This window comes from Melospiza georgiana, chromosome 7 (assembly GCF_028018845.1).
Source record: "Melospiza georgiana isolate bMelGeo1 chromosome 7, bMelGeo1.pri, whole genome shotgun sequence".
In the NCBI taxonomy this organism is placed as follows: domain Eukaryota; kingdom Metazoa; phylum Chordata; class Aves; order Passeriformes; family Passerellidae; genus Melospiza; species Melospiza georgiana.
The window spans coordinates 29,567,073-29,710,334 of NC_080436.1; the positions used below are offsets into that span (position 1 = coordinate 29,567,073).

The 143,262-nt window shown below is 44.3% G+C and overlaps 3 protein-coding genes across 9 annotated transcripts; 1 reads left to right on the top strand and 2 right to left on the bottom strand.

The window, feature by feature from the left end:
• Positions 1 to 625: 625 nt before the first annotated feature.
• Positions 626 to 45,838, bottom strand: LOC131085806 (rho guanine nucleotide exchange factor 17-like). Of its 6 annotated transcripts, none has more exons than XM_058028297.1 (7): positions 45,719 to 45,802; positions 15,407 to 15,525; positions 6,194 to 6,368; positions 5,272 to 5,476; positions 4,225 to 4,847; positions 3,191 to 3,336; positions 626 to 2,370 (listed from the first exon to the last, which is right to left on the bottom strand). In XM_058028297.1, exons 2-7 carry the CDS (start codon positions 15,508 to 15,510, stop codon positions 1,575 to 1,577), a joined length of 2,049 nt encoding a protein of 682 aa, XP_057884280.1. In that variant the 5' UTR covers positions 15,511 to 15,525; positions 45,719 to 45,802; the 3' UTR covers positions 626 to 1,574. The 6 variants fall into 6 exon arrangements, with proteins under 6 accessions (XP_057884280.1, XP_057884278.1, XP_057884279.1 ...); XM_058028295.1 differs by lacking the exons at positions 15,407 to 15,525; positions 45,719 to 45,802 and adding exons at positions 12,020 to 13,755; positions 45,229 to 45,317; XM_058028296.1 differs by lacking the exon at positions 45,719 to 45,802 and adding an exon at positions 45,229 to 45,317.
• A 3,760-nt stretch (positions 45,839 to 49,598) lies between these two features.
• IQCB1 (IQ motif containing B1) lies at positions 49,599 to 68,528 on the bottom strand. 2 transcript variants are annotated; one of them, XM_058028013.1, is made up of 14 exons: positions 68,455 to 68,528; positions 67,922 to 68,150; positions 66,932 to 67,094; positions 65,119 to 65,248; positions 62,482 to 62,575; positions 61,323 to 61,422; positions 60,755 to 60,927; positions 58,176 to 58,288; positions 56,987 to 57,096; positions 52,909 to 53,051; positions 52,332 to 52,480; positions 51,751 to 51,879; positions 51,216 to 51,372; positions 49,599 to 50,141 (listed from the first exon to the last, which is right to left on the bottom strand). In XM_058028013.1, the coding sequence occupies exons 2-14, from the start codon at positions 68,013 to 68,015 to the stop codon at positions 49,912 to 49,914; spliced, it is 1,785 nt and encodes a 594-aa protein (XP_057883996.1). In that variant the 5' UTR covers positions 68,016 to 68,150; positions 68,455 to 68,528; the 3' UTR covers positions 49,599 to 49,911. The 2 variants fall into 2 exon arrangements, with proteins under 2 accessions (XP_057883996.1, XP_057883995.1); XM_058028012.1 differs by lacking the exon at positions 68,455 to 68,528 and adding an exon at positions 68,298 to 68,419.
• Positions 68,529 to 68,786: 258 nt separating this feature from the next.
• On the top strand, positions 68,787 to 81,488 carry EAF2 (ELL associated factor 2). Its single transcript, XM_058027890.1, has 6 exons — positions 68,787 to 68,948; positions 71,201 to 71,295; positions 71,973 to 72,109; positions 72,875 to 73,020; positions 76,007 to 76,273; positions 80,646 to 81,488. The coding sequence occupies exons 1-6, from the start codon at positions 68,846 to 68,848 to the stop codon at positions 80,690 to 80,692; spliced, it is 795 nt and encodes a 264-aa protein (XP_057883873.1). The 5' UTR covers positions 68,787 to 68,845; the 3' UTR covers positions 80,693 to 81,488.
• Positions 81,489 to 143,262: the final 61,774 nt, after the last annotated feature.

A 143,262-nucleotide genomic window follows, 5' to 3' on the forward strand; every position in this document is an offset into this window, starting at 1 on the left:
TCAGTGGTGACTTTACAGGACTAGGGATACCTTTGTGAAGATGTCTTCTGTCTGCCTTCAGTGGTGATCTTTGATACTGTTGATCTCTGGAGAAATACATAAATGTGCTTGTGTGAATCCTCCTGTGAAATAAATGCCTGTAACAAAAATGTTTTGTTGGTAGTGAATAATACTGATTGGCTTTGTCTTACCCTGTGGGCCTAAAAGAACATTTACAGGCTGTCCTCCCAGATCCATGGACCAAAATCTAGGCTCCTTTAGTTTAGCCTCCAGGCTGAAATCTGGCCTTTGCTGTGTAAGTCACAGCGTGACATTTTGCAAAGCAGCGGTCAGTGTTAATGTCAGGCTGAAAAGGTTAAACCCTGTTTGCTTTTTTACCATTGTTCAGCTTCGAGCCATTTCCCTGCTGTGCAACTGAGAGAGGCTGGACCTTATGGGGCAGTTATTTGTGGCCTCAGTTTTGGCTCCAGAGCAAAAGGGTTTGTGCCAATCTGTTGTTGTCTAGTGAGAATTCGAGTAGCAGGTTTGTACCATTTACCCAGTCCCATTTGGAGTAGCCCTGAGTTCTGTTCAGGGGATCCACAGAGCAGATGCAGGCACATTGCTCATCTGAATGCCACCCATATGAAGTGAAACACATACTCTGTGATAGAAATATTAAAAAATATCCACCTAAAGTAATTGAAACATAGTTATTAAAACATTTTATGTTACTCTACAGTACAATGTAAATTGTTCCTTTCAATTAAATTTTGAAATACACTAGATTACATAATTTAAATAATTGCAAACTCTTAAATTCACTATCAGTAGTAGCAGAGCTGTATTTACATATACTTCTGAGATATTTCAGATGCAGCATTATATTCCAGTCCCTAAGTCAGTTAAATAACAGACTCTCACTGGGAGTGTGCTGCTCTTCCACAGGTTCTACACATATGTGGGGTTTATGTGTTTGCTCTTTTTTTTTCCTCTCTTTTTTTTTTTTTTTTTTTTTGGCTGTGTGCATGCAGCTGAATCTGAACAAATTGACACCTACTTGATTTGGATTAAAGATGAAAGGCCTTTCTTTTTAAACAAGTGTTTTGACTGAATATACAGAGGTGAATAAGGAAACACAGTCCTTAGGAGTAGTGGTGGAAAACAATTTTTTCCAGCTTTCATCCTCTGTTGCATAATACTGCACCTAATTTGCTGAATACCCAGACTTTACCTAATGCTGATGAAATAAAGTCAATAGTGGAAACCTCTCTCATTGTCAAGACTGGCTTTCAAAACGATCCATGCAATGGCAAGCATCATACATCATTCTCCTGCAGTGCAACATTAACAAGTTAAATTATTATCCTTCAGTGATCTCCTCGAGTGGAGCCCATCTCTGTATGTACATGAGCCACAAACTATTGTGAGTCCAGAGGCTGGAGTTCAGCACCAGGCTGTGGCATTTGCTTCCAGTGCCAGTCAGAGTCTTTGGGGACCAGGCTCCTCCCTGTGTTGTCCATGGAGCACGTTCAGGCCACTGGGGCTCTCGATGGTCTTTGCATGTGGCACTGGCCAAGCCAAGCCTGCAGGACTCAGGGCCTGGTGTGGGGAGTGCTGATCATGATGTTGGGCAGCGCGTTCCGCCGCTTCTTCCAGGAGCCCAGCTCCCTGGAGTAGCGCCGGATCTGCCTGAACCAGTGGTGAGTCCGTGCCCGGTCGCTGTCCCGGAACACAAACGCCTCCCGCCTGATCTCAATGAGTTCGAAGGTGTCGTCGCAGTCGGGATCAGTGGAGACGATGCAATTACTCAGCCTCAAGGGCTCCCTGAGCAAATGGAACTTCCCGTTATTTTTGTCCCTGATGAGAACCAGCACTGCGTCCTTCACAGGCCCCGGCTCAGCCGATTCCAGGCTGGACTCGGACACACGCTTCATGTTCACCAGGAGGAGGACCTGCATGTTCTGGAACTTCAGGGTCTTGCTGCCTTTCTTCACCCACTGGCCGTCGGGGGGCTGGGCCAGCTGCAGAGACCCCTCCATCACAAACCGCGTTTCCTCCCGCAGCCACCCGACAGTTTTGAGGGCGGTTTCTCTCATCTCGATGTTGATGACTTCCCTCTTCTTCTTGCTGTCCTGGCGAAAGGATCGGAGCGTCCACGTGTTCCCCTCCTGCTTGGTTTTCATGTTGATGTGCTCCAGGTGGGACTCGATGCGGCTCTTGGCCTCCCGCAGGCTGCCGTGGTCCGGGTGGTACTCGGTGGTGGCCTTGATGATTCTGCTGAGCAGCAGGGGGTACTTGGTGACCCTTTGCAAAGGGGCCATCAGGAAGGACCTCAGGTTCATCCGCCGCAGCGCTGTGTTGTCATTCTGGGAGACGTTGAGGAATATTCTGCAGGGATTTAAGAAGACAGGATGAAATGGTGGTTGTTCTGCCAGCAGATGCTGCAATCCTAAATGCAAATGAACAGCATGGTGCTGACGGCTGCTGGGCACTGTAGCCCCCCCATTTTTAGCAACCTTGTGAATTCTGTCGTATTAAAGACTAACAACCATTTCTGCAGCTGCACTCAGTTGCAGAATCCCGATGAGGTGCCTGGGACACTTTCACATAACATTCTAACAGTCTTCTATTAAATAATAAAATAGCAAGGGTGTGATCTTTCTCTGGTACCTACTGATGTAAACATGAGGCAGATACATCAGTTTATATCAGATTGCATTAACTTGTAATGCCTTTCATCATTAGATTACAAAACATATTAAACAAGAATTTGGCTGAGTTGTGGAAAGAGAAATTACTTGCCTGACATTGCCCAATAGACCATAGGAATGGGAACCAAATTCCAGTCATGTGTGCCACAAAGTGGCCTTCTGCAGTGGAAATCCAACCTGGGCTCCAGCACGGGGACTGAGAGCTGATCTCAGCCGAGTATTATTTGGTGACAGTTCAGTGCAGTGGTCACTGGGCAGATACTGCTAGCACAAAACACAGAGTATAGCTGGGGACCAACTGGTTGATACCAGTGGAGATACCAAGGATTGAATATTTTTTGAGAATAAATGACTGTCCTCACCCTAAGAGGGAGCAGTGATAACTGAAGAACATTAGCATCAAACTTTGATCTAGATGGGCTGGCAAAGGCTTCACCCTCAGCCTGCTGCCTTTCTGTCCCCAAAGCCTGCATGAATATGCTCATCCCCCTTCTCACCTGAGCAACTCCTTCTCCTTCTCCAGAGCATTGAGCATATTCACAGAGGAGGACTGCTGAAGGCAGTACGTCTGAAAGGCTGGCAGCATGTTCACAAACTCCAGGAATATTTCTCCGATGCACACGGTCATCAGGTCATCGTCCCCCTGCAAGCATGCAATAGGGCCCTGCTCAGTTAGCTCAGGAGAGGCAGAGCCAAGGGCCTGCCTTCAGTCCTATCAGCATGAACTGCTGCAGGATCAGCTGAGTGCCAGACCAAAGGTGGAGCTGGGCTCACCCTTCGCAGTGGAAAGGCAGTTCCTGCAGGTCTGGGGGGAATCAGTGCCTGGGGAGGAGAAGGAAAGCTGGTCTAACTGCTTGCTTTTCCACATGCAAAGAGCTGTCTGCTCTCCTCCTGTGGTCTCAGTCAGCTCATCAGAGCAAGGGCTTGAAGGCCATAGTGAGCTTCTTAGTCAAGAGGGTGTATTGGGCCCACGCTGGTGGGGCAGGAAAGCTCCTTACGCAAGGCAGGGTGCATCAGTAGAAGCGGCCATACACAGCTGTAGAGCAGGGAGCAGCCTGCACTGCCTGGCCCCACAGACAGTCTAGAGCCAAGCTGCACCAAACTGCAAGCCAAGGCAAACACAGCCAAGACAGCATGAAGCCAGCCAGCTCAGGGATGCAAGAGCACAGCCTGAGAGAGCAAGCTGAGCTCTGTGCCCCCATCATCACATTCTTACCAGCATCGAGCCCAACTGGCCTAAAACTAACTTTGATAATGGACCATTAATACTTGTTAATGGGATAAATGAGCAAGACTGCTGATGTCAGTGGCATCACCACAGCACAGTGAGTCCAACACCTGTGACCTGGCACAGAGCTCCTGAAATCTGCAGGAATAGCCGAGAGAGTAAGGAACTAGATAACTGACAGCTGACCATAACCCAGGAGTCCTACCTCCTGTTCCTCTGCTCCAGCTATGCTGCCCCCCTAATACAAAACCTATTCCAATCTGCCCAGTCCAGCCCCTTTAGAGGGCAGAGGCAGCATCATACCTGATCAAAGGCCTGATCAATCTCTTCTTGAAGTATCTCCAGGAAGTTCTCATTGAGGTCAATGAGCTCCTGGATGTTGCTGAAGATGCCCTGGAGCTGCTCCTGGCTGAGCAGGCCAGCTGCCTGCATGGGGAGGTAGAACTCCTCTTTGATGATGCGCAGGTCCTCTCCATAGCTGGCCTCTGTGTTGACAAACTCCAGCACGGACTCCTTGCGCTCCGTCCTGCGCTTGCGGCACTTCTCACAGAGGTCAGCGCGCCTCTGGTTGCAGTTCTGGACATCTGTCTCCACCGGGAGGTCCCTTTCTCCACAGTCGGTGCAGGGACGGTGGGCTTCCCAGGCCTGCAGGGAGCTCAGCGTTTCAGAGGCCCTGTTCCTCCACTTCCTGGCTGGCATCTGGCCAATGCCGCTATCTGCCCTCTCCACATCCGCTGACTTGGTCCGGGTGGCCGCAGCGGGATCCAGGTCATCCCGGGCATCGTTCACACCGACAATCCCGCTGTCCGTGCTCAGGCTGCTGACGTTGCTCCAGTGACGTCTGGAGCGGAGGGAGCCCCGTGGGGTGCGTCGGGTCTCATCAAAGCTGCCGCCATGGCCAAGGTTGGCCTTTGCTACCACTGGACCTGAGAACAGACACAAATCGTTACAGGCACTGCCAGCTGCACAGAGCTCACCTGAGGAACTCGTGCTGGCACAGCCATGAATGGCAGGAACCCTGAGGGCACAGGCTGGCTCTGGGGAAGCAGGGCTATAAGCTGCCTCCCCTGTTTTGCTGCTGAAACTGGTGGGAGTCAGAAGTAAACAGCTCCCAGGTGAAGTCTGGGATCTGTCATCTCTGCACTGCCCATACCTGTGAACTCATTTGGGCTGCCTCTTCCCCTGCCATCTACCAGCCAGGGACAAAGCAGAACAGATCCTGATTTCCTGCACACCTGGGTACAACCAGGATGCTTCCCTCCCCTTCTTTTACAGAGTTATTCCACATTCACAGCAGCACAGCAGGGCACAGCCTCTGGCCCCTAAGCCCCCAGTGTGCAGTGTGAGTACCACAGTCCCGCTCCTGCCGGCGCTTCTGCGCGTGCTGCCGCGCTGCAGCCGCGATCTTCAGCTCCAGCTGCTTCCTCTTCACCGAGTCGGTCGGCATCGGGTCACTGAAGTGCGGCCGCAGCCGGCACTCCCGCTGGGCCTTGGCACCATCCGTGCTCTCATGGACAATGTCGGAGCTGGATCGGCGACAGGCAGGACTGGGGCTCTGCAAGAAAGGCAGGAAAGGCTTTGGAGCAAGGCTGAGCTCAAAGCAGCACCTCGTGTTGCAGACACTGGACTCCAGTTGCCAAAGGAGGGAAAAGGAAACTCATCAGTAATGGGATGGCAAATGTAGCTCTGCTACCTGATGATTAAGAAATCTGTCCCCCTGAGTCCCTCTGTCCTGCTCAGCCCTAACAAGTAAGAACCCCTCTCCCTTTGCTGTTGTATAGCTCTGAGTACAGCAGCTCCGAGGCGGTTGGATCACGGCTATCAAATAACCATGGAAAAGTCAACAGCACAGCCCTGGCTATGGGTGTGTGCTCAGGGACCTGAGCTCACTTGCAGCTGCTCTGTGAAGGTTTCAGCACTGCAGAGTCAGGAAGTTCAGCCTCTGTGCCCCATCTGCACCAGCAGCTTGCCCAAGGGGCACTAGGATGGAATCTGTCTGAACCCCCAGACACACTGGAAGCCATGAAAGGGTTATTGTGAACTCCCTGCATGAAATGCAGCGGCACAGGCAGAGGCAAAAAACTTACTCCTGTTTTACTGAGTGTAATAAAAAAGCTTCTAATGCTTCTAACAGCATTTAATCACTCATGGGAGTCTCCCAGATTGCCATCTCCCAGCCTGCCCAGTTCCTACAATGAAGGGGTCCTTCAGAGCTTCTAACAAGGAAAAAAATCCTGAACACATGCATGAGAGGGGAATTCCTCTCTCTTACATTCCCTGCAGGTGGAGTGTCACTGGATGTCTCATTGCTTGGCTTGTCCTCCCAGGTCTCTGTTGCCATGGACATCGCTGTGGGCTGCTGGCTGTCCTCCAGAGGTGGGAGATCAGCTTCCCTCAGATCACACTGCCCCTTGGAGGGGGATTTGGCAGCAGTCTCAGCATTGCAGCTGCAAGGGAAGAAGACTCCATTGAACATCACGGATGCAGTTCTCCTGCTGTTCCTGACACAGATGAGACTGAGCAGAGAGCCCAGGTTCAAACAATGATCTGCAACAGTTCAGGAAAAGTGCACGCAGGGTTCATGACTGGTCAGCACAGACAGCTGTGCTTGTGTTTCAGGGGCTCTAAGCACTGCTCAGTTAAGAACTGCAGACTGGATAACTGCACTCATGCCAACATCAGTCTGGGTTATCAAGTCTCGGCTGTTCACAGGGCATTTTTTTGTCCATAAAACATGAGGTGCTCCACAGGGACCAGAAACACTCCTTTCTAAGTAGGCCACATCCATATTTGCTGCTATTTAAGGAGATGCTGCCAACACAGAAACCATATTGCTCATCTGGAAGAAAATCACCTGCTATAAACCATAATACTTTGAAGGGATTAGAGGATTAAAAGAGTATTCCCTCTGTTTTTCATCTCACATGATCCTAAGCCCACTGAAGTCACTGGAAAGATACTATCTGTTTTCAGTGAACTCATGATCAGGCCTTTTGGAGAGCTTGAGACCTGAAAAGCCTGGCAGTGTCTGTGGCTCTCACGTGGCAGCTCTGGGATGCCCTCACTCACAGCTGTCCAGGGCTAACAAGGGCCTGGCCTGGCTGACACAGACAGCCTGTCCAACCCCACGTCCCTCCTCTGTAGACAGCATCGCTCTCCAGACAGACTCAGTCTGGTGCAAAACCACTGACTTGGCAGAGCAGTTGACAGGCTGTTGTTTGTGATACTATTTGTGATACATTTTTTTAACAGGTTTTCTAAGACAGCTTATTTCCATGCATAATGAAGCCTGTTGGGAAGAAATTTTTTTTTTTTTTTTTTGGTTTACTTAATTTTTATGGACTTGGATTCCTTTAAAAAGGAAGGTTGTGAGGACTGAATATGGATGCTTGTATATAGAGGAAGCCAGTGTCTGGAACATATTTCAGGTTCTGCATGTATTTTATGCTTAACAATAATCTCCTATGAGAAAAATCTGCTTCTTCTTAAAGGCTTCACTTGTGAACTTATGCTGGTAGGTCACACTGCTAATGTGCAATTCCAACAGTGTCAACTACAAGCAAACACATGAGACAGATGGGCATTCTCCTTGCAGTGAATGACACTTGGCTCCAATAACAAACCATCAGCCAATCCTAAAATGACTGAAGAGGGAACAAATCTCCCAAAACACAAACTGGTTCTGTTGTCAGGCCAGAAAAGTTGGTTTGCATCTCTTCAGCTGATGCTTTTTCATCTTTCTCCATTTATGTTTCCAGGTCCCTGCTGACACAACCAGTTAAAAAGAGTTTAGCTATGGCTACGTGACAATGGCAACAGTGCCAACAGCAGGCTCCTGGCATTTGCTTTTTTGCTGTCCCTCTCCAGGTCTCTACTCCCCAGCCTGCAGAAAGGGAATACCAACATCTCTGCTGGCACAGAGCAGTCTGTGGCACCTACAAGGCAGCAGTAAGAGCAGCACAGGCTCACAGCAAGGCTGCAGCTCCCCCGTGGTACTGGCCTGGCTTGAGAGGCTCCTGTCTCCTTCCTCCCTCCTGCCCCCAACCATGCTTGGGGTACCACTCCTTACGTGTGTGTAACTGTGTGTGTGGCCATGATCTAAAATCAGTCTTGAAATTATATGGGTTTAAAACCTCTCCCTCAAGTATTCGCAGACATAATTTCATCTGTGTTTCACTGAGTTGTGTAAAGTATGAACAGGTCAGTTGGGCAAACCCATGGGAGGGAGGGCACAGGTTAAGAAGCAAAAAACTCTTGGAAGAGGATGTGCCACTGCTGAAAACCACCCTTTCCAAAAGCTGCTCGTGCTCAAACAGCTCCTGGTTAAATAACACAGAGAAGGGACCATGCTGGGGCACAGAGAGGCAATGGGATGCACCCAAGGTTAGCAGCAGAGCTCATAATTGGAATATCATCTTCTTGATCACACCAGCTCCCACTGTACAGAACATACTCTCATGAGAGATGCTGAGCTTTCATTTGTCATTTTCACAGTGCTTCAAGATCATCCACTTAAATATGGGAAGCACTCCAGAGTATTGCTGCTACTCTAAGTGAAGCTGACAGCAGCTCTCTGCTGACAGGGTCTACAGACCAGATGCCACCACTTATTGCAGTTTCCATAGCCCAAAAGGGATATTTAAAAAAAATCTCCAGACATGATCTTCAGTGGGAATAAGAGCCAATATTACCCAGAGAGCTGAACTAAGGAAACATGACTGAAGATTGAGAAATTCAACCCACCCATGGCTGATAAGCTGGAGGTAAGAAAGGCAGATATGCAGAGCCCACATTGTGTGAAAGAAGGTTTCTTCATCCCTGGTTTGACTGCCCTACTTCTTGTCATGATAAGATCCCTCCTGCTTGATGTACTGGCCACGTGGTCTTGGGGCAAGTGCTGCTCCACACACCACCAGATCAGTGTGTGATCAGAGGGATGTGGGCAAAACAGGGAGGATAGATAGAAGCAGTTTTGTGGAACAACATCTTAGGGCTGCTCCTTTAACATTTGCCTCTGGCTTAGGAGGAAGAGGGAACATTGCCAAGAAAACAGGATATTGCCCCTTTCTCTAGTCCCCTCCTCCTGGCAGAGAGCTGTGCTGCCAACAGGTTCACACCATCACCTGCTCGAGAAAGTCAAGTCCCTCTGCCCTCACAGAGGGGTGTAGAAGGGAGGACTCCAGCAGCTTTCCTTGTGTTGGACTAAATCACTTACTGGGACAGGAGTTTGTGCCTGGGGTTGGTGTCAGTTTTTCCTGTTCTCCCCAAGAGAGGTGATGCACTTGGGCCAACATAGAGAGGACCAGTTATTTCTGAATGTGTTTTTAAACCTCTGGCCATCAACTCTGAATTTCATGGAAGTGGAGGTACTGGGGATGGCATACAACTGGAAATGCACCTGCTTTCCTTCACTGTCTCTATGGGCCTCTTCATGGTTTTATCATTGTCCATGCCAGCAGTTCTCAGCCCTTTCCAAACGTTCCTGACTCTTTCTGACGAATGGAAACATTTTTGTGCATGCCTTCCCTGCTGTCAGCTGCCTTCCTGACTTGGTGTCAGTCCTCTGCCAGGGGAAGCTGGTATTGTACCCACTGTCCTGTTGTCACCCCACATACAGCCCATCACTCTTTTCAGGAAACCTTTTCTTAGTCATGTCCTTGGCTAAATAGTGCAGCCTTCTGTTGTCACCATGTCCCTCATTTCATAGACACAAACCTGAGGTATTTGCATGTCCTTATCCCGAAAAATTCCCCACTTAAGCAATTTCAGAAAGTGGACTGTGTACTGAAAAGCTTACAGGATTTCCACCTAGAGAGCAACACCCCTTCCCAGCCAGGACTACCATCTAAGTTAAGGGTATCCAGTGACCCATGAGGGTCTAAAGCCACCATCATTATGAGATTGACAATCAAATCCTCACTGGCAAAATATTAAGTCAACTGACTGAATCTAAAGTAATTAACAATTAATTACTATGGAGACTGCTAACTTACAGACAAAACTGCTTTGTAAAACTGACACACAGAAGCACTAGAAAGAGAAGACAGTTTTAGCTATTTTACTCTGTGATGCTCCATCACAACATCTCTATCAGAGACATGCTGAGCTGAGTATCTGTGGAAACAGGACCAAATCAGCAAATTAGCTTTCAGCTAATTTCATTTGAGACTTAGAAAGAATATGGTCTGGATGGCAGTGATCATAATTGAGCACCCAAGATGCAGACAAAAATCTCCCATCTCTGCAGTGAAAATCAGCTGAAGTAGTGAATATTCAGGGACATTATGGTTCAGGTGAAAATGATAGAAAACTGATACATTTCAAAACAAAGGAAATCAGAGTTTCCCAATAACCCAATAATTGTTAGTGCTTTGGCAATAACAATTACCATTAATTGTTATTACTCTGAAAAAAATAAGGCCAGGGTGGTTCCTTCACATATAAAACTACCTCTCTAATACTGGAACCATTGTTATTCACACTTTTAGATCAACTGTCATTTTGGTGTTAATAAAAATTGCTTCACAGATTTTAACAAATCCAACTGGGGAGACTGAACTCATTCACAGAAACAAAAACCACTGTGGATATTAAATGCACAGAAACCACACATAAAGGCCCTGGGCAGGAAGTGTTTGGAGGCTGGGAGAGCAGTGGGAAGGAAGATCATACGCACTCCTCATTTCCTGTACTTTGCTCTGCATGCAGCTTGGGCTCCAGATACCAGTGCAATCATTGATCTGCAAAGAGACAGCTGTTCTTACACCCTTACTGCTTGTGCCATTCTGCATATTTCATTTCACATTCATGACAAAAACAGCCTAATCCTTAAAATGGCTGCATCCCATAACTCTCATCTACCTCTTTATTAGGTTTTCATACTGTAGAAGAAAAGCACTAAGGCTGGGCTGGACAGCTGAGAGCAGCACTGAGGGCTCTGACACCAACTACTTCCCTTTGGATGCAAAGTTGCAGAATTATTTCTGCTGTCACTCTGGCTTCAGCCCCACTTAAGTTCTTTCAGATGACTCTCACTCCTGTGCAGAAGTCACTATCATCTCCCCCAAAACCAGAGTGCAGTCTCAGACCAGCCAATCCAGAAATAAAAGGACAGCATCCAAGGTTGATGCCCTGGCATTTCACACACCCATCTGTGGATTGCAGAAGCAGCCAGGAACCAAGTCTAATGCAATTCTTGGCAAATCCAACCATGAAAGTCAAATGCATGGAAACAGACCACTCCACCAACACTTACTCCTGCTTTTCCCATCAGCCTCATCTCATGATAAGACAGTGATAACTGCTCCAAATTCATAGCTTCTAGAACTTGGGTGATTCCTACTGTGCCACCCTGCATAGAAAGGGATTCCCATTTCTTAGGCAGGAGGGAGGTAACAGGACTGCAGTGTCCAAAACCAGGACAGAGAAAGCAGTTGTGAACATCTTACCCACAGAAGGGGGAAAACCCTGGATGGAGAAGGAGGAAGGCTCTACAGAAATATTTTCTCTGGCTACACAGAAATGGCAGAAGGACAGTATTTACAAGTACTTTCACTCACTGCCTGTGCAGGTCTCCAAGCAGGGGTTAAAGCCATCTTACCCTTGTGGGCCTGCTCACTAGATTCAAGCAGCAAGTGAAAGCACTTGCTGCTGCAAGTCACACTATCTAAATTCAGGTCCTGCAGAGGTGGGACAGACTCTACATCTTTATTCAAAGGAATCATATCAGTACTTTGTCTCCTTTGGTTGTCTTATACTTTCAACAGATGCTAAAAAAAAAAAGACATTCTGACAATACAGAAATAAAATCGGTGGGGAAACTGGGTGTCAGAACTACTAATGGCTGTTGTCTTTACAGGATTAAGGTGCACAAAAAGGCAAAGTCTAGATGAAAATGCTTTTTGATGTTTAATCCCCCACAAGGTGGAATTTAAGCTGAACAGCTTTAAAGACATGTCCAGGTGGCTATCAGAGACTCCAAGATGAAAGGCTCTGCCAACAGCACATTTATGCTACAGGAATTAAATACACCTATCAGGAGAAAAACCAGATCATTAACAAGGGAACTGCTTTCAGGTGACCCCATGGAGCATGTTACCTTTTCTTAATAAGTTCCAAGGCCGAACCTATGAATTCATCCTTCATTTTTTGTAGCTTAGCTCCATAGCTGGATAAGTCTGTGGCTTCTAACAGCAGCGATGAACAGCAAGAGGACTGGGCTTCAGAAGCCAGTGACTGCCCTGCCACGTGGGGGACATCATTTAATTGTCTTGTGTCTCCTTTCTGCTGCTCAGCACTGAAGATCTCCTGCCCAGCACTGTGTATTGCTCCTGCCTGTAGAGGTGATCGTGGAATAGGACTGGAGCAAATAGGGACTGGTGATGTATCTGGGGTGGAGGTCTGGAAGGTTCTGTCCTTCACCTCAGGACTGCTCATCTTGAAACCCTCCCATGTGGCTGGGTTTTGGGAAAAGCCAGCAGAGGTGTGGTTTTCATGAAATACATCATCATCTTCCTCTGCAGTGACAGCAGGTTCATTCACAGCTTTGGTCTCTAAAGCTTCTGGACAGACATTCTTACTTTTTTCCTCCTCCTGTGTCTGGTTTGCAGGCAGACCCTTTTTCAAGCAATCTGCTGGCCCACTGCTGCTGTTAGATGAATTTCCCTCCTTACTTCTCATTTGCTTGAACTCCTCAAAGGTGGGTATGTAGAGCCTCCCTTTGCAGCGGCCTTTCTTGCTCTGTCCCAATGAGACTTTGCCATCTGTTTCCCCACTGCACTGCTCTACGGTCTCTGCTGTTCTGGATTTGCTCATCTCATGGCTTTCCCCAGCATGCTGAAGGGGCAAATTCGGGGAGCTATTCTGCCTTCGGAGCTGAAGCCTCCTCTGAGCTTCCTGCTTGATGTCTTCTGGGCTGATGATCCTGTGTGCCAAGCACAGTCCCTGTCCTGCTGTGAGGCTGTGCCTGAGAGCAGTGTGTTCCACCAGAACCGTGCAGCACTTCACAGCACAGCCATTCCTGCACTGCTGGCACACCCGGCACCCAAAGCACTCCTGGGCCAGCAGCTCAGGCAGGGCCACCTGTGGGCGCAGTGGCTTGCAGGGCTCTGCCACCTTACTGCTGTGCAGCCTCAGCTTCTCCTTCAGCTCCTTTCTGGCATCCCCATGCAGGGCTCTTTCCTGTGCGGAAGGGAAGAGCCACTGAGGCACTTTGGCAAAGGGAGGGAGGAGCACATCCTGTGCAGATCGGGATGTCTGTTTAGCACGGAGAGAAAGGCTCCTCAGAGAGTCTGCTGCACTCTGTACTGGGGCCACATCCACACAGCCTTCTGTCCACTGACTGGTGCCTCTGTAGTGGAAGATGATCTCGTTATCCAGGCTCCGGCAGTGAGAATACAGCCCACAGTCAGCAACTGCTGCCCAGTGCAGGTTTTCCACACTCCGATACATCCGGTTTTCCACAGGACTGGCCAAACGGGCCTTGCCTGTGTGGCAGGCAAGAGTGTGGAAGTCCCCAGAAAAAATATGAGTGTCTAGGTTCTTTAGTGGATGCATGCTGCTAACTGAAAAATCCTTTAAGCCATGTTGTGCACAGAGCTGATTGTTTTGGCAGCTCGAGATCACCCGGCAGTGTTCCTGTCTCTCATCAACACTGATGTATGTCATAGCAAATGCACATGGAGGCTCTAGGACAGTGGCGTCTAGGGGGACAGGAGGGAGCTGGGGTGTCCTTAGATGCCAGTCAATGTCCACAGCCCACAGACAGCAAAGTGTGCTGCTGGGCACTCACATAAGAGAGCTCTCACATGGGTGGAGTCGCCATGCGCAGAAGACCTGTGAATGGAAGGAAAGATGAGTTACTGAAGCAGCCAGGTGCTGTCTCGCAGGATGCAGCAGTGGGTCTGCTTCCAGGCTATGCAGAATCCAACACCACAGCTTGGGCAGGAGCAGAGCAGAATAACTGGGCAATGAGCTGTGGGGTTTGGGGCAGGGAAGCTTCTTCTTCTCCAGCCAAGCCAACAGTGGCCTTACACTACCTGTCTGAATTTGGAGAAGTTTATCCTACCTACCCTCAGCAACTCCCTCACAATAACACTGCTCAGCTCTAGAGACAAACACTCAGAAGTGCTTGCTGCAGGCTCAGCTTACTCACACAGCAACACTATGGAGACTGCAGGTTTACAAGAGATATTAGGGTTCCTTCCCTAAAATGGGGCTCAGACAAGAGTGTATGAGTTAAAGGGGATGCTGGGGCTGGGAAAGGATGACATAACTGTGGTCTCCTCGAAGACTCAAGTAGCAAGGAGGAAGAAGAAGGCTGACAGGTGGTGGTTTTGTGCCTGACAGTCACATTGCAGCCCCTTATTGCTTGATTCACCCTTCACAAGGAAGATACATATGGTTTATTGGCTGCATATGGAAGCCAAGCATTGCCAAGGCCTTTCCAGTGCAGAGACAAAGGTATCTTACAGACTTTCACAAACTCACCCTCCTGACTCTTCAGCCACAGGCTCAAATGACCATCCTCCCACGACAGCTCAGTGGAGGCCTCCAAAGAGAAAGCTGTGCTTTTCAAGGCTTCTCCTATGAGCTGTGCTCAGCACTGTAAGGCCCATGCAATCTAAGTGACTAAATCACATGTTCAGAGTGGAGAATTAAATCCCTAAACTCCAGTTTGGGCCAGCAGGATGAAGGCTAAGTGGCTAAGTCCTTGCTGGAAGTGGACAGAGCCTTCTTACACTGAATGGAGAGACTCTAGATTTCTTTTAGGGATTTAGGCCTCATGGACTAGTCCAGCAGTCATGCAAGACATCAGTGTCTGCTACAGTCTAGTCCACTTCTTTCCTTGGCAATCAGAGGCAAAGAGAATGAGTGAGTGCTATATGTAAAGGAGAGTAAGATTGGGCAGGGAATGTGAGGTTAGCCTGAGATTTGTAAGGGCAAGATAGAGCTGAGATGGTGGGGCATGAGTCTTTAATAATAGGCCAGGCAAGAACCAACCAGGTTGAACACACAGGAAGAGGTCTTGGCAAAGCAAGACAGAACCAGTTATAGCCCAGACTGTTCTGTAGTGCAGCTGGAATCCCCACGTGTGGCCAACTATTCAGGCAGCACAGCCACCTTGATCAGGAGGGGAATGAAGAGGTTTGTTACTCCCTGAAGGCACCACAGGCACCTAGTCATGTGATGCACCAACAGACATCTATCTGAGGGGAACTCTGAGGTACTGTATTGCCTGGAAGATAATCTTGCTAACATGCCATGAAGTTGATTCATCCCTTGCTTAGAGTGGCTCAAATTAGCATATTTTCCCTGCATTAATGAAATTATGTCTAATCTCATCCCAGAGAGGGAAGGCAGAACTGCTCCTGTAGTTCACCACTGAAGGAAGAACATAATTTGCATCCTTCGTAACTGCTAAAAATAAAAATTAAAACTAGCTCTCAAAGTGTGCTGTTCCCAAAACATCACAGGCACTTCTCACCCGGTCTTCTCATGGTGGGGCTGGAGCTCCCCCTTCTTCACGGCTCTGGAGGAGCCCACAGGTGACAGCAGAGAAACGTGAGGATCAGGACTTTCTGTGCTCATAGGTTATAACATAATCTGTCAAGAAAGAAAGAATGATATGATGTGAAAGCCAGTCACTGAGCAGAGAGCATGGCTTCTGGCAGTGCCAGAGGGCTCCTGTGAGGAAGTGCTGTTAATAAAGGATGCCATGCCCTGTCAGTTTGGTCTGTGATCAGGTCACAGCCACAGGACTAAAAGCCATCACATGCTTTTGGCACTATGCTTTCAGAACAAGAAGAAAGAGAAAACAGCCCTTGCTGCAGTGAGAGCAGAGGATAAAGCTGCCCTTGGCCAAGGCAGGGAGTTACACAGAGTGAGGCCTGGAGAGAAAGCAAGGCCCGTGTGAGGCAGGATCCTGGGCTGGACACTGGCTCAGCAGGCTCTGCATGTGTGCAGGTGACAGCAAGGGGGCCAGAGGAGAAAGGGCACAGGCAGGGGCAGAAGCAGTCAGGAGAGATGCAAGGAAGCAGAGGCACAGAAACAACAGGGTGGGATCTGTCTGTGGGTGCTCCATTCACCCAGAGATGGGCAGCATTGGGAAGACAATTGATTTTTGCCCTCCTGATTCTCTTCAGGTGGAAGCTCACTGTCTGGGCTCATAGAGCTGACCCCTCTGTGGGCTGCAGGTCAGCTACAGAGATGCCAGGCATGGGAGGCCAGGGCCCACTCTGTCCCTGCCTGCTCAAGTGCACAGCACAGGCCATGCAGGGAGGTTTACACCCCTCCATATCTCAGGGGAATGCCTCAAACCCTCCAGCAGGTGAGGGCACCCCTCTGCACTGCAGAACAGCACAGGCCTATTCCCCAGCAGCCATGGAAGGCAGCAGGGACCTGCTGCTGCTTTGTCAGGGCAGGATTTTCCAGAAAATGTGCATGAGATGGCAAAAGTCATTTTCAGGGAAGGAGCAACTGGAAGAAACCTCCTGTGGGCACAGTGGAGCAGGCAGAGTGGGGGACAGAGAGTGGGAGCCAGAGGAAGGTTTGCAGAGCAGAAGAGCCAGAGAAGGCAGAGAACAGACAGAGCTGGCTGTGAGACAGCAGGGGACAGAGACTTTCCAGAGGAGGCTGCACAAAGTTTACTGACATGTAGGCAAGAACGTAACTTTACTGCATTAAGTGCAGAAAGATGGGAATTTTGTTCCCAAATAATTTATTATAACATTTGTCACCCCTCAGGGGTGAATTTTCTTTCTCTGAACAGTGATTTTTTGGTTTAAACACTTCTGACACAGGAAGTCCCTCTGATACTTCCAGGAGAGCTTAGAGCAAAGGTGCACATGGATGTAGCTCACAGGTGGGCAAGCAAGGCAGTCTGGTGCCCTGGCTGGAGTGAGAGGGAGTCTCAGAAATCAGTGAGTTCTGTTCCCCCAGACACCTGCAGGGCAGCTGTGGAGATCTCCTAACGGCCAGCTCAGGCAGCAGCACCTTTGTTCCCTGTCCCTCCACTCATGGAAGGACCATCTCTTTCCAGCTGAACTCCTGTGATCTTGCCTGTTCCTCCATGTCACTGCCCTGAGGGCTGTGCACAGCATGTCAGGCAGCTGAGCTTAATTTCACTGAGCACCCAAGGCAGCTGCTGCCCGAGTCATGACCTGGACAGGGGACTGCTGAGGCACAGCCTCCTTCCCCCACTGCTCAGGGATGCTTGGAGCAGAAGAAAAACAGTGGTCTCTCTAAAACACCAGGTAATTTGTCCCTGGCTTGTAACCAGGAAACACTGAGTGTTTCTCCCTCCTTCCCCTGTTCTTGTGCTCCATGGCACACAGCAACTGCATCATAGTTTCAGCTCAGATGCCTGCATTTGCCAGGTCACTGACACCCCATGATATAAAACGTGTGCCTACACACTCAGCTCCCAAGTACCATGGCCACAAGCCCGTTGTAGGCAGTCTGCTGGAGGAGAGCACAAGATGGAGACAGAAAAATCCCAAACCAAGTTAATATACTTCTGGTTGATAAGCTAGAGATGACCTCTGAGCACATACTTGCAGGCCCATGGCACACACAGAGTATTTAGCTGCAGTCTTATATGGCCACCAACAAAGAAACATTGGGAACCACAGCAATTTCAAAGTTTCTCCTCCCACCACCTCAGAGCTGTAAGTACATGCTATAGCTACAGCAGGTGATTCCAGGCATTGACTAACAAAGGTCAATGAAGTGTGAGGCAATGGAGGAAAGGAAGAAAGTGCTGATTTCTTACATGGTGACCCAGCTCTGGGTCCTAATTTACCCTCTCCTAAAGGTACAGCAGCCTAATGTATCCTCTGCTCTCCTCCAGTTAGACCAAGCACTGAATTGCCCATCCTTTGTCACTCCCCAGTGTGTGTGAGCACTGTGGATTGATGCTCCTTTGTTTGCCTCACTGGGTACTTCCAGGCAGTCCTGTCCACACTTACCCAAAGCTCAGGTTTTATTCTAGACCAGCAATCCTCCAGGCCAATGGTCACTTATTCCAGGCCAAAGAGCAAAGCAGAGTTTAGTGTTGGCAGCTGCTGCAGCACATCATTGCTCCTCAATCACACTGTCTGTGAAACATTTTCCTGTTCCCTGGCTCAAGGACTGAAAAGTTTCTAGTGGTTATGAGCCTCATGCCTTAAGTGAGCATAAGACTAAGGGCAATGTGTGCTCAGCTTATTTTCTACCATGTGATTCTGTTTAATCAACTTCTTCACTACTCTGATAAGTGCCTGTTTGGAGACTTGCCATTAACCTTAATTTTCCTGTAAAATCCCCCCCAAGAAATTATTTCTCAAGGATTAAAGCTTGAAGGATAAATTATTTCTTCCCAAACACATCAGAACTGTTCTGCCTGGCTGACCTTCCCAGCAAAGCACGAGACAAAGTGTCAGGAGGATGAAGCAGGCACGCACAGGGTAAGTAGCTCATTGCTGACGAAAAACACTGTGGAGAATACCAGATATGTCAAGGACTCCAGGAATACCAGGACAAGAGATCACACAGCCTCACAAGGCCTCAGGAAGAGGCCACCAAATCTGGCAGGGATGAGGAGGTTCACTGGTGCTGCTTTGCAGAGTTCACTGCAGCAAGATTTACTCTATAGACTTCTCAGACATGGACATTTGTTCCATGAAATGGTGGATCTGCCAGATCTGTCTGGCATCTCCTGATTGATCAGAGACATCAAGTGAGTCTGGTACATTTTCTACTTTCCACAGTTACAACATTTCAGTCACAAGCAAATGAGCTTCTGAGTCATGGCCATCACACCAAATCCTGCTTCCAAGGCAGGGGAAAAACTGCAGATCCTTCCTTACTCCATCTTGAAATAAGAGACTACACTAACCTTCAGGTTTTATTCTAATGTCTCTGCATTAGGTTTTGCAAATTGCAGCACTGAACAGAGGTTGGTTAATTCCAGACTACAATCTCCCTTTTATTTCAGAAATCCAGTCAGCTAGAGGGATGTGAACAGCACATTTCAAAGAGCTGGCTAAAGGATTTTAGCAAGCTATTTTACTGCTGTGAGCTTTGTGCTATCTGATACAGCAAACCTCATGGTCACAGCATGATCTGTTTACTGACACGTCATGCACATCACTTCAGCTGCCTAGCAGAGCACCAGCAGTCTCAAGGGAAAGAATGCCAGATGTTTTATTTTTTTAATATTAAAGGTTAACAAGAAAAAGAAAGGTGCTTTGGCTGCATTTGTTTTCTTAAGCTGTTCTCTTAACCAGTGCTGTGCTGCAGAAACTGGTTAATGAAGATAAGGTGACTGTAGTTAAATTTCTTGGGGGTTTTTTGTCTGTTGTAGAAGCTGAAACAGGAACACAGCTTATATAGTGTCTGTTAATTGCAGCAGGAGAGGTACAGCCACAGTACAATTTCCTGGGTTTCTTTCTCCTTCCTAGAGTAAACATAACTTTCCCTGAGTTTACAGTATTATCACTGCTTTCATTGTCCTCTGCATGGCATAAATCAGGATTGCTAACAAGAGGAACAACTGCCAGACTAATTTCAAAACCAGGTAATAATGGGAAAACAACAACCTTTACAGTCTGCTCACTGATTTAGAGTCCCTCTGTTCTCACCTTGAGCATAAACAAGAACCACAAAGTCTCAGAGACACCCTGGCATGGGGAACCCCTGAAGACAGAATACAGCCAGGGTCAAGAGGGTGCTGAGAGCACAGGCAATGGCATTAAATCTGCTGTGTTATGAGCTGCTTGCTTCACCATGTGATACTGTCTAGCCATTTGCCTCCTTCCACATCTCTTTTCCTAATCCTTTTATGGATTTTTTCCTGCTTCTCCAAGTCTTCCTCCATCCCACTGCATTCAACACAACACAACACAACAACTTGTTGTTAACAACTTGTCCAGAGAAACTGGTGCTGGCCACAGTGAGGGCTGGCTGGTCAGAGCAGCCCAAAGGGCACACGTGTGCCAGGCAGACGTGTCACAGGAGAATCTGGCCACAGTATCTGTTGATCACCATAGGAACAGCCTGCTATGGATCAGCTCAGTTCCAACAAGGAGAGTGTAGGAATCACCATAACTTCATGTGAGTTTCTATTTGGGCCAGATTGGCTCCAAAACAGTCTCAAGGCAGTGCAAAAGCTACTTCCAAAATTTTATCGACTCACTTAAGTATTCTTGGCTCCTTTTCTGTAGGATTTTTAAGCTGTTTGGGAACTATTTTTATTGACATAAAAGTTTTCACCTGAGAAGCCCTACTGCTCCACACACCCGTGCACTTGGCAGCAGTGCCTTTGATGAATTTTTCTGGCTGCTCTCTTAGTCTGAGCAGCTTCTCCTTCTTGATACTCATCATGGTTTTCCCCTTGTTCCTCTTTCAAAAAGGCTATAATGAGATGATGCTTCCAGCCTACCTCCACTGGCAGGCACTCCAGCACACTGATTTCAAGTAGAATACTTGCAAGGTGACTTGTGTTCCCTCTTGATTCCCTGCTTTGGGAAAGGGTACCTCCTTTTGTCTCAGCAATGCACCACTCAATCTCTTGGGTAACATTGCTCCAACAGTCCTGCTGATGATGCAGCAGAGGGATTGGAGCTTCAGAGGACTGACATTTATCTTGCAGCAAAGGAAGGCTGAGTAGGTTGATTCTGTAGCACATGCTCCGGGAGACATCAGTGTGACATCCCCATTAAGTGTCCCAGCTGGAGCTGCTTGTCATCATCAGCTGTGAAGCATCCCAAGAGATGGCAGCATCCACCATCTGCCAGGCTTTCAGTGACTCAACACCCTGGCTGACCACACAGCTCCTTTGGATGACTCCCTCTCAGGAAAAGCAAGTTCCATTTGCAATGAAGTCCTCTCGAGGGAAGATCACCCACAGCACCTTTGAACCTGCAGGTACATCTGACTGACAGATGCTGCCCTGGTCTGTAACACTGTGAGCCACTCTGCTCCCCTCTTAACACTGGAGAGGGAGCCCACAGGGTTATAACCTGCAGAGGCAATGCTCACCTTGAGTTAGCTGTTGTTCAGGACCCAGGTTCCCCTGACCTGAGCAAACACCATGATCAAGCATTCCCAGGCCTTTAGGTCAGGCAGAGCAGATCTTGCCCACCAACCCCCTTGGTATTGGCACACCCACACACCACTCACTACTGGCTTTACGAGGAACAGACACGATCTGAGCACAGGCTCTGACCTTGCTCCATACCTGGCAAAGACACTGGCAGTTCTCAGAGGCAAACCTGAGCCAGGAAAACCTACCCATCCCCCTGTGAGATCTGGGAATTATAGAGCCATATGTCAGCTCACTTTACAAGCTGGCACCTCCACTTCTCCTTCAAATTCCCACTCTGCACAGGTGTAACATCAGCACCAACTGCAGAAAATGCTTCCAATATGGATACAAGTGAATTTGTTATTCCTTGGGAAGTGGGGAGAAGAAAAGGTTAAGGCTGTGACTTGAAGCTCAGTCCCAGCAAAGGGTCCAACATCAGTTGTGAGTTCCCAGTGCCAGCTCCAGACCATTCTCCTCTGGCTCCCTGCCTGAGGTGTGCCCCAACCCAGCCCTGATATGCTCAGTCAGTGACTCAGATGCCTTTGTGAGGCAGCCCAGTGCTGCCAGCCCAGTGCTCTGCCTCCAGCTGTGGTCAGCAGCACATCCTTTTGGAAAGAGCCACACAGATGGAGCACGTCTGCAGCTGAAAAATGATGAGGTGGGGAACTACACCTCAGATCATCTAAAACTGTTTTGATCCTCTCTGCATGTGTTTGAGGAAGGCAGAAGGGACAGTGCAAAAAAAGCAGCACAATAGGTCAGCTGAGTATGAGAACTGACAGGGAGAAGCAAAACAAGCCAGTAGCAGGAAAGGGCTGGCTGCTCCCTTCCCCTTACAGCATGTGAGGAGGATCAACAGAGCCTTCACCTAAGCTGAATGTTGTCATCTCCTGTGCACTGAAAACTGGCATTTCAACTCACCATTTTCATTCACTTTCTGGCAAGAAGTAAAAAGCCAAGTCACACTTAGTGGGAAAAATAAAATTAAGTCCTTTTTTAATATTGTCATTTAACTAATGATTTAATCTCATGACTTGCAGGGCCTGAGTCATGACACTGGATTTCTTTCAGGGTGGAAATAGCCCTGGCTGAACTAGCAATACAAGACCATCATGGCACACAGAAACAACACTTCCCATGTCCTTTTACATTGCTTCCACCAGTCCAAGGACAACACAAAACCAGTCCTATGCAGTTGGCTCCCTCAGGGTAGCTGAAGGTATTCCTTCTTCCTTGTTCTACAATTGTCCCAAGAGTCTCAGCCTAATCCTTAAAATGCATAGGGCACAGGAAAGAAATCACACCCTAATTCTAAGAATAAGCTGTACGTCCAAAGTTCCTACTCCCTTCCTTGTATCAGGAAACGTTTTTTGCAGCACAGCCACAAATGTTAAACCTTGAGTGCACCACTGGTTTACTGCATCAGTCTTTCCAAGCAGACAATATGAATCTTGGCTCCCATCTCACTAGTGGGGAAAGAAGCCCCACAATTTAATTCTGTTGATCCCAGTTTGTTAACTTTGCACTGGAAGCCACTCCAGCAGTCCCCAAAGCTTTGGGTAGGTGGATGGGCAGAGCTCTTCCATGCCAGCACATGTGAGATCAGAAAGAGATCTCAGGGGAGGAAGGGGGTGTTGAGGATGGTGAGGGACATGTATGATCTCATCCTACACCCTGCTTGGTTACATCCCAAAGCTGTCAGGCACTGTGTCATACTGCTGGCAGGCAGGTTTGCCAAGAGGAATGTGGTGACAGCAGTGCCAGTAGTCCTGGCCGGGCATGGATGGCCACGGGCAGTAACAGTTCCTGCTCCTTGGCTCTGGAGGCACTTGGCAGTGCCCCTACAGAAAACCAGGCAGGACTGTGCCCACCACCTGTCTCAGCTGGGGGATGGATCCTCAGAAGGTCCAGCACTGCATGTTGCCCACTATGAGGCAGTGGGAGTCCTGACAGGGAGCTGGTGCAGCTGGCCAGGCTCCACCTCTGCATCAGTCCCAAGGAACATCACAAGCTCTTCCTTACCTACCAAAAAGAATTTATTTTCTTTTTTTTCACAGATTTTCAACTCCTCCCACGGGCCTCTCTAAACAACCCCCTCCCTTTCAGATGCTGATGCTTTTCAGCTGATTAAACTGTGGACCAGACCATGAGCAGGGTGTAAATCAGTATTGCTTGTCAATGCTAATTTACACCTGCTGAGAATGTCCCTTCCTTCACCATTTAGCAGAATTATATGACATGTCTTTTATCTCCTCTCACAGTTTAGCCTGCCATTCCCCTTTCCTGGCCCCCAAGCCTCCCGCTTTGCTCTGAACTCCCTGGAGGTTTACAGGATAAGTTGCTTATTTGCAATGTAAAGTGTCTCTCAGAACCACAGCCCCGTGCAAACAAACCCAAGAGAGGCACATTTATCCCTACTTGTGCAACAAATCCAGCCCCATCTTTTCCTGGCAGCAGTTCCCTAAGCACACACTGCACAGAACTTGCTAAGGGAAGAAATATGTCCCTTATTGCCATTACACAATGCAGGATTTCTCTGGGGAGATGCACAGGATGGAGAATGAAAGGATTGATTCCACAGAGACCCTGAGCTCTTTCCTTTCTCATTGAAGCTGATGGTGATGGCTTACCACCCAGATCAGCACCCTGTAGATTCTGACTGTCAATAGGCAGGATACCATTAATGACTTCTCGTTGCTATGGTGATATTGATGGATACTCTGTGGTGTTGGTGGGAATCCTGTGAAAGCTAGCACAAAATAAAAAAAGTGGGTCAACAAAAATGTGAGTTTGCCTACAAATGGGCAGTTATGTGACATAATTGATGAATTCAGTGGCACTTCACATCTCTTGCCTCCTCCTGCCTCCTACAGGAACAGCACAGTGTTCCCCAGAGTCAGTGCAAACCCTCCTGCTCACAGCACGGCTCTGGTGCAGAGGTGCAGTGCTGCAAGTGGATTTCATTCCTAGGCATTACTTTTGCAGCTTCACCCTGGCAATTCATTTCACATACAGAATAAAAATCATGGCTCCAGTGAAATCACTTGGACCTGTGCCAGAGGGCACAGAGCCAGGATTTCCCCCAGCTCTCAGGATGCCTTATCTCAAGTGACAATTTCATTCAGCTGCCTGGATAGCCACTGGGAACCCCCTGCCTCTCCAGAGCTGTTTCAAGCGTGGAAAAGCCACTGTTGCAGATTTTTGCTCTATTTTGCTGAGGCTCAGTGCTGTGCTCTCTTTGAAGATGGTGCCATGGGCTCTCTCTTGGCTTCCTGCTTTGCAATGTGGAGTTTAAAGCAACCTTTCATCTTTCATCCCAACCAAGTGACCACTGGAAATGACAGGCTGGGCTCCAGTCACAATCGTGTCTTTTCACTTTGCACAAGTGTTCTTGGGATTTGGGGCACAGGAGCCATCTTGCTAAAATAACACTTCTCTCTGACCTTGCCTTCCCTGGGAAAATCACTCCTCATTCATGCTTATCACTTCTTCATTAATGAAAGAAAGAAATCACACCCTAATTCTTCATTAATGAAGAAGTGATAAAGCTCCAGTGGAACTCCTTATTTCTCTACAGATGCTATTTATCTAAGCCCATCAAGGAGTGCACAAACTGCAAGATGCCTTGTTTTGAGGGAGACTGTAGTATGATTAGCAAATTTTAGACTATGCTGTTTGTCTTAGCAAAGACTCTTATCTTTTCTGCTTTATGTCTAGAAGTACTTACAAATTTACTAAAGAACCTTTTATTCCTGACAGTAGTACCACTCCAGGCATGTATCACTCCATCACCTGACAGGCATTCTTAATCCAGAAAGTTTTTATTCATTTGGTTCTGTTATTACAGAAGAATTATATCCACAGGGGAGCATTATCTATAGCAATACCATTACATGGATAGTTTTGCCAGCACTGCCCCAGGGCAGATCAGATTCAATGGATGTGTCAGTATGTTCAGATCCTTTGCCTCCATATGAACTCAGGAACTGGAATCAAAATTACCCTGCCCCTCTCCTTTGCATTTTTTGATATCCCTAGTTCTAATGGCCTACAGAGTCTGGCAGCACTTTACATCAGGAACAGATCCCAAGAGGAAAATTCAGTTCCTTTCTCTACATTACACATAGCTGTTCATCAAATTTCCCAGGCAAGGTTCCTGAGCACATGGAGGCTGGACCAGCACTGACAGAGGGTCTCTCTTGTTTAGCAACCCTTTGATCAGACTGACAGCATCATTTATTTACTTTTGTTTCATATTCTTCAATGCTCCAGTAAGTTATTTTTCCCAGTTGATTATCAAAGGCAAAAGCTGCCCTTTCAAGTTGGATTTGCACCTCTTCCCTTCCCCTTCATTTCAATTAGCTATGGAAATTACTTGGATTTTCTTTTTCTATCTCCTCTTGCCTGCCTGTCTATACAAGAGGCTTTAGGAACACTGATGGCTGGAGAAAACCCCAGCTGATGTGTTCCCTGTAGGAAATGTTGTGACTTGCAATTAGCACATCTAAGTGCTCAGTTTGACCTACTGCTGGCAGGGTGGAGAGCACAGACCCAGCTGCAGTGTCCTGCCCTTTCCCCAGCTAAGAGCAAGGGGATGGAGGGCTGTGAGTGCTGTGGATGGAAGAAAGAGCATCACCACAAACCAGCAGGGACAGGCAAGGACAGGAGCTGGTTTACTACACTGGAAGACAGAAGGTGATAGGAACGTAAAAGCTTCTTGAAATGGGATCTCTGCCTGTGGGGAGCTGCTGTTCTGCTGCGTTTGCAGCTATTACTTTTCTGCAAACAGTTCTGTGACTGCAGAGAAACAACAGCAGTGAACTGCCCAGAGCAGCTTAGGGCTGAGCAGAAATGGCATTTGGACTGGCTGGAGCTCTGGGTTCCTCCACAGGGAGGTGCATGGATAAATGGCTTTAGGCACAAATCCCAGCATGCTGCGAGGAGCACACGTTCCACAGGGCAGCTTTCCAAGTGTCATTTGCCCTAAACAGCTGGTCACCAAAGGTCTCTGAGATCACAATATCAAGGCTTAAAACCACATCAGATATGTTCAGGATAGGAGAATCACTCTAGGCTGTATTTGACACCAGCTGGGCATTAACACCCAGGTGACCCCACAGGAACAGCATTTGGAGAGATCAGACTGGAGGCACTACAGATCCATGGGATTTCTCACCACACACATCTCCCCTAGACACATCATGTCACGGTTTACTGGAGATGTTTTAAAGTCATCATTAAGAAACAAATTTTAAGACTGATTAATACCAACACATATACTCTTGGGATGTTCCTAACCACATCTGTATATTCTAACTTATCAATATTGCCATGGGACTGTTCCTTTTTGGTTTGCCAGACCCTACACTATAGTGAAAGGTGATGGAAGAGGGGCAGGGCATACCCCTCATTTAAAGCCAGCTGTAAAAAAATGTTTTTATTTGCTCAGATGTATTAGACACTTTGTGCAAGCTACATCTTCATGCAGTGCAGGTTTGCAACTGTAACATGGTGAAGAAAAGAATAAATGCAGCAATTTTGCAGCTCTTCCTAAGAGAATGAGGAAGAAGGGTAGTGAATCAGATTCCTTCTCCATGCGCTGCTGGTGTTAAATATTTGCTACATCATATAGACCACATGACATTAAGTGTGATGCAGACCCACCCTGGAACCAGAATCACAAGACACTCCATGTCACTTCTCATGCCAGTAACTTGCTGCAGGGTCTGAAGCCGGCAGTTCCCAACCAGCTCTGGGTTCTCACAGCCTGAGTTAGGTATCATTACTTCCATGCCATTTTGCAAAGTATTCCAAGAGCCTAATGAAGGTCACTACATTCTTGTTAACCTTTATTTTTTTCACAACTGGGAAAAAATAAGACACAGATCATAGTAGCTGATGAGAGTTCTTGCATGCACATTTATTTTACCAAAGTAGTGCTAAAAACTAAACCAAGAGCATCAAGGCAGAGCTGCAGGCAACTAGCCAGGTTTTTTTTAATAACACAGCACCCAGTGTTTGCAGCTTTTGTGGTTGTCACAAAGTACACACACCTACCCAAAGCTGCATAGCAAGGAGGCAAAACCACACTACTGATACAACTTCACAATGCCAATCAAAAGAAAGGAAACATTGTTCATGCAGACATCTAATCTCTCATGGGAAACAGGCAGGAATCCCTTGCAAACACCTTTTTTAAGGAGTACTCTGAGAAGATACAGTGGAGATGCTGCAGCCAACAGTGTGGTAAGTCTCATGCAACACAGCATCTCAGAAAAGAATTTAATCTCAACCTCATGAGTACTGTCCATCAACAATTCCTGCATGTATCTATAACACCTCAGAAAGTTTAATTACCACTTAAGAAATGGAAGACTAAATGAGCCATGTGACATTTCCCACCCCAGACCCTGTAGGTCAGCATTATTTAAGACAACTGGGAGCTTGAAAAGCTAAACATTAGGGTTGGCAGATGAACAGATGGATGGATTGCTGCCAACATAATCCATCTTCCCACTTGCCTCCATAGGACTGGGTGACATTCAAAGCTAACTATTTTCCTGTGCAAAGAGAAATGCACATGGTGCAATGAGTAGGCTTTAAAAAGGACACATCAGCTGGCAGGACCAGTGGCAAATGCTTTGTGGCTGCTGTTTAATGCGCAGGTGAGGCTGTAAAAAAGAGGCATCAGGCTTTGACAAGAGAGGGGACTGTAGTGACCAGAGTGGATTAGCTGTAAGACAACATCTGAGCAAGCTCCTAAAATCTGTCACGATGCTGTCATTTTTTCTTTGTGCATAAGAGGTCGAAATCTAATTAACCTTTTAATCAGAGCAGATAAAATTGTGGTATTATCATCAAAGGGGATGCCTTATCTACAGCTTCATGAAAATTTCCATCTCTGCTCAACTTGGATTTTTTTTTTTTTTGCTTGAGGCTCTATGAGTAAATTCCCCAAACACTGAAAAATAAAAGAGAGTAGAGTAGGAGATGGTTTAACACAGCCAGTTACTATGCAGATACCAGCTCATCTGATGCCAGATGGGTCTCAGTTCAGAACTTTCAGATCCAGCTCAAACACCTGTTCCTGAGCACAGGGGGAGTTCCTGCTCCCTGGCTGGGGCAGGACAGCAGGAGCTGTGACACACTGTGCCAGTATGAATTGTGCCACTCTCCCTGACCAAGGACACTGAAGCTCACAAACTCCCACACACCCAGGACTTTCTGGTTTTCTGCAAGGATTCAAACAAAAGTAAAGCAATCTCCTACATCTACTAGCTATAGCAGGCTGTTCTGTCAGCTACTAAACTACAACATAATTTTTCTAAACTGATGCAAATAACTCTGTATTTGCATCATTTTTATAACTCTAAAATGATGCAAACAACTTTGTACCTACAGGACCCCAAAGAATAAAGGTTGCTGTCTCTGACTGGTCTACAGTATAACCCAGATCAGACTGTTGTGGGATTTTTCTTACAATGGCTGAAGTCTTCAAGATTTTCTACATCTGCTGCCAAACAATAGTACCGTTGACAAAGTCAGCCAGCACAAGCTGGTGCAGAAAAAACCCCAATCAAGATCTGAACCTGGGACTCCAGATAATGAAGCTTCCTGAGTAACATACTGGTGCATCTGCTTCGCTGAACTTGCCTGTGTAATCTGAACCAAAAACCTCACTCATTTCCATTTACTACTGCCCATATGTCACCTCTAAATATACTTGCATACTAGCATTTATGCAACGTTCAGTACAAAATCCATATGGCCCCTTTCAGCAAGCAGCAACAAGGATACTTGCAAATGGAGTCTGGAGATGGAGCTTCTAAAGATTTCTTTCTAAGCTCCACACAACATTTGCTGTAGATAGACAGAGGTGGAAGAGTTGTTACAAACTGCTCCAGATGGACCACGTTTTCTTTCTTGCATGAAGCTAAAATGGATTTCTTTTCTATGAAATGTCTCCTAGTGATCCATCTGGAACAGATTTTGGGTAGCAGGGCAGATGCAAGCTTAGGCTGAGGAGTGTTGTACAGCTGCCCCTAATGACTTTGACCAGTCTCATCTGGCACCTTCACCCTTGCTCCGGCCCCACACTGGCCTGGGAGCTGCATTTAAGTCCTTGCCCCTGGCCCTTGTGTGGATTGTGCTGTGTGTGCTTGCTCTGACCTGCTTGGCTTTACTTCTTTGGTGACATCAGAGCTGTGCTGGAACTACAGGTTTCTCTGAGGCCTTTTGGATGAAAAAATATCCAATCATGGGACCCACTCCACCTTTCCTGTTTAGGTGCAGTGGGACAGTGCCCCTTTTCCAAAGTTCCTGTCTCAACCTGCCCTGTTGTCTGGCTTCCATCTCACCTTCCCTCCTGGAAGGAAGATGTCCATCCTTACTTGCTTCCTGACAAGGAGTTTTCCAAGCCCTTGAAATTGGTGAGTATAATCCACAGTTAAACAGAAGAAACAAATGTTCCCGTGGAATGAGTGAGCAGAAAATCAAGAGTTTTTGAAGTTCCCCTGCAGCGACCACTGCTGGGTGACTTCCAGGATGTAGGACCAAAGCAATTCAAGCCTGTCCCACTTGGCCTTCTGACTCTCAAAGAGAGCCTCTGAATGTTAACAACTTGCTGTAACAGATAAAGGGTAAATATAGGTTGGCTGTCACTGTCTGAATCGCAGGAATAAAATGTGGCAGCCAATGAACTTCTACTTAAACCATCAAGACTCTAAAATTTCCCATGCACTGAAAGAAAAAGGTTCCATGTCTCTAAGAGACTGCAGTCAGAGCAGTAAGTCAGGGGCCTTGTGCTGCTGCTGCTCTTAGTCTTTTAGATGATGGGTTCTTAACTCCACAAATTGCTGTATCCCTCGTGGACACATGCTGTGTTAGACTTAATCTTGACAGATAGCAAGGAATTGATCACAGAAATAAAACATAACTGGTTGCTTAGTTACCAATGATCACTACACAGTTACATTTGCTGTGTGCAAACAGAGCCCTGTGCAACCCAATTACCCCTCATTACAACTCTAAAATGTCAGCTTCAGATAGCTGAAAACAACTGAGCCAGGTAATGAAGGGAAATTTTAGTAGAAAAATACAAATGATAATTGGGAACTTTATTTCCCCCCCTAAATGTTCAAATAGGCACAATGCTGTGGCTAAGGAAAGTAAATATATTGGTTTGAAAAAAATAGGATTCTTGTTTATTGGAAAAGTGAAACTAGAATGTTATGTATGCAAACGCTGGGAAAGTAGAAAGTAGTAAATAAAAATTACCATCTAAGAATTGCACAAAACTGATTGGGGGAAAAAGACATGGAGAGAATTAAAGAGCTTCAGGATTAATGATGGTATAAAGGAGCTGAAATGCTTTGGGCCCAAAAAACATCATGGTGTAACTCCATAAATGAAGTGAGGGGTGTGGTGATTAGGGGTAATGACTTAGGCATAGAAAACAGCCCTATGGCTTTGTGAGGCAGACTTGAAGAGCCAGCAGGTGCAATGGCTGCAGGATCTGCAAACATCCTTCCCACTTCTTGAAACACAAGATATATGGCTACTGCTGTTTAATACACTGTGAGGAACCACCCTCATACTTCTCACAATTAGGTGCTATTCTTCTATGGTCCATCCCCAAAGAGCAAATCAATAAATCTCTCATAACTGTGACCTTCCTTCATCCATCAATCAAAGAGCTCTGGTGCCAGCTCTGTGCATAAACTGCTTTGCTTGGATGCCTCACCAGAAGCACATTCATGAGAGGATGCACCACAGAGATGCTGCAGGTTAGATAATCATGGACTAATCCATGCACTGAATTTATCACCAGGACTGTAAACAATTCATTATTAGCATTGCTTGTGTTCAGACTCTCTCCTCCTCAGCAGTTCATCTTCCCTCTCCTAAAATACATGATAATAAAAGCACCTATGGAGATTTCTGCCTTCCTTGCAAGTGCTGTAAAGTGAAGCTATCTGACTGTGTCCTCATGACAATGTAAGTTCTCTGAATACAGAGCTGGATGCAGCCACAGTAGAAATGGGTTTGGTCTGAATGCTCTGCTCCTCTCCAGTAAAACCTGCATGTCTTGTGTACAGGAGGGACCATAAGTGCCAAATCCTCTACAAGACCTGGGCTGGAGAAATACCCTACCCTGGCTGACCTGTAGTTTACAGAGGAGAAGAAATAGACCCATTTCTTCTTTTCTCACCTCTTCATGCAGTGTAGCACAATGTAATAAAAAAATTCTACAGGGGACAAAGAGCACCTTTTTGCCTTTGACTACATTATGAAATTGGTTCCTATGCAGTCAGGAGAGAAGCAAAAAACAGAATGAGCAATATTGAGGTTGGTGATGAACAGAGAGAAGTGTGTTCCTGTCTATTCAAGAGATGTACAGAAAGTGCTACAAGCACTTCAGTGTCAGGAAGCATTTGCTGTTGTTGAGTTTGAGCAGGAGCTCAGGGAAAGACACTTCACAACAGCCACCAGCTCAGCTCAGTGTTGGCTGTGGAACTATTGCTCTGTGAAGAAGTTGATCAGCAGCCTGGATGGCATGTCTGCATTGCAGGAGAGGTGCTGCTTTGTGTTTACATAAATAGTTGTGTGGGGCAACGTGTGCATGTGTTACATTGATGGCTGATCCACAGAGGTGCTTCCAAAATGGGATTGTTTCACAAACATCACAGAGTGCCTGCCCTGGAGAAACATTAGAGGTGTAGGAACAATGCCATGAGAGTGAGTCTGTGTGAAAGATGGGAAGTGCCCCTCAGCTGCTGTGGTGTCCAGGCCATCTGCCTGAAGGGTGACACTGCTCTGGGGGTCAGCATGTAGCAGCTGAGTCTGTTTCTGTAGAAGCAAAGCCACCTTCCCTGTGCACAGACAGAGCTTTGTGATCTCCTGAGAGATGGGGGAGTTCTGGTGTCTCTTCTGCTCCCTGTAGATCTACCCCAAGTTAGCACTGTCTGCTGTTAATCCCTTGGTTATTACCAAGGCCCTCAGGTATGTAAACCTGGACCAAATGAAAAAGGCCTCAAGAATAATGGGCTTACCTCATCATATCCCAGCTGGCAGCACTGCTGAGGACACGGTGGAAAACTTGATTTATTAAAATTGATGAAGGAACTGGCTAGTCTTGAATAATTCATTACATATCAGCTGCTGCTGAGGTAATAGGAGCTCAGCAAGATCCTCTTTAGCACTGCACAGTGCCTAAAATCTTTAAATAAGATGAAGTCAAAGATTGGCTAGTTAAAGATTGAAGGGCTTTCTCCATGTGAAGTGAGAGGCCCTGGCTCCTGGTGCTGAGGTCATCCAGCTGCGAAAATCACCCACGTCTCTCAAATGGAAGCCAGCCTGCTAATGTCACTGACATTTGCCAGGGCATGAAGCATTCTGCCTCAGCCATCAACTTCTGCAGAATATAATAGCTCCATTTCCCCCAATTCTTACTGGAATCAGGTTTAGTTCTCAATATTCACCACAAGCTAGGGATGTCTGAGGGTGTTGGCTTGCTTTTCTGATCATTATGCTTGAAAATAAATCAGCCTGGTGCGCTAAGAAGTAGGCACTACTATTTGAGTACACAGCTCTTGAGGTGCAATCTCTGCTGCTGCTCAGCTTTTGTCAGCACCAGCAGAATCAAATCACCCACAGCCTGGATAGTGGCTGGACTGGGTTTTGGAAGCATGTCAAAAGCCCTGGAACAGAATCCTGCTAACTTAATCTGGTCTCACTTGACGAACCAAGAGCTCTTTTTAACTCCACTGATGTCAATGGTAAAACCTTTGATAAACATGTAAAGCAGCAGCAAAATAAGGCACTGTAATAAGATGGCTGATACTCCTCTTCCTGTATGTCCTCCTGCAGAGGTCAGAGGAATTGCAGTTAATAAACAAAGAGGAAAAACCAATTGATGGACATATTCCTGCTTCCCAGCTGCTGGTATGGGGTCTCCACTATCTACAGTTATAGACCCTCCCTGAAGTCCATCACTTTCTCTCTTTCCAGCTGGTGATGATGGAAACTGGCCTCACAGCCAGTACTGTTCTCAGCCCCAGCTCTGGTTTGCATTGCCTTCCTTTGTCCCCCACGAGGCACCTAGGAATTCGTGAGGTGCTGATGGTACAGCACCTCTAGATCCTATCTCAGCTGAACACAAGACAGCCTTTGACTTAAGATCCTAATGAATACAGAGACTGTGATGCCTTGTTGATTTCCTCATGCCAGATTTTACTTCCAGATGCCATTCCTGCTTCAGCCAGAGCAGATGATTTTAGCCAGAGTCTGAAGTATGTTGGTGAAGGTACTCTGATGTACCACTGGCATCATGAGGCATTTGACATAGCACCAGAAGACTGTCAGTGTCCTCCCCGCTCCAAAAATACTGCTGCATCAATCACTTGTGAAAGTGTTTTAAAAATTAAAGCCAACTCGCCCTTGCCTTGAAATGCAGGCAGGACTTTCTCTTCCTGCTGTCTGTTAACAGCCTTTCTGCAGGAGGTCACACAACACTGATTTACACTCCTGAGCTTTTTGTGGACATAGGTTAAGATCATTTGGAGAAGCCACAAACTGAAGTTGTGACTTCTCACCCTGAAGTGTGTGAATGAAGCTAATTGTGTAACTCTCACAGCTGCAGAGTGGGAGATGCTGAGAACAAACTGTAACTTGGTAACACATGAGACTGGTGTCTGCTCCCCCATCTCCTGAGACAAGACACTCCAACTCCTGCGTTTCAGCTCCACTACCTGTAAGAGGCCAAAATAAAACTACCTTCCAGAATCTGCAAGAACTCTCCTGGCAGTCTCTGAGAACCAAGGAAACTCAGGTAAGGTTTCCTAAAACTGAAATGTAATTACTTGAAATAAACTTAATTCTGAGACCTGTGCTCAGGTGTAAGAGCTCCATGCCACTGTCTGAGCACAAGCTGGCATGGCCCAGGGACATGTGCCCTGAGGGACACACTGTCTTCCCCTCTGAAGTGGCAGGGACAGGACTATGGTATCAGAACAGTCCATGACCCACACATGTCTCTCTTTACCCACCACCAGCATAACTCTGTGTGTATTCTGTCTTTGCAGCTGTTTTTGATCTTTCATTGCTATTTTCTTCTCCTTTTCCTTCTTTCTCACCTTTTTTTTTTTAAACAGTCATCTGTTGTCTCCTGGAAAAGGCTCCTGACTAGGCCCAATTGCCTTGGGAGCTGGTTTAGGAGGCACAGTGCCCTCTGACCAGCCAGACAACAGCAGTTGCTATGTGGCTTCCTTTGCTTTATTCCTGCAGGAGACCAGCTGGAATTTATAGCATTTTCTATAAGCAAGGCATCATCCCTGAGGTACACTCAGGTGAGAGTACTTCAGGGAATTCCCACTGGGAGCTGAGAGCAAAGGACTTTATTATTAAAAAATCCCAAACCAACAACAAAAACCACAAAATCATAAATCCTGGAGGAAATGCCATTTCCTTTCAAGTGATTCTGTGAGGTAGGGACTGCAAGAGAAGTAGGGAAGCAAGAGTTTTACCAGTTCCAACACAAACCCATTTTTTTTCAGAAAGATATTCAAAGTCCATTTCAATGCAAACCCTTCTGGGGAAGGGTGGAAGCTGAAGCCTGTTCAAACATACACCTGATTTTAGCTGGGATAGAGTTCATTTCCCAGCCTAAACAGTGAAAAAAAGTTAAGAGGAGGGCACAAAGCAACCTACTTCTTATTCCAGGCAGAAAGGAAGGCAAATCAAGAGCAGGAAAACTTAGATGTTTTTCCTAAGGTTTGCTTGTTCTTTTGAGGGTTTTTTTTTTAACCTAAGAGATATAAAATAGATGAAATTGAGTTGGCTAGAATTTTGGGGACACTGGAGTGGCTGGGTTCACAAAAGAGTTTGTAAATTGCCCAAAGAGACACATGTGTTTCTCTGGGGTACAAGAGAGGGAGTAAAAGGGCCTTTCTCCCAATTCTGTCCTTGGTGGTGGTGCGCTGAAGGTACACTTAGTGCCACTGACGGCCCAGCTAAGTGAGAAACCTGGCTTTGTCTATACAGCAAAAAGAAAAAGAAATGTTAAATTCTCTTCTATTTTCTCTAAGGATATGGTGGAACTAAGCCAAAACCCTGCATTTGTACTGCTCTGCCTAAGGCAGCATAAGAACCTTCTCTGGTGAATCACCAGGCCCCAAAGCTTTTACTCCTTCTAAATGAATGCCAAGTATCCTGGGGAAGTGCTGCCAGGTACAAGGACACAGTGACACTGCTGGGCTAAAGCATGATGGGGGTCCCTGGCTGAGGGTCTGCAGGATTCCTAGGATCCACACTCCCTAGGATGATAAGGTTTGGGATCTAATCCTCTGTACCTGACTTTTCACCGTGCCCCAATTCACCTCAGTTTTTCTGCTTAATGCTATTTTCTGATCTTCTAGAATGCATTTTCCAAATATTTTGCCCAGTATCCTCCTGAAGCTGGTGAGAGATGCTCCTCGCTGTTCAGGGGCCCACATTTGCAGGATGTTGGCAGGCAGGTGCACAGACTGTCTTTGGAGATCAAGAAAAACCGAAGATTGCTGCCACCATGCTTCTATGGACAAAGTACACACAGAAAAGTCTGGAAATGCATCTTCTGCAAGATGGAGATAAAGGGTGCAAGGGCAAACTCACTGAGAAAAATTTGAGGCTTCCTCTGCAGCTACAACAGCCATGTTGACACGCACTAGGTTAAGACCAGACTCAACTTTTTGATGTTAATTGCCTGGCTGCTTTAACTGGATATAGGCTTCTAAGTCCTGGAGTCAGCTGTGTGACACAACCAACTGATATTTACCTCTACCCTGTTATATCTTGCCCAGGGCTGCAGGGTCAGTGCACATGTTCCTGTGCATTAGAGCTGTCCACAGAACTGGTGGATTATTTTGCAAGAGAAGCAAGTAACATTTCACATCTGAAGGGACTGTTCATACTTTAATTTCAGGCAAAGCTACTCTGGCCTAGGTTCAGCTTCTGCTCCAAGGAATGGCTCCAAGGCACTGATACCCATCATCAGTGACCAGACAATAATCACTGACCTGTCCAATGGCCTCTGATTGGTGATGTGACTCTCAGGCAATGCAGTCAGTGTCCCTCTGGACTCCCTGAGGGGCACAGAGGTCTCATGCTCTATGGACACACAGAGTTAGAATGCCACAAAGGAGTGGTTTGAGCATGGCTGTGGATAGAAAAGCTTTTTAAGATAAGCCTTGAAACACCAGGATTCCTGCTGCAGTTTGTGCCAATGGGCTGGCATGTGGAAGGATGCAGGACTGCTGAGTCCAGCTTCTTTCTTTTTGAATCTCTCCTATCCAAGATGATGTAGGATAGGAAGACCATGGGGGACAGAAGACACCCCTACTGTTCCAAGCACTGCACTGCCCTGTGAGCTGACTCAGTGAGGTGGAGCACCAGGTCTGCAGCCAGGCCCAGAAAACCAGCAGCAGCTGGGAGCAGCAGGTTGTGTGGTGCAGAGATAGCAGGTGGTTCCTGGCTGGGGTGGTCATGCACTTCCACCAGTGCACTGGCATGCCCAGACTGGCTCCACTGAGCCAGGGGTGTCACTGAGCCTGTGGAGCAAATTCCTGCTAGTGGGACTGCAGATCATCTTGTAGTCATCCCTGTTACAAGCAGCAAGACACTGTCTCAGCCTCCTGATCTCAACCTCTGTTAAGGTTTTGTATTAAGAGAACACAGGCTCAATTTCTCATCTCCATTAAAACTTCAGTGATGTAAGAGTAGAGGAAAAAAGACATTAAATACTCTGCATCAAGGAGTGCTGGGTCTTTTTCCAAATAAAGTGGAGGAGGATCCCTCAGTAGGGTGAAGTCCCACACAAGCAGCTTTGATGACCACTCATCTGTCCTCACAGTCAGTACATCAAACAGAAAGGCAGCTGGGAGACCCAGACTATTGCATACAGAGAAGCAATACCACAGGCTAGTGTTTGCCCTCATTTGCATGGATGTAAACAACCTGCTTGGAAGCAAGCAAGGATACTTGATTTTCACTACTGCCCGTGTGAGGAGAACACTGCATGGGGTACAGAGCTACCAGGAAAAGCTACAGTGAAATCAGCCCACCCCTCTTCAAGCTATTTACTGCAACACGAGGCAGAATGAATCAATAATATGTATCGAGCTGGGAAAGTTAATCTGCATCCAGAGCATCATAACAAATTAAAAGGAAATAAAATCAGTACAATTCCACTGGCTCTCATTACTATCACAGTGGAGAGTAATTAAAATCTATGGGGCGAATTCAACGCTGTAGGAACTCTCCTGAAGCCAAAGGCACTGTACAAGGGCATTGCTTTTTCCAGATGCTATGTATTTCCAATAGCAGCACGAATGGCAAAATGGGCAGAGTGGATAGGGTAGACTAAGAGCCCAACCTCTTTAGGAGCCAGGCATTCTGCTGCTTGCTCCTCCTCATGTGGAGTCATGCTGCACAGTTGCTGCTTTGGTGCTTGATGTGCTGACTTTCAAAAGCTCCAGGCATTTGTGTGTGGGGCTCCCATTCAAGGACTTCCCAAGCCAACACACAACTTCCATTCATCAGCTCTGGCTGTCACCTCATCCTGCCTGTTCCCTGCTCCCCTGCATTATCCTGCCGCCTTTGCACTCCTCTCTCCTCCCCACTCCTAAGCACAGCCACCCGTGCTACACAGTCTCTTAGGTGCTAAAGAAATGCCTTTTCCTGCCACAGAGCACCTTCTGCTATCCTGTTGCCTGATAAGACTCTCAACCCATCTTTCTGCACTTTCCTACAAACTCCTTATCCTTTGACTCCCACGCATCCCTGATGAAGAAGCTGATGGAGGACTACCACCTGTCCCAAAGCCACAGCCACTTGCACTCCCATTAAAGCTCTGCTCCAGTCCTGTGTCAATTATGTGCTGGAGCTGTGCTATAAGGCAGGAATTCAACCTGAAGCAGCATTCACTGCCCAAACTTTGATATCTTGACTCTGTGAGAGGCCCTGCTGCCCCACAGCCCCAGCACTGTCGTGACTCAGTGGAACACCTGATTCTCACTGAGTGGAAGGAGATGGGTGAAGCACAGGCAGCACATTCCTCATCACTGCACACAGCATTGTGTCCCAACTACCCAGCACTGCAGCCTGAAGCAGCGAGGCAGCTGCCACACTGGCACCCAGAGGCAACCAGAGTTTGGTTCAGCTGGAAACTGCCATTAAAAGAGAGGCACTGGATGGAACAAATCAATCTGGGGAAGTTCTATAGATGGTGTGTAGCAAAAGATTTCATCTCAGTGTGCTTGTCTAGCTTTCACCTTTATGAACCTCTTATGTCCTGTCACTCCACCCTGTGTGTGGCTTGCACCTACGGAAGCTATGCCAATGTCAGCAGGATGATGCAGCCACCAAATACCATGTGTGGCAAACACCAGTCTGCACACATACAGTGCTGCTGAGGGCTCTTCCACATGGACATGTTTACCATTTAATAATCATGGTAATCTACAGAGATAATCCAAAGTGGATTGTTAATGCTGTTTTACAAATTGGCGTACTATGGTCCTGCAGGTGGAACCATGGACTAAGAGTTGTATTTCCAGATATACCATGATCTTATTCACTGTCTGGAAAAGTGGAGTCTCTCTTGACCTGGCCTTACCCCAGTATGCCTTTCAGAAGTTCAGCCACTTTATTACCACATATCCACATCTGTAACCATGTTCAGATTCACCAATGAACAGCACAAAAGCCTCATTCTTAAAAGTCTTCAGCACCTTAAAAGTCACAGCCATATTATCACAGAATGTGCTTCAACATTTCGCCAAAACTAGATGCTCACATCTTTCAAAACAATCCAGCAAGGAAAGCAAACAGAAATCTGCCCCTTAATAAGTATTTTAGGCCACACCTATCTAGTGGCCAACCTCCCTCATTTTTCTAATTTCCATCTGAAAATAGCAGACCTTCTCTCCAGATATAAATCTCATCTGCCTTTCCTATTACAACAACTTTGAGCTGATTTGCATGATATTTATATATTCTTCAAAGGGATTGTTTTTTAAGGTAGTGTTAGCTTGAGGTACAACTGGAGTTTTGATATGAATATTACTTCACTCAAAAGGGACTGTCCTCTGACGGTCTTTATAGGAGATACAAGTAGAAGAATGGCTTTTAGGCAAAGAGGAAATAAAGTTTCTGAGTCTCATCCCTCTCATCCCTCTATACAGGCCAGGGGGAGTAGGGATCTTCTTCCTATGGAGGTCAAAAGCCATCCTAAATGAAAATAAATATCTAAGGCATGCACTAATGTATGCTGCACTGTTGTAAGCATGAACAGGATTGCTGATGTGCTTGTGGGCTATGCCAGTGCCTGCAGCTGCTTCTGGCCGGGTTAGCTCTGTTTTATGGATTTACTTCATGCTACTCTGTAATGAAGAATAGCCTGAGGAGTGTGCTGAGAGCCAGAATAAAAAGTGTTGCAGAGTTATTGCTCCACTGTCTGCATGTGACCAGAAATATCACAGCACTGTGTAGACAAGCAATGACTGTCACCCTTGGGAACATGACTCTGTTGTACCCAGGTAAGAACAGAACCCAGAAAAAAGGGCAGAAGATCCTCACTGAGAGACAGGACTGGCTGTTGAGATGGCAGACCTGGTTCTCAGAGCCAGGAATGAGACATCGACTCTTCCTGTTGGAAGGTGCTCCAAAACTCCAGTGGCAGATCAAACAAGCAAGCTGTGCACCTCAATATTAAAAAGCTGATCAGCTCAGAGGCTACTAATCAAAAGGAATCTATGGCCTACCCATTCCTCTTTCAAAAATAAATTTTCTTTTTCTTTCTTTTTCTCTCCTGTGGCTTTGGCTGATGCTTGTTTTCAGTGATACTAAGCTTTTAGGGAAGCTGAAGTACTGTGTTGTGAGGTCTCCCCACTGCAGGTATGGCTTCTGCAATCAGAAAGCACCAATTTCCATAGCTGTATCTAGCCCTTAAATAGGAGGAGAAGTGCCACACTGGGGCTTACTGACAGGTTATCTTGTGTTGTGGAAACCTGAGCCCTGACTGTCCACAGAGAACAGAGCTGTTGCAGCAGCTGTGGTAAAAAGGGGGCACATCAGTGCAAAACAGTTAAGCACCGCAAACCAGGACCCCTGAGGGAGTGCTCTCATCTGCTTGTAACTGAGACGTCTCAGTTCAGGCCTGAGGGGCTTTTTTCAGGTTAAACTACCACAGCACAGATTAGCAGTGAAACTCCATTGATCCTTTATGAGAAAGTTACCTCCCAGGTTCTTACAAGGCACTTTCTTGGAAAGGCTCTTTCAACACAGATCTCCCCTTGGAAGGGGCTGCTTCTGTCTACTCCTAGGAGCAGGCTGGAAAGATCAGCCACACCACCCCAAACAACAGCAGTGTTTCAGCACAGAGCTGATTGATATCTCCAGGCACTGACACCCTTTTGGTCAAGGGGGCTCAGCTTCAATCCAGTACCAGCCATGGGTAGTGCTAATTCCACTCCAGCCAAACTCTGACCCACTGCTCTGTCTCTAGGCCTCTCTGCAAGGTGTGTTTATTGAGATGTAATGGTCCTTAAGATAAGCAAGGACTTGAGTAGAGGGAATGGTAGGGAAGTTGTCCTTTCAACAAGCTAGGAAGCCTGCAAATAAATGTGACACAACAGCTCCAACAGGCTGTGATACTAGAAATTAATGTGTATCACTTCAGTGCTAGGTCTGAATGGAGCTGTCTCTGCTCAGTGTCTGAGGGTCTTTAATTCCCTTTTTCCTCGGGGAAAGAACCTTGCATGAAAAGTTCAGCTGTGTGTACTCTGAGTCTTGTGAATCACTTGATTGTGGTCAAAGCCACTGTCATCTTTCAGTTGCTAACTGGCTTCCTAAACATGCCTACAGAAACAGCAGGATTGCTGTGTGGTAAACAAATTACTTTTGACAGGAGACTGCCAGCACTGCTCCCAGACACCAGGGAAGCCACAAGATGGGCTGCAGTGTCTGACTGGAGCAGGTCTAGCCTTGCATCCACAGCTAGTGCAGTGTCAGGCTGCTTCTCTTCTGCAAGCACTGACAAAGAACCGAGCCTGCAAACTCCCACCACCATCTGCTGAAGCTTCATATCCCAAAGGAAAAATGGATTTTTGCTTACACGTTTCTTTAAGCATTTCAACAGCAGAAAAGGCAAGGGCGTAGACACTCTCTCTAGCTAAAAACACAAAGCCATGTTTTTTCTTTGTAAGAAAAAATTTACTGCTCCTCCTTGACTTCCCATCTAGGACAGAGTTTATTTCAAAAGCTTTAGAACATTTAGTCCCTTTCTGGAGAGAAATCCTTAGGACAGGTACCACTGAGTTCCCAAACAAGTTATTTCTAGAATGTGAAAATAAACAAAGGTTCCAAAAGGGCTACAAAGGGCCCTGAGGTGTTACATGGCAAAGTGAATATCAGCAGACAGTGGAGATTTTTTTTTTCCCCTTGTGCTTCACCTTGAGGCAGCTGTTAGCAAAGCCAGAAAACTCCTCTGCCCCTTGGTGTATTTAATACAGCCTTGGCAAAGGGACTGCAGTCAGCTCATGAATATGGGAATTGCCTAATTCTCCAGCTATTCTTATTACCTCAGCCCGAGGATCCCAGCTTTCATAACTAATTCCTGAAATCACAGACTTTCCACTGTCCTTTCTGTCCTTGAGCAGCAAACCACTCCTCCTCATGTAACAGATGCTGGTGCCTGCTGTGGTGCCACCCGTTTTCCCAGGGCCCTTCCCTAGCAGGGACGGCGCTGTGGACAAGGTTACTGACCCCCGCACAGTTCCCAGAGATACTCACCCTTTGTTGCTGTAACTTACAGGAGGATGTCTGGAAAACAACAAATGCTGCACAGCCCTGTGCAGTGGCTGGGGCTGGCTGAACATTCTGAAGCCTGGGCAGGGGCTGGCAGCTGTAATGCAATCTGTCTCTGGCAGCAGAGATCTCTCACCCTGTTCCTACAAGCCGGCTCCCTCCACACCCCACCTTGTCTGTGACTCCCACAAAGACTCAGGATTTGCAGTGCCTCCCACCTTGTCACTTCATTTTGCCCTCATTGTCATATACATCCTCAGCCCACCTTCCCTCTCTGTGCCCATGTACCTGTTTTCTACCTCTTTGTTATTTTTCCTTATCTCACTGGTCCTGACAGCCCTGTATGCCTGTGCTGGAAGGTGACAATGGCTGCCAGGAACCAGCTGCGAGGGCCACTGCAAACTGAAAAGCAGATGGAAGCTGGACTGGGATAATTATGAAGCAGGGCCTGCAAAACTTGTGGAGATGTTGGCCAGGGGTGCCCAGTTTATTCCCAGAGACACACGGGTACATCCCTTGAATGCTGGCAGGTAACCTGGGAGCAGAAAACTCATCAAGCTGTGGACAGCTTCCCAATCCTGGCTATGGAGCACGGCATGTGATGCCTCCTCACCTCACTAACCCCCACAACTGCTACTGCCAAGCTGCTCTGGACAAGGAGAATGTGCTCACTGCAGCGGCAGCTGAGGAAATGTCCAGGCTGGTTCCAAGGGCTACAGGTTAGATCTTTTGCTGTAGGCCAAGAAACAGCTACAGCAGCACAGGTTATACTGCAACAGGATCTTGGCAAGGTGGAAAAAACCTGTTAAGATCTTCCTGTTTCTTTTATGATAGAGGATTTTTTTTTTCCCCAAGAGCTTGCCAAAATGGTAACTTCATCAATGGAAAAGAAAAACTAGGTAATGTCCTCTAGTAGTTTATTTCTTAGTTCCAAACTGGCCCATTCAAAAGCTGCAGAAGAAACCACCTCCAAAGTCCATGGTTTTGTAATCAGAACCTGCCTTTCAATTAGTCATGTTATAGGGCTGTAAACACAATAATTCCATCAATACTATGGAACAGTCATGTTGCATCTGTATTAACATAAATGTGTGCTGATATGCCATAGGGCTAATCTGATGTGACAGTAATTGGCTGATGCCCAGCCATGGAGGCCCTGGAGCTATGCTTGCTGTCTCTCCTCTAAAAGAACTGTCCTCTGAAACACTGGAAAGGAAACCAACTGTGATGCTGTATCTTGCCTGCCATCAATCAGCAATGCTTCTTACACCTGCATCACTGAGGTGTTTGAGGTTGGATGGTAACTGTTTAGTTGGGGAAGCTGTATTTGAAGTGCAACTTGATCTCCTACAAACTTAAATATTAAGAAATCAGGATTTCCAGACTATCTTGTTAGACAAATCAGACTCAGCAAGCTCGCAATGGATAATAAACTCAGAAAATCCATAAAAGCATTCCTTTCCCTTTTCTCCATGACTACTGGGAGCTGTGCATCATCACCTAGTCTGCAGCAGGCTTTTCTTACACAGATGAAGCTTAAGGAGCTTAAAACTTTATAAGTGCTTTGGGGCTACCGTTGTTATCTTGTACGGTGCTCTACAGACAGAGGCAAGCCTTAAATCTGAGACTGCAGCTGGGGTTCTCTGGTTAAAGGCCTTAAAGGAGATCAATGTAAGCAATGCTAAGGATGTGAACCAGATCTCAGACAGTCCATCTCCTGTCTGGGCCATGCAAGCAAGTGGACAAACTCAAAAACCAGGCTAGGATCAGGAGTCTTTGCAGTTGCAGGCACAGTATGAATCACTTATTTTGCTTTTGGCAATATACCCTTGAAAGAGCCTTAGTGAGGAGAGACCCTGTCTCTTTTTGAGGGATTTTGCCAAAGAAACCACAGCAGACACCCAGGCTTTCTGTGTCTGGCTCGTCAGCTCTGTATAAGCTTTGCTGTCTGGATGCACAATGCCTTGCCTAATGCATCCTTGTTCATGACAGGGCTCTTGGGTTCTACCTCAGCACAAACCAAACAAGAGAGACTTGTTTTACGCAGAAACCATTATTCTCAACAGTATGGCACTAAAGGTGCATCACTTTTGGCAATATGCAAGAGCAGTGTCTCAAAATTCCAGAGAGTACGTGGCTGACAGCGCCCAAATCATCTCATGGAGCAGCCAGTGAAATTAGGAGAAAAATTTTTAAAGTAAGGTGGGAAACAGCACCCTAAATAGGGAATTTTCAATCTATGCTTAGGTTCTGGATTTGACTTAAATCTTTCTAGGACTCTTATCTGCTCCTTCATCTGTAAAATGAGATCAATAAAACCTCCCCAGATTTGCAGCAGTGCTCCCAGTCTTAATTGATATCTGTGAAGCATTTTGAGAACCATGAGCGAAAGAAACCACTACCAAGCCCTCAGGGCTTACTATAATATCAACAAACAAGCAGAGTTGTTTACAATGCTTTTCAGTGCCACAATTACTAAGAAATGAGGAAAGGCTAAAGTGTAGATGCACCCAGTGCTGCCTTGCTGCAGTGTAAATGGTAGGAGCAGATTTTAGAGATTTTCCTCCAGGGAATTCTATTTTCAATAATGCAGTAAAACTTCAACCTCTCTGGATCCAAACAGATGCTCCTGCTAACACCTCAGGTATCAAAACCTATTATGAATTTGGGAGAATGCGTCTTAGAGCTGAAATCACATGGAAATTAATTAAGAAATGACTCACTGGGACCTCACAAATTTAAAGAGCCAGGTGCTGCCCAGCCACCCTTCCCAACGATTGAGCTCAGCCTAGTACCGCACCAGCACACGATCTTCCACCTTGCACAGGACAAAAAGCCCCCAGGCACCTCCAAGGCTCTTTCCTGCCCCCTTCAAAGCTCTGTGTCCCTGCGGGTGCAGTTTCAGGAGCCGAGAGCAGCGGCCGGGCTCGCCCGGAGCGGCTCCCGGACAGAGCAGAGCGCTCCGTGCCGTGCCGTGCCAGCGGAGCCCCCGGTGCCGGGGCGAGCAGCGAGCGAGTGCGGGGCGCGGGCACATGCGGGCCCCGGCAGCGGGCAGGTGTCGGCCGGGGCAGGTGCGCAAGGGCTTGGGAAGCGCGTGTATCCCCCGCTCCCGTCCCCGCGCTGGGCGCCGAGCTGCCGGTGGGACCCGAGGGGCCCCGCCGGACCGGGGAACGAGAGCAGCGCACAGATAAATCACAGAGAGCTGCACGAGCGGTCCCGCAGCCCTCCCCGCCACGCAGCCATTTGCCTTTGTTGCAGCCCCGCGCCCGCAAGGTGCGGCGGGGCCGGGTCTGAAGAAGGAGTTCGCTCCCCGCTCGCTCTCCCCTCACAGCAGGGCGGTGGGGACACGTCTGCGGGACTGGCTGCCGAGAGGGACCCGCCCGCCGCCCGCACCTGCCTACCTGCGAAGCCCGCCCGGGACGCGTCGCCCGCCGCCTTTGTTGTGCATGCCCGCCCGGCAGCGCCGAGCCGCGGGTCGGCTCCGGCCCGGCCCCTCGGCGCCCGCCGCTCGCAGGCCCGGCTTAGCCCGTCACCACGGCAACGGCGGGCGCGGCTCGGGCGAGGTACCGGCCCCAGCGCCCCGCCCCGACAGGGCCGAGGGGACAGGGCGGGCGGGCCTGAGGGGACGGAGCGGGGGCACCCCGGAGGGCCCCGCCCCGAGCGGGGCTGAGGGGAGAGCGCGGGGCGGCCCCCGGGGCCGGGAGCGGGCGGTGCTGAGGAGACAGGGCAGGGCAGGGGGGGCCCCGCGGGCTGCGAGCAGACGGCCCTGCAGCCTCGGCTTTAGGCGCTCGTCTATCGGCGCCCGCCGTTCTCCCCAGCCCTGCGCCCCTCCTTCCCCACAGTGCCGGGCAGGTCCGAGCGCGGCTTAGATTAGCCTCGGCTTCCTCTTACGGTGCTTGGGATCCCTCATTCTCCATATCCGGCCACCTCGGGAGTCCCTATCTCCGGTCACAGATCGCACGTTCTTTTGTCCTACAGCGAGCACGGCTCTGGTGACTCTCCTGACTATCTTCCTGCATCAGCCGCCACAGGCTCTACACGTGACGGGCAGTCTCTCTGGAAAGAGGGGAGCTGCTGTGAGAATAAAGCCAAGGCAGTGGGAACGCCTCCGTTTAGCCCTGTTCTGGGCGAGGAATTAATTGTATCCTGCATTTACAACTATTTTAATTGATCATTCATTTTAGGCATAACCATGACAGCTTGAACCTCTTCCCTTTCAGTCAGTAAGGACTTTGCAAGTTAATAGTTATGTTGATTGTTTCTAGGATTAAGTACCGCAGTTCATTGGCTCTGTCATGTAATGCTAGACTGAGCTGGGTCTTGTTACTGGACTTAAACACGTGTGCCTGTGTTCATCTCGTTCTGAACAGGCAGGCTCTGCACTGGTGAGACATGTTAAAAGGAGGGTCCCTGATCAGAATTGCTCACATTCATGAGTTTTTTAAGTGATCCAGACTAAGTAAAGGCATTGTTTCTGTCTGAAGACAATTAGAAAAAAACCTAAATTCTGCAGAGAAAAGTTGATTGTGGAGAGAAATAAATAGCACAGCAACCCTGAACTCTTTCTATGTGTTCAACACCTGATTATACATTTTTTTTTCTTTCTGAGGTCTGTCAAACTCCTATTTAACCTTAGTAGAAAGGGATTTCAGTGGCACTGGGCTCACAGCATCCTCCACTGAAGGCTCTTCAGTTACAAATAAAACATATGAAACCTCTTCAGTAAGCCTCATGTGTCAGAGGAAAAGACAGAGACAGAATGTGCTCAAGGTTACAGAGATGTTCTCTGGCAAAACTGGGAAAAACTGCCAGACCTGTGGTGTCCTGTCCTTGGTCTTCATCTGCCAGACTTTGCCATTCTGTCCCAAGAAGGCACCTGGGGAAACCCAGCCCTGCCTTGAGGGAGAGCAGGGGAGAGGGGATGGGAGGCAGCTGTCCTTTAGTTCCCCTTGGTCAGTCTGGGCCCATATATTACTCATGTCAGTAAATAATCTCCTTCTTAAGGGGTTTTTACTGGACACAAGGACACTTGGAGATGACCTGGTGTTATTGTGCTGTAAAGAAGGATGATAAGGAGAACCTGGAGATCTATTGTGATGGTCTTTGCAGCTCCCCCTGCAATGAGCTGCCTCCTTTTCCGTTGCATGCTAATTTATAAATAGACCAGATTCCGCTACTCAGAGAAAGCTTTTGTCTCTCCTTGTACTCGATATATGTGATACTCTGCAGTGGAGAGCAGATGTTTGTACCAGATTCTGCTCCCATGGAAATGGGCAGTAGAAGACTCAGAGGCAAGGGGTGAAATAGCATCAGGGTTATCTCCTGTCCTCAGCTCAGAGCTCCTGTTACAGCCAGTCTGAAAGGCCAGAAGACGCCCTTGGATTTAGCAGCACAGTCTCGAGTGTATGCCTGTGTCTCTGCAGGAGATGGACATCCTGTTGTTTGCAGACTCCAGTTACAGCTAAAGCTAAAAAAAAAGCATCTGTCTGCATAAACAGGAATTTTCCTCAATTGCAGGAGCTAGCAGAGGACACTACTTTGTCTCTGTCTCTGAAAGGGCTGAGTAATGTTTTGTTTGTTTGTTTTGTTCTTTTTGCTGCCTTCCTCCAGCTCCATGACTTTGGTGGCGCCTTTGGCAGAAGAACAATTGCCTTTGCTCCCCTTTTATCCATATCCACCAGAGGATTTTGTTTTCCAGATTGTTTGCTGCTGCTGAAGCCATAGCAATAATGCTCCTGTATAGCTTTACTTAAGGAGGGAAGAAACAAAACCACATGACAAATTGGTCCAATTTATCACAGCAACAGAAACCTGCAATTCAGCTCAATCGCCCCCACAGGCCAGCTTAGACAGCATCAATATTTAATGACCTGAGCGCCACTGCCCTCACAGGTTGAGCTCCACCTCTGCCCTTGCCTTGTCACAGGTACCCCCAGGAATGTCACCCCACCAGTGTGGAGAGCACCCCCAGAATTCCTCTGTGTGAGCAGGGTCTGTCTTCAGCCTGCCAAGTCAAGCCTGCTTGCTACCCAAAGGGGCACAGCCCAGACCTGTTGGGTATGACTAAACTCCCTTTTTCCTGCCTGCCTGAACAACCCATGCCGTAGGTTAATGCCCAAGTAACATCTCCAGGCTTTCTGGGCACACCTGTGGGCTGTGGCAAAAAGGAAAGCAGGAGTAGGACTGGACCATCACAGCTCATGGCCTCTCCCACAGTCTTTTTTTGGGTAATTGTTTAAACCAGACAGGACTGTTCACTTGGTAGCAAGTTGGAAGAGGCTTCTGTTCAGCTGTCAGTATCTGTTCCCATTATTAAGACAAGAGTATTTTCTTCCAGAAGGGGCTGCAATGAAATAAAATGCCAGTAAAATGTCCAGCATGTGGTGCAGAAAGATTTGAAAAGAGAAGGAATCAAACTACACCAAATCCCTGCCACTGTGAGCCAAGCAGGGCATCAGAGGAGGTTGGGAACCACTTTTACTGGGCCCAGGCTCTGAACTGGCCAAAGTAATTGGTACCCAAGAACATCTCCCTGCTCCATCCCAGCATGTGGCCCCTTTCTGGCTTGCTCTGCCTGGGACAGTAACAGGAACAAGTGACAAGTGATACAGCTATATACAGCCATAGGCACGTTCCCCCATGGCTCTCTTGCCTCAGTTTCCCTGGTCTGTAAAATGGATGTGACTGCAATCTCCTGGTGACAAGCACAAAGTAAAACAAAGCATTTTTTGGGGGCAGAGGAATTTGTGCTGCTGGACCAACAATTTGAATTCCTCCAGCAAAACAGCATCTTCCAGTAGATTTTCTGTTCACTTGAAAACCCCCATGATTTAGCAAATTGCGTATTCCAAAGGAGGAGTTTATTATCCACTCCTCTAGCAGCAAGTGACAGAGGCCATTACAATAAATGGCATTTTGGGAAGATGGCTCTCTAATTCACTTGGTATTTAACACTGACCATGGGGGCTCAGCTCTGTATGTGAGATACATTCTGCAAAGCCCTTTTGTGACCATCTCCCTGCACCAAGGACCTGTTAGAATAAGGGTGATTAGGAATAAATGTAAGAGCAGAGGTTTCTGCATCAAAATAGTTTGGGCCAGAGGCTGCATGGCCAAGGGGACGATGATGTGCACAGAGGACTCAGGCATTTAGAAGGGAAAAGCTGGCTTGCTGCAGCTCATCCAGAGATGCTGGGCCATTTCCAGTGCCAGAGCTTGGCTGTTGAGGGACATCTTCCATCCCTTGGAGCACTTGGTGACTGCACCCAGACCCTCTGCTCTTGTAGTTATAGGGTACCTGTCTTGTTATGGGCATGGCTCAAAACTAATATAGCAGAACTGTGCAGCTCAACAGACACCTGCAAGTGCCCTAGAAAATACTTAATGGATTGTTTCATCAATTAACTGTCCAAGAAAGGAATTGTGAGCCAACTCAGTGCATTCCAAATCACAGTTCTGTGAAAAAAAGTTAACACAGAGCACAGCTCTTCCTCCTGGCAGCCATCCAGTTATTAATTTCCATGTATCAGCTGTATCTCAATGGGCTTGGTCTTCCGCCCACTGTTTCTATTTATTTGTTTTCCATTCATCTCCACTAAAATTAAAACTCAAAGCCTTCCAGAGAGAATGGAAAACAAACATGCTGAACCAATACTGCTGCCCACATACAACCAACAGAAACCCCTGCACTTTTTCCTCCTTTGTAGTGAGGCAAGATCTAATTTTTAAGACTTTCACCTGAAAAATAGCACAGGTAGCTATGGCATTAGCACAGTCTCAAAATCTTGTTTCAGACACATCAGTAACTGAAAAGCCAAAGGTTGTGAACTTATTTTTAAAGTGATACAAATTACAAAATACCTTCATTTAAAATTACAGTATTTAAATCCTATTTGCAACAGCACAATCAATAGGATCCAACTCTTGATGTACAGGAAGGGATTCTTATTAAGTAAAATGCACTAAAATAAGGCTTTGGTCTTTTTCAGTCTTTTTCAAATGTTTTCCTTCCTTAAAAACATACACAAGTGAGTGCATAGTGCAGATATGAGTCTGGTTGAGTATGTAATTCTTCTGCTTGTTACCTAAAAGGATTTCCTTCCTCCAATAAAGAGAGTTTCCAGTTCTGTGTTTATAGCATCATCAGGAATTACATCATCCTCCATAAACTCATCTCCAAGCTTCTTCCACCATGGCCAACGAGTGTATTTTAGCATAGTGTTGTGGGCTTGTCTTGCCTTGGTAGCTACAGGGATTGATCGACTCATAAAGGCACCAATATCTTTTTCTGTGGTCTCTGCTAAACCTGGAGCATCTGCAAGAACAGGAAGAAGAGTTTTCTGTATTTTGTTTGTGGTTTTATAAGTATTAAAAAAAAATAATAATAAAAGGAACACTACCCTCCACTTCCCACTGTCCTAAGCCACTCCTTTCCTTGTGCTGGCATTGCAATTTTATGACTACATGATAAATCATAAATCTGACTGGAGTGGCAATCCAAATAAAGGCTAATCTGACAAAAGAAATACATAATGGGGTAGAAAGAAGAAAGGGGAAACATGGACTACTTCTTTCAGGTGCAGTGGTGGTATCCACCAAAATGACTTCTTGTGGAAGCATAATCTCAGAGGATCTCCTGGTCACTACTGTGGATCAGTGCTCCTGGTACAGGGTGATATCAGCTTGGTGTTTCCACTGCTCTGGTGCAGCAGCCTTGTGGTTTCCCTGCTTGGGAGACCCAGTGTAAGTGTGTTGCTGATTTGCCTGCTCAGGGAGTGATGAGCTGCAGTGACACAGCACGTGACAGACTAATGGTATTCAGTAACTTGCTGAATTCTGCCCAGCTTGGGTGCTCTCTGGTGGCTGCAGTTTGCTACTCTTGCTTTTCATGCAGCCACTTGTCTGGAATTAAGATAGCACAGTAGTGAATTCTGTTTCACTTAAAGGCAGGCCAAGAAAATGAAAACATGGAAATTGCAGCTCAAATATTTCCCTTTTCATCTGGAAGGGGTGAGAGTGTTTTAACCAGCAGCTTACTCACAACATGAGAAAACAAACCAAAGGAAAACAAATGTGGGTGAATAGGTTGGGTGAGACCCCCTTTTTAAGAAATTCTAATGCCTGTTAGAGGGCTATTGCTTTTCTTGTGAATGTATCAGACAGACTTCTAGCAGAAGAATAAGATGCTCCTTGAAAAACAGACGTTTATTCTTAACCTACAGCAGCTCTTGGATAATCTCTAACAAAGCCTGGATCTCAAGATAAGGCACATGGCAAAGAAAGATATTTCAGTTTTGAAATGAGGTTTTAGCACTGCTCACTCTAATTTTCCCTGTAAATTGGTTTAATCCAGATGGCAATCAAAGCCATGAGCAGAGCAGTCACATACTCATTAGCAGCTCCACATCGGTGTTGACCTGAGCCAGCAAAGCCTCTCTCCTCTGTGCTGCTCTCTGATCCAGCCTGTTCCTCAGCAGGAACTGTGCCAGCTTTGCCTGAGCCTGCACATGCAATTCTTTACTCCCTTCTTCTGACATTTGGGAAGCCTGGAGGAAAATAAGTTTGTTACCATTAGAAGCTGGTTATTTTAAAACTTCTGGGGGTAGAATAATGCCTAAACCAGGAATGCAAATGCTGTTCCTAATTGTTAACTTTGTAATTTTGCTTCCTCTGCAACTCTCTTCAAAATTATCCATCATCATGTATATAAATTTTCCAATTACCGTTTGCTTTAACACTTTTTATTAGATTAATGGTTAAAATCCCCAATATCCTAGTGCCTTGCTGCCAAACAAGCAGGGTTAATACATACATACCTCAAATGGATTATCTTGATCATAATTTATGAAGATGAATATATTTCATCCCTACAGTATTTTACGTTGCATCATTAATGCAAATTATGAAATGACTAAGAAACAGACCGGATGCAATTTGATGTAGTCATCCACCTTCTGCTGCAAAGCTAGTCTCTGCTCATCAGTCAGTCCCTTGGGTTCTTTCCAAGGAGAGAGAGGTCTCATCCTCCTTCGTTTCTCCAAGAATTTACAAGCCTTTGTAAGGAACATACGAGAATATAACAAACACAGAGAGGAAATTTGTCTTCCCGTTTTGTTTATAAACAATCAGTGAAAGTGTTTCAGTACTGCATCTGTTAAAGCCTAAATGCAGCCATGATGTTGAAAAGACAACATACAAGGTCAGCATGAACACTAAATAGTAACAACACTCATAATAAGTTAGTGACTCATCTGTAGTATGATGACATTCCAATCCTGGGTTTCAAAGTAGCAGCTTTTATATTTTTGTTGCAAGACTGTATTAGGCTTTGTAGCCTATACAAGCCTTAACCCTTTAAAGCAACTTGTGTCTCTAGACTATCACCCCCAAGTAATTTTTTAATAACTTATGGCTAAATTGACAGTAAGAAAATAAACAGTTTTATGAGGCTTCACAACAATCCACTCAGTCCTATCTACTGTTAGACCAAAGTATAAATACTTACTGCTCTTTGAATGATGACAGCTGCCTTATACTCCCTAAGAGATTGTTTCTGCTGATGAAAAATTCTTCTTGCTCTATACCCTCGCCAGAATCTCTGGATAGTTAATGCTGATTTCTCCTCCATTTCCTGCATGTATTTATTCACCTGACCTACAAAGGTAACAAAAATCCACAGTTAGAAGACTGCGGGTTATGTTCTCTTAACAATTTACATTGTTAATCCTCAAGCTAGAGAGCACCAAAAAAACTTGGGTGCTCTCAGTTAAAAGCCCCTCTTTCCCCAGGGTGTCCTGGCTGTGGGTCAGATCTTGCAGATCACAGCTGCAATGGAGCTTTGTAACACAAGAAAACTGTCTCTCCCTTTCTCCTGCACCATTTTGAAGGCACCAGATCTTGATCAGTAGTTACTGAGCCCTGGGGGAATTAGCACATTCTCTTTCAGATAATTGGGTCAGGAGAAGAGACAGTAAGACTACAGTGCAAATAGACATGCAAGATTAGTAAATAGATTTGGGGAAATTGTTCCTAAGGACACCCAGACACTTTAATCTTCTGCTATAGTTTAATATAAATCATACTGGCATGGACAACTTCCAGTAAGGCCAGCTGTCGTTCATGGAAGAGTCTCATGGCCCTCTGTCTCTGAAGTTGCATTTGCAGTTTTAGAGCTTCATCTTCCTTCTGTTGTGTTAAATGCTGCAGCTCCTGTTCCCGTTTAGCTCTGCAATACACAAATACATTAACAATTACCTAAAGTTGTCAATTTCTTTAAGGTATCTCTCCTTTTCTTTGTGTTAAATGGTCCAGCATTGAGAAAGAAAATCCACAAAACAATCTGCTATGCCAGCTGTTGGCTGCAGAATGACACCAAGCAATGAGAAGTCTTCTGCAAACTAACAAATTACCACACTATCTATAGCCACAAAAAACTCTGAACCACTCTACAAAATCAAAGTGTAACTCTTTACTTAGGATAAAGTTCTAAGGATTCTGAAGGACATTCCCCAGTCTGAAGGGAATTACGCTTCATGTGGGACATTCACAGCCAGAATGAACTGGAACAACAATTTTGATTCCATCATCTGCTGAAGAGGTAAAGCAACATTAGCCATCTGTTCCAGTACCCACCTTTTCCAGTCCATCCATCAGCATGCATGGCACCTGCTTCCCACAACACAAACAATTATTTTTGTACTGACTGCGAAAGGAGATCGGAATGTTGGCTGCCAAGCCTCACTTCTAAATTTTTAAGGGATTTTTTTCTCCAGGAAATACAGACAGACACATTTGGTCCATCAACTTTGTTAGAGAACACTAGGAAAGAATTTTCTTGCAAATTCTTCCTGATCTTTTCTAGATTTGATGGTAGGGTGTTGCCCTGCTGAGCACTGGAAAACCTGCAGCACAAGTTTCACAGATGAGACAGTTGAAAACTCTGCAACTGGCCCTGGAGTATTTAATCTAACAACAAGTACATCAATGAAATACACAGCAACATATCAATATAGAGACTAACATAAAATACCTAATATACTGATGTATTGATACTAATAATTACTGAGTCCACTTGGCCATGGTCTCAGTGAAGTATGAGGAGGTGTGAGCTAAAGCTCTCCCTCCCTTCACTGCCCCTTCTCATCCCAATGGACCCAACCTAGCAGCTTAAGTCTGAGAATGTACAACTTTACCCCACAACAAGGCAACAATGGGATTTCTCTGGTCCTACTGCAGCAAAATCACTTCCCCACTCAGGACCTGAGTCCCTCACTGGGCCCACAGCCCAGGGTTCTGCTCTCCTCTAGCCCTTTTCTGGGGACAATGAAAGAGGTGCTTTAAGCACTAGGAAAGAAAACCAACCAATGGACAAAGCAGAAGTATAAGGGATGCCAGAGGAGGAAAATGTCCACAGACTAGACCTAATGTCCAGGTAATTCTGCTATTGCTGCATGGCACATACCTTTAGACTCACAGCACTAATGAGCTATTTTTGTTTCCCATCACTAGTATAAATTGAGCTATAATTTTTCCACCAACCATATCTTCTCTTTAGTCTCTAAAACTGGGAGAGATTGGGATGGAAACTGTTGTGTGAAAGAGATGCTCTGGATTTAAAGATCTGATCTCAACAGATAAAAAAGCCTCCACCACAATGTGACAGACAATAATCCTTTTACAACTGTAATGCAGACTTGAGATGTGCCCACACACCGACCTACAGAGACAGATCATGATACATGTGATTATATCAGAATGGTTTCAAGGAAACTAAAGGTTTTCAGCCCACACATTTCTACAAATGTAATTTTTTACATTTTTAATTTAGGTAATTAATATTTTAATCCAAATATTATATTTCTAAGACAAATGAAGTCACAGGATCAAACAAGACTTTTGTTCACATTTTCTTGATAAAACTTTTAATATTTTGCCCATCAATTTTTATCAGCTTCACTAGGCTGAAAACTACAAAAATGTTTCATGAACTTCTCAGATGCACATCTGTGAAACCAAAAGTGTCTGTCAGGTATTTAAATGATTCTTTAGTACTGATTCTTTCCTATGTAGTCTGCAAAACACATTTGTCCTCTGTTTCTCCTAATGATAAGATATATTTGCTTGCACAAGACCACACTGTGACAGGGAACTGCCTCTGAACTAAAGTAAAACATACACAGAGTAAGATCCAAGCTTCCTTCTGCAGTTCATTGCACAGAGCAGCCTCCCTCTGGTCATCTCTTTAGAAATGTAAAATGGTTTCATTTTTGATGCATTATTAATAAAATTATTGCTATTTAAAATGTCCTACAATTAGCTATGTAATAGTGAACTAGCTTCAAGGAAAGACCACAGGCTTTAACATTCACTGAGGAGATATTTCTGAAACCACAGTTTCAAAAGTTTATAACTTGCAGAGTTTTCTGCAGCTGCAGGTGAGCAAAGTTTGGAGTTTCAATCTCGGCACTATTTAACCACACTTGTTCTAAAATAAATCTGTGAACATAACCAGGACCCGACTGCTAAAAATTAAAAAGTACTCTTAAAAGCTCTTCTACAGTCATGTTTACAGTATTTCAAACACTATTTTTCAGTGTAATGTTTTGAGGTAGACAGAAGAAAACCAACACTGGCACTGTACAGTTCTGTATTTGCTCAGTACACTGGGACTGAGTGAGCCATGAACACACACAGCTGTAAGGACATTAATAAGTTTCCATTCCTGTCAGTATTAAACAAACACTTTCAAAAGTCCATTTAAATGACTTGAGAGCTACCTAAAAGGCACACACTAATGCTTACAATATTGAAAATATGACACAAGGGAGTCAAGCAGCTTGGTGATGGCTGATAGTCTCACCATCCTTTCCCTGCTGCTTTTCCATGTTACACCTTAGCCCATCATCCAAAATTTCTGGGCTGTAAGTTTAGCTTGCAGGCTTGCAAGGTGCCTTATGAGGGAAGGAATATGGGCTTCAAGTGCATGGTAGAGTAAAAGGGAGTGACAAGGATGTCTGACTCCATCACAAAAGTGCAGGGACCAGTGGCCCTCAACAGACACACTGCTTGCCCCTGGAAATCTTTCAGAATTTAAAAACTACACCTTAGATAGTCCAATATCCTCTTAAGGCCAGTCTAGACAATAAAGCATAGTTGTTTGCTTTGTATTGCTTTGGTTACATGCAATGTGATTTGACAGTGATTTATAAGATCTACTTTTGACACAGTAATGATCAATGTGCAAAAAAAGTTTGAAAAAACTTGCTGTGGAGTCTACAGTTGATTTTAATCCCTTAACCCATGTTAAATTCAAACTAAATTTCTCAAAACAGTTAGCCTAACACATGCTAACATTACTGCTGCAGTGTTATTCAAGTGAGACAAGCATTATTTACATAGCTTCCTTCTTCTCTGCTGCTCCAAGGCAGAGGATACTGTTTCTAGGTCACTGAAGTAACTCTGCTTCTGAGAGCCAAAGATTTAAAAATTAATGAAGAACAAGGTCTTGCAAGCACTACACTGGCACTATGGGCCTTGGTTTCTGCAGCACTCTGGCATATGCAAGCTCCATGGTAGCTCCAATGTGATTTACAGAACAATTGTGTGTCAAGTTAACTGTTAACCAGTTATCTGTCCTACCACCAGTACATCATCTTCCAGTGCTGTTTGGTGCAATGGAGGCATAGAGACTGTCCAAACAGACACAATTAGGGCCATGGAATGTAGGATGTAGAAGGACAGGCAAGGTGTGTTTAGCCTACAGGAAGGCAAATCTGTCTCTCATTACCTAAAGAAGTGTTAGAGAGCAGACACAGCCAGACTCATGGGGGTGCTCACAAAAAGGAAAAGAGGCAGTGATAAAGAGTGCAACAAGGAAATTCCCACTGCCTGTAATGGAAGAATTCTTCACAAGGCAAATCATTCAGCACAAGGAAAGGGATCAAGTGAGATGGTTGGATCTCCATCCTTGGAGACCTCTAAAACTGGATGTGGCCCTGAGCATCCAGATCCCATTTTGAGGCAGACCTACTTCAAACAGGACACTGAATTAGATGATCTGAATTCTTCCTCTTCCTTTGTTACTTGAGAAAACCCAGCCCAACTCAAACCTTTGTACTAGATCCTGTTCTTTACTGCTTTTCACAAAGTCATACTATTTACCTGAAGCTTCTCTGTAAAGTGACCACTGCTTGGGGCAGCTTTTTCAGCCTTTTCCTTGTCTGAAATCCCCGCCACACTGCCTGGATTACACAGGCTGCTTCATGCTGCTTCTGAAATTAATAAAACAGTTGGTAGAATATTGTCCATGCATATAAAACCACTTTATTACTGCTTGCATAATTGAACAATCTCAACATTTGGGCAAACTCCATCAGTTTTCAAATGCATCAAATTGGAGAATTTAAGGTCTTATGAGACAGTTATTACCATGAACTCCATACTTGCCCCAAAAGCAGATAATCTGACCACCTGTATTGATGCTCTCTGTGATAAACAAATGAATCTACAGCACAAATGTATATATATGTAAAATCAATATGAAAAATTCGTATTTAAAACACCTGAAGCACTTGATATTTCAAATAGTGATTCAATCAAAATACCTGCACTAGAGAGGACAGAAAGACAACTTTGGAGAAAGAGCAGTAGGAAAAAAGTTAAATTTGCAGTATGATCAGAAGTCACTGAAATGCAAACATGAAAAAATCTATTCTATTCTTAAATGGATTTTAGAAAAAACCACAAACAAACTGAATCACAAAACACCCTGCTCTGTTGAAGATGAAAGCAGGTCTCTGCAAACATAACATTTTCATTGATGTATTGTCTCTGAGAAACCTGCATGTAAATTTTTTTTAAGATGCTCCTGAAACACACATTGTCTCTTTCATTGGGAACACAGTCCAGGTGGTGTTCTTACTGCACATTTTCTGTACATGACTTAGTTCTATGTAAATGCTGTCTAGAATTCAGAGATATAAATTTGTAACACTGATGTGAGAAAGGCAGATGCAGTTATTTTAATGTGATAGTTAGCAAAAAAATTAATTATTTTCCCCCTATGATTATATTGAAATCTATGGTGAATCTGCACAGAAAGCCAATCTCTTGAGTCACAGTCCCATATTTTAATGACTGAGCAATTTCTTGATGTTTTAAAAAACTGCAATAAAATAATTTCAAAAAGGCAATTAAAAAATGATTAACATAGTGAAATAATAACACAGGTTTGAAAAGTTTCTACAAAGTGATATAGTAAATCTCTTCTAAACATACACAAATCACATGTAAATAGGATTTCACATCTAAATAGGATTTTACATCTGAAAGTCACATTAAACTTAATCACCTGCATTTCTCCTTTTCCACTGGATTGTTCCAGATACAGCAGGTCCAAGAGTTGATTGACCTCCCTGTCAAATCCTTTGCCAGTCCACTGTTTACTTAAAAGCCCTTTCAATCCTAAGAGAAAGAGAAGATGCTAATTCAGTAACATGAATTTACCCTTTCAGTCTCTCAAAGTAACAAACTGTGAATCAACAAATTAAATCTGATTCTATGTGCAAAGAAGTGTGAGAGTTGAAGACCATCAGCCATTTTGAGTGTCAATGCATAATCTTATCAAAGAATGCCTGGTGCTCCAACTATTACAAAGAAGTATTATCCAGTGATTTTCTATGTCCGAGTCAGTATTGTGTTTATATCACTGACAGTCAAATTAGCAATGTACTTTCAGTGTCTTATCAGTAAGTCATTGTAAGATGCTAAAAAGAATTCAAAGCACTACACAAGTGCTGGGTGTTGCTAACACTCTTTTCTTATTTCTCATAGTAAAATGTATTTATTTACAGCTGGAATTGTTTGATGTCTGCACAGCATCATTTACCTGTGAGTGCCTGTGCATCCAATCCATGAGACAAGAGAGCTTTCTGAGTTTGCAGTAGCTAAAAAGCAGCCTTGTGCTCCCCCCACAACACACACACACTCCCTATGCAAGTAGACATGTGCTAAAATGTTTGTATTAGACCAATCCCAGAGCCTAAGGGCTCTGCAGGGAGTTGGAGGGAAGAGGAAGGAGGTCAGGAAGTATGTGCATGTTTGCCTCCTGAAGAACTGCAGATTCAAGTAACTTTTCCATCTTCAAATTATTGTCCATAAACCTATTCATACACTGGGAACTCCAACACAACACTCACATGTACTTACAGATCTGGAGCACACAGAAATGGCACCTCTGTGGCACCATGTGCACCACTGTAGAAAAAACATGACAGGTAAACACTTCAGGAGAGACTGGCAGGACTCCAGAGCCAGGCTACACAAGAGAGCTCCCTCACACAAGTGCTGTGGGTCTCACACAACAACTTGCCAGTCTCTGTGCAGACTACACAGCCATATGCTCCTTCTGGCTACTGGCAGGGAGCACCTCCAGAGTGCCTCACAGATGTGTCAGCCCATGCAGGACAAAAGGCCAGGCCCTCCAGGGAACCTGACACAGGGGCTGTGCTGGTCCTGGAGGTGCCCTCAGCTCCAGCAGGCTGCCTTCACTGGCAAAGCTCACACCAAAGCACCTCACTCTGCCACTGTGAAGCCAAGGGACTTCAGTGAGATGGCCAGATGGTGGAAATGCTGTAGTGCTTTCTCTGTTGCTTTTATTCCTCAAAGTCTGTAAAGCACTCCAAAATCCAAATTAAAACTAACAGAAGGATTCTAACTAAAAAAAAAAAAAAATAGAGAAAAAACACAATTTTTTTTCTTTTCTTAGTGGAAAGAGGAAACATGTACAGTTCTAAATTACTGTGGCATACTGTGATTCTAGAGCAAAATAAAGCATCCTTTGATGGAGATCTACACAACTTCAAACAAGCCAGCATTCTACAGCTGGGATGATCAGACCATCAAGGCAGCTTCCCAAGAACCCACAATGTGATAGCAGCCTTAGGCACACTATACTTAATTCCACAATACAAGGAATCCCTCCTCTCAGTTCTGTAGGCAAAAGGGTGGCAAAATTGTTCATCTAGTCCAGAAATTTATCTGGTTATTACTGTATAATAAGTAGTCAGCACAAGTGCAAAAAATAGGAATTGAACATTTCTTCTTCTTCCTGTCTTTGTCCTCTAAGGACTAAGGCTGCTCACAAGTAGTTTTGACCCACAATAACATGCAGAACAAAAAAGACATGGCAGATATTATGCCTGTTCCTTAGTCTCCATGGGCATGATAGAGTGCAAAGGGGTTTCCTGGAGCTTCCTGCTATGCTAGAGACAGAAACATTAAATGGGACACCTCATTAAGAAATGAATAACATAGAACAAATTATACACATACTCAGCCTTATCATATGAAGGCATCGAGACAAAATGATAAATTAATCTCATGAATTCTTGGAAAGAGCTCATTCCAATTACTTGGATATCAAAAGACAGCCAGCTCCTGGATAGCTAAACAGCCCCCATCAGATGAGGAGACCTGCAACAGCCAGGGTCAGCAGGTCACTTAAGTAAAACTTTCATGCTGTGGATTAGTGAGCCTTAGCCTGTGGCAGATGTGACACAGGGCTCTCTGACTGTGGCAGTGCAGGCACCCTGCCAGTGCATCCCTCAATAACCAACCTGCACAGGGAAACAGAAAGAAGCAAAAGCCCATCAGGTTGGAAATCACAATCAACAACTTTAAAAGACAAGTTGCCACATGCAGAGTGTTCAGTACACAGAAGAAAATAAATCTAGGGAACAGAAAGAGGTGCAGTGCCTTAAACTGCAATTAAATTGAATAAAAGGGAAAAAAACCCACAAAGCAACGTGGCATTGCAGTTTCCACCTGTACTGGTGAGTTATTGAACCACAATGGGAAATTTCTGTCTTTTTATTTTCACAGGGAATGCAAGAGGAGGCTCAGTGATTGGTCCCATGCATGTTTACAAACCTTTGTAGCGAGCTGTGAGTAACTGCACAAGCTCCTTGCAAGATTTTGCCACTAATAACAGCAGTTTTGTGGCAGCACTTCCTACAGCAGGATTGGTGGTAGAGGACAGCTTATAAACAAGTTCATCCAAGACAGAGTGAAGGGTCTCTTCTTCAACTTGAAGCAAGACAGAACTTAAAAAAGAATAAAAAAAAAAAAAAAAAAAAAAAGGGAAATGGGACAGAAGTGACAGAAGTGTTAATTGAAAAACATGAGCTTTTTAACAGTGACTTATTTAGCTATGTCAGCTATATACAGCAAGCCAAGATGCCCAGCTAGCTGGACCAGGAATATGATCCAGACAGTACTACTGTTTCGATCAACCAATTAGCACTCTCTCAATTTAAGAAGAATAAAATCCCAGCTTTTTAATGTTTTTAATTTCTACTACAAAGACTAGGGGGGAAAAAACCCCCAAACAGTAAAACACAACAATGCTTGCAAATGAAAAGATTTTATTTTACCAAGCAGTAATTAGCTACCTTTTTTATTTATTATTAAGAAAAATAATGATACAAAAACAACCAACCTATTGACCCTCAAAATATTGTGTAACACAGACATCATTACAATTGTTGTTTCAACATCATCTGTTATTAACAACTGCAGGAAGCGATCATTTTGTAGTACTGCAAAGAAAACCAAAAACAAGCAAATAAGAAATCATGAAATAAGAACCAGACTTGAAAATACCATAAACCAAATAAACTTCATCAAAAGTCATAGCAAGTAAACCCAGACACTGTTTCTGGAACAAACTCCCTCATTTATAATTCTTACACTGAAATTTACTGAGATAACTAAACTACTTCAACCTCCAAAACACATGGTGAATCCTGTTTTTTCTGCCTTTGGACATCCCTCAGGCATTGATGCTGCAAGGGAATGAAAGCTTTAAATCCCTTTATGCTACAATAGTACCCTTTTCTTACAACAACAGTGAAATTAACACTGGGGAAACAAAATCTGGAAAAATTAAGGACCTCAAACTTGACAGTTTGTTACCCCAGATTATTTAATGCAAGTACACTGATATCATCAAAGCACCATCTTTTTTATCCCAGTGTATCACTGGCTATGTATTCAGTAATTTTTATGACCATTTGTGTTTTTAGTTATATAACTTATGATCCTTTTGGTTTTTGTCCAATACTAGAAACAAAACCAAATTCTGCTTTTCAGAATCAGTGTGATTAACATCAGTTTAAATGAAAGCTTATTTTGGTCAGAAATATATAGTGAAGTTTGTTAGATATTTGTAAAATTTCTTGTCATGTAAAAAACTTCAGAAATCTGTCTGCAAATCTATCTACTTAGGTTAGCAATGTACTCTGATCAAATTTCTGCATATTTTAATCACATACAGGAAAAGATCAATTGTCTCTTATTGGGAAAGAAAAACCCCAACAACCTGATTTTTAAAAGGTATAGACTTACAAAGAGAAATTACAGGATGACACTTTTAAATGTTTATCTCTGAAAGACTAGAAGGGGAACTCTCAAGTATTTCCCTTTAGTGGATATTTACCATTTCAGATATTGCTGTTGAGCTGACTACTTAAAAAGACTGATTTAACACCTACTCAGGTTTAGAAGACTAGGTGGAGATTAGCTTAAGAGTGAATTTTGAAACTTGTAGTTGCCATAAAAAAATGTTGAGGCGTTCTGTGGGTTGGCATTTCCCTTACCACATGCTGCTAGTTGGATATGCCCGCCGAACAGCCAGCAGATGGCATCAGTTACTGTTTGGAACCAGTGTAAAAAGTCTTGTTTTTCTTTATCCTAAAAAAGAGAGAAGTAGGTAAAAACATGTGTATTTATCTTCATTAAGGGCTTCGTCTTGATGTCATGGGAAGGTTTGAATGCCTCAGGAATTTGGTGACCAAACTTCCACCAAATATCCAAATGAAGTTGGTGAAACTGGAGGAACTAGTTAAAAAAAAAACTACTCTAACTTGTGAAACATTTGAGGTCAGAGATCAATGAAGAAGATCTGAAGATGCTAAAAAATTAAATGCATGCATTTGGGAAAAACAATCACAACAATGAGAGAGAAATCTTGTTTACGCCTTAAAAATACTTGATGGCAGTGGAAGGATAAGACAAATGATAGCTCAGCAAATATGCATCAAAAATTTAATGCACTAAGTGGGAAATATATTACTTTAAAGAAGAGGGGGAAAATAAAAAAAGGTATGAAGTGGCCAAGGACACAGTCAAAATGAAAAAGACTCCTGATAACTGGTATGGTGAAGCTTCAGAAGCACCTCCTAGCTGGAGGTGTGGGAGCAAACACCAAACCACTATAAAACTGAAATTTGATCTGTTTGCCAAACAGACTACATCATGTGCTTGCCTGTGATAGCACTGGACTGGAAAAAAACATAGAATCAAACATGGAATGGTAGGAAAGGACCTAAAGTCCATCCTGTTCCAGCCCCACTGCCATGGGCTGGGACACTTAACAGTGGACCAGATTTCTCAGAGCTTCATTGAGCCTGGCCTCGAATGCTTCCACAGATGGAGCACCCACAGCTTCTCTAGGCAGCCTGTCCCAGCATTTTACCACCCTGACAGCACAGAATTTCTTCCCAATACCTAATTTAAACCTCCCTCTTTCAGTGTCAAGCCATCACCCCTTATCCTGTCACTACATGCCGTTGTAAAAAGTCCCTCCATCTGTCTTGCAGCCCCTTTAGGTACTGGGAGGTGACATAAGTTCTCCTCAGAGACTTCTTCACGCTGAACAACCCCATCTCTCAGCCTTTCTCCACTGCAGAGGTGCTCCAGTGCTCCCCTCTGACCAGCAGGAATTCAGGTTTTAACATGTGAATGCACATACAGAGGCACATTCCAGTCTGTATTCCAAGTGTGAGCCACAGACTACTGGAAATCTGGAATCTTGGTGTGTGGAACAGCAAAAGGGTTTTTGACAGGACTTCACTGCTGACAAATGTTGCTACAAAGCACATGGTCAGACACCCCACATTAATTCAGCCCCCACAAATGAAACCCTGGGAAGCCCAGTCCTAGATCCCAGCTGGAGCCCCAGCCCTCAGTCAAGGTTTAACTTTGTATTTGGTCCAGACTGACAAGGAGAAATACAAAATAACAATAATATGTTAAACTGTAATATTGTCTGTTCTGTGTTTTGGCAACACGTCAGTTTCTGAAAGCCATTTCACTACTTCCCTTGACTTCAAAAACTTGTACAAAAAGCAAAAAAGAGTAGAATAAATTTTAAATCTCTACTGGTAGAGTGGGATTTCCAAAATTCCACTGAGCAAGCATCAAGTCTGGGTGCCCAGTCACCTCTGAGACCATGAAGTTTAAAAGCCAAAGTACTAATTACAATGTAGACTGCATTTGCATTCAAAAGAAATCTTTGCCCACAAGCATGACTCAAGTAGCATGTAGGCTTAGACATAATAAGAAAGTATGGGGGAAATTACATATTGTGGATAAGAGTCTCCTGGGATGTCATTTAGGAAGCTTCCTTGTCAAGCACAAAATGCACTTCTCAAGTACTGCACTAACAGAAACTATGTCATTGCACTGATGCTTTCTGGGAATTGATTGTCTGTGGTGTCTAACACAATACTTTGCAGGAAAACTTTGGCTAAGTGCAAGAAGCCAGTGAGCCAAGAAATGAGATAGTATGGAGAAATGGGGATATTAAAAGAAACTGTCAGAATCCATGAAGATGGTAATTTAAATTACTCATGGGTGTTTGTTTGTTGGGGGTAGTTTTCCTTCTGATTCTAGAACTCAGAATACTCCAGAGGCATAAGGGAACCTCGCTGAGCAAAACCCTTCTTCATTGCAAAAAAGGAGGAAAATGTGAGAAAGTGTTTAAATCTATAAATTCATGAAGTCTGCCTTTGGCATTCTCCATTTGCAAGTTCAGAAACAGTGAGCATTCTTGGAATTTTTTTGCCAATTATGCAGCAGAAACTGAATGACAAAACAAACTTCAACAAATCTGATTTAAAATCTTAGGACTCCCTAAACCATTTTTAGTAAAGCTGAATAAAATGAGTGAGAACTAAGTCCTTATGAAGGCTGAACTAATGATATGCAAAGTTAAGACACTACCATGACTGCTGTCTTTTGTAGGGCTTTGTATAGTGGTTTTGCACAAGTCATGGAGAAAATGCTGCACAATTACAGATTTCAGCTTCAGAGCTCAGAGGCATAAAAAAACTACCGCAATTTCTAGAAAACAAATTTTCCTAATACCATATCCCTAGAATAATATCCTACTTATCCAATATGCAGAAAGTTTTCAGGCATTCTCTGCTTTTTTAACCATGAAATGTAAATACCTTGATTGCTCGGATAAATCGTGCTTGCAAGCGTTTTCCCAAAACCAGCAGGCTGTCTATAACCGAAGGAAGAAACTTCCTGTAAAATTCCTCAGGATCTTCTTTCACCTCTAGGCCTACACAACAATGACTGAAATGGAGTAAAACAAAACAAAACAAAAAAGAAAGAAAAAAGGGAAAAAAAAGTCAACCTGAATAGTCAAAGGCCTGTTTGAACAACTTTGAATGAATGTCACGTCATCAGAGAAATGCTTCAGTGGCATGGGACAATTCCCCCTGAACAACAGCTCACTGCTGTGACTGGCTCCAAGGTGGCTGCCTCCAAGGAAGAGCAGCCACTGGCAGGTTGGAGACCATATTGCTACTTATTGTGGCATTTCTCAGTCAAAAACAAACATATCCAACACACTTTCTCCTTTGGCTTCATAGAATCTGTTCGGGCTTGTTCTATATTCTAGGGAAGGGCTCTGATGGTCATAAGAAGGGGAAAAAAAAGGCAAAATAGAAAGGTAGAAAAAAAACCTGATAAAGGAAGACCAATAATGAAGGGGGTGCACATTTGTCAGTAAAAATATGTATAAAAAATATACCACAAAACCTTCAGTGAGCCTGTCTACAACTTTTCTCAAACTGAGGAAGGCATGTGGGCCAGAAATCAGTTCCTCAGATCTCAGCTGTCTTATTTTACTCACCACGTCAGAACACGTCAGTTGTTTCTGGAAGACTTTTTACAAGAAACTGCATGTTTTACAACTGATAAGTTGTTTCAATTCTGCACTCAGCACTGATACCAGTGCAACAAAAGAGTCTTCCTGACTTTTTATGAATTTTTCTTTCTGATATCTTATCTAGGCTATATTAACATTGTGGGAATGCACACACATAAAGCTGTCTACCAAAGCCCTTGGAAAACAAATTCTAGGCATGAGGCTAAGAATCATCTAGCTACAAAAGAACATTTTTAGAGCTAAAATAAATTTTAGTATTCTCTGCAACTGAAACAGCTTTTAGGGGATGATTTAAGTATCACACTACTCTGGTGATAACTCTTGCATCCCTTCCTGAAATTCCTTGCATTAAAAATTCATACTGCAGATATGCTATAAATAAGAGATGGTCACATAATTACTTCATGCCTTAGAATTTTACTCCTTAGTTAAGCCAAAACTAAACTGGAGGAAAATTTAAAATGGATTATTTTTCCTGACATAAAAAATTGAGATTGGATCACTGGGGGTTTGAGTTTAAAGTTTTCTTATTTACAATGCCATTCTCACAATATTCCTACATCAGGTTATCTAGTCTGTATGAACTGTATCATCTATTATATTTAAAAATGTAAGTAGATACTTCAAATTGGTATATTAAATAAATATTTAAATACAGTCAGGCCAAGCATTGAGTCAATCAGGTTGAAGATCTTTGCAAGATGAAATCTAAGCAAACAAAATAACAATTTTTAAATAGCTACAATTCAAAATGATATAATCACTGGGTAAAAACTACTGCACTAGTGAGTACTGTCCACAAAAAAAGGTAAAGCCAAGACAAACCCTGTTCTCACCATACAGTTCCCCCAGCTCAATGAAACACAATGCAAATGAATAAAACAGGACCAATTAGGCTATGCCTGACCCCTCTGCTCTTGACTGCTTCCCTGCACTTTAACCCTGGCCTTTCCTGAACAACAAGCCTTGTTCTGGATGGGGGCCAATGTATTACAGCTTGAAAAGAGAAAGAGCAAGATGAAAGGACAGAAAGAAAACTGGAAGCCCTCTTCTTAGCCTTTTTTTTTTTTTTTTTTTTTTATTACCTCAGTATCTCTGCTAGCTGGGCAGCAGTAGCCCAGGCTCCATGCAGCTGAGAGTGGTCTTGCTTAAGGACCAGCAGGCAGTACTGAGTAAGACCATAGTCATATATATCTTGCTTAATTTTGTTTGATTCTTCACATCCTAAGGAAGGACTGCTTAAAATTCCTGTGGGAATAAAGTGGGAGAGAGACAAAGAAACACATAAGATTCTGATGTGCAGGGTTTTTTTTCCTTTTTCTAAAATATATGCTCTAAGAAGAGTATATGTACACAGAGCCAGGATCCAGGATTAAAGTAATTGTAAAAGTGCTAACAATACCATTAAATATTTTGTCAGCAATTTCTGCTGCTACAGCTACAACTCATTTTTAAAATTATATGACAATTGAGGAGGGATAGCTAAACTTAGGTTTCCATTTTCTCTCTACATATTTAGTAGCAAAACATACATTACCTGGGATATGAACCATTTGTATGAATTTCCTAGGCTAGAAAAAACCACAACCACTGGGAAACATATAGCTTCCTTATAATTACATCTCAATTTAGAACAGGACCTGACTTGTTTCAACCATTCCTATGAGCAGTGGCTGTATAGCAGAAGGAAATACAGGGAAGTCACACAGGAGTTCATGATCTTGTTTCTGTGTTAAGATTTAAAAACTGAATATGGACAACCACCCTGGCTCTCTGCCCAAAGAGCACTGGGAGAAATTATTTGACCAAGTGTAAGATCCTTGCCTGTACCAGCAGGGAAAGGGCCCACATTATCAGCGTGACAGCTGAAAAGCAGAAAAAAAATTCTGTCCATTTGCTCCTCAGCTCCTCCTCCTTATTTTTGCCAAGTCAGACGCCTCTCTCAGGAAAAGCTGCCGTATCAACCTTCCTTACAGAGTTTCAGAAAAACTTTCTGTATTTAAGGAGGTAGACAGAAGAATGACTGGCTATAGTTCACCAGCTCATAATTTTATTTTAGGAACGGCACTAATTACCCTTTAACTTCAGCAGCAGCAGGGGGATGTCCTGTTCTCTGCTCTCAGTGATCTGAGCAGCCAAGGCCAGGACCTGGGGGTCCGTGCCTGCCATAGGGAACAGCCAGGAGAGCACACCACCATCGATTCCAGCCTCCTTCCTTTTTATGTTAAGGCGCGGGGTCCTCACGCCACTACTTCATCCCAGCCCCTGCAGCACAGCTGGAAGCCTCGGGCTGCAGGACTCCCCCTGAGAAAGGAAACAAACATGGAGGAAGCCCCACTCGCGCTCCCTCCCGAGGCCGCGGGCCGCCGGACCGGCTCTGCCGGCAGGGCGCACCTCCGGCCGGGCAGCCTGAGCGCGGCCCCACGGGGCGGGCAGCAGGAGCGGCCTCACCTCACCCAGGGCCGGGGAAAGGGCAGAGGGAGCGGTGCCCTCTCCCAGCGGCGCCGCTGTCCCCGGGAGCGGCGGCGCCGGTGCCACGCAGCCCCCAGACCGCGGGGCCCCTCGGGGCGCTCTGAGGGGACCCGCACGCACCCCCGGCCCCGCTCACCGCCGCGCGGGGGCTCCCCCACTGCGGGGGAGGGAGCGAGGGGGGATTGGAACGCCGAGCCCGCCGTCTCCAACGCGACGGCTCCCCCACGCCCCCCTCCCCTCGCAGCTGTGTGGTCGAGGCCTCTCTCCGCCAACCAGCGCTCTCCCCTGCGGGAGGAGGGTACATTTGCATATCCGCGTGCGGGCTGGCGCCTCCGCCACCCCATTGGCGGAAATCTACATGGGGACGGGCCCGCTGACCAATCCGGCTCGGGGAAGGCGGGGCTCTGCCCCTCCCGGCCTATCGGAGCCGCGTGGGCGGGTCCCGCTGGCCCGGGCGGCGTGAGGGATGCTCGGTGCGGGCGGCGGCGGCGGCCCCAGGGCCCGCCATGGTGTGAGGCGCTGCCGCGATGAACGGAGCGGTCCCGTCGCTCTACGACCCCAAGGCGCGGGTGCTACAGCTGGGGGAGAGCTTCGAGAAGCAGCCGCGCTGCGCCTTCCACACTGTCCGCTGTGAGTGCTGGGGTTGGGGGGGCTCAGGGGGGCTGCGGGGGTCGGGGAGGGGTTCGGCGGCCCCCGGTGCCCGCAGTGCCCTGGAGGGCGGGGGTGGCTGCGGCCGCTCTCGGCGGCTGCATCTGTCCCGGGATTCTGGCGCTGAGTGCCGTGGGGTGCTGGTCCGGGATTTTGGGAGCCGTGCAGGTTTCAGTCGGTGCTGGGAGCACGTACGGCCATTGTATCCTAGAGCTGCCCCTCGCTGTCCGCTGGGCACTAACTTAGCTTTTTATACCTTTTCCATAGCGTCTCCCTGCGGTTCTGCTGGAAACCGAGCTAAGCTGAACCTGTGGCTCTGTCTTTGCTTGGGCTCAGTTTTTAGAAGTTCCGTGTAATTCAGCAACCAAAGGTTAAAGGCAGGCGGTGTTAATCACGGAGCCAGTACGCCCTCCCTGAGTACATAATTACTATCTAGAGAGGTGTGTGCTCAAAGATTCTGAGGGTAGCTAGGAAACAAATGCTCCCAGGATTATAGTCCTTGGTAATTTAGCACTGCAGCTTCTGGTTTTGTTGTCTGGTTATTTATAGAATGATATCCCCAAGATTCAGAGAACGTATGTTCTCTGGAGAGTGTCCGGCGTGCAGGATGGGTAATGTGCTCTCTGTGAGCAAAGGGAATGGCACTTAGATTGTCTCCAAGTGTAGAAGCGGAGGAGAGGGAGAAAAAAGCTATAAATGGATTTAAACAAATGCTGCAATTTGATATTTACCCTAATTTTAAAGAGGACTAACAATCCCGTCTGGTACCTCCTACCCTTAGAGTTTCATGCTGACTCTTCTAATGTGATGATTTATTCTGAAATCTGTTTTGAAATCTCTCTTCCTTTCCAACAAATGAGACACAGAAACTGGCCCGTTCATCAGTTCTATCAAATGCACATGCAGAAGAAATACCCTCCAACACCTGACTTTTTTTAACAGTTGAGTAAAAAGGACAACAGCTGTTGGTTAGAAGTTAAGAAGCAGTATCAATATCTTCATTTTCTCAATTATTAACAGCCCAGTGGCCATATATAAAAGCAAATACTCTCTGATTTGGTGAGAAACTTTGGAACTGTTGTATGCTTGCTCCTGTAGGAGGACATTCAGGGGTTTGCCCGAGCCAGGTTAGCGGGGCTGTCACCTGTGTCTGAGCTGCGAGCCTCCTGCTGCGCGCTCGGCCCTGCCCAGCAGCTCCCGCAGCCCGGCTTTCCTGCCCGGTCGGTGTTGTGGCTGCAGCCGTGCCTCCAGCTGCGGGCTGTGCGCCTGGCCCGTGGCTGCAGGCCGAGCTGGGGAATGGAGGCTCCCCAGCTGCAGGAATGCCGCCCTCAGTGACCAGCAGCGTGTGAGATGGGGCTGGCAGCGGGGCGAGGAGTGTGTGCCGGCCCCTGGGTCCCCTCCGGCATCCCGGGGGGCGAGACCGGCCCTGCCGTACCTGAGCCGCGGGCTCAGCCCCACATGTGTTATCACAGGCCTTCAAGAGCCTCTTGATGCTATCCTGTCTCCCTCAATCGGCACAGGCAGAGTTTTGGCTGTAGCCTTTCCCAATTTATTCGTGGTGGAAATAATACTCTGTGACAGAGCTGCCGTGCTGATGCCTGAACATATGCTTATTTGCAATGTCTCAGAGTTTTGAAAAGGATCAGAAATCAATACCCTCTTTTGCTCAAAACTTATTTTAACGAGTCCTTTAGATGCTGAAAAAAACCCCCAAAATGTAAATCAATGTTAAATTGGGAAGGAATTTCACTTTCAACAGAAATAACTATACTGAAACGCCAAGTTTTTGTGCTTGTTACAGTAAAGTTAGAAACAGAAAGAGAAATGCATATTGGGGGTTGATATTGTTCTGTGCATTTTCTGTCACTTGTCTACATCTCCCATGTTTGGGATCAGCATTTTCAGGAACTATTTATTGGTTCTTCTGAAAATAATTACATGAGAATGTACCTTTTGAAATACAACATAACTTGTTTGACTCTCTTATCCATTAAAACCTAAAGGTGTCTTTCTAATTTTAACTGAAAGATTTAAACACTTATAATGGATCCTGAGAAAAGCAGCTTGACTTTGAATTCTGTTGACTTATGGAATGATCTGCTCAGGGGAATGCTAGATGATACACTAGCAAAAAAAGGCTTTTACTTAATAGCCTCCAACTGCAATTAAGTGGTGCCTGCATTTATAAGATTCCTGAAAAGCCTGTAAATAATCTAGTTTGTTTTTATATTTAGATGACTTTAAGCCTGCATCTATTGATATGTCCTGTGAAGGAGACCTTGAAGTTGGCAAAGGTGAACAGGTGACAATAACACTGCCAAATATTGAGGTGAGTTGATGTGGCTGAAGAGTGGCAGGCTTAAAAGAATGATTTATTTTGTTGTCCTAAGTATATACCCTGGCTATGGAAGGGTATAAAGTTTTAGTGCTGTTTCAAAGCTGCCTGAGTGATTTTTAGAGTAGAAAAAGAATTGCTCTAAGACTGTAAGATTACAAAAGACTCAAAGGTTAAACAGCTGCACTGTAACTTTAAGTGTATTTGCTGCACTGGAAATATGCTGTAGGATGACCCAGAAGTGTTGCGTACACAGAAAAGCTTCATGTGTATGTTGGCAGTGCAAGCTTCCCCTTGGTATTTATTGCTCTAGTGCAGCTCTAAAGCAGGAAAGACTGGAAAGGGAAAATTTACTACCTGCCATGCTTTACTGCTCTGCTGATATGGGAACTGAAACCTCTTTTGGTGAGATGAGTCCTAGAGAGAAATAAGGAAATATTGGGAAATAAGCATTTAATCCGTTTCAAACTAAGCTAAGTGAGTAAAACCCCATTCCAGTCAAACAGCAGCTGCTTTTGGACATGGCAACTGTGACTCTAATTTGAATTAACCAGTAATGTTTTTAATGGCTAGAAATGATCACTTGTAGTGAACTTGTCACCACAGAAGGATTGCTGTTTCTAAGAAAAACGACCACAGGAGTAACACTTACTGGACTTCTGATTTAATAGGGCTCAACTCCACCAGTGACTGTGTTCAAGGGCTCAAAGAAGCCTTACCTAAAAGAATGTATCTTAATTATCAACCATGACACTGGAGAATGTCGCCTAGAGAAACTTAGTAGCAACATCACTGTGAAAAAAACCAGGTGGGTGATTTACAGGAGAAACAACTGTGCTTTACTCATTTTGAAAATCAATGTTAATGAGTCTAAATTGAGATATATAACTACATATCACTATTTTTAGGAAAACATAATTTTAGAAAGTACGTGGTCTCGCTCAAAGGAGTGAAAAACCTGCTTTCTCAGCAAACTGACTTCACATCTTTTGAATCATGACTGCAGAAGAAATTGCAATGTATTTTTTATTAACCAAAACATGTTATATTATTGAAAGAAATAGTAACTATTTTCTGATGTGTTTAGAGGGAGGGGAAAAAAGATCTATTTAGCTAGTAGCTTGCCTACTGTCTTCTGGCTTGTAAATGAGGAAATTAAAAAAAAGAAAATTTTGTGACAGGTCTCAGTAATTGTAATGGCTTGTTTTTCTCATACCAAGGTTTTAAACATTTATTTTCTGCTGCTGAGTCTATATAAGTAACTTCCAGCAGAATTATTATTAAGTGATCCTGGGTAGCAAAGTATAAAAACAAATCAACTGCCAAAATATTGCAAATTTAATAGGAATGTATAAAAATAGTTTTAAACACATATACAATATTAATAGTATATATTAATGTCTTATATGTATTAGTATAATAACTTACCAGTATGATAACTTATCTAAGAATCAAATTATGCTATTTAGAAAGGCACGAGAAATAATTCCATGGTACCACATCCACTGTGTTCTTGCCTTTTTCCTTGCCTCTTGCCTTCTAGTAATTTAAAATCTTTCCCTCTTACACACAGAGCTGAAGGAAGTAGTAAAGTCCAGTCTCGCATTGAGCAGCAACAGCAGCAAATGCGAAATGCAACAAAGGCTCCAAACAACATTAAAAGCTCTCCATCAAAGGAAAAAACATTTCCATCTTCTCCTATGGATGATATTGAACGGGGTAAGCTCCACTGGCACACAAGTTTCAGAAATTATGCTGTTATCAATTAGTTTTTAAGAGGTTTTTGGGTGTGTAGGTTGTTTTTGTTTTGTTTTGTGTTATTTGAGCTTCACACTAGAAACTGATTAAGTGAGCAATTTCACTCTGATATGGAAATGACCACTCTGGCTCAAGTGTGTAAAAAAACAGTATTTGTAGCTTGCTACAATAAAAAAAAAACAGCTGAACCATTAGGTTTAATAATGGCTGCTGTCTCCCTGGCTCTCTCTTCCACAGGTACTTTAATCAAGTATATCCTTGGCTGTATTGTCATACTGGAACTAAGTCACTTCCATTTTGACATTGCTCCTTTTTCTTTCTGTGCACTCAGCAAATATGTTACAGTACTTCACAACTCAACCTACACTTTAAATTACCAGATAGAGCCTTGTGGAAGATGAGGTTCCAATGAAAAAGACAGCTAAAAACTTGCATAAATCAACCCTTGAGCAGTGCTGTGTACTGTTTCCTTGAGAGACTCTGGTTTGGTGTGACACTCATATTTCACTTAATAGGAGGCCTTATTTCCTTTGGGAGGACAAGGAAGATGGCAGGTGGTAATTACTTGCTACAGAAATGCTGACAGGTGGCAGTTTCATTGACTGGAACTGACATCTGCTTCCTAAGTTGTTCTGAATTCCTTTAAACAGATTTTTTTTTAGATGTATCATTATGAAGATGTATTTTGTTTCCATTTTGGTTTTAAGCTCTGACCAGCAATCTGTATTGCAGAACAGTACTATAATTCATCTCAGGTTCCAAAGAGGAAGGAAATAAAATTATTCCTTTTCTAGGTGGTCTGTTCTTTTGGGGGAAGTGGTGGTATCAAGTACCGAAAGTCTCCAAAGTAACTGCCAATGTACCAAACTCTTGTGTAGTGCCAGTCCACTTTTGAGTACTATTTAAAATGCTGAAAAAATTAAAAGGATGGTAGAGATATTATCAAGTCATCTAGTCCATCCTTCTGTCCTAAAGTCAGATTTCTGATGTAACTTTTAACCTGTTCTTAGAACCTTCCAATGACAAATCCTTGTACTTGCTGGCAAGCCATTCCACGGCTTTGCTCTCCTTACTGTTTGGGTTCTCCTGTAAAGATAGTCTGACAGCAAGCCTATTACTACTTTCATATTTATCATGCAAGTACAGAGCAGATTACTGTGCTGCTTCTGAGCAGTCCTTCACAGACTCAGACTGCTGTGTCTTTCCCATTCTTTATGCAAAATTACACCAGTTGGTTCAATCTTTCCTTGGAGGTTTCCTTTTTAAATCCCTGATTTGTTGGCAATTTCCTTCAGCTTTCTTGCAATGAGTCCAAAAGCTTCCTTAAGTATAGTCCCTAAACACATCTACAGAAGTTCTAGCAGTGCTGACGTGAGGAAGAAGGCTGCCTTACAGGCACTATTCATCTTTATACACAAAGAACAAATAGTATCATGTCTGTAGTATCACAAGACCAAACAGTATCGAGTCATTTCCGCACAGCATGGAGTGGCAGAGCAGTGTAGGGATCCACTGTAACTCTCAGACTCTTCAGAGGTGCTGCCTGCTAATCATTCTTCATCCCATGGTTGTGTAACTGACTATTCCTGCTTAAGTACGCTACCTGGAACTTGTTACTAACTTTGTTTTCTGGGGTGGAGGGGCAGCTCATTCTGCCATTATCCTCTAGTATATGTACTGCTCTTCCTTCACTGGATAAAATCACCTAATTTAAATTCTGTCTGATTAAATTACATCAGAATTCAAGATGGAGATCTTATTTCTTAGCTTTTGGTATTGGCCAGTCACTTAAAATTTTTCTTCTATTAGACATTGCTTAGGAGGAAGTGGAATTGAATGCTTAGGATTCAAGTGGTGTCCTTCAGTTAGGTGTCTTACAGCTCCAGATGTGTGGAGGATCACGTTCTCTCATGCATGTCCTTAGTAAAGGATGCTTATATGCTTCCAATTTTTATTTTCTTTCTGTTCCCCTTCTTTTTTTCCTTATGCTTGAATAGTTCAGTCTTTCATTTTCTTTCTTTTCTTTCCTAGCACTGGGTTAATTTGTTCCTGCAGCCACAGCTGCACTCTTAGGTGCCATTTTTCCTGAACACCATTTTCTTTTAGACAAGTCTTTGATGAAGATGGCCTATCCTTTAGAGTGGCCTTTGATAACTTAGAGTCTGTTTCATGGAAGTTTGTGTTGAAGATTAATCATTTTATTTCTCCTCCCTTCTTCTCTTAAGCTTTGCACTGTCTTGCATCTTGGTGACTTTCACCTTCAACTTGTTCTGTATTGGGTAAATTTGAAGAGAGATGAGCTACTCTCCTACTTGCTTTATTGTGTCTGCTATATCAAAGCTGTTCCTGAAGTATTCTAAGAGCTTGTAAGACCATCTTAACAAATGTCTAGTGTAAGACTCGTGGCTCTTTTGGATATTCTTCGTGCTTAACTTGATTTTGAGCAAAATATCACATGGCCCAAACAAATGTATTGATTGCAATGCTGAATTGCTGGCAGGCATTTTGGGTGCAACTGCAGACATCTTGCAGTGACTGATCTGTGGATTGTAACTGCAGTTTTTAGTCAGTGAAAGCCATATTTGGGGTGCTAAGGAAAACACAGAACAATTTCTGCTAGTTGCAGAAATTAAAGGCTATGTGGGCTGCATTACCCCATGGAATGTGGAGTTAAGCATTTGTGTTCACAGTCACCCTTGTTCTAAAACTTGGCTTCAAAGGGAGAAAGTGCTCAAGCTATGAGGATAGAAAACCACATGACAGGCTGGATACCACTTGTGCCCTTTTCTTTGTTCTGGAGATCTTTGGTGGGTTTGGTCTGGGGTTTTTTTAAGTTGCTGTAGTGTGTGCTTGATGTCTGTTGATTTTTTTTTTTCCTTTTTTCCCCTCCTCCTTATATTTCAATTATGATGAATGTAAACTGAGAAACAAATCCTATTGTTTGCAGAGCTAAAAGCAGAAGCCAGTATCATGGACCAGCTGAGTAGCTCTGACAGTTCATCTGACTCTAAAAGTTCTTCATCCTCTTCATCAAGTAGTGAAAATAGTTCTAGTGATTCTGAAGATGAGGAAATGAAGCCCTCTCTTCCGATGTCGATGCCGTATTTGCAGCCTCAGCCCACGGTGTCTGCCATGCCACAACAGGCTGTTCCTGACAAAGATGCCAGTCATAACAGATCCCAAGAGAGCAGTGGTCATATGATGAATACACTACGTAAGTACAAAGGCTGTTCTTTTCTTAGTGCACAATTCCAGACATCGAGATTCTGAAAGGAAACCATATTGTTTTTAAGTATGTCTCTGTTATAATTAAAACTGGGGGAAGTGATGCTAGGGTTTGATTGTTCAACAGCAGGCTGAATTAGACACTGGGCTAGAAGGTTCATGGTTCTCAGAAATATTAAATTAAAGCTGAAGCAGTTGAAAATATTTCCTAAACTGTTCTGACTTCCTCCCAGTTCTACACATTGGGACTGGAGAACAGTAATTTTGTATTGGAAATTCTTGAAGTAACAGGGCACTCCCTGAACATATGCTTTTCATTTCTTGGCTAGAACTATGGGAAGGATACTATGGTTGCAATACTCTGAGTATACAGAAAAGATGGTGTATTCTTAGCTGTGTCAGTTGCAATTATTCATGGCAGTGTTCCACTGGCCAACAGGGCAAAACTGTCCTTTGCATATAAGGAAGGAGGTGATTTGCTTTCAGGAGATATTATCTTATTCCACACATTCAGGCAACTAAAAATGTAATTTGAAGAGTGGCTGTGATGTCCAATAGGGATTGCTGCACAGCCTGGAATTGCATGCTCAATGTATTCAAAAAAAGGAAAGTTTGGAAAACTCTCACATAAGAAATAAAATCCCATTAGGTAGAAAAACTTAAGTTCACTGCCTAAATAACAGGAGTATTCAGACACAGAAGTGAGTATTCAGCTATGATAACTTTTCCAGAATAGTTACATTTTTAATTAGCTGCTTAGCTGCCAGACCTTGGTTTGAAGAGATTTCCATCAACCCTGCTTTGCAGCCTAAGATCATTATGGTTTATCATTCATATGTAAACTTGTTATACTGAAATTTTAGACTCTGGCAGATCTACTTTTATTTCAGCTCTTAGTGGATAACATGAATGACAGTTCTTTTTCTTTTTTCTCTTTTTTTTTTAGCTAGTATTTAAATACTTAAATAACCTGCATTGATATTTCATTATGTACTGCATGAACAGATAAGATCAGAGTGAGAAGTCCTGTGACTTTGTGTGCAGAGAACGAAATGCTGCTTTCATTTTACTGTCACTGCAGAGAACAAAGTCTTCATGTTTACAATTTGTGTAACATTAGAGTGCCACTTATTTCAACCCTTACTGACAAATGCGATTTCCCGTTCTCCACACTTTAATAAAACTGTTATGAAAATTTGATTAAGCTTTATCCCCAGTGACAGAATCTCAGGTGGGAAAGCTTCCAGTGAGAAATACAAGTACAGGTGGCCAAGTCCACTAGTTCCAGCATAGGGAGAAAATGCTGCTTAAACCATGACAACATCATGAGTGCTTCAGGGGAAGTTGGTGGCTTGATGTTGCTTGAGAACCATGTTGACAGGCAGAACCTTAGACCTCTGAGCTCTTGAGATTATTGCCATTTACTTCTATTACAGTTACAGATATATTACTGCTTAAAACAATTCCATCCCCAACTTCCAGTCCAGTTAACATTCACAAGACACCTCCACTGGTTAAAGATCAAACCAGCTCCTTCCAAAATTGCACTTCTCCAGCTCTATTGCTGAGGGAATTTGGCAGGAGAGTGAAACCTGGAGAAACTAAACGGACAGCACATTGTTCTACTTTGGATGGCAAGAGTTCTCAGTCAGATTTTGTACAGTCATTTTCTTCCATCTCAAATAAGGTTTTGCAAAAATAAAATACTGAATCAACAAATGTCAGCACAAGCTGCTTGCTTGTCTAATCTTGCTTTGAGGTGTGTGCTTATGTCTGTGACTAGTTTTGTGCACCTCTGTAGAATCAGGGCCATACCAGGTAATTAGTGAAGTTTTTCTTTGACTTTCTTTGTGCAGGGAGAAGGTTGGGGGAAGCTTAGACAGCAGAGTTTTATCTTGCATGTAGAAATTAAACAGCTGTAAATTCTAAATTTTGTAGAATTTGGAAAATGGAGGAGGTGGTGTCTGGAACATGGCAACTAAATACTTCTGTCAGATACATATCTACCTCTTCAGGAATCTGGGGCTCAATACTGCCCCTCACTCCCAAAATACTGCTTCTTCCCCTTTCTACCTTGAGAAGATGATTATATGGGCTCACAACTTGCCTTATAACAAAGTCTGCAAATGGTGACACTAATGAATCTGTTCTTCATGAATATTTGCTCATGTTGCTTTATGTCTACTTTTTCTTTAAACAAGGGTTATGTTAAACAAAGGAACTTTCCAAAGAAAACCCAGCATAGATGGGCTGTTCTGTGGCCTTGTGTTAAGTACTTAGTATTCAGCACAACTTCACTTCTTTTGATGCTTGGTACAAACATAGCTGTTTTACTTTGACAAATAATAATTTTCCCTTGTATTAGTTTGGTTTTGGTGTGACACTAAGATTTGTGAGACAGTGATCACTCCTGTGAGTTTCCCTGTCCCCTATAACTAGCAAGAATTCAGTTGAATATATTATATTCACCAATTTAAAAACATAGATTGCACTGCAAATTACATTTCCTATTTCCCCAATTAATACTGCTAATAAGCAGCTGGCACCATGAAAAGAATTCAGCAGTTTTCCCTCACTTCATTGCTGCCTCGTAAGTACAATAGTCTAGATGTTTCTTCAGGGTCCTCATTAAATGAGCTTTCTGTCTTGGCACCAAATCCATCTGAACACCACCAGCTCTAGATTGTGCTGTTTTGCCCTCTCTCTGAAGGTGTTTTTTTGAGATAGGAGTGCAAAAATGAGGCAGAAAGCTTAGCCTGAAGTAAATCCTAACATATTAATTCTGACTCTGGAACTTGGAGTTCTTGCCTTTCCCATCTGCTGGTTTTCACAAGCATTGGTATTTTTGGCTGGTGTTACAGGGTTTGTGTAATTTCTATTAACTGTGTTGAAATAACTTTTGAAGGCTGCAGAAACACCATTTGGAAGGTTATCTTCTTGTTCACACTCCCTGTCCTCCCATAAAGTACCTAGTGCATAACAGGGCTGGGATTTCTAAGAATTCACTGTAATTCTCCTTTGAGTGATAAATACAGGAGTTAAATTTACCAATACCATTCTCTGTCTTGAAAGATCTTTTAGGGTATTATAATGTTCTGAACAATTATTGACAAATAACTTGATTTTGTCTTTTCTAAAGCTTTTTAAATTTATCTTAAAATAATATGGCTGTAAATTTTTTCTTTATATAGAGGATTGGAAAGAAAAAAATTGTCTTTAAAGATTTTTGGAAACAACCATCTTCACTGTTCTTTTCTTATATAAAGTGTTTTTGTTGTTGCAGAGAAGCATGTACCACTTTCTAAGCTTTATTGATGACACAGTGGAAAACAAAGGAAGGCTAAATGCAGCCATGTTAAAGGCTCCAGTGTTCTGGCAGAAATGATAGGCCTGACAGTAAAAGATCCAATCTGAGTGTTGTGGGGTTTTCATGTGAGAATAGTGTGTTCACTCAGTTTTTTCAGTTTCAGTGATTTTTCTTTTGTTTTTAGGCCATTTCTGCATAGCCCAAGATGATTTTTTTTTCTTTTGTAATGGTTGTTTGGCAAGGGAGGTGTGGGTAAAAACATACCAGTTGGAACAGACTCCTAAAAATGTGTGGGAAGTTGCTAGATATGATGTAGATTGTGTGGAGCATGCTGCTGTATTTTTTGTTAGCTATCTGTCATCCTGGGAAGATTCCCTCCTCACACCCCCTGAGCTTATGGACATCCACAGCAAGCACAGGGTAGCCTTTTTACTTCCTCATTTTGAAATATATAGAGACAGCCACCAAATTAAAATGCTTTGTAAAATTTCTTTTGATGTTTTGTTTGCTCACTTGTTCCAAAACCAGTTTGAAATAGTAGGTCACTGATACATCTTTAAGTGGTATGTCAAAGAGCTGCTCTTCTTGATTGAGACACCACTTTGTTTTCAAGCACAGCTGAGTAGCATTCAGATGTGTTTCAAAAAAAAAAAACAACAACTTGTTTTTCATAAAACTGCATTCGCCAGCAGTTTTTCCACTTGTGAAGCATGAAAATGTGGGTGGCAGAGATAGCTAGGTGTTGTCTTTTGTGATCTGGTGATGTTAAATAAATGCCCTTGTGCAAATATGCTAATGGCTTCCTTGCCAAGATTTTAAAATTGTAGAAAAATTATCTCTCTAAGGTTCTGTCACTGTGAGTTTGGTTCTACATGCACTTATTCTTTTATCATAAAATAGTTTGGGTTAAAAGAGACTTGAAAGATCATCTAGTCCAGCCCCCCTTACTTGTTTGCTATTAGCTTTTGTAAGCCATAATTGGGAAAGGGAGTATCATGAAAGAAGAAAATTATTTCCTTGAAAATGACTAATATGTTGACTCTTTTTCTTCTAGGAAATGACTTGCAGCTGAGTGAATCTGGAAGCGATAGTGATGACTGAACAACTTTTTGGCCTTAAACGTATCACCTTTTTTGCTAAATATGTCTTAGCATCTGTTTTGCACTAAGATTAGATTACCAGAGACTGGAATGAATGTCCTCAATTTTGATAATAGACATCCTAATTTTCTACTGACACATCATGTCTATAATACAGCAGCATTGATATCCTGTCAGTGCTATGGTTATGTGTTTATCTTTCAAATTACTGTATTTACAGTAAAATTGTGTATGATCTGATTTTGATTATTTTTGCCTCAGCCACCTGTTTTACTTGAAACTGATTTGTAACAGCTAGTTACTTTATATAAATAGCTATGAAATGGAGAAATTTCTGATATTTATGGAGGCAAGTTTCCTTCCTATCATTTAAATGCTGATCTCACAACTTTGACTTGGAGAGGGAGAAAGGGAGAACAACTAAATGAGGTCTGCTGTGTCAGCTACACTTTTTGTTCTGTTCACAGTTCATACCTTTAAGGAAACTGCTGAATAATGTGGTCCACTAGTGCAGTTACAGTTTACAATTGTTCAACACATTGCTGAATTCTTAATTTCATTATATAATGGGACTTTATATTTCTGAGCCTCAAGATTCCTGAGGGAACTTGTCTGTTTTCTGCCTGTTTTATGTAACTTGAATAGGGCAGTCTTTTTACAACCTTTTTGTATCTAAATTTAGGTAACTGCAGAGACAGCAATGAATTTCCTTCATTTAATTCTGTAACAGAAATCAGAAAATTTCTTTGTAGAAGTACAAAAGTAATTTAATAAAGCAAATGTTTATCATTTTCATGCATCAGATTCTGTTTTTGCTGGTTAAGAATTCAATTTTTTACCTAAAGTAGTCATGCCAGTGAAGGGGTCAAGCAAAGAAATAAAGCAGTGAAATAGTAGCTAATAAGGACTCTCCATCCTGTCTACAAGACTGAAATGTTTGTTGCTTTTGTTACACTGAGGTGACCCTTAGTAAGAGCTTGCCAAAAGTTTATGGTGATGCAACTGAGTGTTTATTACAGATTACATCCAAATGCCAGTGGGAAGTAATACCATATTAGACAAGAAAAGGTCTTTTTCCACATTTGAAATGATACTTCAAGACCTGAAGAACTGAGGACCAGACTCCAAATTTCATCCTGTAATTTACCACTTAAGAGTTTTGTAACAGTAGCAAATGTCTGTAGGGTGAGTTCTGACAAGATAAGTCTGTTCAGTCTTGCACAGAAGTCTCCTTTGCTGGATTGCAGTGGTTGGATCACAGCTTTGTGTCTAAACTGTGAGGACTGAATCCCATATGTCAGCCTGAATGTGCAGACATGGAAAAAACTGCACACTCAGTAAATGTATACAATAGATGGTACTAGAGGAGCTTATTCTCTGAACTCTGCTCTACCAGCCCGGTGAAATATGGGAAATGAAATTAAATATGGGAAATGCTGCTTTCTGATGCTTCCAGACCTTGTGCTCTGCACCAGGTCACAGCTCATTAATCTTCTGGCTTCCTAAAGCTGGGATTGTAAGAAGCAAAATGTTCTTGTGTTCATACTCAAAGGAAAAAACTCAAGTTCATAGCCATGGGTGAGCCGTGTTATTAAAGGGCTAATGCACAACCTTGAGCAAGGATGCTGTGTGATAACCCCTGTAAGACAGTGGGAACTCTTGAGGGAAGGAGGATTGAGGTCTCTCATAGATCCTAGCTGTTGGTGTGGGAACTCTAGCAGAGTACCTGGCTCTTGGCACATGCTGCTGATAAAGTTGGGCAGTGTGAGGAGCTGAGATGTTGCACCTTAGCACTAAGGAGCAGCCCTGTGTGCTAATTAAAGGAGTCTATGATAATGCAGTGTCCTGAGCTGTCTTCTCTTTGCTTTCCCTCTGTCCCCAGTGGTTCACTTGCATGGAAGTCTTCCCTTAGGATGATGCTAAATTCTAATTCCAGCCAGAATGCTGCTGTTTTTCCTGAATAACAGGGCATTCAGGGTGTACAGAGTGAGCAGATGTGTGGAAGCACTGACCAGGCCACAATGTAAGTCATGCAGAGCATATGTATTCATGGATTATAATCACTCCTTCAGTGATAAAACTGTTGAGTGCAGTCTGTATGTGACTGTGCTCACATGTATACATGTGCTTAAATATAGCTCAGGGAGCAAAGCAGATTTCCAGGTTCCTGGGTCTCAGGACTCTAGCTAAGCCTGTGCTATCTTTAGGATTTGATCTTTGGGTTGAAAGCTTTCTAGGAAGGGAAGAATATTATTGAAGCTTTTGTACAGTATGTAGTACAGAGGGGTTAGTGGCCAGTCAGGCATTTTGTCAAATGCACAATTGTGATAATGCAGGAAAGCTTCCCTTTAAGTAATGGGACAGGAGATAAGATTCTCTAACAGGTCTTAGAGAAATAAGGGCAAAAAGATAACATGTAAATGCATTAGATAATAAAGCTGTACATGCCATTTCCAACCCAAACACATGTGATTGGCTTCCCCCTTATCCATGCACCTGTCAAACATCAGCAGGTGAGCTAAGCAGCTTGTGCAGCCTCTTCTCATGCAGAGAACTTGGCAAGGGTCTCATTTGTGACTTCCAGGGGCATTTCCTCCCCTAAGGCTGGGGTTGTACGCCCCGAGCAGTGCTGAGCCTCCATATCCCCTGCAGATTGTTCCCAAATGGCATGAGTGAGAAGGGGACCCTTTTTTGACCCTGATTTGAAAATTCTATCCTCCCTTAAAGCCAGTTTTATTCATGTGATATCAATTTAACTGGAAAGTAATAAAATCAGTAACAGCTGTAAGTTCCATGACCACTGTTCCTACAACCTCTGAGTACGTCTTTCAAAATGACTTGAAATATATCTGGCTCTATCTTATTTCTTTTAGTTATTTTGTCTTTACATCCAGAGATTTAAAGCACTAGTGTGTGTATCTCTAAGCAGCAGGTATATTTGAATAATATTTTGAGACAGTATATATTTTTCTGTGACTTTATAATGAAGCCAGTGTGTATGTTTTGGACTTGAAGAACAGCTGCTTATCTCTTATATTGATAAATCAAAAATACCTTCCCAATGCAGCTGAAAACTTGAGAATGTTTTAGTCTTCAATGATACAGACCACTGCAGCCACAGTCCACCTGCCCCTTCTCTCTGCATGGTACCTGGTACGAGCACAGTTTGTTTGGTAACTACTTCAAGGTTGCAGTATTCACCCTCCATTAATTCCTGAAATAGGGATTATGTGTGTTTACCAATTGTACCTACCTTGCCTGGCAGCTTCTAATATCTTAAGAACACTGTCCTCTTGTTTTTCATGAATCCTGACCTGGGGCATGTGGACAGGCCAGGGCCATCTCTTCAGGGTAGCTCTGGCACCACTGTGTTCCATGATAAACACTGGGATTGCCATGTACTTGGGGTTTTCTGAAGGCAGGGTATAATGATTTTTCAGATTAAAAACTTTTTCTAAGTCAATTCTGTGTTAACAGTGTATCACCTTAACAACAGAACCACAGCATTTTTAAGAATTATTTGTTGGGTCTTTCTTGACTGATTTCTGGGGAACTAAATATGAACAGATCATCTCAGATAATAGTTTGATTTGGTACTCAAGATGTTGATCCACCAAAATCGTGTAATTGTTGGCCAACACTTTTCATTTTCTTTAGAATTTCTACAGGAAGGTTTCTGAGCACAGCCAAGCAGATGGTTGAATCCTCCTTAAACAGAAGAAATGAGGATGCATAAACTGGACAGAAATGAAGAAGGTCAGAGGAAGAAAGAGAAGATAACTTGGGTCATGATGGTTGCTAGGCTGAATGCTTGCAGTATATGTGAATCCCTTCTCTCACCACTTTTTGAGGTCATTCAGCCAACCACATAAGGTACTAAGGACAGTCTTGATATATATGGGTTTCATACCAGCTTTTTGAGGACACATAAAAAGAAGAATGAAGAAAAAGAGCTTTGAATATTGTTAAAATATATATTCCTGCTGCTTTGACCGATGTAGGGGAAATGCAATAAGAAGGTGAAGATGTGCTGAAATGAGGAGAAAAAAAGTGAGAAATCATAAAGTCTTTCACAATTTACACCTCAAATATGATATAAGTAGTCATCCACATCTGGCGGGGGGGGGGATAGAAAGACTTCTGTGTCTCAGATATTACTCTGCCCAGTTCAATGAAACTAGAGTAGCTGCTTTCCCTGGTTGTTAACTGGTTAGCAGTAGCATCCCAAGGCAGCAGCTCCTTGCTTACCAGATATATGCATAGGAATGGGCTGAAGTAATGGAAGTCCCTAAAGCATCTGTTACTGTGGGGTTTGTTTCCCCACTTGCAGATTCTCATGATGGAGAAAAGCTTCTGAAGGGCAGACTCAGAGGTCAAGGCTTGTGTTGGCATGGAGAACTACTCAGCTCCAAAAGAGAAATCCCAACTTCTCATACAAGGTTTGTGTAAAACCAGTGCCACATCTACTGGGAACAGCAAAGGCTTGGGCTCTAGTTGTTTCTGTGGTTTTCTGAATCCATAGAAGAAATTAGTATGTTCTCAGATTTTCCTTCTCTCTAAAGCAAATCCCTCTGCTGTGGTCAGGAAGGAATGGAGGTTAGAGGCAAAGATGAAGGAGCCTTTCATTCAACAGAGAAGGCTTTGTTGATGTACAACACATACCTGGTGAGTTAGCTGCTGAGACCTCTCCTGACTGGCTTTGAACAGGGGCCCTTGTTACAGAACCTGTTCTCCATCTCTCATCTCCCGTGTGCTGAGCAGCTTGGCTTGTTCTCGTCAGTGCTTACGCATGACAGAGGATTACTTGCTCCGTCTAAGAGATGAGGCCTTCATGCTGTTTAAGTTTAAAGAAGAGTGGAGTGTCTTAAAAAGTTAATTAAAGAAGACCCAACAGCAACCTAAACTCTTCTTTAATATCTTTAGTTTCACTTCCACATGCTGTGTATCTTGTTCTACCAGTTTCAGTGCTCTTGCAAAACAGTTGCACAATGGCTTCCTTTTAGCAACCAGTAGAATTAAACTTGAGCTCTCCTAACTGAATGTACCTTTTCTAAGATGTACTGAATTTCCAGTAAACTCTACAGAACCCCCTTTTTCCTTGTGTCTTTTCATTGCTACAGCTTTTGGAATAACTACTCATGGACATCCTCATATACAGCTCCCAGATAGACACGGGAGCAGGTTGCAGCATGAAAACACCAACTCATCCCTTATCCAATTACCTTTTTTACACCTGACTCTCTGCACATTAGCAATTTATGAAAAGATTTAGGCTTTTACCAGAGTTTTGATCCAAATGTTTATTGTAGTAATAAAAAAATCTACCACTGTGAAGTGTTCCTAAAAGCTAAGGCTGTTTTAAAGGCCAGTGTCTGATTAAGATTCCCCCTTCAAATCAAAACACATTCGTGCCAGTTTGCTGCAATGAGGGCACAACAAACTATTTTGGAATTATCTGTCCTTCAGAGATTCTGCTGGAAATGTTCGTGTGCCTTATTATGATCCTCTCCCACCACAGTGTGGAATAACTTCCACTCCCATGCTGCATGATGTCTTGGGCTTTTGGTTTTTTTCTGGTTTCTTCATTGTATTTTTTTCCCCATGTGTGAAAGTTGACATTTAGCTAATGATTTAGAACTACTTTTTGTTAGAAATGCTGGTCATCAAAAATGTTTGCCAAATGTGACCTGAATGCAGGTGGGGAAAACTCCATGCAGATTATCAGCTACACTTGTGTTACTCCCTTATTTGAGCTCTTTCTCCCCTTACAAGCCAGACTTTTCCTAGTAGCCAACATGGCATTTGTCAAGGACAGTGATGATCAGTGGCTGTGGCTCTGTTTAACTGAGGGTGCAAGACCGTTAAACTATTTAAGAAGTTTTTTCCACAATGACTACATTTTAGAAACTACCACCTGGAAGGAGTGTACTAAACTTATTGGGGACTTTTTATCCCCATTCATTTGTAAAACAAACTGACTACTAAAAGATTAGAACCCATCCCTGCCTTTGTACTTTCCATTTGACTCCCTCCTGGTGATGAAACAACAGCTACTCACAGGTGAATAACTGAGGGCCCCAAGAGAGAAACTTGTTAAAATTTTAATAATGTGTCGCCTATATTTATAATTCTGTGGAGCTGAGCTGAGTGAGCAAAAAATACCATGTTACATCAGAGCCTTTGATCCAAATCACCTCTACTGTGGAAACAGTACATGCTCATGCTGCTCATCTTCCTAAACCCAACAAGAATACATGTGAGATTGTCTGTGCTGCACAGGAGAATGATTGCTGCCAGGTAACTTCAGCTGCTGCCCAGTGGGAGCAGCTCTGTGATGGGAGGCTGACAAACAGCCAGTGTCCATGGGATGTGTGTGAAGGCAATGTTGGATTGATCTGATGCTTTCTGGGACTTTGAGAGCAACACCCAAGCAGGTGCATTTGTTGCTGGAATTGCTGAGGCTACAAACTGTGCTCCCTGCTGTGTGGTAGCTGTGAGTCTCTTGGGTCTTATCAGCAGCTCACACCCCACAGAGACCTCCTGCCTGATAGAGTTGCTCAGCTGAGAGAGGCTGCCTCACAGCTGTGTTTTCTTCACCTTGTGCTTCTTTGACAAGAAGGATGGGCTGTACAGATGGTAAATTTGTTTTCCAAGCTAAATGAAAACTGTAATTTCAAGCTTGCTTGCCTTGGCACTTCTCACAGCTTTCCAGTTCACAGGGATACTGGCAGGGTGCTCATCAGGGAGGGAAAGAGTTCGGTCATCGCACAATAAGGTGAGGTGACTGTTCCAGGTACTGCAATGGCTCAACAGCAGGGATCCTCACTGCTGGACTCTGCTCAGGTGACAGAGCCAGACAATTTAACACCCAATCAACTTGTTGTGCTACTAGAGTGTTCCCCGACTGCCACAAGCCCAGTTCTGGTGAAATCAGGCCACTTGCCCTCACAAGTTTCTTTTCTACCATGCTAGCATGAGCTTCCCTCCTCCCTTGTCATGCAAGAGAGTATTTATGCCACAAGTCTCTCACTCTACTCTTCATGTAGCTATTCTGTATTGTTTGAGTTGATGCAAGAGTATTTTACGTCATTACTGTGTCTCTTCTGACAAAGGAATGAAGCCCAGCCTTCCTAAAAAGGTGCCAGTTTCGAAGCATAAAGACCATCTTAGAAGGGAGACAAGCCTTGGGAACCACACCTGGCAGCCCTTTTCCCTCTGGGTCTGACTTAGTCACACATCCAAGCTCACAGTCCTGTCAGGACATAACCCACCCGGCTGCACGGTCTCCCAGCCTCCAGCACTACTGCCCATGAGGAAAGAAAAATCATAAAGTGTAAATGTTTGAGTCACAAACAAAGTGTGGGTGAGTAGGATTAGGTGAGGCTATGCTGACTAACCCACCCCAGCAATAGGCAAGTATTGTTCCCAATTTCTCCTGAAGGAAATTATCTGGCTGCGTTAAAGCTCAAGGTGGTGTTGAAAAGCGCAGAAACATCTTAACTCTGATCACGGGCCACCCTGCCAAAATCCACCCAGGCCTGGATCTCTCTGGATTTAGATAGAGACGTCACAAAATCAGTGATAAAAAGCAAACCAGGAATATGTCATTGTTGCTATTGCATCTGACAGTCAAATCCCTTGAGGCAGAAACAATTTATGTGTGGCCCAAAATGTCTCATTAGGAGCTGTTTCAAACAATTGGTGTCTTCATATTGAAAAGGCAAGTCCTGATGAAACTGGCAAGGACACAATTTCAGATTACTTTATACTCTGCTTTGTAAAGCTGTATGCAGGGTTAATGACAATTTAGTACTAATTGTGTATCTCTGGCAATTTGCAGAGAGACATTTGTCTAACTAGAACCTCTTTTAACATTTCTAGCTCTTGAAAAACAAAACAACTGGAAATTAGAGCACTGCTTTCTCAAATGACTTTATCTGGGCTTGATACAATTAAGTATTTAATTGTGAGGCCCTCTACAGACAGTGTAAGATTTATGTATCCCGAACCGTGGTGCAGCCTCCCTAGAGTGTGATGGCTGTTTACCAGCAACCAGCAGTGCCCAAATAACTCCTTGGAGCAGCAGGCTGACATGGGCCAGGGAGGAAATGAGACAGTCAGGGCACCTTTAGCAGTAAAGCAGCTTACCTGTTCAGTGACGCTAACAAACAGATGCAGAAATACAAAAGTGTGGCTTCTTATCACAGGCAACACGTGTGAGCAGGGTCTGAGACCTGGCTGCTTTCAACTTCCAGGAATTAGCTGGTAATGCATTAGCTGTGCTAAGATAAACTCCTGTGTCAGCAAGGCCTGCTGTTAACTCTCCTTTGTGTGTGTGTGTGTGTGTGCTGAGATACACTCTGAAGAAAGAGCATTTGGTGCTGTAGGTTCTGGTCTCAGCTTCAGCAAGATAAAGACAACTCTTACGCAGCAGTTGTTCAGTGAAGGCCATTTGTTCAGCACAAGGGAGAAATGGTTGATAAGTTTCATTTTTCATTTACAATGGCTTTAAATGCCCTTGAGTAGGAACATAGATTTTAAATTCTGATCATTATTTAAATGATTTGTAAAATTCTAACTGACTTCCATCTGATTAAAATGACAATTTGAATTTACAAATATCCAAGTGGCTTTCTTCAGGGCATGGAAAATTAATTTCCAGGAGGATTTAATAAATGCACAATGACGTCCACAGTCCCTGTTCTCAGCTTATTTTGAATGACTGGTGTGTTTTGGTGTTTCTGCATTTCACTCTTCTGCTGATTGCCAGTAGGACTGTTCATCCCTATACATTAGCACAGCTGGACTGTCAGTGGGAAGAGAGTAAAGGCTCTGGGAGCATCCTGTCTCCTGGAGGTTTTGGTGCCTGGACATGGGTTGAGCTAGAGCTACTCCTCAGATTTTATTTTCCTTTTCTAATTGCAATTAGAGGACACCCCAATTGGTAAACGTTTTTTATTTCATGTGCTTGTAGGTTTCCAAAAGCCTGAACTTGGCATGCTGAATAGGTCAACCTATTTGACCAGACTGACCCCCAACTTTTTAGTACCCTCTTTGGGCAAACCTTTGCTTAAGCTTCAGTTCCTCCAGATACAAAAATTTCCAGGAGCTTGTCTTTTCCCAAAGAGCTTTAGTGAAATACTGGTGACATGCATATATAACTTTTCCTAAAACTGGTGTTTCAGCACATGGTACTGGGAGAGCAGTTTGTGGCATTTGTGTGCAAGACAAGAGATGGTGATGTGTTTGGGAATAGTTTGACTCTCTGGACTTGTGGTTTGCAAGGAAATCTGAAGCTATTTGGTTTGGGGCCTCTTCCCACAATTTTCTCAAATTATGAGAAATGTTATGTTATTTTTATATGCTGCATGCTTTTTTGTGTAGCCACAGCTTGCTGAGGAAGGCAGACCATTTTTCCACAGCCTCAGACTGAGAGCGGCAGAAGCTTTGGATCTTGGGATGGGAAGCAGCCCCATGAGAGCTGGAATTGGTATTGATTAGAACTCAGCTCAGAGGGCTTCCCACAGTTAGCCGATGGAGCAGCCCAGAGCAAGACCTTTAACTAATGGATGTCTTAATGATTTCCTGGGTGCCCACCAGGGAAAATTCTCAAGACACTGAGAATTGGGCACCTAGAAAAGGACTGCTAGCAATGAAAGAAAAAAAGAAAGATGAATAAGAGTGGAGTCTTTTGGAACATGTTTTCTCTGGGGAACTCTGGAAACAGCTGTACAAACACTCAGAGGGCAGCTGCATGTGTCCATATGTGCTGGGCTCAATTCCCTGCCCGGTAACACAGCCATGACCATAAGCTTTCCTACCCTACTTCTCCCCAGTTCCTACTCAAGGACCTTCCCCTCATTTGCTCCTCCAGGGGGGATAACAAGCCTTGGCACTCCGGACCAGGTGCCAGACTCAGGAGTTGCCCAAACTTTTGTTGTATTTGAAGAATTACATGTTTGGGATCTCCAACTCTCTTTTTAAAAGTACTCTTGATGTTTCAGTTCATCTTGTGATGTTGTTTGCCACTGCTGAGAAATTAAACCGTTCTGTTGATCTACACACGTCTGTCTACATATGGGTGAGATGAGAGTAAATCCTGAAGGGAAGTATTTCCTTCCTCAGTTCCACCAGAGATTGCCATGAGTCCTAAAGACTGCCTTTCCAACAGAAGCCTTGAAAGAAAAACATATTCAAAGAAACAGACACGTAAAACCCCCTAACTTAGGCATGGAGAGAAAGAGGCTCCCAGGGGACTTTCTTGCTCTCTGCAACCTGAAGGGAGGTGGTAACCAGGTGCGGGTTGGTTTCTTCTCTCAAGTAAGTGACATGATGAGAGGAAATGGCCTTGTGTTGTGCCACGGGAGATTTAGGTTGGATACCAGGGAACATTTCTCCACTGAAAGGTTGTCAGGCATAGGAACAGGCTGCCCAGTAAAGTGGTGAAATCACCATCCCTGGAAGTGTTCAAAAGGAGTGTGGATGTGTCATTTTGGGACTGATTCAGTGCAGCTGGGTTAACAGCTGGGCTTGGTGACCTTAGAAGTCCTTCCCAGCCTCAATGGTTCTATGATTTTACTCTGCATTTTTGTTGTGAGAGGAAAATATCTCCTGCAATTCCCAAGATCTGCTGCAAGCACCTCAACCCACAGTCACCCTCACAGAACTCCTGACCCAGCCTGAGAGCACCAGGCTGGCATTGAAGCTGTTTTGCAATGGCTCAGTGGCCATTTAAAGATTTGAAGGTAGTGACGACTGATGAGAGCAGCAGGGAAAGTGCAGAGAGCCCGGCCCAGAGGAAATATGAACACCCTCCTGGCCGCAGGTCCTGGCACCCGCGGGGGCCCTGAGCTGCTCCCGGCGGCTGCTCCAAACTTCAGCAGCAGCAAATGTCCGGCTCTCTGCCGGGGTGACCCTATTCACTCCCGTTCCCGAGCCCCGTGTTCCCGTGGCAGGGGAGCGCTGCTCTGGACGTTCCCGTCCCCCAGAGACCGAGGACAGGCACAGGCCGGGGACAGGGCGCATTTCCCCGTGTGCCGTAGAGCCGTGGCCCGCAGGTGGCCGCAGCAGGGCGGCCATGGCCGAGGGGCCGGCGCCATCTCCTGGGCATGGCTGAGGGGGCACAGCCGGGCTGGGGAACACCCGCACCGCGGCTGAGGGGGCACAGCTGGGCTGGGAAACACCTGCACCGCGGCTGAGGGGGCACAGCCGGGCTGGGGAACACCCGCACCGCGGCTGAGGGGGCACAGCCGGGCTGGGGAACACCCGCACCGCGGCTGAGGGGGCACAGCCGGGCTGGGGAACACCCGCACCGCGGCTGCCGGGGCACAGCTGGGCTGGGAAACACCCGCACCGCGGCTGAGGGGGCACAGCCGGGCTGGGGAACACCCGCACCGCGGCTGAGGGGCACAGCTGGGATGGGGAACACCCGCACCGCGTCTGAGGGGGCACAGCCGGGCCGGGAAACACCCGCACCGCGGCTGAGGGGGCACAGCCGGGCTGGGGAACACCCGCACCGCGGCTGAGGGGCACAGCTGGGATGGGGAACACCCGCACCGCGTCTGAGGGGGCACAGCCGGGCCGGGAAACACCCGCACCGCGGCTGAGGGGGCACAGCCGGGCTGGGGAACACCCGCACCGCGGCTGAGGGGCACAGCTGGGATGGGGAACACCCGCACCGCGTCTGAGGGGGCACAGCCGGGCCGGGAAACACCCGCACCGCGGCTGAGGGGGCACATCCAAGGGCAGTCGGTGGTCAAGGAACAACCAGATATGTTCCCTTAGCATGGGAGCCACTCCCGCCTGCCAGCGGCTGGGAGGAGAGAGGGGCACTCAGAAAACCCCTCAGTGTTGTTCCGTGTTTTGTATCCCTCCTCGCTTGGTACTGTGGGCTTTATTGTCCGTTCCAGACTGGTGTTTCTCAACCCGCTCAGCTCGGGGCAGAGAGACCAGCGTGGTCCCGGGTGCTTTGCCATCTATGGAGGAACGTGCTGCGGGCCGACTGCCGGCTCTGGCATGGGAGGGCTTCGCACGGGCAGCTGTGCCATGCAGGCCTCGGGACTCCTGGGACTTGCTCTAATCAGCAGAATGCCAACTGTGAGAACACAGGAAAGAAGATGTGCCAATGTCACTGGTGTCGGGAAGTCACGGGCAGGGCGCTTTTCTTGGGCAAAGGCAGATGTGCTGTGCTGGCACACCACCCCAGCAGTCACGTCCTGAGGGCTCGGTAAGTACCCGGGCCCTGCCCGAGCGGCAGCCACAGCAGGAGATGCTGCACTCCCCTGCTCGTTTCCAGGCAGGATTTGCCTTGTGCCAGGCAGTCAGGGCTTGGGACTGGTGGGACCTGCGCCTGTCTATGCTGTCATGCTCACAGTCTGTGGAGGTATTCAGTAGGGATCTTCTTATTTGCACTTAAGAGGCTCCCGAATTCAGTGCCTCTCAAGGAGGCTAATATGCTGAGATTTCACAGAGCTGTAGGAGTTAGCAGGAGGCATGGGGCACTGCATCCCTGTTCCCTCAGTTTACTCAGGGTCAGCATCGAGAGGTTTCCATGGTTGTTATCTGATGGATCAAAAAGAAATCTCATCAGTACGTCCTTGCCCTGATAACTGCTACTCTGTGTGGAAGGAGATGGGCTTCAATGAGTGAGGCGACCTCATAACCAGTGAGAAATGGGGAAATTTACACAAGTGAATTGCATTTCTTGTCTAATATACACTGGTGATGAAAGTCTGCCCTAGATAAGCTTTGGATATGGGAATGCATAATGAATATCATGGAATCATTGCTTCTGTGCCTTTGGAAGGGACTAGCACTTCGCATCCCACCCTTCTGCCATCTTCCCAGACTGCAAGCCCTCTGCTCCAGTGCCTGTCTCTCACTAGGTGAGGGGATGACATCTTGCACAATGCAGTTGTTGTATCTGGTGCTTTTAGGCACCAGAGAGTGTTTCTGCTAATGACTATTCCTGGCAGGAACCCCTGTGGTGGTGCTTCTGTTAAAAAACAGGAAACTGTAGAAATAAATCTCTTCCTCTCTAGGGTGTTTTGTGGTTAAGCAGAGTTGCAATGCAAGGGACCACTTTTGCCTTGCCATTGGCTTGGTGTGACTGTAGGCAAGTAATTTCTTCTCTCTGGAGTAACTTCATGTCTCTGAAAGTCTGAGAAGCCTGTTTCTGACATGAAAAATTGGGTGTTGAATCACTTGTGTAGCAGTAGAGGAGTGTTTTGTTCTTGTTTAGTTGTCTTTTATTATTTACCACATCAAAGAAGGAAGTGGTGGAGGTGATTAGCATAGGGGGAAACGCCTTTTGAGGAATATGAATTCACTGGAAAATACAGTTTTGCAGAATAAAATTGTTTGTGAGACTGGGTTGAGTTCAGTGAATTGTTTTGGGCAAAAATGAAGACAGAGATCTTTTTGAGTAACGGTTTTTCTGACAGCCTCAGAATAAAATGTGACACATTTTGTGGAAAGTGATGTTTGTTAAAATCACTGCAATTTCTAGGAAGGAAAATGGGACTTGTAGTGTGGCCTGGAGGAGGGAAGGGCTCAGAGTTGACTGAAAAAGCCTGAAAAAATCCTGTCTGAGGTCAGACTAATTTATGAGTTATGATAATTTCTTTTCTCAGCCATCATTCAAACCTCTGTGTCCTCACCCTGATAAACATGGACGGATGAGAGGACTCCCTGACACTTTTCTTATTGCAGAGTTAAAGTTTGATGCTGCTCCCACCTGCAGGAAGAATTTGGCTTCACCTCAGTGAAGAACACAGTGGAGTGATAGCAACTTCTAAAGCACTGTTTGACACTGGTGACTGTATCCTGCAGATGGGCTTTAGGATAGGGAGTGGGCCCCCAGAAGGGGCTGCCTTCCTTTCCTCATTGAGGAGAGAGTGCTCAGCATCATCCTCTGCACACCTCTGACACACAGCTTTGTGTGACTCCAGGACACTGGGAGGGAGCCCTGCTTTCTGGGGCAAACTGTGCCACACTCAAGCTGTTTTCAGTTGTGTTGTGCCCCTGCTGTGTTCTAATCTGTTTGAACTGCAGATAGATTGCCTTATGGCGAAAAGCTCCCAACAGACAAATCCTGTCTATCTGTTAGTTTGGTAACGAGCCCTAAAATCTTGGAGGACGAGGGAAAAACTGCTGCAGTTGTGCCCTGAGATTTGGTGGTGACTGTGAGGTCTTTATGTTGGGAAGCACTGCTTTTTTTTTTTTTTTTTTGTCCCCTTAAAACGGAGGGACCTGGCTTAGTGACTATAGTCATTTATATTATATTATATTATATTATATTATATTATATTATATTATATTATATTATATTATATTATATTATATTAATACTAGATTCTTCTAGATTCTTCTTCTTCTCCTTCTTCTTCTCCTCCTTCTTTCTCCTTCTTTCTCCTGTTATCATTATTATTTAGTTAAAAATTATGTCTGAATGTTCTATTGGGTAAATTGAGGCGTCCTTCTGTAAGGACTTGATTAGTAAGGCCCAGGAGCAATGAAATACCTGGAAGACATGTATAACATCATCTTAAAAGGCTGGCTTATCCATCACATGTGGATGCCAATGAAGAAGCATTCTCTCCTGTGTGCTGGATAGCATTCCTGGGTGTCCCTGGATAGCATTCCTGGGTGTCCCTAGATAGCATTCCTGGGTGTCCCTGACGCAGCAGTGACTCGGGATGAGCTCCGCAGGCAGGACAGCCCGTGAGCCGCTGCACTGGGCACACGCGGGGCGCACGGAGCGCACGCCAGTCCCCGGGCCGGCCAGGCAGCGGCAGTGAGAGCTCAGCTAAAGCCCGGCCGCCAGCCCGGCCAGGTGTGTGCGCTGCACGGGAGGCGCGGGGCACGGGAGGCTGCGGCGGGGATTCGGGAGGAACGTCGGCTGCCGTTTGCAGAGCACAGGGAACGTTCTCTGTCCCTCGCCATTTGGCAGTTTGCTCTGCTAGCCCAAGTGCTCGCAGCGTGCCTCTGCATCCCAGCTGGAATCCCGGGGCCGTAATTCACCGGGGCTGTCACCAGAGGAAAGCGAGGGTCTTTGTTGCTTGCTCATTTTGCCCTGCAGAATGACAAGACTTCAGCTTTCCCTTCTGCAAGAGAGGTGTATTTTCAGCCCTCTTTTTATTCTGCCTCATCTGTCCCATGAATGAGATGCTGACTTGGCTCTTGAGTGTACCTGCAGAGTGCCTGAGTGCAAAGAGAAGCTGGAGGCAGAAGTGTTGTTAAAAACACATGAAAAGAAGGGAGTGTCTGCATGGCAAAGGTTCTCACTGTGTCTAGTGACAAAGGCAAAGATTTCCTATTGATTTTCCAAATTGCAGAGTAGGCACAATGCAACAAATGGTTTTGAGCTGTTGTACTTGAAATGGCTGAAAATATTTTGATGAAATAATTTTGTTCAGAAAATACTTCTCAAAAGGGGGTGGTTTTGATCAAACTCCACTTGGATCGAGGACATAGAGAGAAATGATTGCATGCTCTATTGCAGTGCAGAGCATGGGAGTTAACAGGACAGCAGGAGTTGAGAGAGAATGCTGAATGTGAGTTTGGATGCATGTATCCCAGCTTTGAGTACCAGGCTGGGTTTTTTGGGTCAAGTTTTTATTGATTCTTCCTATTGAAACAGTTCCACTTTGTAGAAGAGAAGTATTCACTAGCCCTGAGGGAGCTGGGCTCAAGTCACTGTTGGGTTGAAGCTGTGATGTTTATGCGGTGTGAAGAAGCTCCAGCAGCAGAGATGGTGGCATTCCCAGTAGCCTGCTTGGAGGAGACCTGCTGAAAAGTCAGCCTGGACTTAAAGAGTCTCACTCTCTCCCAGCTGAGAGGCCCTCACCACTGGGGTACACATGCATTTCTTTCAGAATGGATTTGAGAGGCTTTGTTTTTATTTTAAAATGGGATTTTTTGAAGTTTGAAAAATCTCTGTTGGGTTGGTAACACATTTTGTACCCAGTACTTGTTTCAGTAGAGCACCACAGGAGTGAAATGCAGCGTGTTCGTATCCATGCAGTATCTAATGGAATAGGACGATTCAACTCCAACTCAGTAGGTTTCTCTAGTTTCCAGATAAATTCTAAATTGGGATCATTGCCCCGAAGTCTTGCTAGAAATTTTTGAAAATACATGAACATAAGTTTCCTTTTAAACTGTATTAGGTATTATCTGTGAAATAACCAGGTGATCACAGAGCAAGCTGAACCCCTGACCTCCTCAAATTAAAAAGTCTTTTTGGGTGAACCTGAATTAAAATGACCCCACTAGATGGGCAAGCTCCCTTTCTGCTTTGGCTTTGCAGATCAAACACTGTGAAAACAAACAATCTGTCCAACCTAGTGCCCTGTTTCAGAGCACCATCTGCCTTTTTCTTGTACAATATCTCCCTCACTGGTACTACAGCTATCCCCCTCCCTTGTGTAGGGACAGTAAAGGTGATGGGCCAGTGCAGATCTACTGTGGGTTGCCAGCTGACTCCACTGGTAGATCACTTAGTGCCCCAGACTGTCTGAATTCATGTGCAGTGTTGCTCTTACTGCAACATGGGATTACCATCTGCTTGCCCACCTTTTGTTGCCTTTAAGTGCTGCTCTTTCCTCAAGGTGTCTTTAAGGAATGCAGTTACTGCAACTTGACTTCCTCTGGTTTTCTAACCTCTGAACAAGAAATCAATTTTACCTGGTGTGTTTGGCCTGTAAATGAGGAATCACAGGGATTTCAGTTAGCAGTGGTCTGAACTCTACATCTACCATGTCTGCAGCAGTGAGGGACTGTGGTGTGCAAAAAGACCTCAAAGAAGCCTCTTCTTTGGCCTGTGAGGTCCTGTGGCTTTATGTAAGCACCTTGTAGACAGTCCCTGAGACAGGAAGGGATGGAACCAAAGGGACTCAGTCTATCCTAAAATACAAGTCAAACCTGCCTGGGATGCAGAATGCAATTTTTCTTTTACTGCTAGCTCCACGCCTCTTGCCAGGTAGGAGGGTTCAGACAAAAACCTCAGCTCCTGGCAGTCCCAGCCTGGCTGTCTGTGCCTTACATCAGCATTCCCCTCACCTAACAGTATATTGCTTCCCTCCTCTGCTGTCTGTCTCTGATTGATGCTGTCATTTGTGTATTGAGACAACCAGAGCTTATAAATCCTTCCAAATACCCTGTTATTAAAAAGGGATCTCACCTTCAGCTTCAGGTGGTGAGAGGGGCTCATTATGCTTCTGTTTGTTAGCTGTGCTTGTGCAGGCAATGTCTCTTGAGGCTGGAGATGGCGCTTGGGTGTGTGGTGTAATGCAGTCAGTGAGTAGTTGTGTGTGTCAAGAGGCATCTGGAGGCCAGGCAGCGTTTCAAAGGCAGCAGCCTGCAGAAATTGAGATATTTGCACCTGCACTGGGAGGGCTGGCAGTGTGGAGACAGGCATTTGTGACTTCTGAGTGGCTGCTCACTCCAGAGCAGTTCAGAGTGGTACCATCCCAAGGACCCTTTGCTGTTGTTCCTTTCCTGTGGCTGAGGGTGAGGATGGGTGTAAAACCAGAGGTTCAACTTAGTGAGTGCAAAGTCTGCCTCACAGAGCCTGTTTGCAGGGCCAGAAACAGCCAGGATGAGCACTGTTAGGAACAGCTGAGAAGCTCCTCATCCTGCTTCTCCTGTGTCCTAGGGTCTCTGCTTCCATAGAGGAGGGCAGGTGTGGACCAGCCGTACACCAAACCTTGCTTACAGGCTGGAATACAAAGATATTTATGAGAAGAATCATCCACGTACAGATTTAGCAGTATTGACTGTCTACTTCATGTCACCTCCAAAAAACCCATAAAACTGAGGCAAATGTCTATCTCTGTGCCCAGGTGGATTCAGTTTTCCTGCATTCTGAAGGTTTCTTCCCCATTTTTTATTATGTTGCCTCAGGCAGAGGGCTCTGTTTTAGGGCCAGTGCAATAACTATCATAATTTTGTCAGGCTGACACATCAGTATGGTGCCAATCATGGTTATAGAGACCCTGGGACCACTTCATCACAGCAGCTTCACTCCAAGGCTCCTTTTAATCTTTCCTAATAAAATTTAAATGACAGTAGCTGTTCCAGTCATGAACCAAGAAAAATCTCTTGTATTATTTCCTACTTTTTTTTTCTAATGTTGGGTTCTCTGTTTTATAGTGACTAATTTATATGAGAGCTTACATCTTCCAGAGATGGATATGTGAGTCTGAAACAAGTGTCACTTCTTTTTAGTAACTCTCTTCTCAGCAGATAGGATTTTTCCAGAAGGATGTGGAAAATTGTGTAGTTAGGCCTTTGCCATCTTCATCATAATCCTGAACCTGGCTGAGGCTCCTGAGGCTTATGGGTGGTTTTGACCAGGAACTGTTATTGAGCTTGGATACATATTTGCTGCAGGTTTTTCTAATCAACCATGAGAGATCTGACCCACTGGTGATGCTGAGGTAGCTGTCAGTCCCACATTAAACGAGGTGAGCCAGTTCTCCTCATATAGATCCACTTTTCTCTGCTCCCAAGCAGAAGATGGTGGAAGGAGAAGTTCAACAAAACTGTACAACCATTTCTGTTTAAGCATTAAATGGGCTGCCCTACTGGGAAATGGGCCTGCCACTTGGAAGGAGAGGTAGAGTGGTTTTTAGCAGATTTTTGGATCTTGCAGGCTGCGCAGTCCACAGACTTGGACCAGCTCCTGAGAAAAATATTTTTGGCACTAAAAGTCAATCCACAGAAGACAGTCTCAGCCTTCCTAAAGTGTGAGGGGTCAGGGAGCTGTTTGGAAATCCTGTGGCTTGAACCTCTGTTTGAGCTGTTTCTAGCACTGAGCACAGTGGGATTGGAGCAATAATTTGGATTTTGCCCATGTCTTTGCTTATTTTTCATTTAACCTGCTGATGGCCTATGTCTTGTATTGCTTTTCAGATCCACTGAGAGTAACTGCTCCTGACTGCATTAGTGGGAATGGATGTTTATGACCGATCCCTTGGTGGTTGCAAAGCCCATCATGCTTCATCAAAACATAACACTGCTGTGGTTCAAGTAAGTGTTTTTTTCTGGTCTGCTCCTCAGTCTGTTTGTAGTAGAGAGCTGGAGAATGACCAGAATCGTTGAGGCTGTCAGAGTCTTGGTGGGAAGGAGGAAGTATGCTGGTGTGTGTGTGGGTGTCAGTCTGGTGGGGTGAATGCTGCCCTGGTCCAAACACCCCATGAGTGATGAGCTCATGTGCTGGGGTTGTGTGCTCTGGGAGGGGAAGTGCAGGGTTGCTGGGCCAGATTCCAGGCTTTGCTGTGTTCCCTCCATGTCATTCATAGGTCATGAAGCTGGAGGGAAGGCAGGAGACTGCACTGGTAATGCGAAATCCAAGTGCTGTGACAAAGAGATGATGTCATTACTCATTTCTCTTAACCTCTCATCCAGAGAATTTTCACTGGTCTAGCATGGGGAAGACCTGCTGCAGGTCCTTCACCAGCACAGACCTCCTCTTTGACATCGAGTTTTTCTTCCTTTCTTTTATCAATTGGCCTAGTCTCACATGTAAAGAAAACGTCAGTGAATTTAATCAAGGTATCTTCAGTCTCCTTTCTGTATGCACATCAGGGAAGGTGATATCTGGGGCCTTATTAATACTGCAGCGGTGAAATGTCACTGACTCTGTGGCACAGGCAGGCCTTGATTTACATGAGTATGATAGAGATCAGACTGAGAGACTCAGACTTCAGCGTCAGAGGCCGGCAGAGTTAGATTACACTTTCCTCCCTGGTGATGGAAAGGAAGTGCTGGGGGCATATGAGTTCTTTGGTCTCATCTGAATTCTTTCTGAAGTAGTGTTGCCTTCAGAAACTCTAACTGGCAGCCGGTGCCTCTCTTCTTGGCAGTCTTAGTGGGAAAAACAAGGAATTAGTGATCTGGGAACAACATTTTTGGCATTTCTCAGCCATCCATGTTATCTCATTTAGCTACAAGAGGGATTGTTACCAAGAACATCTGTGGTGTCTGGGTGGAGGATGAGAGAACATTTAGGAGACACACTGTGCATCCCAACCTCTGTCACTTTCTGGAGTCAATCCCCAACAGGCTGTCTTTGAAGAGGATGATATCTTTTGTTCAAGTTTCCCATCTTTACTCAATATCCATGTCCTTCCATCAGCCTACACCTTTCTGCATGACTGTTTGGCCCATATCCACTGGCATCATTGTCCTCTTGTGCTGATACCTTGCCAGCACGCCTTGCTTGAGATCTGGCCCTTTAGCAACATTGCATGTTCTGGGAGACTTGCCCTTCAAAGACTTCTAGCCAAACTGTGTCTGTCTCAAGAGCTTGGGTATTACAAGGCATCATCAGCTCTTTCTCTCAGAAGTTTCTTCCAGTTGGCTCATTCAGAAAATGCTGCCTAGACTGATATTTGCTTTCTCAAGTTGTAGAAGTTGTGGGGTAAGTGAGCTAAGCTCATATGTCTAAGGGATCCTAACATGAAGGTAGGTATTCTGATCCTTTGGCCTAAGGAAATTTTTAAAGAATTTTTTTGTAAGAATTTTTTAGCAGAAACTAAAAAAAAATTATGGGAAAGTTGGCATAGTTTCTATTTTTCCCCTTTCAGGTGTATGTTCTCCTATGGCATATGTAATTCCCCCATTCTAAACTGAAAATACCCTCCTAAGTGTTGTCTCCCCAGGGACCACCTTGTTCCCACTGAGGCAGAATCGAAGAAAAAACATGTCATAGGGATTTCTGGTGGCAGTCTGAATAGTTCAGGGGCTGTTTTCAGGGTAGATGGGAATGTTGCTTCTCATTTTCAAGAGACCAAATCCTTTTGAGCTCAATCTAACCCATATAAAGATTTTATAAGATGCCTACAGTTTACCACAGACTAAAGCCAAGCAGAGACACTTTCTTGAGTCTGTTGCTTTTGGTGGATCTCTAAACAACATTATAAATGGTCAGTTTTGGAGCCTAACAAACCCCTAGGGGGTAACCGAGGCTCAAAAAGATACAATAACTCAGGTAACACCATTTAAACCCCTTTTCTTTTCTCTTGCATCTTTAATCCTGTACCCCTGTGCCTTTTTTTACCATGTGAAGTTTCTAGCAGAGAGCACACAGGATTCTGTTTATAGGGGACTTGGGTGTGAATTATTACCTTTGAAGCTTGCAGTCAAGGTAGTGGGTTATAATACTAATTAAGGCAAATGTCACAGCAAGAGCATGCTGACGTTGTCAGAATTAATGGCCCAGAGCATTACTACTTAGCACACCTTTTGAAGTTAATGGAATCCTATTAATTGGGATCTTGGAGGGGCTGAGGGACACAGAGTACATCACTCCTGAGCAGCATCTCTGTTATTACATTAGAGCTGGAATAGCATCCAAATTCCTCCTGCCTTTTAGGCCCCTTTTGCACAACCATTTCACAAGTGGGTGTCTCTGATAAGCACCAGGGGAAGGTTGTTTGGTTCTAGGGTAAGAGGTGGAAAAGTCAGTTCCTGCTGTGATTGCAGAGAATCACTCTGTCTCCAGAAACCAGTCCTGAGGACTGCCAAAATGCCTCTGGCACAATACTGAGGGGTCAAGGAAATGTGTTCAAAAATACTGTGTACCCTTGTCCCTCAGTCTGATTCTACAAATTCATCTCCCCTCCAGAGCGCTTGTTCCAATGGGCGCAACCCAGGGTAGTGGTGCAAGACACGGCGTCAGAGCACTGAAACAAAAGTGTCTGTCAGCAATTCCCAGTTCTTTTGGATATCAGCCAGCTGTGGTAGCACTGGAACCAGCACAAGGCCTGGTTAGACCTAATGCCAACAAAATTCTAGTTTTGAAATAGAAAACAGCAAATCATGGAGGGTATTTGCTTTCTTTGAAAAAAAAAAACAAAAACGGCCTGAAAAGCTTATACTTATAGAAAACCAAAGCTCAAAACTTTTAATACAGTGCTGTGAGTAGATGAGGAAAAAAAAAAAGCCCAAGTTTTCTATTGAGGATTTTGATTCTAAAGCAGAATGTTCTCATTTTCATCCAAGTTTTCCACATGGGGGAAATAATTTTTAAGCCACTCTCATGTAAAGTAATTAACCATAGATGAGAAATGGATGATTTCAGAAGAAAGGGAACACATGCTATCTTTAGATAATGGTATTAAATCCATTGTGCACTGGAATGGAAGTTTTTATGATACTGTAGATTTTCTGTGCCATTTTATCCTTCTTGAGTTTAGATTTTAAAGAAATTACTTAGCTATGATGAAACCTTTTTTCAGTGTTAACAGGACTACAGTTATTAATTGTCCTTTGCAATGTTACTGGTATGTAGGTTTGTGATTACTGTTGACTAAATTTGTAGGGCTTCATATTCTCTCCAGTGCTAGCATAGGGGAAACATTCATTTTTGCTAGAAATTATGATGATTTGATGTCAGCTCAATTACCCTGAGTATGTAAGGTAGTAGTAAGTAAGAAAGTAGTACTTTTCTACTGCATGGAATAGAAACAACAGTGTGGTTGAGCCAGTGCTGCCCAGATGGGAAGTTCCCTCTCAGCTCCAGCCTCAGAGGCTTGACTGCAGTATCTGTCCAGAGATCATCCCATATGGTGCTGGTCAGCTGAGCAGAAGCTGTAATATATGAGCCCTAAATCTGTTGCAGGCTTCCTGCATGATGTTGGACACACCTCAGCCTCACTGCTGGGTCTGCTGTGCAGCCTGTAACTGGCTGCAAGGGAGGGCAGGGTTTTCCAGCAAAAGCCCTTCTGCTTAGGGCGGTTTCTCTCAGGGCTTGTTACCCTGACCTGAGGCTGCAGAGCTGCTTTGCTCCCAAGCAAGCGCAAAGCGCTCCTGGCTGTTTAAATCTGTCACAGTTCTGTTTGAACTGAAAGATTCCTCTGTTCCTCAGAGGAGTGTGTTGTAAAACAGTGACATTTGTTAAATGGAGAACACGTAGGGCAAGGACTCCATCAGCTTCAGGAGACAGTGAGTAATGATCTCTTAATATCTGAGAGCTTTAAAGCTACTATAATATTCTTCAAAGTCAGGGTAGTGTGGTGGGGCCCTGCAGAGCTATCTTGTGTTCAGGAGCAGGTGGGTGCTGAGCACGCAGCCAGACACTGTTCTTCAGCATCATCTCTGCAGAGGGAAGCATTAGTTGCTGTGCAATGTGCATCCCAGCCCAGACAGATTTATGATTTACTTGTGAGCGTTCCTGTAGCACCCATCACTCAGTTGGTTACCTGCTCCTGTGAGACACTGCTTTGCACTTGGGGTGGTGTCTGCTCTGCCCTCTTCCCGACACAAATCAATGTGCTAAGCCTCAGTGCATTTGGGAAGGAGGTAAAAGTTGCACAGTTGTCACCACAAAAGGAGGAATGGAGGGGAAGGTCATGTCTGTGATTGAATAGGAGCCTGTGGTACAGTTGGATGTGGGTCTTGCTGTTTTGGATCCCTCAGACTTGTGATACCAGGGATCTCTATGTGGTGCCATGGCTTGTGTTACCCCTTGGGCAATGTCCTGGCTTTGCAGAGCTCAGGAGAAAAGACAGGGCAATAATTCCATTCAGGCTGTCTCTTCCCCTCTTGTGTCAATGTCTTGAGCTGTTCTGGGCACATGCAGAATTTGCAAAGGCTTCCTTACAGCCATGACCTCTGCTGCCATGCACAGCACAAGACTGAGCTGATCCTTGTCTGTCACATGAAGATGTACATTTATGCTATTTGAAACTTGGCCAAATAACAACTAAGTGGTAATGAACTGTGGGTTTTTGGCTTCAGAGTCTCTGGGACAGAGGGATGGAAGCAGAGAGACGATTTATATCCTCAAGTCTGTTATTTACAAGCAGTCATGCTCCTCATCTTTCTGTAGACAAATGGAAGGAGTTGTAAATTTGCCATATACAGTCCCTTGAGCTGATGCTTATGGGAAATATAATTTAAAACATTCATTTGTCCTGAAGAAGTGAGCCTGAACCACACTGCCATGGAGATAGGTATAAGACCCAGGAATAGGTGGATGCACTGCCATACCATCCTTAGTATAAAGAATTTGCTATCCATACAGACACAGCTGAAGAAGCAGGAGAGAAATTAGGTCTCCTGAGTTGCAATTCACCTTATTAATCAGTGCAACAGATGACTAGTTAAGGACTAATTAAGGGCTAGCTGTGGGTCAGGAGAAGTGAAGCAGCTATCAAATAGGCATGACAGCATTGGGCATTCATTCCCTAACAGATCACACAAACCTGAAAGGATACCCCCTACTTTTAGTAAGCATGGGACTACTCACATTTTAGAATTAATCTGAAAAACAGTTATGCCTTGTTTCTAAGGAAAAAATCTTGTGTGTATGTCTGGGGGGATGCAAGCATTATGTGAGATAAAGTGTGTGTGTCAGGATCAGGCCTTTTAGAATTTTTGCATGTCTTCCTTTCTGCACACTTTTATGAGGAGAGTGTTTTTCTGCAGAACTCACCCTATGTAGAAGCATTTGTTAGGGCAGGGGTGGTGAGTTTTGTTTGCAAATAGTCTGGTGTTTTAATATCATCACTCCTCCATGCCTGTGCTTACCACCCACATCAGGAGTTTAAGGAAGAGGTGAAATATAGCTATTTTATGCACTTTATCTGTTTTCCTTGCAAATCTTCTTTCCATCTGAAATGAAGGTTTTTGAGGGCTAATGTTAAAGTCAATAGATCCAATTAAATGGATTAGATTCCCTTTTAATTCTAGTAATTGTACTGGCTTGACTGGAGTTGTTACTGATTTATAAGGAATTGCCATTTGTGCCATGGACTTCTTCAGTGAAGGACAAAGCCAAGCCCCTGTAATACTTTATGTCTCAGTTTCCCCTCTTCCACCTTCACAGTCTTGTTCCTTGGTGTGAGTGGAACCAAGTACAGTGAATGCCCAGTGTCTGCTCTGGCTCATGGGCAGAGCTAATCACAAGTTCTCAGAGTCCCAGCTAGGCTATGGCAAGAGCCTTCTGGCTGTCCTGCTTAAGGCTTCCACTCATATCTGAAGCACATTATTTTTTCTTACTTGAATATGATAATGAAGTATGGGGATAAGACTTTGCCTGTTTGTCTGGGACTACATCAAAGTAATGTTACAAGCAGATTGCCAAATTCCTTTGTGCTCTGGATCTGCCATTCTTCTGGTGTGCATGGATCAGCCATGCCTTGGAGCTCTGCAGGACATGATGAAATGGGGCTTCACAGGAGAGCTGAAGCAAAGTCATAGTTCTGGGGATGTCAGAGTTCTGCTTGCCTGCTGGTTCCCCTGGTCCTGCTTGGGGATCTCAGAGCTGTGCTAATACACTGTGCTCCTTTGCTAGCACTGTTAGCTTCCATACATCTGATGCTCTCTGGCTGCTATCTCCATTTCCCACACAGCAGTTAAGTGCATTTTCTCTTTTAACTGGGTATTTCATGTATCTGGCAATGGTGACTGCCCTACATTTTCCAGCACCACTTTTGTGGCTATCGGCACTTATTTATTTCTTTCCTTCCTAGGTATATTGTTTCTGTCATGCCATTGGGTCCTCCCTCACTGCAAAGAGGCAGAAAGAAAAAAAATCTCTTCATAAATTCCCCCATTTCATCACCTGCTGACTCCAGTTCACCCCCAACATTTTTACTGAAGTAATTGTCTTGTTTACTCTCTGTCTGGTACAGACTTGTGCGCAGTGCATTATGCTTCCTGGGCACCTCTGTGTAAGTCTGGCACTCAATATCTCTTTCTGGTTCCTTAATAATCCTCCTAACTCACTTTGCCTTGTTTTTATAGGTCTTCTAGTCCCCTTGCAGGTAGTTCATATCTTTAATACAATTCTCTTTATTGCTTCTACTCCTTTTACCTTCTGGCCTGAAAACATTGCCCTCTAATGCCTCAGGTTTTGCTCCTAGTCTAGACTCCTGTAATTAGCACTGAGCTCACAAAAGGTAAAATAGTAATTTTAGAGAGCTGCCCGTGAACCTGTGCATGTGAGAGACCATCCAGGGGCACAGCTGGGGTTTCTCTGCCCCCCAAACTCTCTGCCCTCCAAACTGTCTGCCCTGGATGCTCCAAAGGCCATACTGTTCCTTGCTTTTTTTGTGGTCTATTGTTTTTTTAAAGTAGTTACTTTGACTCTTATTAGACCTGTTTGGTATTTACTACAGTGGAGCTTGGCCTGCAGGTGTCTCCTGCTTGCAGATAAGGAAGATGCTTCTCTGCTAGTACTAGGAGGGCTGTTATCTCTCATTTTTTGGCTGATATCTGCAGAAAGTCCAGTGCCAGGTCAGTGGATGCAGAGGGGTGGATTTGACTGGGTGCTCTAAGGCATGTGGAAATTAACAGTGGTCTCTCTACATGGGCCCTTTTCTAAACTTAAGTGTCTAAGGAAAAATCTAAGGGTATTCCAGCATTGTACTAAAGCTGGGAAGAACTCAGGAAATTGATGACTGATGGAAATGGATGCTGGGGTGTTCTGTAGATCAGGCTCTCTCAAAGCAAGCATGAATCCTTGCGTTAGTTTGTTCTGCCTCACGGGTCCCTTTTATATTTGACGTCATTGATTGTGTGTGCAATTCTTCAGATGGACTTGGGACTGCTAACAGAAAGGGAGCATCTCTACAGGCAACATGTTAACAATGTGAAAATAAAAATCCTTTCTTCTTCACATTGCCAAGATAAAATGAAGCGCTCTCCATGTCCCTGACCTGTCACCCAAATCCCCATCTTGCTTTTTTTGTCTGTGGCAGTAACAATAAGTGACCCAGCAGGATGACTTTCCATTGAAGGAAGGGCCTGATAGCTGAAATTCTGTGAGGTTATTCAGAGAAGCAAAGATCCTGAGGAACAATTACATCTTTTCCTTAATGGCAAGAAAAGCTATGTCAGTATGACTTCATCTTCCTGCTGTGCAAAAGCTACAGATGTGCTTTTAAGGCCCTACAGGAGTTGGCATCTGCATAGTATGTCCTGTGCATTGTATTGCTCTGCTTTGGTGCTGCAACTTTGAAACACAAAAGGTTGCATTAAAGTGAGGGAGACCACAACCAAATAATACATAAGGGCAGTACAGTGAGGATGTATGATTCTGACATAACAGCAAAAGGCAGTGAGGGCTTTGGAGAGGAGAATGGTTCTTTTGTTTTCAGAACCAAAGTATGCCATGGAAACCTGTTTGCCTTTTTCCCTGGGTACCATTACAAAAATTAATAGATGTAGATATGAACACAGTGTGTCAAATGAAGTATTAGAGACACTGTTTCATAAGAAGTTACAAGCAAAATTAATTTCAGTTGTCTGGGAAGCAAATGATACCCCAAGGCTACAGGGACACATTTTGGATGGTTAGAATATGAAATACATGCTCCTGTCTCAGAGAGGGGCTATGTGTCTGATTTTCTATCATTGCTTATTAATGTGTATGTTTTCTTTGTCTTGCTGGAAGAGACAAAAACAGAAATGAGGAGTGTTCTGATTAGTTCCCCATGCTTGTATTTGTGCAGAACTTGGCATGCAGCCAGTTCTGAATGAAGTTCTGAATCTTTGGGGGCAGAGGTCCTTTCCTCTCCCTGCAAGTCATCTAATGACAGGCTGAGAAGATTTCATCTCTTCCCAAGGAAAGGGTTGGAGATGAGCAGGTAAATTGCCTGCCAGAAGAGTTGGTCTCCCTCCAGTGATTAGAACTTTCTCAGTGAGAGTGGGTCTCATTGAGTTAGACTATAGGTGTCGCTTTTGTTTAGCTACAGGTATATGAGAGGTGTCCCACACCTGTGGTCACACTAGCAGAGATACATAGTGGGAGTTACCTCACTGCCTCTATGCTTAAAGACTCTGGGAATTCTTTTATTCTGTAGAACACAAGAGAGTACTGAAGGAAAAAAGTACTTTCCAGTTTGAGCAGTTGAGGAATTAAATGATAAATTTAAATTCTGATTTCCCTGTTAGCTTCCATCTTCTGATATTAAGCATATTCTGACATCAGTCATGAGAACAACTGGCTGTGGAGTTAAAGCTGCACTATGCCTTGGAGCAGAGCACACCATAATTTTTGTGCTGTCCTTGTTTTGAGGATTCATGGGAATCTTGGACCTGAGGTACAGTCTGGGAGTAAAAGCAAGACAGGCATCACAAGGAGATGATCATTTTGAGGAGATTTTTTTTTCATTCTCATTTTCAAAATAATCCATATTGTCTTCCATTCCCAATTCCTCCTCAGTTTCAGAACATTTAATTAAAAGGTCATATCCATCTATGCCTGGTTCCCTGGATAGCTTCTTCCTCCACTTTAAAGAGAAGCTAAATTTCCCTAGTGAGGATAAATGGGCAAAGTATTAGGCCAAAGTGGGTAGATCCAGTTTCTGTGGAACACGTGGAGAAGGAGAGCATATGTAGAAGTCACATCTCCTGACAAGACTGCTCAGGCAAGACATTAGTCACAGGCTGGGAGTCAAATGGCTTCCTGAGTAACACCAGGAAACAGCAGTTCTCATCAAATGACGCATCGCAATGTGATCGTTTGGGGCAAATTGCTTGATGCATATGCATTTCAGCTTAACTCACTGTGAAATAAGGACAACACAGTGTTCACTCATCCCAAAAAGTAAATACGTAGGGAAGGTAATAAGTTTGCCAGATATTCATGTCACGGAATGATTCATCGGAGTGTGCTTGCACTGAAGCTTATGCACTGGTGCTTGATCTTGACAAACATGTCATTTCATATGGAGATACCTGGAAGCATCTACTTAATCATCTTGGATGGGAGAGGTTTTGCCATGTCCTGGGTGGGAGATTACATCCTGTTCATGAGGAGTGCTCCTACCCTCTGATACATGACAATGAAATTTCTGTACTCAAGCACTCCAAATACCAGATGCATGTTTTTGATGTGTGCCCTTGTGCCCATACATGGGGAAAACTAAAGAGGCTCCATTAACCCCTTAAACAGAAGGTTATTAAAATGTGAAGTCCACAGTTAAAGCTGTAAAGCCAGTTTCATAACTCATGTAGTAATGTTCCCTCTATTTAATAAAGCTATTTGTTGATCTGCACCAGCAAATTGTACTTTTTGAGCATTTAAATAATACTTCCACTTGGCTTCCAGTTTGCAAGGCAGTTTAGTACTTCCCTGAGCTCACTAGTGCTGATTGTACACAATTTCTGGTGTTGAGCATTTAGTCAGCATAGAAGCTTGAACAAAGTTATTGCTATTTTGTGCATAATATGGGAACATTTCCTTTTAGCTATCTCACCTTTGCCCGGCGACCTCCAATCCATTGGAGCATACCCAATTCTAGCAAACAAATCCAAAAGGAATGGGTTAATCCAAGTGAGTTACATAGGCAGCCAATGCCAGGAGCACCTGGCACAAAGAGGACATGGTGTCAGATTTCTAAAGCTGACCTGACCAGTTCACCCTCTCTTCAAAGGCACCAAAGGATCTGGTGTCTTGCCTGGATAATGGGAAGAATTCAAACAGAGGAATCAAGTGCCTTTAAGAAAACTGTTTCAGAAGGACCCATTCAACAAGAACTGGTGGTGGTTTTGTTTAGCCCTAAATTATTTGAAGATGATTTTTTATGATCCTAAAGCTGATTTGGTTTTCTTTTTAGGTCAGCTCATGTAATGAGAGATATTGCTTCCATATACAGACCTCTCATCTGTGGTCTTAGACCATGGCCATTGGCATGGTCACAGCTGGGGTCCTCAGTGGACAGCACAAGTTCCTTGACCCCATCCACTTGCCATCATGGCTGTTAAAAATCTGCCGGTGTGCTGTAGCTGATTCCATGATACAAAAAGATCCTTCTTATAATAGTCCTTTTCCCAAATGGATCCTTCTTCAGCTAAAAGCCCACTCTAGCCTGCATTATTTCAGCATATTTCAGAAAATGTTTTTCCTAGGATATTTCTGAGCATTTTTGAGGCATTTCCTTTAGGTGGCAGCAGGAGTACAAGAATATTCAGCCTTCACAGTCCCCTGCACCAGTGCAATGGCACAGTTTTGTGCTGGAGAATGTAAACCCAGTTTTACCAGCTTTTCATAGCCTAACACACATGAAAGTTTATTTGCATTATTAGAGCAACTTGCTGATGAGCTGAAATCATGAGTCAAGACCCTGTCACCTGTCTGGGCAGTCCTTTGGGTCTTTGCATGTAACTGCTATGACAGTCTGGACCCTTAACAATAATGGAAATTATGCAGGCCCTGCCTAGGGGATCTATCTGGACTTGGTGTTGCCAATACATTACATTGTGATGGAGCGTGAAAGGCGAGGAGATAGGGAGGAGAATGCTGAAGATTGTGTTGCATGTTCACCTGTTCTAGGAGTTGAGGCAAAACTGACAATACGCTAAACACAGTTGCAGTAGCTGCTAAACTGCAGAATTCCCAATTTCTGGGATAGCCCTACTTTTTGCATATCTGCTGGTAGGCAAAAAGGTATTTCTCTATACTGTCCCTCATTTTCAGACTCTCTTCCTTCCTGTTTGCCTTGAAAGGAAATTGCCAGCTGTTGTGTCCACCACATTTCCTGGGAAATGCTTTTAAGTTTGTGGTTTGCTTGTGAGACAAGGAAATCTGCAACATCATTTTGCTTTGAACACCAGTGTGTTATGGGGTCTCTCGTGATGAGGAGCTGGGACCTGGAACTGTCAACTGTGCCATTCAAGCATTTCCATCCAGCTGGGAATGAGTGAGTAACTCTCAGTACTGAGGGGGACCTGTCTCAGAGCACTGGCCTTGGGCTCATGGGAAGTGAGGCAGAGGCTGAGCTTTGGCTGTTCTCTCTGACCCCTGAAGTGCCTGTGGGATCTAGCTGGACATCCATGGCTGGGGACCTCAAGCAATTCCAGAAGTTTTGTGATAAAAGAATTGTGTGTTCTGAAATTGTAAAAGCAAGAGCAGCTGAAACTAGTTTAAAGTCTGCTGTGTCTAGTCAGAAAGCTGTAGAAGTTGCTCCTGTCACTATTTTCCCTTTTCAAGAAAGCAACCCCTCAGATTCAGTTCAAGCGAGTAGGGTGCTTTGTGATTTGAAGAGTTCTTTTTTGATAAATTGTTCAAATAAGCCTTTGCCAAGTTTTTCAGTTGTTTGCCAGCCTTTTGATGTACAAGGTGAAATAGCAGTGAGTAAGATTCGTTCACAAGACAAGGAAAGAGAGAAGACAAATGCAGCAAGCAGCAGTCAAGAATTTAGCCAAACTAAGAAGACTCTGCCCAAGCAGAAACTTGAAGAAATAACAAGAGATTTTTGAAGAGTTTCTAGAGAGAAACAAGCTGAGATTTTGAAGAATTCGAAATCTATTTCTTTTGCTGTTGAGAGAAAAGATAGTGTTAAATTCTCAGTCTGATGTTAGCTGTTCTCCAGCTGAATCTTCACAAGCAAAGAGACTTTGTGAATCATGCCATTGTTCTCTAGACATTCTCAAAAGTACAAACCCAAAGTCGCTTTACCAGAAGAGTTCGAATCTTAGCTTTCCTCCACAGTCCAAAGGACACGCCCTTTGCCCAGCCCCTCTTAGCAGAGCTTCAGAAGAAGCGTGGTGTTTGGCTGAGCCCTCCTCTGTCCCTCATAGCAGGGCTCCAAGAGAAGCGTCTTGTTTAGGTGTCTTTGACAAGAATTCAAGAGCGCGTTCTTCTGTCCATATTAGCAGAGTTCCCAAGAAACTTTGTTGCTACAGCAATGTCCCTGCCAAGAATTCAGACACTAGCAAAGTTCCCAGAACAGCTGCTGTCAGTGAAACTGTCGGCTCCAGTTCTGCCTTCCCATTAAAGTTGCCTAAGTGGTCTTACATTAAGAAAAATATTTAGACTCAAAGAAACAACTCCTTGCATTACCTGTAAGATATGGTTGTAATGATCGTAACCCACAATACGAAAGACTCACTCACCATGACATAAAAGAATTACGTCAAGATTTGAAAGAAAGTAGATTCTCTTCTCGCTATTTTAACAATGTGCTGAAAAGTACTTTTAATTCTTATGATTTAGTCCCTGCTGACTGTAGAAATGTAGCTTCTCTGATTTTAACCAATTCTTACAGTACCTACTGTAAGAATTACAATAGAAAAAACTTCTTAATAAGTTAGTTGAAAAATACGCAGATACTGATTATGCAGATTTAGATGTTGTTCAGTTAGCAGGTGAGCCACCTTACTATAGAGCAGAAAATCAAGCCGTAGACTTGCCTCAGCCTGTATTAGCAGACATTAAAGATACTGCTAGGAAGGCCTTGTTTTCAGTAGAGCCAGCTAGCACACATGTAAATTCTTATCTGCTGATTAAACAAAGTGAAGCAGAATCCTATAGTTCTTTTTTAGATAGATTAACTCAAGCAGTTGAAAAGCAATGTCCAAATGAACAAGCCCATTCCTATATTGTTCAAAACCTTGCTTTTGTAAATGCCAATGATAAATGTAGAAAAATTATTTTAACTTTGCCAGATCAGCTTCCAACTGTCACGCAAATGCTAACAGCTTGCAGCAGACTCATAAGTTCACAAAATCTTGCAAATTTACAAGTCAATGCTTTAAGAAAGACATTAAAAGATAATTTGACACAACAAATAGATAAAATTGAAAAGCTTTTAGAAAAACAAGAAAAAAATTAAGAAAATTCTGTTAACACTGTGCAGTTAGACTCTAATAAAAGGCCTTGCTGCTTTGCTTGTAGTAAACCAAGTCACCTTAAAAAAGATTGCCATGTGACAGCATTTCCACCAAATCAATTTTCTATCTGCCCTCAATGCCGAAAAGAAAGACATCTTGCTAAACATTGTCGCTCTCAATTTGACATTGATAGCAAGCCTCTGTCATTAAAGTTCAAAAACAGTGCGTACCACCGTGCTCAAACACAAGTAGTAGTACCCCAATAATCAAGTACCCAATCTAATGATGTTAGTACACCAGCCATTTGTCCCTCAATCAACCAACCCTCAAATAGTTCCAGCTCAATACTCTCAAGTGCAAAGTTCAAATTAGCCTCCCCAAAACTAATTCATCTTTTAAATAATTTAAGTAAATATTCCTACTACAGTTGTCAATCCTTGTCAACAAAGACAAGATTTTTTAATTCTAAGCAAAGCAAACAACAAATTTCCCCGACTCTCAATTCTTCCTACTGTTGTTTCAGTAAACTCTAATGAAGAGTTGATGATTTTAGCTCTTGCACTTAATGTTCCTATAGTAATTCCACCAAAAACACCTACTGCTATTGCATTTCTGTCACCTATGAATACACCCAAGCAAAGCAACTTTTCTAAGAACTCATTTGTGTATGTGCCTTCTAATACCTCAAGTCCAGAAGTCTTTTGAGTACAATGTTTAGACCATGACCGACCACAACTGACTTGTAGCATGACTCACTGTAGTAAAGCAATTTATGTTCCAGGTATGCCAGATACTAGCGCAGATGTTTCTGTAATTTCTCACATGTTCTAGCCCAATGATTGAGATTTAGTAACTCCTTCAAGTTCTCTTTCAGAGATTAGAAGTACTACTGTGTGTTTGCAAAGTGCATCCATGATTAACATTACAGGTCCTAAGAGAAAGACTGCAGTGCGTCCTTTTGTTGTTCAGAAGCCTCTCACCATCTAAAAGAGAGACGTTCTGTCCCAATAGAGAGCAAAACTAGAAGTAAGCCTATAATGAAAACCACATCAAAAACCTGCAACTTTAAAGCTGACTTAGAAAACTGATCATCCTGTATAGATCGATCAATAGTCTTTGACAGAGAAAAAATTAAACATTCTTAATAAATTAGTAAAAGAACAATTACAGCAAAGTCACAATGCTGCCACAAACAGTCCCTAGAATTCTCCAGTCTTCGTCATCCACAAGACATCAGACTCCTAGAAGTTGCTACATGACCTGAAGAAGATCAATGAAGTGATTGAAGACATGAGACCTCTTCAACCTAGACTTCCCTCTTTATCAATGATCCCAAAACATTAGCCTCTCGTCGTAATTGATTTAAAAGACTGTTTTTTCCATATTCCACTTCATCCCGATGATGCTCCAAAATTTGCCTTTTCAGTTCCCATCATCAATTGAAGAGAACCCATCCAAAAATACCAGTAGAAATCATTGCCACAAAAGATGAAGAATTTGCCTATAGTTTGTCAATATTTCGTCACCCAAGCTTTGTCTCCTGCTCGCCAGAAATTTCCAAGATCCATGATTTTACACTACATAGATAATTTGCTCATCACAGCTTCAATTCAAGAAGAGATAGAAAAAACCCGTGCTTGTGTTGTCGCCGAAATCCAAAAAGCTAGACTTGAAATCTCTGCAACAAAAATTCAAGTTACACCCTAAAAGTACCTGAGATAGAAGATGACTGAGACGACAATAACACCACAAAAGATACAAATCCAAATCAGTATCAACAACCTGCAAGAATTGCAACAACTTTTAAGAGAAATCAATTAAGTCAGACCAGTGTTAAGAATCACCAATGATTAATTAAGTCCACTCTTTGATTTGCTGAGAAGAAGCTGCGACATCACTTCACCAAAACCTTTAACCCCTGAAGCTCGTGCAGCCCTTGACAAGGTCACAAAAGCTCTCCACAGAAAAGAAGCTCATTGCTGTGTTCCAGACACGCCTTTCTTTTTTGCAGTTTTAAGAGAGAAAATGCAACTTTGTAGTCTCATTTTTCAGTGAGACCCTTCAGAGCCAGATCCTTTGTTAATAATAGAGTAGATTTTTCCTCCCTACAAGTTTCCAAAGACTATTTTCACAGTTTTAGAAATAGTTGCACACATTGTAATTAAGGCCAGAACCAAATTGCTAACTTTAGCAAGCCAAGAATTTTCAGTTATCTATTTACCATTAAAAAAAGATTACCTCAATTAGGCAATGCAAAATTCTAATGATTTTCAATATGCATTCTTGAGTTTCCCAAGTGTTTGTTCTGTTCACTTCCCAGCTCACAAACTATTGCAAGCAAAATTGAGTTTCAGAGAAAAACCTAAATTAAGTGAAGAACCTTTAAATGCAGTGACCCTCTTCACTAATAGCTCTGGCAAAAGTCACAAATCAGTTGTAACTTAGTTGAATCAAAAAACTAATGCTTAAGAGTCCGACATTCAAGTAGTAGAAAAATCTCCTCAAATTGTTGAGCTTGCTGCTGTAGTTCAAGCTTTTCAGCTTTTCCCTCAACCTTTTAATTTAATCACAGATTCTGCTCATGTTACTAATGTGGTTAAGAAATTAGAAGAGTAAATTTTAAAAGATGTTAGTAATAAAACTTTATATCATTAGCTTTCATGTCTTTTTACAACTTTGCAATATAAAACTAATCCATATTTTGTTTTTCACATCATTCTTTGCTTCCTAGATTTTTAGTAGAAAGAAACGCGAGAGCAGACAAACTGACAATAGTTATTTCAAACACCTTGCCAAACATTTTTGAACAAACAAAATTGAGTAATGCTTTTTTCCACCAAAATGCTGTCAAGCTAAAGCTATCATCAGTACTTGCACTGACTGTCAGCTTGTGCAACCTCCTGTTTCTACAGGAGCTGTCCACCCATGAAGTTTGCAAAGTCTGCAGTTGTAGCAAACATACCTCACTAAATATCCTTCCATTAGTAAATTTAAAAATATTTATATCTCAGTAGACAAGTTCTCTAGTGCAATTTTTACTTCTCTTCACACAGGTGAAACAAGCAATCATGCTTGTCATCATTTTCTGCAAGCTTTTGCTTCATTAAGTGTACCCCAAGAAGTAAAAACTAACAATAGTCCCGCATATATATCTCAAAAATTGGCCACATTTCAAAACGAATAGTGTTCGTCACATCTTTAGTATTCCTCACTCTCCAACAAGCCAAGCAATTATTAAAAGAGCACATCAAACATTAAAACACATTTTAAATAAACAGAGAAAGAGAGTTGAGGTCACACCACAGATAAGGCTGAAAAAGGCTTTCTATGTTTTTAATTTTCTAAACAATTCGGGTGCAGAACCGGATCTATCTTAAGGCACTTTTCACATAAAACACAGGCAAAAGAGAAATGCAATTAAAAAATGTCAAAAAAACAGAAAATGGGGACTTTTAGTGTCTTCAAAAAATAGATCGAGGCTTGGGGATTGACTGAACTCTCCAATGCACCTCAGAATCTCCTTCTTTTTCTAATGCAAATGTTCTATTAGGATATTTTTCTCCCCTTGAAGGCTCCACTGAAGCTCTCTTCCAAAAAACCCAAATCAGTCTATGAATTTCCATGCCCTCCCTATAGCCTTACTATTTTGGTCAAGTTTCTTCTGTCAAAATTAATTCTGTGGCAAAAGCTGTGAGAGCTCCAAGCCAGCACTGAGCCCTGCTCTCCCAGGTGCTGTACCCAGAGCAAAATATGGCTTTAGTAATCTTGAACCAACAAATCTACCAGAGGGAATCTACATCCTCTGGTTATGGTCTCTCCATATCTGGGGACTAGTCTGAAAGGCTTGTGAAATATGAAAGTGTGGGACCTGAGCAGTCAGATATAGTGAGGGCGGTTCCAGCCACATCATGGAATTTAAAATGCATTTGCACTATGGGCAGGGATGGGGAGATGGGTGGTTACTGCCCCTCAGCAGTACAAAATATCTGGCAGTGGTATAAGAGGGGATTTTGGTAACTGTGAGTCCTCCCTGTAGGGAAAATGTAAAAAAAAATCATGTGAGAGGCAGAGTGTGGTGATACAAATAGAGAATGAGAGTCTTCACACACAGATGCTGTTCCCCTAGAAGCACTCTCATCTCCTTCCTGTGATGGGAAAATGAAAGTTTTTGCAGGGTTAAAGTTATGGCCATTGGAGACAGCAAAATAAACAATAATGGCTTAGAGAGAAGACAGTAAGATGAAGCATGGCTGTGCCTTGGGGACAGTCACTGCTTGCACAGCATGTCTTGCTGCTGTACACCATCTCAGACTGAGTCCCACCTTCAGAATTTGAATTACTTTAGGGGAGATATTTCTTTTTTACTGTTTTTAGCCCTGTTGTGCCCAGAGAAAGTGAGCAGGGCTTGTTCTGCTCTGGCACAGCTGGAGCAAAGCTCTGGCTAAGTGAGAGCCAGAAAATGCCATAAAAGAGAGGAATGATTCTCGTGGGGCTGAGGAACATGGATTGTAGTTTACTGTGGGTCTCAGCTAAGCTCATAAGAAAGAAGTTTCTTTGCAAGTCCAGCAGATTTGAGCAAGTTCTGAGGATGCACTAAAATGTCTTGCTGGGAAACAGTTTTTGTTTTTAGAATGAGTGTGGCTATCAGGTGCATCCACTTGGCAGAGCTGGGCCTGGGTGGAGGGGCTGAAACATGGCCCACAGGTCTAGGGCTGAGAAGTTTCTTCCCACCCCTTGGGAAGAGAAATCCCCTTGGAATAAAGACATTTCTGTATGCCAGGAGCTGGTGCTCTGCTTTGAACAGAGGCACCACATCTTCAGCTGGAGTTAGTAGTGGTGACTGAGTCATGACCTTGGGTGGCTGCTCTCAGGGAAGATGTGCTGCCAGCTCCATGGCCTGACAGAGAGGGGATCAGTGAAGCTGCTCAGAGTGGTTGTGTGACATGTTTGGGAAGGCTGTTTGTAAAACCCTGACCCCTGGGACAGGGTCCGCAACTCTGTGAACATCACCTCCCTAGCCTGGACAAGGTGGGAAACCCCACCACAGCTCCCTGAAGGCCAGCACTGCTTGTGTGGGGAGGCAAAGCTCTGCTGGAAAAGCCAATGTAATCCTGCACCATGAAGTCACAGCTGGTGGCAACAGGCATATCCTTTGCCTGTGTAAATTTCTGTGACCTGATTGATTTCGGGGCCAGCCTTAGTATTGAAGATGTCGCAAAAAGTTCTTTCAAAGGAGCCTTTACAGAAATGTCTCCCCCTTGGTCTTCTGTTAACTTGCCTGTGATAATACATCTGCAGTTGCTAGAGCTTGCTCAGAAGAAGAAAGAAAAAGAAAGAAGAGAGGCTGCTGTTCATCTTATTGACCGCTTATTCACTTCTTTAAAAGTAATTAGGAGTTTAATCAGAGTTTCTATGGATTTTTGGGGGAATCTGTAATTAAAATCTGCGCAGTCAACTTGCATTATATACTTAACCCTCTTCCAGAGCTGCTCAAATATCTTTAATATTCTCACGTCCTCTAAGGGAAACTGTCAAGTACCTCAACATAAAAATGAGCAGCAAATCCCCTGCAACAGGGTGGTGCCAAACTGCAGCCCCCAACGGTTTTTTTGTTGTGAGGAAAGGTCTGCTCTGTGATAACAGCTCAGGCTGTAGGTTAACAGGCCTGATCGACTCCAAGCTGATTTTTCTCTAATGAATAGAGATGTTTCTTTTCATCAGCATAGAGAGCAGTCTATGGAGAGGGGGAAGGGAAGCAGAAGAAAAAAAAAAGCTGTCTGACTGTGTAGCGATGGAGCCAGTCTCTTGATAAGCTTTCAATTAAGAGCAGATTAAAATTAGGTTTATCTTCTCCTGAAAATGGCAATGACGTTAATATAATAATACAATGTAATAACTTAATAACCCAGTTGGAAGTGACTCATCCTTATTGGAAAGATCCCATTTTTGCTGCCTGGTTCTGGGAAGGTTAAGTGTGTCCATCCCTCATTCCTGCAGGTGTGCAGGCACTTATAGGGAGAGGGAAAGCTGAACAGTAGTTCACAGCCTGACTGCTTCTCCTCCTGGGAGGTTTGGTGTGACTGACAAGGGAGCTTTATGGTGCAGAGGCATGTGATGGGTCCATTTGTAGAAACAAGTGTTGAGGCTCAGCAGAATCCTCCACTGCTTGGTCCTCATTGCTTACTCAATCCCATTGCTCCACCAGGGACAGGACAAAGACCTAGAGCTTTGGGGTGTAGCAACTGGTGTCTAGGAAATTGCTAGGAAAAGATCCAAAATCAAACAGTCCCGGCTGACTGTTCCTTACTCAGTCCAGCCCATCCTCAGCCCTTACTCCTTCTCAGTCCAGCCCATCATATGTATGAAGGACTATGAAATCTGCTGGCCATAGTGGGGGTTTAATCCTTCTGTTCAGGTAAAAGAAATACATTTCTTCTGCCACAGGAGACTGTGTGTGTAAGCTGTCTTGTGCAGTGTTTGCTGCCCCAAGCTCAGGTGTTGACCCCTGAAATTAACCCAGGTTTTCACCTGAGAAGAGCCTGACTGAACTGGCGTCATGGGAGAGTGCAACTGCTCATTCTGCTCAGGCTGAATGATCTCAGATGTGCCATTTAGCTGCAGGGACAAAGCTGGTAAATCCTTTCCTGCAGTCAGGAGATCTGATTTTGCTGAGGATGATTTGCTCATCTCATTTCATGGGATGATCAACTCTAGCCTGTAACTTGTGTGTTGGATGAAGGACTTGTGTCTGTGCCCTCTGAGGTGTTTTATGGAGGAGGGTATAAAGCACTTCTGCTCTCCTGTCATGAAGGCTGTCATCGTCATTGTCTTGGTCCAGAGCCTGAGCTTTACCAATAAGAAGTGATCTGATTAAATTAATTGTCTTACTAGAGCACCCAAGAACTCTAAATAATAAAGTGCAATGATATAGTTATTTTCAACTGTCAATGTGTAAGCATTTGAATTAGGTATTGTGATTTTGTGTGCTGGCCACTCTGTTACATGCTGGAGATTTCCTGCACTTCATCATGTCTGTGGTTTGCTTTTGTTCTTTAGTTTATTTAGCTGAGAATAACGAATTAAAGCAGCTTCTCAGAAAGACAAACACCTGTATCCAAATACAAAACCCTTCAGGGCAGTATTTACTCATTCCTGACCTCTGATGTGGGTTTAACCATTTACTGTTTGAGTTGAGTGACTCACTGTGATTGGCTGCAGGATGGGTCTGCTCAGTCCAGTCCAGGTGCAGGGCGGACAAGTTCAGTGGTAAAGAAAGTGAAAAACAACAAAAAACAACTGAAGTAACAAGGAGATGCCAGGAGAAAAAGGAAGTACCTGGAGAAAGAACACGAGATTTCTTTCCCTTGGCATTATGGCCAAGGATTTTTTCACCAAGAAAGGGAATGTGTAGAAGTCTTTGGTGTTAAAACTCCAGCTTTAATTCAGAAATGCCTCTAATGCACTGAAAAGTCATCCCATGGAGAGTGACAGCCCAACAGCAACGTGGCCATGACTAACCCAGTTCCTTGTGATCTTTCCTTTCCCACTTCTGACTGTGCAGCTGGAGATGTCAGAGTGGGAAAAGAAAACTTTGCAGCCTGTCCAGTACTGCTTGAGTGCTCTTCTTCCTCAATTATTTGAGGATAATGGAGGTAGCAGTTTCTTCTTTAGATTTAGGCTGCTTTGGAACATTAAGCTGTGGGCTGCTTTTGGGTTCTTCTGTGTCACATCAGCAGCCACGTCCCATGTCCAGTAGGACAACTGCATACATTATTTTACACTGTCATGGGAAAATTAAAAACATGGAGTATTTTGCTACACAAGTCTAATTTTTGTCATAGCAATGATATAGACTGTTTTCTTGGGCTTTGGACTGTATTATTTTTGCCTGAATTTAAAGCAGTTATTTTTTAATAGTTTTCCATTGACTGACACGGGAGGCTACTTCTAAAATTATAACAGAGAAATTCAAATGTCACACTTCATAGAAAAATAAGACATTCATGCTGAATATCATAAATAGGGAAATTTAGCCTTTCACAGCAAGAACAATCTCAGCTGATTGTGGATGTTTCTGAGGATGCTTTTTAGCTTTGTACCCTTTCAACATCATAGTGAGGACTGGACCTCCTACTTGTGTGTGTGAAAGCTCCTTGTCTTTATTCCTGAGCAGCCAAGGCTAGCTAACTGATAACTGTATTCAGTACTCAGTAAATGGTGTTTCTTGTTGTTGGAAAAAAGTAATTCCCCTTCTGGCAGTGATGAAGGTGTGACTTGTAAATAGAGGTCTGGCAGCAGTGCTGTGCCTGCTGATACAGCAAGGGTTTGACAAAAAGGCAGCAGAGCTGGATTAGGTGAATGCTGGTCTGCAGGAGCAGAACAAACCTGTCAAAATGCAGATTCTGCTTGCTGGAGCCACCCCTGGATGAGACCCTGCAGAAAGGAGTTACTGTGCAAAGTGGCTCAAGTGCCAGAGTTCCCATGCTTACCAAGACAGAATTCTCCAAATTATATGGGACAGGAAAAGCATGTTGCCTAAAGCTTTGATATAATTTCAAATGTGAAATGTCTTTAAGAAAAATGTTGTACACTGGCCATGTTGTAGAGATTGAGATGCCCACTAAGGCTTGTCACACAGGTCACACCTGTTTTCCTTTGAAAATTGCTTTTACACAGAGATCAGTATTCTTCCCAAGCATCACCACTCACCTGGCACACTTTTGCAGGTTTTCAGCTCTCAGGAGACTTTGCTCTGATCTCCCACCTGGGGTTCTCTTTGTCATTAATTTCCTCTGGAACAGAAGCACCTGAGCTACAGATTCAGAAGCTGGAAGAACTGGAGGTGCCTTTGGGATTGTGGCATTTGCCCTGTTGCTGCATTTTTCCCTGAGCATCTTTGGCTGCAATTGGAGGCAGGCTGTTGATCAAAGTGGACACACACCTATCCTGGTAATGCTGGGGTTTTTTAGTTATTTTTGTTTTTCTAACCCACCATTTTACTATCTGCTCTCTGTGCTGAGAAATTGATTGAGGATGTACCTTGGTCTCTTCCCTAATTTGAGCCTGGCAGTATCTACAGGTGGGATGTGGAAAGGGCAGTGAGCAATTCAGGTACTGGTCCTTGGCTGCCAGTTTATGCAGCAACCCCACTGGAGGAGCCTGCTTTTCTTAAATATAGGATTCTCACAGTAACTGCAGATATTGTGGATTGTTCCTTGTAGCATTTATCTCCCTGATGTGTGCAGCCATCACATCCCTGCCTGGAGCCTGGCAGTCCCACTGCTTAGTTGGGATATAGATGTTTAGTCTGTCTTAATCTGATCCTCACAAATCAGGCCCAGAAGCCATTTCTGCTGCCTTCCTCCAAGTGTCATGCAGTTTGTCAATACCCAGCCTGCTGCTGGGGATTTTAAATGTATATGTGTATTTTATAACCAAGCAGTTCTGCACTGAGCTCTTGGAGAGCAGAAACTGAAGGCTGTGTACAGGGAGGCAAAGCTGGAAAAGGGAGGAAGATCCAGCAGGATGCTTGCTGCCTCTGAGTGACCCCATTGAGGACCTGCTCAGAGCCCATGCCCTGTTTGGAGCCTGTCACCTCAGTCATTGGGGAGCTGCTGGAACAGGCTGGGAACAGGCTGTGCTAGTGCCAATGGCGCTACACAAAAAGGCATTCACAAATAACGAAGCTCTGAAACACCCTGAAAATAAATGTCAGCAGCTTGAATTGGGGTCAGTTGTGCTGTGGTGAGAAGCAGGCCAGGCTGGGGAGCAGGGAAGAGATCTCCCCTTCTTCTGCCTGCCTGGGAGAAGGGGCTTCTGAGGCAGTGGGGAACACTTTTGTTCCTGCTGACTGCCTGTGGGAAAGGCAGGCACTGTCAGGGTCCTTAGCCCTGCTGCAGATCAGGGTTTGGTCATCCTGGTATTCTTCAGACCTCATGCAGATACCCGAAAGAAGCATCCCCCTATCTGCAGAGCTTGGTTTCCTGAGCCTGTGACAGGCAAACAGATGCTGCCCCCAGACCAGCAGTTCATGTAGCCTCCTGACTGTCTGCAATGCCCTGAGCAACCATGGACGTGTTGCCACCTTTCTTTCTGCCTCAATTTCCCCTTTTCATATCAGGATAACACCATGGGGAAAGAGGAGGTGATAAGGGTTTTTGTGTCATTATGGCTGTCACTGCTGAGGGGCTGCTGCTGCCAGAGAGGGAAAGGAGGTTGGTTTTGAGACTAAGGCAGAAGGATATTTGCCTTTGCCATTAAACTAGTGGCTGTCTCTGGCCACGTGAGGACACCTCTTAATGCTGTTCCCTCAAAACAAGAAGGAGGATCCCCACAAGGTTCAAACTGCACCAGGGCTCTTTAAGCATAGCTCTGTACCAGCCAGTCTGTGGTCCCCCTTTGAAGATGTCATGTCTCTGGCTAAAGGACACTCTTTAAGTCGAGTCCTAAGGACCCACCACAGCAGGCTATGTAGAACACTGCCTTTCCACAGGCTATACTTGCTTTGAGGAAAGAAGATAAGATTTTTAATGCTGAACTGAGTGGTAGCAAAGCCTCTCTCCCAGGTATTGAATAGCAACTCAGCTGCTAACGGACTTTGCTAGCAAAATTGCTCTGAATGCTGTGTGCAGGCTTGAGCCACCAGTTCTCTCTGCTGTAAGACATGAGGTGCAGACCTGAGAGCATACGGGATGCAGTGCTGCTGTTCCCCACACTGGAGTGGTTAGTAAGTGTGCAGATACCAGCTGGACAAGTGTTCAGCATTCTTACAAGTGCCATCACCAAATGCCTGAAACCCTGGGGCTGCTTGGCAGCAAATGAAAGAGAGCAGATGCCTGTGTTATTTCACTGGTCAAAGTGGGGAGAACAAATTAAAGTGCCTATTTTAGCACACTGAGACAGCTGCGCTCCTCTCAAGCCGGTTCCTGAGGAGTCACCTATCCCTGCTTGATGGAAGGGAAGGCATCTGGTGCAGCAACAGCCAGTTAGCCAGAAGTGGAGGAGCTGGCAAAGGCTTCCTGCTGTGGAAATCTTTGGATGGCACCTTGGCAAAGACTAAGGGACAGATGGGAGCCCTGAACACTCCCCCTAAGCAGTGTCAGTTGCCTTTCATGGAACTGTCAAGTACCAGGTGAGAGGGGGATGTGATCTACACAATGGGGCATTTTAGGGCTCAGTTGCAGTGGGTGCCAGGTGCTGAGCAGGGTTTGTTCACTATTGGTTATGACTCTGGGTTACCATCAGAAGAGTGAACTTGGCTGCAGGAACAATCTTCAGCTGCTTCCCCACAAAGGCAGTCAGTTACTTAAAGAACCTGACGTGGTCTTTAAACAGTACAGATGTATTAAGTATATCATGTTACTGTTAAGCCTTGGTGCACTCTGGAAATGTCTGGCATTGTTATTCTTCTGTTAGCAAAATGAGGCTTAGGAAGTTTCAGTGACCAGAATCCCAATAGATTCTGGGAATGAAGAGAAAGTGGAAAGGTAGAGGTGTTGTCATGCCTTACCAAAGGAATTAGAAATGATGGGTGGACATTCTTAACTATGCCTCTTTATTTCTAACATAGCTCTCATAATAGAAAGGAATTTGGAAACTGGAGAAAATGACACTTTAGTGTTAATAGACCCCAATAACCAAATGTTCAGGGGATAAAATCCCTCCCCATATATCTACATAGATACTGAGCATATTTCCCCATTTCAGCATGCAAAATACTGTATAATGATTCTCAGCATTTTCTTTTACCCCTTGCTTAGAGTGGTTTATATTTCACATGATATGACTTAATAAATAAAACCACACCAAATCTAAGCTGAAGTTTCTCTTATTTGATGATTAGGAGCTTAACTTTGGAATAAGTTCAGCCTCTGATATGCATGTTTGGGTGTTCCTGGGCTATTCCTCTGTGGTCCAGAGCTGGGAAACATCACTCTATTAACAGATTTTAGTTTCCCAAGCAGTGTGTACCTGTCTCCTTGAAAAGTTCTTATGGATCCACAGTCACTAAAAGGTTTCACATGATTGTTACAAAATGCTGACTGCTTTAGGACAAAAAATTAATTCCTTTTCTTTTCCAGGTGAAAACAGGTCCCAGAGATGAAGTGCTTTGCTAAAGGTCCCTCAGAAAATGTAAAGCAGACTCAGGAGATGAACCCAAGTTGCTTGACATCCCACCTTAGCCAAACTGCCTGCTTGCATTATGGGAAGCTTGGCAAGAAATAAGGGTAATGAAGCTGCCCAGCTGCCTGGAAGAATGTCTCTGCTGCTATTCAGCAGGTAATCCTTTAGATTTAAGAAATGGCATAACTTTTAAGGAGGAAATTTACAAAATATGTCATCTGAAGACATTGCCATGTTTAATGCATTTGCTGCCAGTAATTTTCTTTCCCTTGCTATACTGTTTACAGAGCAGCTGGTGCAGAGCTGTTGAGCTTGCTATTGAAGATGAAAGACTGGTTGTTTTTCAAAGTCTGTTGTGCCTGTTTGCTCCTAACTGGAGCTGTCAGTGTAGATGTTTTTTATTTCCTTTATCACTATAGGTCTGAAGTCCCTTCTTTAAAGATTTCCTCAATTCAAAGAAAGATTTCTTTTGCTCTAAGTCCCAAGAGACCTGAAGGGTCTTTACTCTTTTGTTTGGGCTGAAGACTCCACAGGCAATGCCAGTGCCTTCGAAGGGTTGCTGAAAACCTTTAACCCACAGGCAGCCAATGTCCCAGCTGAAGTCCTTTGAAGAAGGCATGAGCAATTCAGTCTGTTCTACTCACTTCTGTGGCCTGGGAATGAGAACAGCCCTCTTGAACTATATAGATGCAGTGGAAAACTTCCAGTGATTATTAATTAGTAGTGTCTACAATAGTACATAAAGGATGGAACTTTTCCTCTCAAAACAGCCACAAAGAGCATGTGTTAGGTTACTGTACAAACCTCCACAGCTCGCTCAAGTTGTTTAGAAGCCAACTAGTCAAGGCTGCAGAATCTTCCCCATTCCAAAAGTGAGGCACTAAAGTTATGGGAGGTCAAGTCATTTGCCCAAGACCATGACAGGAAGATGAGACAAAGCTGAGAAGTGAAACCAAGGTACCTTAACAATCTGATTTTCTGCTTGTGTGCCACCTCTCATGTACTGAAATAGGCTGAATTACAGGATTTTCTCTCTCTCATATAGTCTGTCTGCTGGTAGTTCTGCTACTTTGGTAAGGGAGTTATCTTAGAAATCTCTCTGATCAGTCATTTAATCTTCATGGTTTCAGTTTTTGGAAATGTTTTATCCAATGAGTTTCTCTCAGAGAAGATCTGATCTACAATGGCAGTCTGAAAGGCAGTCCCTGTGATGCTCGTTTCAAGCATGCAGCCTTCCCACCCAGCCTGCACCACCAGAGTTATCAGTCACTCCAACCAGTGCTCCTACCCAGCAACATCACCCAACTGGAAAGCAAGTCTACACAAATCTCATAACGAAGCTGTACTGAAAAGAACTGGATCCTGAGCCCTCTCCAAAGTGCTCCTCATCAGTGCATTCAAGTGACTTTGTGACCGATGAGATGTTCTTCAGCTAAATGTGCTTTTCATTTTAAAATGTGTTTTCTGTAAATGATCCACAAAAGTGATTCCAGCTGGTATTTTTCATGTTGCCCTCTAGTCCTTCTGCCAACTCCCTGTCCTTGCTGACCAGGGTATAGCCCTGAAGAGGAGCTGCAGCTGAGCTGATTGTGAGCTGTGTAGGGCTGAAAAGCCCATAGTCCAGCCACTCTGATTTTAGCTGAAGGAGAAACAGCCACAAAGGCACAGTGTTCACAATGGCCAGAGCAGATCTTGCTGTTCTTGTTGAGCAGTCGCAACACTGAGCAAGGACTGAATCGATACTGAGTGTGCTGAAACCAAAAGAAGAATATCTCTAGATACATTTTCAGTTTTAACGGTCTCCACTTAGCAGAAATTGATGGCGTCTGGACACTGGGAGATCCAAGCAACTCTCTGCTTGTGCATATGAAATGTTTTCTTGCTGGTTTATTTCTCAGTATAGTGTACACAGCAAAGCCCATGCAGAATGCACACAAACTTCTTCCTTCTTTGCTGTTTGTGATTCATTAGAGAATTGAGATTAGGCATGCATGAATGTGAGGAGGGGGACTGCTGCCAAAAAAAACTTGTGTTCTACATCTTGAGTTTCAGGTTACCAGAGAACTGTGTAAAGAGTAACCAAAATGCATATAGTCATCACTAAAGGTGACTGACCCTTGGCAGGGCATGTAGTTCATACTCTCACTGTTATATTTAGAAAAATTGCACAATATCAGTGCAAAAACCGTTCACCAAACCTAAAAGATAGCTGCAGTCACATGATAAGTCTGCTCAGAACTGGAAAGTTAACGTGAATATTACATTCTAGAGCACTGCCCTCACTTGGCTTTGTCAAACAGCCTGATCTAATAATGGCATATATTCTTAACCCGATTCCATTACCAACTTTGCTGATTTCTATTCTAAAAAAAAGTTTGTTGATTTTTATTTTGTAAATTTTAACCTTTTCAAAAAATATCCCAAGTGCACTAAATAGATCATCTTTTGCCATAGAACCCTTTCTGGATTGATAATTAAGAGATTGATCACCCCCAGCAACAGATATAAAGGTTTAAACAGTACATAACTGTTCTCTGTACTTATGCAATAAAAGTGGGTTTACTTTTACAGTGGTAATTTCAGCAGCAGTCTAAATCAAAACCCTGTTGATAATAAGACAAATCTTGCTTTAAAGAGAAATGCAGTGCAAGTGAGCTTGTTAGTGTTATGGGCACATTATTGCCTCCACTTTTCTCAATCAGCTTTTATTCATGCTTTAACAATAGGTGTAAATTTTTATATTTCCTTAGGCAAGCAGAAGAATGAACTGAACATCTAGACGATTACTTAAAATAGGTTATGGTGATAAGAAATAGACAATCCTGTACAATGTTGAAAAGGTCAGTGGATTAGAGTGCTGATTTCTGCAAATGGGCAGCCCTGCTCTGCTGGGGCTGGCAGGCAGCTGAGAAAGAAAAAAATTGATGGGGGGTGTTCAAAATCCAGTGGGGTGTTTTCTGTATGGATGTGTCAGGGAATTTGGGAGGGAGAATGGTGGGGAAACATTTCTGCAGTATGAGACACAACCAGTGTGTGAATGGTGTCTGAAAGAGGAATTGTGTAGTGTGAGGTTGAGGACTTGCTCCTGTGTCAGACCCAGGCTCCCTCAGATGTGCCTTGTCTTCATCCCTGAGCCCTGGTCTGCCTTGTAGGTGTAGGAGAAGTGAGGAAGCCCAGGGAAGTGGCTTTGAACCTTTGTGTGATACAGTGACAAATACTGCTCTGGGTTGGATGCTCTCAAACAGTACTAAAAATGTAGGGCAGTCAGTTTTATTTTTCCATTCTCCTGACAGTGTTGCTTTAAAAAGTTGAAATAAATCAATGAGATATTTCTGGACTAAAATTTCATGAGTGCTCCTGTCAAGGACATGCTTGTTGCTCCACGTGACTATTTCCAAGCTACACTGGCTCTGACAAGTAACATGGTGGTTGCTCTCACTTGCATTGCTTCCAAGGTGAAGCTCTTGATTTTGCTGTTTTCTAAGTCCAGCCAAAGGAGTCTGGGTCAGCCACAGGAGGCCCATCAAGCCTCTCTGTAGAAACTCTAGATGGATTTGTGTTTGTGGTTGATCTGAGAATCACCTCTTTCCTTATATCAGGACTGTAATTCCTATTGACTCCAAGGAGAACCTGTTCACTTGAATATTCAGAAAGACATGTTAATTATGATCCTTTCTGCTCCTTTAATATCTGGATAGTAGCTTGCTGTCCTCTTCTGACCCAAGACCACTCCTAACTCAGTTTGGATGCTCCATGCAATGTGTTGCTCGTGCCTGACCAGGGACAGCTGTTCTGTGTGAATGGCTGCACAGCAGAAAATGCTGTGGTCCTGAGGATGCCCCAACTCAGACAGGAGTCACTGCCCTGTGTTTGACTCCCATCTGTGAGCTGTTTTGTAAACTCATGAATTTTGGTTGCAAAGTGCTATCATTCCAATTTTTGAGCAAAAGGAGAGAAATGGTGATGCCAGATTCAGTGCAATATTAACTGAAGACGTGATGTGCATTACGTTATTGTTGGCCTTTTTATCTCTGGTCCTTTCTTTTTTTTTATGACTAGCAAGATGACAATAAGTCAGCTCAGGCTGACTGCTCCTTGCCTGAAGGGCCATGAGAGTGTTTCAAGAGATGGCTTTGTGATGGCTTCTCAGACATTTTAAATGTTAAGCCTTTTATGTTTGCCAGAATGCAAGATTCCTCATAAATTAGTTCTTAATAGAGCAAGTTCAGATCCTGCGAGAGAAACAGCCTCCCTTTCAACCAATAGAGATGGATTCACCTATGATCTGGCTTCTCAGGTCTGATAAAATTTGCAGAGGAAATTTCTTGAGCAGAGCCTGAACCTTCTTTGGTTGCTTAGTCAAATGGTTCTCCCAGAAATGATAAGATGGGTGTAGCAGTCTGGTTTGCTTTGTCATGAAGAGTTGTATCTCCATTCTTACCTCATATTTTCTGCAGTCAATGAGAGATGGGCATGGCTTTGATATCTGCTTGTTTTTTTCTTGGGAAGTGAAATGGAATCAGCAGCTCATTTTAAGTGGGCTGCTGGGCTCGTGCTGAAAGGCAGCGCAGCTGTACTTTGCTACCAGTGGGGAAATGCAGGGCTGATTGCCTTAGCCATCAGAGCTAGAATGAGCATGGAGACTTCCACAGCTGACAGGAAGGAAAAAGACCAGGGAAGGAGAATCTGCAGATCAGTGACCTTTCACATATTGAAGAACAGAGAGGCAAATCCATCTGTCAGCTGATAGCCCATCACCATGGTTCTGGAGTGACTCAGAGGACAAGGACTCTACAGCTGCATTGTGGGAGCAAAAGGTTCATTGAGCTTCTGTTGTGTACCCTGAAGCCAAAGAATATTTATTTCATGGACAACTCAGTGATAGGATTGACCTTTTGTATCATATCCTTTGGGGCAGGTGCTTGGCTCTGGTGCTTTGTGTAAGCCCATCCTTTGTCTTGGCTTTGGCTTTCTTTTGCCTTCCCATTTCTGGCTCACCTTGGTTCATCGCATGTCAAATTACTTTCATTTTTGCTGCCTGCCAGAATGGGGCAGGGGCCAAAAATACAGCAGAGCAGAAGGTGCTGCACACACAGCTTTTTCTGGCAGATACAGCTGTGCGGTCCAAGCCAACAGTCCCAAAGGTTTCTCCTTATCCTGTAAGCAGGCAGGGAGCCTGGTGCCTTCAATGACTCTTGCCTAAGAAAGCCCTTTGTGACTTGTCCTGCAGCAAAGTGTTAAATGATGCAGACTTGCCTCTCTCCAGGCCATCCATTCAGCCTCAGAAAGAGAAGAGGAGCTGCTCACTGTGCCATCTAAACTGTGTTTGGCCATCCTGCCATTTGGGCAGACCTGCTGCCCCTCTCTGGCTTGCACAGGAAAAACAACTGCTTCAGGCAGTCACCCAGTGCATCTGCCACAACTTTCACTGGTATGGCCAGAACCATCTGTTCTGCATAAATGGGGCTGACCAGCACCTCGCAAATCTCTGCACCACTAGGATATGTTGTAAAGGGCAAGTGACCAAGTACTCCAACAGCACGGCTGTAGAGCAGAATTTAGTAAGCAATGGCTCTGCCCTGGCATAGTTGCCTTTGAGCTTTCAGCTCGAAAGAATTGGGCTCCTTCCCCATTTAAAAGCAACTGAATCCACAGTGTCCAGCAGTCACAATATCTGTCACAAAGACAGTTTTTTGGGTGCCCATGTCTTCAGATTCAGTGGCTCTGGCAGCCAATGAATAGCTGAGGTATCTGAGAGTGTGCTGCAGCGGGGCAGGGCTGCATGGGGTGCACAGGTAGGGCAGATTTGGCCCATGCAGGTGGCAAATAGCCACTCTTTTTGCCCTGCCCTTCCCTAAAGCAAGCACAACTCCAGAGCTTGACCTTGGCTGGCTGGAAAATGAGCCACGCTCACTGAAGAGGCAGCTGAGGCAGTGTAAACTGGTGTGGCCACTCACTGGCACTGCCCTGCCTCACTGCATGTGGTTTGTCCGGGCCAGCACTCCATTAGTGAGGTGCAGAAGTGGAAGGAGTGTACATTGGCAATGCAGTTGTCTGTCTCTAGAAGATCTGGATATTTAACAGTCTTAGAGACTTAAAGATGCACATTTCCACCTCACCAGAATGTCTGAGATTTAGAAAATCTTCCTATCCTGAGGCAGAACAAACTGCCTGTATTTTGAAAAGAATGAAAACATTAATAATATGGCTTGAGTCAGTCAAAATATTTTTGACATGTTTTGTTTCAATTGTTCAAAGCTTTTATGATGTGTTTGCAGATTTTTTATCCACAACAACTGAAATCTTTGAAATTACATATTTGAATAATGCTGAAATTTCATTCTCTCTCTGATTTCATATATAAAGAAAATCTTTTCAATTCCTTTCCCTGCAAGCCCATATTTTTTTCACTGGTTTAAGTGAATGCCTACTTTCTGCTTAGAAAAGAAATTAGTTGGTGTAATGTAAATCTGCTTGATTAAATTAGAAAGAGCTTTTGAGGAGAAAAGTCAGGGAATTTATCTCCTGTATGATAAATGGTGTCAAAGAGGTTACCACTGGATCTAAAGTTAACCTGGGAAATGGTTTTTCCTATCTTCTAGCTCAGTTTTAAATGCTGGTAATTCTGTCTTTGGTTTGAGTCAGGAAATCAGTGTAAGAAGCCTCACAAAGCACTTAGATCATTTGAGTGTGAGGCAGCAGAGATGAACATCCTGAGATTTTACAGTCCTGACTGCAAACAAAGACATTAGCTTCTCATCCACTGCAGTTGGTTCCAAATCCCTCTAAAGGGCTTCAAGAAAATGTATGTTATTGTGCTGTATCCTGAAGAAAATGTATGTTATTGTGCTGTATCCTCAGCCAAGTGTCCCCTCATAGTCTTGTAGCTACTTGACTGCAGCATCATCGTGGTGCAGGACCTGCTGCTGGGCAGGACAGTGCTGGCACATTAAACTGTCTGCTGTGCACTTACTCATTTGTATTTTGATGATATGTGACACCTGGAATTGTTTGAACAGTTCACTTGTGGAAGGTTGAGGGTGCAAGGGAAGCAACCCTGCCTGGCCAAGATACAGCAGAGGAAATCTCTGCTGTAACCAAGAGTAACAAACCACAGCAATTACCCAATTAAAGCTAAGCCCCTCTTTAATCAAGACAGTCAAGTTAAGGGGCCCTTGGGATTTTTGTGAGAAGGAGGAAGTCCTAATCACTGCAATGGGAATTGCTTCTTTTTCTACCAGGTTTGAAGTTGCCCCCAAACTTGCAGATGCTAATTTCGAAAAGGAGAATCATTAGTTTTTAATAAAGAATTTGCTCCTTGGGAGGTGTGGGGATGGACTGAAAGCATTTTGCCATTCAGTTTAGAGTTCATTAGTGCACCCATCAGGGAAAATGTGCGAGAAAAGTGAAATCAGATGAATATTCCTTATTTAACCTCCAAACCAGTAATTTGGAAAAAAAAAGGCAATTTCTTCTAAATCTGGGTTCCAGGTGACTGCTTTTTATCTGAGCTCCATTAAATTATTCCCCTGCTAAATTTTCATTAAATAGGCCTTTTGCTCCAGCAGACGCTGGCTCCCTGGGATAATTTTGAAAGCAAAGCATTCTGTTTTTATTAGTAATGATCCATCTTCCACCCTGGTGCTATGAGGGGCTTGAGGAAGGTGTTTATGCCTAGGTGTCAGTTTTCTGCACTGAATCCCTGTTTTTTCATTGACATGGGGATGGGCAGGATGAGCTGGTTCCTGTTTGTCTCCCTGGCTGTGGGTAGCACCAGTGTTCAACAGAAAGTCATGGGAGAACCTGGCAGTGATTCTGACTGCAGATAACTCAAGAGGCAGCATCCCTGGTCTCACACTCACTGCTCAGGCTTACAGCTAGATCTATCTCACCCTCACTCCCACTGCAGTGTGAGACTGCAGAGAGGAGAATCTCTTTGGGCTCAGTTATGGTAATTTCTTCCTTCCTTGGTTGTCCTATGTGATTCATTCCCAGTTTTTATTTCTATGTGGCAACCACCAGACACAATTTTTCTGCAGGCTCCTATTTATTCTGGACTTACACGTGGCATGTTTCCTACAGAACCCTTTTAAAAAACACACAATTTTTTGCTTTTACTAGTCTGGTCAAAGCAGCTATTCTGAAATCCCATAGGGATGTGCATTAGGGGCAGACAAATGTGATGAGCTGGAGTTGCTCCACATACCAAGTGCAGCTGGTTGAAAATAACCTTGACCTTTTTATAAACTGAAGTGTTGTCTAGCCCTGTTTTCACTGACCTGACATATTAATGTGCTGAGGGGACTGGGCAGAGCAGCCTCAACATTTCCCTGATTGTCATTTCTTGGGACATGCTTGCCTTGACAGATTTCTTCCTGTGCATGAACTCTGAGGTAGAAGGAATTTTTTACAAAGATTTTGTATTACTGTCTATGATTTTTATGGCAAATTGAGCTCCCTTCATGTTGTTTTTCTTCCCTTCCTTCTTCTCCTTGGTGACCTCACAGCCATTAGTGCCTGAATTCCAGCCTTTATGTACCTCATTTCCTCTCTCTGCTGTCTCTGAGGGGGGCTCTGTGTCCATAACCCAGCCATATGAGGCTTGCATGCTTGTACTGCAGTCTGAAGGGCTGTTCACCTGGCATGATCAGACTGGGGCCTATCTAGGTGTGTAGAAGACCCCAGAAGTCTGGGATTCCCTGCCAGAAGCAGCAATGGAAACAACAAGCTTGGTTTGGGGCATCCAGGCTCCTGCCTCTATGCTGGGAAGCCTGGAAGCCCCCATACTCCAAGGATTTGCAGGGTCCTCAGTGTGGGAATGAGCTGGATTCCCTGGGCTGCCAGGGGCTACTGAGGTCTGCAACCCAGATATCCTCACTCCAGTGCAGTCCTGCCAACTTTCAAGGAGGAGATTCTTCCTATCAAGCCATTTTACTACAGATTTGGCTTCACAGGCAATGCAGAGCCTAGGTGAGAGGAGAATCAGGCCTTTAATCTCAAGGAATGCAATGGCATTTTATCATGTCCTCTGAATTATTCTGCCACAAGCATCCTGAATGTCTGGTTTATCTCCTCTAAAATGATCCGTGCACTGCTCATCAATCATCTTTATTTCACAACTAACATGCCACAGGTGGTTCAGCAACCTGAGTGTTTGGACTGAAATTATTGTATTTTCTGGAGCTCTGGGTCTGAACTGGGGGAAACTGCTGGTGCATTTGAGATGTTTGGGTGCTGTGGAGATGGAGCACGGGGTGCTTGGGTGGATGGCTGGTCAGCCACCTGTGTCAGGCTCTGTCCTTCTGCATGCCACCTCTCAGGAGCAGCAAATTTCAGCTTTGCAGCAGATTATGAAGGCAAGACTAAAGCAAGTGAAAACTTCTTTTCTTTCTCAGTTAAAACACTCAGGGTTACTTTGCCTTAGGGACACGGGTCTACCTGCCTGGCTTGCTCCTGTTTCACTGCAACCTGGACTTGAATGGCAATGTGATTCTTGCATGAGTAGAAATCAGGGGTGCCTGAGAAATGTTCAGCGCTCACAGGAGGACTGGCTTTTTGGAGAAGTTGCTTGTCAATCACCAAAGCCTAAATCTAATTTTAGGCACTAAGCTGAATATGAGCTCTTTGAAAACATATGGCATCAATTCTGCTTACTGATCAGTTTTGATAAGTTGGCTTGATATAGTTAAACCCTTTGAGTTGCTTTGCATTCCCCAACAGGGAATGTGAAAAAAGGAGGAAACTCTAAGGCTGAGAGAGAGAGGCCAGTCTCGCTAAGCTAGGTCCAGTGTACCTTTTTTAGCTGTCTACCCTCTCTGTATGACCATCTATTTATTTTGAGCCCTGCTCTGGAACATGTGCAAGTTGGGAAGGGACCTCACCAATAACTCTGCACTTACAAAGCCACTGAGTGACACAGAAAATATAAAACACCATCTGAAATACATGAAATGATGAAGTAAAGAGTTAATGAATCCTCAAGAAGTTTCAGGTTTGCATAGAGAAGTCAGAGAGGGGAGGTTCACCAGTACATTTCTCTGGCCAAGCCCACAGATGAAGATTAACTGAAAGTCTCCAGGGACAACAAACAGAACAATGTTCCTGTGAGGCCAAGAGTTTGTTTTGCCTTTTGTTCTCTGTGTGTTACCATGGAATACAAGTGCTGCTATGAGTACAAGAAGAAATAACTTCATACCCTGCATTTATCTTGGACACATCCTGAAGCTTAAACAGGTTCATAGTGCTCTCCTTTTGCACTGGACCATTTCACTGCTTTCTCCCTGGAAATCCCTCCACCTGGGGACACTCCACCGACACCTTTGTGTGAGACTCTCTGCAGAGATTTCCGTAAGTAACTTGGATTATGCTCCTGTTCTTCCCATGTTCCCTGGCTGGGAGTGCTCGAGCAGACAGGCATTGTGTGTGGAATGTTGGTGGGAGTGGGCTGTTTGGAGGCAATTGTCTGAAATATCCATCCAAGAGCTTCAGAATGGGAGTTGTGCAAATCTGCACTGCAAACCTGTTTCTAAGATGGGTGCTCATCCAGGTGGAAATCTGGGAAGCATATAAAGCAACCTACTGTCCTGTTGTGCCTGTATTGTACTGTCCTGTTGTGCCTGTATTGCAGATCACTAATGCTGAAATGGTTTGCAGACACTATGTGACAAATTGTTCTGAATAACATATAAGCCTAAGGAAGAAACACCCCTGTTCATAGGGGGAAAGAAAAGCAAAAGGCGGAAAATGAGCAAGCTGCCATTAGTTTTTGTGAATTAATCACCCATCTTCAGATCTGACAAAATACTCAGAGGAAGTTGGAGTCTCTTTTGCTCTATTTTCAGCTGGTGCTTGAAGCAAAAGTGTCAGAAATCTCTCTGCAATAGCTGTTCTGCTGAGATTTCCAGCCAGTTTCATGAATGAAGTTGGTTTGGATTAACTGTGAATAAGTTCTTGTGCAGAGAACTAGCAAAGCATGGGTTCATTGATCACAGACACTTCTGTGTGTGGTGTCTGACCCAACACTCAATAAAGGCAATGAGAAACCCACTGGGGCAGCTTATCCAATAGCTGTGGAGCCACTTTGCAGTTCCAAAGCAGCTAGAGTCAGCTGTTCCTAGACACTGGAAACTGGATGGGAGGGAAATTTGCTTATGGTCTATTCACCTGATTTATGGGGGTTTGCATCAGGCCCAGGGACAAGTTCTCTACACCATACACTGCTCATTTACAAAACTGGTGTAGCAGAGGAGACCTAGTAAGAGTCAAGGTCTCATCTTTTCCTCCTCCTGCTCTGATGCCTTCCTTCCCATCAGTAATTAACAGGGATGGATGCCTACTTCTTCTGGGATTGTTTACTGTGGGGACAGTTCCAGGGCTGTCCCCTGAGGCTGTCTCCACAAGTAATAGGCTTTTAAGTTATGCCTCTCTATTGATCCCCCATCTGAACAATTAGCAGTGGTGATTGCTCTGAGTCCAAAGGTGTGTGCAATCAGCCCCACAATGATATTCAAGGAGAGCACTGTTTTAAAAGGCTGCCTCTCCTGAAGTGTGCTGTGTGTTTTAAATGTGACAGGCTACATGACAGGACCTGAAACAGAGACATTTGAGGAAGCTTGGAAACTTTTGATCCTTGAGCCTGAGCCAAGCCATACTTCCTGAATTTTTGGCTTGGGAGTCTCTCATTCAAGCACAGCATTTTCACCTGCTATCCATAGCTTTATCATTCTTGCAGAATAATCACTGTTTTTAAGATGCCTGCCTTAATATAACAATGCAATTCTCTGCATGACAAAACCCTAAAAGTCTGGTGGCTAGTAAATAAGAATTATTGAGAATGATTGTTTCATTTGAGGCATCAATAACTTCAGCAGAGCTGTAGGGAGAACAGCTCAGCTTCCCTGAAAATTGCAAAGGAACTTTTTTTTTTTAATGAAGCTCACTTTCCCTGCTCTGGAGACTCCAGCCAGGGCTCCTGGGGGTCAGATTTTCTGGAGGTGGAAATCCAATAGTGAATGTCTGATGGGGCATGAGGACAACCAGTTCTGGTTGTGAGGCTGTGTGAAAAGCTAATATGTGCATTGAGAAGTAAAAGCACTGACTGATCTTTCAGGAGTTGTGGACTCAATTCTTGTTTCTATGCAATAATTCAATGTGGTCTGTGTGTTTTCTGCACAGCCTTGAGTTGATTGCTCTCTTCTTGTCCTCACATGGGTTTAGTTGCTAGACCAGTCTTGCAGTAGGTGGAAGAGGGTAGGAGAGGTCAGGCCTCCCATCTGCTTCTGTAAGCAGCCTGACAGCCCCAGGGCTCCAGGGCTCTGCCTGGAGTGACCAGAGCCAGCAAAGAGGCAGCAGGGCACTGCCATCCCTACCTCGTGTGTGCTGCCACCGTGCCCCTGTGCAGCTGTGCCACCAAACCACCTGAGCAGCCAAATGCCATAAGGAGATGGGACTCACAGGGTGCATCCTTCAGGCACTGCTTTTCCTTCACAGCTTTCCTTTTAGAAACTGGATTGTCCTCTGTTGCTTCTCAGCCCAGTGGCAAAGCTGCTGGGGCTGGCAGCCCTCAATTTGGGGGCAGATGAAGGGAGACAGGTTGGGGTGAGTCTGCTTGAGGAGTTCTGTGCTGGTTAGGGTCACATGTTATTGCCACAGGGGCAGTTAATTGAGGGGGTATAAATAGACAGCAGGCCACCTCTCTAATTTTCCTTCCCTGCCTGTTATTTAACAAAACTATGGAGAGAAAGGCTCCATTAACTATACTGTTTTCTTTAATTCTGCAACTGCAGTAAAAGCCAGTATAGGAGAAGCCCTTGAATACAGGATAGAATTGGTTCTGTAATAATAATAATAACTTGCTTTCCCTCTTTGAAAATAAATATGGTTCTTAGTACAGAGATTTACCCATTGCTGGCAGTCAATCAGTCAGGACAATTTGGGCTCTGAGTACTTGATTAGAATAACTTTAAGGAAAATTGCCTTCCTGAATCAAGTAAGGATCCATTAACCTGATGAAACAGCGTTTGCTTATCTGGGAGGTTAAGACTCGTAACACAGCTTGGACTGCATTAGATGAGGCCTCTTTTAGAACAGAAAGTAATAAAAACACCATCTGTCATGTCTAGTCAATCAGATCTTGTATAAGAGAGGAATTATTCCTCTGACTTTACCATTATAAGATCATCTGTTTGTTAACAATGGGAAGTGTCAGGAATGCTGAAAACTGGTTTTATGCCCTCAAATTATTTCTAGCTGCCTTTATCTTGAAGAGAATTAATATTAATCTGAGTTTATACAGGAAATAAATATTTCTAGGTGAATACAATGCCAATCCATTCCATGTTGAGTCTCTTGTGATTTATTGTTAGAGGTAAAACTGAATGGGAGGTAGAGGAAAAAGTGCCATGTACACTTTTCTTCTGAAAGTGATTATTTCTATAAACAAATCTCTTGCAAGTTGCTGAGCACTCAAAGGTTCTTTGAAGTCAATTGAATGTATTCAATTCACTCAAGTGGCTGTCTGCATCTTAAAGGACTGGCACGGCTAGACCTTCTCATGTTGCATAGGCATAGCTGGAGGTTGTGGAAAAGGTGTTTGCATTTTTTGGCATGGATTTATCAGAGTTATTGAATGTTGTCACTAATGGATTTCTCTGACAATGTGGTCTCCTCTATTTATTAAGGAGTACTTGGAGACATGTAAAGACTGAATGCCAGACAGCAAAGGCAGCTGTGGGCACAGGAGGTGGAAAGGGGCTGCAAAGCCCGTCCCAGTGTATCCCCAGATCCCCAGCACCCCTGTGCACCAGCTGGGGTGGAAACACCATCCCCACTTGTCACACACCACAGGTGAGTCTGCAGTGCATGTATTCATATACACCATTGCCTGCTGCTTGGGTATTTGCCATGCTAATGCCCAGGGCATTCAGCACTGCTCTATGGGTGGCCACAAGCTGGAGAGCACCAGAGTGGGTTTTGTGTGCCCATGGAAAAACCATTTCCTTTTCCAGGGTTGCTCTTTGCACAAGAGAAGCACACAGAGTGTTTGCAGGTGTGTGATGCAGAACTCAGCTGTTGTGTGGTGGGCAAGATCCCAGGAGGAAGGAGACAGGCTGGGAGTAGAGGAGGAGGAGGAATAAAGCAAATGCCTAATTCAGTATTCAGTCACAGCCAGAAGATGTGCTCCAGTTAAGGTAATGAGAGTGGAGACTTGGGAGAAAGATGGTTGAGCAGGAGGAAGACAACATGTGCTCTGGGGTGGCATCAAGGGAAGGCTGAGCACTCCTGGTCCCACTGATGTCAGGTGGATCAGATGCCACTCATCTCCTAGGAAAAAAGGATTTTTTTGGGGGGGAGTTAGCATAAGGATGAAGAGTCACAGATTAATTCTTCCTTCTATAAGAATATAACCCTTATCCCTGCCAGACTCTGAGGGATTTGTCATGAGTGCCAGTGGAGAACAGACTTCCCTGGGCACAGGATGGCCAGAACAAAAAGAATTGTGCTACAAAGTGTTAGGGTCCCTGGAGACCCTATGGTTAGACCAACATTAAAAAAAGCAAAAATATCTCCAATTCTGTGCCAGTTCCTCTGGGACCTGATGCAGGGAAAACCCACATGACTCTGCTTTCCCCTGGAGCTGGTGAGAGCTGCTCCCACTCACTGTGTTAGCAAATTGATCCCCCTGGTCACTGCCGGGGGAGGCTGAAAAGAATGGATGGCACTGCAAGCTCATTATGAAAATGCAGGGAACCAGAGTTAATGAATCTTGGACGAGCCTCTAATCTGCCTGGCCCTTGGTGTGGTGGTAGAGGAAGCTGGCTGGGGAGGATCTGATTAACATCTCAGTGGAAATGACAGACCCCAGAATGCAGAAGGTCATATCATATCTGTCAGTGCTTGCATCTAGGAGGGGCCGCTGTCAGAGAGCTGAGATCTCTGTGGATTAGATCAGGAAGGTTTTTTCATCAGAACAGATATATTTTTGGGATTTACATCTTCTCTGTCCCTGGCAGCTTGCCTTGATGAAATACTGATTACACAATTGCAATCTGACTTAAACCACAGCTAAAAAATCAGCTGTGTGCTGGGTTATGGTGAGAACACCCTCTCTGTGATGGCAAAGATTTGAAATTGTACAGTGCATTATGTCTCCTGACACAGGAAAACTTGCAGAGAACAACAAACAGGCTGTTTACTGTGGGTGTATGGAAAAAAAATGGAAAAACTGGAATTCCTGCCTTCTCTGAGATTTTCTTAGTTCAGTAGCCAGATTAATGAATGAAATCACTTGCCCCAGATGTACAGGAGATTATGCTGCTTGATGTTTTTTTTATAGGAAGTGCAGTTAAGGTTAGGAAACTTGAAATAAGTGCTCAAGGGGCTGACAAGCAATGTATCAGAACCAAACTCCAGAGTCCCGCTGTCACATCCTGCAGCCCCTCCTTCACTGCCCAACAGACACCCCTACTCAGTTCCAGGCATCCCTGTGAGCAGGCTGTGAGGAACAAAGTGGTTACAGGATTTCTGGTTTCTCAGTACCAACTGCCTCAGTGAAGCCAGTAAAAGCAGCATTTTACTCAGGAGCAGGGTGAGAGAGGGAGTGGGACACACCACCGGAAGAGAGCTACTGGTCAGCTGAGAGATCAGTGCAGAAAGAGAAATTCCCAAGGCAGTATCTGTCCCAGAGGCTGGAAGTGAGCACTGGCAATGCACCCACGAGGTGGCTGGGACACTGGATGCAACTCTTTCAGCATTCCTCCAGACCCAGGCTGCTGCAGGCTGTGATGCCTTCAGTGGCTGAGCTGTCCCTCAGAGCCTATGGCACAATAAATCAGTTGCTGCTTCTCACTTGTTCTGATAATGCTGCAGGCGGGGCAGCTTAACGGAGAGACTGCTGGGCTGCCATGCAAGAGGTTTTAGAGGAGTCTACCTTCAGCAGGATGTTTCTTCCTTCTTTTACTCCTTTTTGAAATGGAGGTACTGCTATCTGCTCAGTGAGATGCTCTGAGATATCTGCTGCTGAAAGGCACCATGTGAGATTCTGCTTCTGAAACCACCAGGGAGAAAATGTTCTTGGGACACCAAATGGTCCTCAGGTGTTTTCCAAATTCTGCCTCACCACATACATCTTTCTTCCAGCTGCAGGGAAGCACCTCCCACACCAGGAAGGGGATGAGCCAGCCTCAGCTCCAGGCAAGTGGACTGGGTAAATGTTTGGATTTTTCTGTTTCCAGGCTCTCTCTGATATTCAGAAGTTTTGAACTGAGAGCCTGAGCTGAGTGTGAGACAGACAGGTATCTCAGTACCAACAGGTGTGGCACTGAGTGCCCAAGGGACCATCACACCTTGTGACAGTCAGAATTCATCACTTGCACCCAAGAGAGACAAACAGCACTGAGTTAGCAATGGAGCTCACATGCACTTGCACACCTATCTTGGCTCTCCTTTTCTGCATTTGTGTTTTTCCAGAGCATTCTCTCTGTTGCTGACTTTACATACCTATATGAACATTAAAAGGAGCTACTGTTTCAACTAGGAACAGTCTCTAAGCAGTCTCTAAGCAGTGGACAGCATTGCTAAAATGCCTGAAATTCCTATAAAGAATTTCAACAAAGGACTATCATGAAGGGCAGAGCATAGAAACATCCCAGGGACTGGACATGTTCCCATTGCGTGGAGCACCTGTATGTACATTTTCTCTATGTCTTGAACTTATTGAAACCAGTGCTACCAGTCAGTGCATGGTACCTTATACCATAGCAACAAGTATGTCTTAGAAGTGGAGGGGAAAATACTTGGAAAATAATTTAAGAGGTCCCATAGCCCATTTCCTTACTGACAGCCTGAACAGTTATATTATCCCTGATTTTCTATGCAATATATGGCTTTCCTTGGTATTCACTTGCTGTTAATCAATGGTCTGTTCTGAAAGACCACAAGTCTTATTCTGGAACCAACTTCCATTTTTTTTTCAGTGGTTTTGTGATACTCTCAACTTGAGAGCCTAGAAAGTAATTTAAATTCATGGTTGTATTTTGTTTGTGCTGTTTTCTTCATTTCCTGCCTAAGCTCTCTCATGCTCTCATGTGTTTTGCTTGAACATTCCCTTCAATGAAGAGAAAAATCCTAATTTTTCCTTGCTACGATAGCCTCTTAAATAATTGTTCAGAAATAAAAGCCCTTCCTCATGTGTTCCTCGTCTCTCCCTGCCCAAATCTTCTAATATAAGTCACAAGCATTACCAAGTGAAGCCTTTTATTTTTCCCAAAAACTATTCTCCCTCCAGCTTTTCTTCTCTGTTGCATTGTCTGGCCTGTAGTGCTCATATGTCTTTTCTGCTTGTTTTTCACAGTGCTTGCCCAGAGTCTCATGCTGCTGGCTTTGCCATGCTGTGCTTTGTACTTATCTATGCTGTATCTTCTTATAATATGAATAATACTCCCTGGATCCTGGCCATACTTCCTACATTATAGATTTAAATTCTTCTTACCATCTATCTTTTCTTTAATATCTCTTCTGTGCACAGCCTGCTCTTTTTTAGCCATTATTAAACTTTTGCTTCAGTCCTCCTTTCACAAGCCCCTCACGATTTGCCATCATCTTTTTATGAGTTGTTCATGCTGTTCTTCATCTTTTACTTCAGGCTTTGCATCCCTTGTTGCTCTATCAAATGAATAATCATATGTAGGGATTTATTCCTCATTTCATTTTGGAATTTGATTGTGATCAGCTTAGGCTTCTCATTATTGCACATTGTAGCTATTGTTGTGTGCTTCTTTTCTCTCTTAAATTCAGGTGTCTCTCAGTGTTTCCCTAGTGCATCTTTCTAGTCCTCCTGCCCAATCCCACTGGTCATCCTATGTCCAGCTAATAGCAGAGCTC

Bases quoted from the DNA above. Each gene is read 5' to 3' on its own strand.
- IQCB1 (XM_058028013.1), bottom strand. From the start codon at position 68,015: ATGGCAGGCACGGACCCCCAGGTCCTGGCCTTGGCTGCTCAGATCACT. The intron at 62,576-65,118 runs GTATTTACATTT...TCTCTTTTTTAG, and splicing joins GATTTATCCGAGCAATCAAG to GATAAAGAAAAACAAGACTT. The intron at 51,373-51,750 runs GTCTGTTTCTTA...ATTTTCCTCCAG, and splicing joins ACTACATCAAATTGCATCCG to GCTTCCCAAATGTCAGAAGA.
- LOC131085806 (XM_058028295.1), bottom strand. From the start codon at position 13,587: ATGACATACATCAGTGTTGATGAGAGACAGGAACACTGCCGGGTGATC. The intron at 6,369-12,019 runs GTAACATGCTCC...CTTCCCTTGCAG, and splicing joins TTGGAACTTATTAAGAAAAG to CTGCAATGCTGAGACTGCTG. The intron at 5,477-6,193 runs GTAAGAGAGAGG...CCTTTCTTGCAG, and splicing joins ACACTCCACCTGCAGGGAAT to AGCCCCAGTCCTGCCTGTCG.
- EAF2 (XM_058027890.1), top strand. From the start codon at position 68,846: ATGAACGGAGCGGTCCCGTCGCTCTACGACCCCAAGGCGCGGGTGCTA. The intron at 72,110-72,874 runs GTGGGTGATTTA...TCTTACACACAG, and splicing joins ATCACTGTGAAAAAAACCAG to AGCTGAAGGAAGTAGTAAAG. The intron at 76,274-80,645 runs GTAAGTACAAAG...TTTTTCTTCTAG, and splicing joins TCATATGATGAATACACTAC to GAAATGACTTGCAGCTGAGT.